General features: G+C 43.2%; 1 protein-coding gene across 1 annotated transcript; it reads left to right on the top strand.

The window, feature by feature from the left end:
- The first annotated feature begins 59,977 nt into the window (after positions 1 to 59,977).
- Positions 59,978 to 143,640, top strand: LOC133399216 (transmembrane channel-like protein 3). Its single transcript, XM_061670577.1, has 22 exons — positions 59,978 to 60,099; positions 62,892 to 63,038; positions 65,959 to 66,034; positions 68,366 to 68,447; positions 78,978 to 79,084; positions 100,844 to 100,942; positions 101,179 to 101,321; positions 106,006 to 106,153; positions 106,847 to 106,890; positions 107,146 to 107,293; positions 114,273 to 114,382; positions 114,453 to 114,531; positions 117,175 to 117,429; positions 121,948 to 122,076; positions 134,664 to 134,731; positions 134,985 to 135,113; positions 136,528 to 136,638; positions 137,049 to 137,174; positions 137,298 to 137,376; positions 140,620 to 140,662; positions 140,764 to 141,031; positions 142,596 to 143,640. Exons 1-22 carry the CDS (start codon positions 59,978 to 59,980, stop codon positions 143,548 to 143,550), a joined length of 3,468 nt encoding a protein of 1,155 aa, XP_061526561.1. The 3' UTR covers positions 143,551 to 143,640.
- Positions 143,641 to 144,179: the final 539 nt, after the last annotated feature.

The raw sequence follows: 144,179 nt of genomic DNA, 5'->3' as shown, positions 1-144,179 counted from the left end.
TAGTTATGCGGAGGAACATGGGAATCGAGCAGCCGCGAGAGAATTCAAGATCAACGAACCCATGGTTCGCAAGTGGAGGAAGCAGGAAAACAAGCTTCACCAAGTCAAGAAGACGAAGCTGAGTTTCTGCGGAAACAAGGCGAGGTGGCCCAAGTTGGAAGACCAACTCAAGCAATGGATTAAAGAGCAAAGAACAGTCGGGAGAAGCGTCTCTACAGTCACCATTCGACTGACTGCAATAACTTGGAGCTTGCCATCATTCCGGGAGGCTTGACGAACCGCTGGACATTGGTGTAAACAGGGCATTCAAAGTGAAGTTGCGAGCGGCGTGGGAGCGGTGGATGACAGATGGCGAACACAGCTTTACTAAGACTAGGAGGCAGCGCGGGGCAAGTTACGCCACAATTTGTGAATGGATTGTGGATGCTTGGGTTAACGTGTCCGCTTGCACTGTTGTTCGAGCTTTCGTAAAAGCCGGCATCATTTCTGAGGAGCCGAAGATGAGGACTTTGATGGATTTGTGGATGACGATTGATAAAAAAAAAATCACGTGAGTACATTGTTAAATACTTCAATAAAGTACAACCGAACTCGGTTGTACAGCCTTTTTAAAAACATTGTTTTAGCGCGCAAGGATGTTTTAAGCTAGTGTATGTTTTACCATGCCTGCGCCCAATAATACAGTGTGCCTTATGTATGTGTTAAATACAGAAATAGACCCCGTAACTGAGACTGCACATTTTAATACGGTGCGCCTTATGGTTGTGAAAATACTGTAGTTTTATTTTTAATTGACTGCATTGCCCAAAAATATAACTTCGAACCAATAGCTTTAGTGTTATACAGCTGTGGTCGTGTGCGGCACGAAGTAGCCAAAATAGCCTTGCTCGCTAAGAGTGTTGCCACAGTTACCTTGAAAAACTAACTTACTTTACTGATTATTTCAGCTTAAAAATAACTTAGTTACTTTACTGATTACTTGATTTAAAAAGTAACAAAGATAGAAAAAAGTAACCTTTTAGTGAGTGTCAGCAGCTGCCAAGTGGCAGGAATATCACTTATCAACAGTACAAAAAAAACGTACTCATTACATGGTAATATAGACCACACAAGTTACAGAATGATGTCATCAACATGAACCAATAACTTAAATATTAGTTTAGTTGAAGCCACATTAAATGAGCAACTTAGTGCAGACTTGATACACACAGTACAGTATCTAAACGTAAATAAGCACACCATTCTCAGTAGACTTCTCTAAGACTCTTAACTGATAGATAGATAGATGGATGCCGATGGATACCGATTGTCCATGAAGGCAACTGTGTGTGTGTGTGTGTGCGTGCGTTTGTGTGTGCATGCGTGTACGTAAATGTGAAACACACACAAACTGTGACACACACACAAAAACACGCACACACGCACACACACACACACACACACACCATTGCTCCCACCACAGTAATTTTGATGCGAAGAATGAGAAAACCTTTTCGCTCCCAGTGACAAGTTTAACCAGCTCTTTAACTAGTAAAGCTGTGGGCGATTGATGGGGGGTGGGGGCACGGGTGTTAGGGTTTGGTGGTGGAGAAGCACTTGCTACGTAACGTGCAGCGCGTTAAACCAGCTCACAGTCCGGACTCTAGACGAAGTTGAAAGTTCTCGCTTTTCATTGTAAATATTAATTAAGCTATTGTAAGTCCTTCAGTGAGTCAGTCCTTACCTCCATGACAGATGTATGACTGCGCACTTCGGTATAAATAAGAATGCATTGCGCGTTTAACACGCCAGTAAAACCGAATCAAATACACTTTTTACTAAGCAAAATAACAAGAATAGTGTGGCGACAGTGAAATCGTGCATTTCTTTGCACTTTTATGGTACTGCACCGTCACTGTGTATAGTGTAACAAACAATCGCTTTCTTCTATTTGTTGAAATACGTAAAGAGCGGTCTCCGTTAAGCAGTCAACTGGACTTCTCTTTGTTCGAATCACCAGCCACTAATTCGTACTTGGTGAGAGATATTGATGATTCAAAAGTAACTATTTGTCATGGTCTGTCCCCTGCAGTTCCTCTTTTGGAACTTGGGTGGCAGGTTGTGCCCCCCCCCCCTTCTCTCTCTCTCTCTCCAGCAATCAGCACCCACTCGCCTGTGCACCTGTTCCCAATCAGCACTCATCACTGCCTGTGCACCTGTGCCCAATCAGCACTCATCACTGCCTGGCAGGACACAGCAGGTCAGGCTGGGGGAGGCCACCTCATCCACACGCAGCATCAGCACTGGGGCGCCCCAAGGTTGTGTCCTCTCTCCGCTGCTCTTCTCTCTCTACACGAACGACTGCACCTCAGCGAACCCGACTGTCAAGCTCCTGAAGTTTGCAGATGACACCACTGTCATCGGCCTCATCAAGGACGGTGACGAGTCTGCATATCGACAGGAAGCGGAGCGGCTGGAGCTGTGGTGCGGGCAACACAACCTGGAGCTGAACACGCTCAAGACGGTAGAGATGATCGTGGACTTCAGGAGGCATCCTTCGCCACAGCTGCCCCTCACGTTGTCCAGCTGCCTTGTGTCAACCGTCGAGACCTTCAAGTTCCTGGGAATTACAATCTCTCAGGACCTGAAGTGGGCGAACAACATCAACTCCGTCCTCAAAAAGGCCCAGCAGAGGATGTACTTCCTGCGGCTTCTGAGAAAGCACAGCCTGCCACAGGAGCTGCTGAGACAGTTCTACACAGCGGTCATCGAATCGGTCCTGTGTTCTTCCATCACAGTCTGGTTTGGTGCTGCTACAAAAAAGGACAAACTCCGACTGCAACGGACAATCAAAACTGCTGAAAGGATTGTCGGTACCCCCCTACCCACCATTGAGGACTTGCACGCTGCCAGAACTAAGACAAGGGCGTGCAAAATCCTCTCGGACCGTCTGCACCCCGGTCACCAGCTCTTCCAGCTCCTTCCCTCAGGTAGGCGCTACCGATCAACGCAAACTAGAACTAGTAGACATTCCAACAGCTTCTTCCCTCTTGCGATCAACTTCTTAAACACCTAACCTATAATTCCATTACAACAAGCTGGCAATTTTTTGACTTGAGTTCGTTGTCACATTTCTGTGGGGCCAATTATTTATTACTTGTGCACTCACTGTAGTTGTCTCGCCATGCTGCACTATTTGCATATACTGGCCACTCATGCCAGAGTAGCATCTGCTCCATTTGCACACTGATTGAGGAGTATCTGTAACATTTGCACAACCGACATTGTCCCAGATGATCGCACTACTCGTCACTTTAAACCGCATACACTCCTTGAAGTCTCAGCGCCCTTTGCACAATGGTCATTGCACCGGACTATTGCAATATTAGTCGTTCGAACTGCTCTAAGTGCTAGAGGACTCTGCATCTTTTTGCACAATTGTTTTTTGTCAATGTCTTTATGTCCCCAAAGTGTTCTGTAAATTGACTGTTTGTTGTACTAGAGCGGCTCCAACTACCGGAGACAAATTCCTTGTGTGTTTTGGACATACTTGGCAAATAAAGATGATTCTGATTCTGATTCTGATTCTGATTTAAGCCTGCCAGATACAGGAAATCAGCGCCAGAGTATTGACGTTCATCTGTGGTACACACGCCAACTCTCGTGTAAATTACTCGACTTCCCGCAATCATACCCCATTGTGTTCTTCACCGTCTCCAGTGCTCCTTCCGTGTCTCCTGCCTCGCTGTCCGCTCCAGCCAAGCCGCCAAGCTATTCCACCTGCCCACGCCTCCGCTTCCTACAACTTCCCTGTTCCAACGGACCACCCTCGGATATCATACCTGCTGAGCAACTACTTAATAAACCATTCTCATCAACCTTCTCCACCTCCGCCTGTTTTTGGGTCCAGTCGTGACAGAATACTCTGGCCAACATGGACCCAGCAACCATGGAGGCATTGGGGAAAGCGCTCGCCCCCCAAGGCTCCCACATTGACAGACAAGATGAAGCTTTCCATGGAATTATGAACTCCTTAAACACCCTCTTCCAGCAAGTATCTCTCATATCCTCCCAGATGCACTCCGACAGCCCTCCTGTGCGTATTCCTTCCGAGCCCACAGACTCCGACCAACCCCTCTTCCCAATCAAAGAGCCTCAAGTCCCTCCTCCCGAACCCTACTCGGAGGACCTAGGTTCATGTGGCCAATTTCTTTTAAATTGCGCCCTTGTTTTTGATCTACAACCGTTGACTTATCCTTTAGATAAATCCAAAGTAGCATTGATTGCCAACCTCCTATGCGGAAGAGCTGCGAAATGGGCGACCACTCTCTGGCATAATTCCTCCCCAGTACTTGCTTCTTTCGACTCCTTACGGCTGATTTCTTTTAAATTGCGCCCCTGTTTTTCGTCTACAACCGTTGACTTATCCTTCCAATAAATCCAAAGTAGCAGTCATTACCAACCTCCTATGCGGAAGAGCTGGAAAGGGGCGACGAGCTCTGGCATGATTCCTCCCCGGTACTTGCTTCTTTTGACTCCTTTTCGGCTGAACTTAAAAAAGTATTCGACCACCCTGTCAAGGGCAGGGAAGCCACTCGTCCTTGCTCTTACTCAGGGCTTTAGTTCCGTGGCTTCATATTCCATTGAATTTAGAAGTCGAGCAGGTGAGTGCGGGTGGGATGATACTGCGTGAAGAGGTATTTTTATTAAGGGACTGTCAAAAGCCAGGGACGAGCCCACATCACTTGAAGAATTAATTTTGCTGTCAATTAGACTGGGCAATCGCCTACGGGAAAGAGCAAGAGAAAGAGTGTTAGCTCTCTTGGCGGGCACGGAGCCGCTCGCGATTCAGCCGTATCCTGAACTCCCGGCTGCTTCCGCACCATCCCCTACTGCATTAGAGGAACAAATACAACTCTGCAAGACCAAACTAGACCCTCAGGAACGTCAGCGCCGTTTCAAGCAATGTTTATGTATTTATTGTGGACAGCCAGGTCATTTCATCACCACCTGCTCTATAAAACCAAAATACCGGGCTCAGCACGACCCAAGACCGCCGTGGTGAGCCAAACCAACACCTCTCCTATCTCTTCCTCTCGTATGACTGTTCCCTCGTGTATCCTTGGCCGTGATCACAATACCCCTGTTACGGAATCCGAATCAGAATCATCTTTATTTGCCACGTATGTCAAAAAACAAGGAATAAGTCTCCGGTAGTTGGAACCCCTGTAGTACGACAACAGACAGTCAATTGACAGAGAGTACTTTTGAGACATAAAGACATACAAAACACAGTCACTGAGCAATAAAAGGCTACCAGTAATGTGGTAATGCCGGTACAATTTTTTGACAATGATGCAAAAAGATGCCGAGTCCTCCAGCAATTAGAGCAGTTTGAAATGACTAATAGAACAATAGTCCGGTGCAATGACCATTGTGCAAAGGTTGCCGAGACGTCAAGAAATGTGCGACTAGTTTAAAGTGACTAGTAGTGCGAATATTGCAGCGTGCCGAGACTACTACAGTGAGTGCACGAGTAATGTATAATTGGCCCAACAGAGATGTGACAACAAACTCAAGAAAAAATTGGCATCATGTTGCAATGGGGTTGTAAGTTAACTGTTTAAGAAGTTAATGGCCTACCTGAGGGCAGGCGTTGGAAGAGGTGGTGACCAGGATGTGGAGGGTCCAAGAGAATTTTGCACGCTCTTGTCTGAGTTCTTGAAGCGTGCAAGTCCTCAAGGGTGGGTAGAGCGGTACCGGAAATCTTTTCAGCAGTTTTGATTGTCTGTTGCAGTCAGAGTTTGTCCTATTTTGTAGCAGCACCAAATCAGAATGTGATGGAAGAATGCAGGACTGATTCGATGACTGCAGTGTAGAACTCCCTCAACAGCTCCTGTGGCAGGCCGTGCTTCCTCAGAAGCCGCAGAAAGTATATCCTCTGCTTGGCCTTTTTGAGGATGGAGTTGATGTTGATTTCCCACTTCCGGTCCTGAGAAACTGTAATTCCCAGGAACTTGAAGGTCTCGACTGTTGACACAGGGCAATTGAACAGCGTGAAGGGCAGCTGTGGCGAAGGATGCCTCCAGAAGTCCACGATCATCTCTACAGTCTTGAGCGTGTTCAGCTCCAGGTTGAGTGTGCCACAGCAAAGCTCCAGCCGCTCCACTTCCTGTAGATACGCAGACTCGTCACCGTCTTTGATGAGGCCGATGAGTGTGGTGTCGTCTCCAAACTTCAGGAGTTTGACAGCCGGGTGCGTTGAAGTGCAGTCGTTCGTGTAGAAAGAGAAGAGCAGCAGAGAGAGGACACAACCTTGGTGCGCCTCTCTAATGGTGGTGCGTGTAGATGACGTGGTGACCCCCAGCCTCACCTGCTGTGTCCTGCCCGTCAGGAAGCTGTAAATCCCCTGGCAGATGGCAGGTGAGACGCTGAGGTGGAGAAACTTGGAGGAGAGGAGTTTGGGGATGTGGTGTTGATTCTGGGGTAGGTCCCCGCGCCATCCAGGTGTTCTAGGATGAAGTGCAGTCTCATATTGACTGCATCGTCCGCAGACCTGTTTGCTCGGCAGGCAAATTGCAGGGGGTCCAGCAGGGGACCTGTGACGCTCTTGAGGTGGTCCAGCACGAGGCGTTCAAAGGACTTCATGACCACAGATGTCAGGGTGAGAGGCCTGTAGTCATGCAGACACGAGATTGCAGGTTTGTTGGGGACTGGGATGATGGTGGAGCATTTGAAACAGGATGGTACCTTGTAAAGTTCCAGAGATCAATTGAAGATTTGTGTGAAACCTGGAGCGAGCTGGTCCATGCAGACCTTGAGCTAAGATGGAGAAAAAAGGTATAGGCCTGCCACATTGTTGATCTTTTGTTGTTTGAAGATACGTCTCACATCCTGTTCGTGGATGGTCATCGCAGAAGTCAAAGGTGTGATGTGGTCGGTGGTGCGGCTGTTTGGATGTGGGGTGTGAAAATGTCCTTTTCAAATCTGCAGTCGAAGGTGTTCAAGTCATCGGCGAGTCTTTTATTGTTCTCAGCTTGGGAACCACATTTCCAGACATTTGACAAGTTTATCTAAAAGTTTCAAATCCTTGACTTTCTTTGTTCTTTCTCAACCAACTTTCTTTTTCAAAATTGTTGGGGACATAAACCCCTGATTATCGGACTCAAACCTGGGGAACCGAACCCCTGACTATCGGACTCGAACCTGTAATTGTAGGGGACTCGATCCTCTAACCACATCGGGCTGGAACTTGGAGACTGTATAACCTGGAGTTTAACCGGACTCGAACCTAAGAACTTTAATCCAGGACCTTAACCGAGACTTTAACCCGAACGTAAGGACTCGGACCCTACCAATGGAATGTGGGCAGAACAATTACTAATACCACTTATTACAAAGGCCAGATTGTTTCAAATACAGTACACCATAAGAAATGCTCTGATTTTCAATTAATTAAAATTTTCTATACCGTAATTATTTGTTTGTAGGACAACAGGTCCGTTTGGATCCTGAGGTGATGGCCAACATCCAGAGCCCCGGCAGCCCCCTCCGTCCTTAATTCTTTGGGTAGAGGCAGGACTTATGCCTTGTTCCTGGATAATCAATCACTCCCGGGGTCCCCTGGATAGGCGAGTAATCCTAGTATCCCACTTCTGACACCAACTGTTTCGGCAAATATTTTTCTGACACAATAAGTAAGGAAGCAATCTTGTCTGTGGGTTTTTATTACAAAAAAGAAAGAAAAGTCTTTGCAAAGAGAGGAAAATGTACAAGTCTTATGAGTTGTCACCCCTTACTGAAGTCCAAGCAAACAATCACCTGTTATACAGAAGTGAGAGAGTCAGAGAAGTAAAGGAAAGCAAAACAATTATCTTTGTCCAGCTGCACTCAACTTATCTTTATCGAGAAACAGCCAGTAGTCACAACATGGCTGAGAACAACTAGGACGCACAGCATGGTCGTAAAACAGCTAGTTGTCACAACATGTAACAATAAAGCATGTGAATGTTGTATAAACTAATAGTAGTATCATTTGGTATATATGAAACATACATTTTCCAACTCAATATATAAAAATCTAAAGCACAAAAAAACACTGGAGAAGTTGTATTTGAAATCATGGCTACAAAATTAGGAATTGTTAAAAAAAAAAAGGCGTACATCATGATAATTGTCCATCCATCCATCCATTTTCTACCGCTTATCTGAGGTTGGGTCGTGGGGGCAGTAGCTTTAGCAGGGACGCCCAGACTACCCTTTCCCCAGCCAATTCATCCAGCTCTTCCGGGGGGATCCCGAGGTGTTCCCAGGCCAGCTGAAGGATGTAGTCTCTCCAGCGTGTCCTGGGTCGTCCCCGGGGTCTCCTCCCGGTGGGATGTGCCCGGAACATCTCACCAGGGAGGCGTCCGGGAGGCATCCGAATCAGATGCCCCAGCCACCTCTCGATGTGGAGGAACAGCGGCTCTACTCTGAGATCCTCCCGGATGACTGAGCTTCTCACCCTATCTCTAAGGGAGAGACACCCTGTGGAGGAAACTCATTTCGGCCGCTTGTATCCGGGACCTTGTTCTGTCGGTCACGACCCACAGCTCGTGACCATAGGTGAGGGTAGGACCGTAGATTGACCGGTAAATCGAGAGCTTTGCCTTTCGGCTTAGCTCCTTCTTTACCACAATGGATCGATTCAAAGTCCGCATCACTGCAGACGCTGCAATCCGCATGTCGATCTCCCGTTACATTCTTCCCTCACTCGTGAACAAGACCCCAAGATACTTGAACTCCTCCACTTGGGTCAGGATCTCATCCCCGACCTGGAGAGGGCACTCCACCCTTTTCCAACTGAGGACCATGGTCTCAAATTTGGAGGTGCTGATTTTCATCCCAGCCGCTTCACACTCAGCTGCGAACTGCTCCACTGAGAGTTGGAGGTCACGGCTTGATGAAGCCAACAGAACCACATCATCTGCAAAAAGCAGAGATGCAATACTGAGGCCACCTAACTGGACCCCCTTTACGCCTCGGCTCTGCCTAGAAATTCTGTCCATAAAAGTTATGAACAGAATCGGTGACGAAGGGCAGCCTTGACAGAGTCGAACCCTCACTGGAAACGAGTCCAACTGCCGGATATGCGGACCAAACTCTGACTACGGTCGTACAGGGACCGAACAACCCGTATCAGGGGGTTCGGTACCCCATACTCACCCCTTAGAGGACGCCCCGAGGGACACGGTCGAACGCCATCTCCAAGTCCACAAAAGACATGTAGACTGGTTGGGTGAACGCCTATGCACCCTCGAGGACCTTGCCGAGGGTGAAGAGCTGGTCCACTGTTCCACGGCCAGGACAAAAACCACACAGCTCCTCCTGAATCTGAGATTCGACTTCCCGATGGACCCTCCTCTCCAGCACCCCTGAATAGACCTTAACAGGGAGGCTGAGGAGTGTGATCCCCCTGTAGTTGGAACACACCCTCCGGTTCCCCTTCTTAAAAAGGGGGACCACCACCCCAGTCTGCCAATCCAGAGGCACTGTCCCTGATGTCCACGCGATGTTGCAGAGGCGCGTAAACCAGGAGAGCCCCACAACATCCAGAGCCTTTAGGAACTCTGGACGAACCTCATCCACCCCTGGGGCCTTGCCACCGAGGAGCTTTTTAACCACCTCGGTGACCTCAACCCCAGAGATAGGAGAGACCCGCCTCAGAGAACCCAGACTCCGCTTCCTCATGGGAAGGCGTGTCGGTAGAATTGAGGAGGTCTTCGAAGTATTCTCCCCACGAGTCACAACGTCCCGAGTCGACGTCAGCAGCGCCCCATCCCCACTTTACACAGTGTTGATGGTGCACTGCTTCCCCCTCCTGAGACGCCGGATGGTGGACCAGAATTTCCTCGACGCTGTCCGGAAGTCTTTCTCCATGGCCTCACCGAACTCCTCCCATACTCGAATTTGTACTTCAGCGACCACCAAAGCTGCATTCCGCTTGGCTTCCATCAGCTGCCTCAGGAGTCCCACAGGCCAAAAAGGCCCGCTAGGACTCCTTCAGCTTGACAGCATCCCTCACCGTTGGTGTCCACCAACGGGTTCAGGGATTGCCGCCACGACAGGCACCGACCACCTTACGGCCACAGGTCCGGTCGGCTGAACATGGTCCACTCAGACTCGATGTCCCCCACCTCCCCCGGAACATGAGCAAAGTTCTGTCGGAGGTGGGAGTTGAAACTTCTTCTGAAAGGGGATTCTGCCAGACGTTCCCAGCAGACCCTCACAATACAGGTGACATTCCACGTCCCTAGAGCCAGCTTCTGTTACCGGGGAATGGATCTCCAAGGTCCCTGCCTTCGGCCACCGCCCAGCTCGCACTGCACCCGACCCCTATGGCCCCTTCCACAGGTGGTGAGCCCATGGGAAGGGGGACCCACGTTAGCCTTTCTGGCTGTGCCACCAGGCGCTCGCCTTCGAGCCCCACCTCCAGGCTTGGCTCCAGAGGGGGGCCCCGGTGACCCGTGTCCAGGCAAGGGAAACCTAGATCCATTTATTGTTTTCATCATAGGGGTCTTTCCGCCGTGCTTTTTCTGGTCCCTCACCTAGGACCTGTTTGCCATGGGTGACCCTACCAGGGGCGTGAAGCTCCAGACAACTTAATTCCTAGGATCATTGGGACACACAAACCCCTCCACCACGATAAGGTGACGGCTTCCAGGAGGGGATGATGAAAATTGTCTGGAATGCTAATCCCCAGCTAAAACGTCATACCAATTGGAAAATGTTTTTCATCCATCCATTGTCTGTACTGCTTTATCCTCACAAGGGTCGCGGGCGTGCTGCAGTGCAAAATTTTTTATTATAACATTTGTGTATGAACTGTAGTTTAGCCAACAACACGTTTACATAAATGAACTATATTAAATGTATGTACTTGATTTTAGTACCCTAGCCACTGGCCACATGCTTCAAAAAAATGGTGTGTTGGCTAAAATTTTAAAAAGAAAAGATGTAACTATTTCCACAGATATTTTGAAGGTATTTCATTTCAGCGACTGTTGAGTATATGCCACAGGACCTATCTCGCTAAGTCGAGATAAATATACAAATATCAGTGAAAATTGCCACTTAATTTTAAATTGAACAAACACCTCGTTTTACAGTGTGGGGAGTGAGACGCGGTTAGGTGACCGTGTGGAAATGTTTTTCTTTTTAAATGCTTTTAACTCACTTTTAACTCACATCGAGTTACCTTGTGTATGAAATACGCTGTATAAATTAATTTGCTTTGCTTTTCTTTGCTAAAACATGCCCTTGCAAAAGTGCAACCACATGAAATCCTTACTCGCGTTCACTAAAAAAAGGGTTGCATATGCGACCATTTTGTTCGCAGTCTCAAACCCTGGATTAAAGACAGCCGCCTTATTATCGCCAGGTTACAATCTGTCTGCAAATTCATTTATTTTACATTAATAAGTCCATTAAATTACATTTTTGTACACGATATAACATTATAAATGAGAAAAAAAACATTTTTTAGCTGGAAAAGCAGTGTTTGTCTGTTGAAAACGTAATTTCAGCACGCGACATTTGGCCTGGTGCCTGACTTAGTTGCCAAGCCCAAGTTTAGGCATTGACCTTTTCCTGTGGCTCATCCACTTCTCTAATTTAATTTTTGTTTGTGTTCTCTACGTATTTAGCTATATTAATGTCAACCATTTGTCGACATCGCTTTTTGTTGCTTTCTCATTATTGTATTTCACATGTGTCGTGCTCCCTTAGTTCAATTAAATTGTCTTTCTATTGAAAAACATTTTGCGTCTGTTTTAGGCTCCAAAATGCGGTATGTAACCGCAACAGTTTTGTGGCCCTCTTTTCAGCTGTCAGTGTTCGGGTCATCTGCTGTTTTTTTCTCTTCTTCGTGTTTGTTGTTTGTTACTTAGTACACTAGTGGTACATTTCTTCTTCAGGTCAATCCAAATTGTTGATGATTTTCCATCTTCGCTCGGCTCTACAATGGCTAGATTTTCTACTCATGGATAACTGTTGTTTTCAGGTTGGTTACACCTCTAACTAGTAGTCTTCACATAAAAACCCCAAATCTAAAACTGAGTTTTGACATTTGATATTAATTGTTTTCATAATTGATGTAAGTGGAAACACCCAGGAAAGAAAAACATAGTGAATTTTTTTTACTTTTCTCAGGTTCTAATAATTTTTCTTATGGGGAAAATGGGTGAGTTACGATCTGATCTTTTCTCTTATTCATGTATTGTTGTTCAACTTTGTGTCAAAGCAGAAAAGCAAATGTATTTACAGTATATAGCGCATTTCATACACAAGGTAACTCAATGTGCTTTACATGATCAAAACCAAATGTCTATTACAAGGTATACCAGTGATTTCCTCAGAACATTCCTCAGAACATTCCAAATGGTTGTAATGGCTCTTGCCGATGTGTGTGCAATGGCTCTAATTGAGTTTTAATCTTTGCTCACCTTGACAATTGTGTTTATTTTTCACCTATAAAGTTGTAAATGTCAACCCAAATCGGAGCGTAGATGTTCAGCACTATATTTACTGTATGAACAAGCAGACACTTGCGAAACAAAACATACCTGTCAGATACTTTTGCTCACATGAAAAAATGTTAGGTTGAAACAAAAGGTACTTGTGTTCTGCTCAAAGTGTAAATAAAGCTGTAATGTTGAGCTCTTGTCTCATACTGTATTCGTCTACAAACATTGAGTTAAGCTTCCCCCCTCCATGTGAATTGTTGAAACCTTAACCACAACCAGAATTCATCACACATAACAAGGGTGAAATTCAACAGACAGCAAACCTAATAATTAAATGAATAATTCCCCGCAGAAGTAAAGTTGGACTTTTACTGTGTTTGTCTTAAGGACACATTTGCACTCATTGTAGGTTTTTGTAAAACTGGAAATAAAAATCAAATACACGGAATTACAATATGCAACTTGCGTAGGTTCTGTTATGTTTACATTGGCATTACCTAGTTATCATACTTGGCGAACACAGCACTTTAGCTAGCTAGTCTAAACTGTGAAAGGGCTAGTTAAAACTTTAAAATTTCCCCTATCTCCCCTCCTCTGCGGGGCGGTGAGTAGTGGGAGAACAATCCAACGCTTGGTGAAGTCTGTTTCACGATGATAATAAGATCCTACCTTGAATGATAGAAACAAAACCATGAACACTTGGCCGCCGAAACATCACACTCCTTTGATGCGGCAGCTATATTGTGGTAGTTATGACAAGCTATTTTAACAGCTAGACTGGATAGGTTGCAGAATATCTGTAATTCAATTTTGGCTAGTCAAAAAGAACATTGCAGATACTCCCAACTACATTTTTCTTATCCGCAATTGTCAATTCAGATATCTGCAGCCTTATTTCGCATGGGACAAATGACATCACTTTTGTCACTCATGTGTATGGCTACAATTCAGTTGCAGATACAAGCCAGGTTTTGTCTACCTGCCCAGGTGTCCATTTGGTGCTGAGGAGTTGTGCTCTGGTGTTCTGTACTCATGTTCTGGCTCCTCTGTTATGAAGCCGATGCCATAAGTAATCCTGGTTTTCAGTGAAATGAGACGGAAAGCTTGTTTTTCAACGGTCATGAACCACAGGTTGTAAAACGGCTTTTGAGAGAGTTGCAGGAAGACACCAGGCTATATAAAGTAATCCCACCAGCCTCAGTGGAAGAGTAAATTAAGGTGTTCCAGATTTCAAAAAGAAAATGGGGCCATTATTGAGGAATGAGTTATCTGAAAGGAATCAAGCCGCACACACTGAATGTAGTAGACACTAGGAGTGTTATAACTATATTGCTGAGATATTTTATGTGTATTATTGTATTTGTATTACAAAATCTGCTTAATTGTTTCGTGTCTCACTTTAAACTATAAAAAAACAAAATCTATATGATCACATAGTAATTGAGGGCAGAGAAGAAATGCTATGCTGTGGATGGAGGAAGTGAGGTGGATCACCTTCATACATTAAAGCTTTTTCAATTGTGTTTCATTAAAAATATAATCCCCCCCCCCCCAACCAAAACAAAAAAAGAGCTCCACACTCTAGACCTACCAAAATATCCAGTATCTGGTCCGGACAGTGATATCCACCCATCCATTTTCTGAGCCGCTTCTCCTCACTAGGGTCGCGGGCGTGCTGGAGCCTATCCCAGCTGTCATCGGGCAGGAGGCGGGGTACACCCTGAACTGGTTGCCAGCCAATCGCAGGGCACATACAAACAAACAACCATTCGCACTCACAGTCACACCTACGGGCAATTTAGAGTCTCCAATAAGTGCATGTTTTTGGGATGTGGGATCCTTTTGGGCACTTTTTTCAGTCCAAAGGGGCTGAAATTCAGTGCTGCTGAATTATTTTTTTTTTTGGGGCCAACTCCGACAAATATTTTTGCCCCACACAGAGGACACAGACGGGCACTTAGCCTAAAATAGGAGCACTTCTCCGCCGCCCCTGTGTTCACTGATTAGTAAAAACAAAAAAACAAATTCTCATACTGGATATAACTGGCAAACTAACTCGTGACATTATAATTAGAAAGTTATTAGCATGAACGTGACATTTCATTAATTATTAGCCCCATTTAGCAATAAGTAGCTTTGATAAAAGCTATAACTATCAATACTCCACACTGTAGTATAGAGACAATGTCCGGTGAATTTATATCCTTTGTTGTTCTGAGTTCCCAAGAGGAGAGCACGGCTATTGATGACCCCGGCAGACTAAAAAACCCTGGCCGAATACGTCTGTGGGTAGCAGACGAGGAGGTACGCAATACAATGTATCACAAGATTTGTACACGCATTTACACACAAACATTGACACACAAACATTGTCCTGGTTGACACGCCTCTGCAACATCGTGTGGACATCAGGGACAGTGCCTCTGGATTGGCAGACTGGGGTGGTGGTCCCCCTTTTTAAGAAGGCGCACCGGAGGGTGTGTTCCAACTACAAGGGGATCACACTCCTCAGCCTTCCTGGTAAGGTCTATTCAGGGATGCTGGAGAGGAGGATCCGTCGGGAAGTCAAAGCTCAGATTCAGGAGGAGCAGTGTGGTTTTCCTCCTGGTCGTGGAACAGTGGACCAGCTGTACACCCTTGCCAGGGCCCCTCGAGGGTGAGTGGGAGTTCGCTCAACCAGTCTACATGTATTTTGTGGACTTGGAGAAATTGATTGACCATGCCCCTCGGGGAGTCCTGGAGGGTGGGGGGGTTTCGTGCTTTGGGAGGAAGGGGTACCGAACACCCTGATACGGGCTTTTCAGTCCCTGTACGACCAGTGTCAGAGTTTGGTCCGCATTGCTGGCAGTAAATCGGACTCGTTTCCAGTGAGGGTTGGACTCCGTCAAGGCTGCCCTTTGTCACCAATTCTGTTCATAACTTTTATTGACAGAATGTATGTGCGCAGCCGAGGCATAGAGGGGATCCGGTTTGGTGGCCTCAGTATTGCATCTCTGCTTTTTGCAGACAATGTGGTTCTGTTGGTTTCATGAAGCCGTGATCTCCAACTCTCACTGGAGCGGTTCACAGCTGAGAGTGAAGTGGCTGGGATGAAAATCAGCACCTCCAGATTTGAGACCATGGTCCTCAGTCGGAAAAAGGTGGAGTGCCCTCTCCAGGTCGGGGATGAGATCCTGCCCCAAGTGGAGAAGTTCAAGTATCTTGGGGACTTGTTCACGAGTGAGGGAAGAATGAAACGGGAGATCGGCAGGCGGATCGTTGCAGTGTCAGCCATGGTCACGGGCTGTGGGTTGTGACCGAAAGAACAAGATCCCGGATGCAAGCGGCCGAAATAAGTTTCCTCCGCATGGTGTCTGGGCTCTCCCTTAGAGATAGAATTTGCATGTTCACCCCGTTTCTGCGTGGGTTTTCTCCGGGTACTCCCACATCCCAAAAACATGCATGGTAGGTTAATTGAAGACTCTGAATTGCCCGTAGGTGTGAATCTGAGTGCGGTTGTTTGTTTGTTTATATGTGCCCTGCGATTGGCCGGCGACCAGTTCAGGGTGTACCCCACCTCTCGCCCAAAATTCGCCCCCGTGAACTTCCCCCGTTTCTATTAACACTTCACAGAGATACATGCACCATACACGAGCACAACATGGCTACTGCTGAAGAGAGCAAAAAGTTCCGAAGAAAGGAATAGTATCGTCAGTGGTTTGGCACTGGTTTGGGTTTGCAGCAACAGACAAGAAACAAATGACTGCATGCTGCAAAGTTTGTCTAAAGCCTGATGCAACAAAAGTCATATATGTGTATATGTATGTGTGTATATAGTGATCCCTCGTTTTTCGCAATTAATGGGGACCAGAAACCCCAGCGAAAGGCGAAACCCCCCCAGGAATTTTCGTGAATATGTATGTGGGTGTAGCTGTGTGCTTAGCATCATTGTCTTGTTGGAAGGTGAACCTCCAGCCCAGTCTGAGATTCTGAGCACTCTGGAGCAGGTTTTTGTCCAAAATTTTGCTCTTATTTTGCTCTTTTGATCTTGTCCAAAATGTTGCTCTTAGGAACCTTAAGTGCAGCAGAAACTTTTTGTAACGTTGGCCAGATCTGTGCCTTGCCGCAATTCTGTCTCTGAGCTCTTCAGGCAGTTCCTTTGACCTCATGATTCCCATTTGCTCTGACATGCACTGTGAGCTGTACAGTCTTATAGACAGGGGTGTGGCTTTCCTAATTAAGTCCAATCAGTATAATCAAACACAGCTGGACTCCAATGAAGAACCAGTTTAAGGATGATCAGAAGAAATGGACAGCACCCGAGTTAAATATATGAGTGTCACAGCAAAGGGTCTGAATACTTATGGCTGTGTGGTATTTCAGTTTTTCTTTTTTAATAAATCAGCAAAAATCTCATCATTTACGTTTTTTTTCCCCGTCAATATTGGGTGCTGTGTGTACATTTATGAGGAAAAAAATAACTTAAATGATTTTAACAAATGGCTGCAATATAACAAAGAGTGAAAATTTTAAAGGGGTCTGAAAACTTTCCGTACCCACCGTGTATATATATATATATATATATATATATATATATATATATATATATATATATATATATATATATATATTCAGCTTTACACGATCAGGATTTTTGTGGCCGATCACCAAGTTTAAAAAAACGATAGCAATCACAGATCCGATCACAAGATGGAGCAATGTGTTTATTTAAATGACTTTTAATTTACTGTATATGCTTGCAAGCGCTTCGGCCACTGGCTCTTTTTCTTTTTTTCTTCAAACCAACCTGTCGGTACCCTTGCTCAGCCATTGGGAGGATTGACCCGCCTACCTAAATTTTGTTCTACACAACGTGAGTACAACTTGCTGATTACAAAGTACAAATTGGTGTATAATTATACTAACGATCACAGAAATTCCCGGTTCTCGCATCTTTCACCACACATCCTCAATCCACACTTTCGTCCTGAGTTCAGCCTTCTTTACAAATGTTTATCTGTACCGTTTTGTAGTGAAGTCCCTCTGCATTATTCCCCCTGTAGTTTCCCCTGAAGATTTAATTTAATTATCTCTAAAATTCCACTTCCTGTTGTGCACTTTGTGTGTTTGAGTGAAACAGTCAACGCGCTGAAATCTAGAACTGTTATTTTCATCTCTGTAGCGAGCCTTCTAAAGTACCGAGATTGATCGAGGTTTTTCGTCGCTTGTCCTAAATTTACGTGGTGCCCTATACGAGACAAAGATAGTTTGATTGTAACCGTCGACCGACGTCGAATTGCACCGGAACGCAGGCGTTTACTTTCCGACGTATTCATTTTCCAAATTAATTACGCTCTTATACAAAACTAATATAACGCTACTATATATATATATATATAGGATCAGCAAAACCAAGAACTGGTGAGGATGACAGCTTAACAATGAGCATGTTAAATGCTTGTTGACAGTTTTCGTTCCATCACTCGCCAAAAGGCTGGATCGGGTTGCAACCTGACTTGATTTCCTGACAGGGGAGTACCCTCGGGTGATGTCCTGTACGGGTTTTGCAATGATAGCATAATCCTTGATAACACTGATAAATCCCAGAAAAGATCAGTTTTTTTCAAATTTTGGAGAACTGGCTTGGATTCCGCGGCACGGTGGGCGACTGGTTAGAGTGTCAGCCTCACAGTTCTGAGGACCCGGGTTCAATCCCCGGCCCCACCTCCACCGCCTTACAGAACTCCTTCCATACCTGGGAGGAGAACTGAGAACTGACCTTGGTCCAAGATGATGTCAATGGGAATGCCGTGGAGCTTGAAAATGTGAAGGACTATGAGAGTAGCGGTTTCAAAGGCAGAAGGTAACTTAGGAAGGACACACTTGGAAAAACAATTAATAATAGTAAGAATGATAGTGTTACCTTCAGAGGGAGGCAGGCCGATTATGAAGTTCAAGGCGATGTGGGACCAAGGGCACCACCTGAATGGGTGTTGAGTGGCTTACAGAGTTTCCTCTGTTTCGTCACTCTTGGCATGCTTCGAAATATTCAGGAGTGGACTGTTCAGCATGGACGCCAGACAGATCATGACAGTTGGTTCGTGGGCTTCCCTGAACTAATGGCGTTCATTGCCATCATCCTCTTACGTGGGGTTATTACACCTCCATCACTGCGTGACGCATGGTCAGCAAAACTGCGACACCCACTGAATGCACATGTCAATCCTGGAAACGGGAATCAGTCGGGAAATGAAACCACTCTTCCGATGTCTCAAAATGTTGAGCAGAAGTGTGCTAACAGACAGTCACTTATCAAAACAAAGAGGACGGATGTGGACTGAGGAAAGGGTAATGGACCATCCAGCAGTTCTCCCTGGAATTTACTGGGAGCAAAACCCAAAGTTATGGGACATCTAAAAGGGAGGACACAACACCAGCAGATTATCGAGCAATCCGGCTTGCTTGCGCTGCGGGCTGCTTCAACCATGAGTGAGCGGCCGTGGACGATCGCTACAGTGAAGGGCAAGAAAAAAAGGGTGCGAGTCAATGCAAAACATTGACATCAGACTTAGAAATAGATTTCAGCCACTTTTACAAGACCCTGGCCAAGAATGCTCATCATCCACCACACCTGAACGGTATGAAACTAAATCATACATGAACAAAATGGCACCATTGGTGATGGAGCTGCCAAGGATGTGAAACATTTTTGCAGTGAGAAGATCACCAAAGTACTGTGTTTTACCAATGACATGGTGTCTGATACCTCAAAAGAAAATCCTGGAGATCACTAATCAGCACCCAACTGTGAAATCTGTCATTATACACACAGGGGCCCTGGATGTTGTCAAGCAGCAATCAGAGGTACTGAAGCGAGATTTCATTGATCTCCGAACAAAAGTGCAATGTTTGGATGCTGAGGTTTTTATTAATGGACCTCTCCCACTTGTACGATTTGGAGATTCACGTTTCTCTAGGCTCAGTCAATTAAATAAGTGGCTCAAAGAAGTGTGTACTGCACTACCCGTGAGTTTCATTGACAATTTCTGCATTTTTGGGGAGCGCAGACATCTTTACAAAGCAGATGGTTTCTGTCTAAATAGACAAGGGGTTAAGTTATTGGCTGCCAACAGTTTTTACTGTGTACGTCATTCAGCGGCCCAAAAAGAAAACACTGGCCTTGTTGACACGGCTCAAGGATAAAAATATGCAGTTGTTCCCAAACAATCGAAGGAACAGGAGATAAGGTGACTCGAGGTGCAGACGGATTCATCAGCGTCACCCAAACAATCAGAGAAGCGCATGACAAATAAGATGAGCCAGCATGTTGAATCTCCCACTTTTGGATACTTTCACCTGTAAAATCTCAAATGTCATGAATGCTGTTGCTCCTATTAAAATTCAGACAATCTTGAGGCGACCTAGAACACTGTGGAGGAGCACAATAATGGTAAAGACCTCTAAATCGAAGTGTAGGAAAGCAGAACGTAAGTGGAGAAAAACTAAACTCAAAATTGACTATGACCTTTACAGACAAAGTCTTTATAATTTTAACCAAGAGTTAGTTAAAATCTCAAATGTCATGAATGCTGTCCCTCCTATTAAAACTAAGACAATCTTGAGGCGACCTAGAACACCGTGGAGGAGCACAATAATGGTAAAGAATTCTAAATCAAAGTGTAGGAAAGCAGAACTTAAGTGGTGAAAAACTAAACTCCAAATTGACTATGACCTCTACAGACAAAGTCTTTGTAATTTTAACCAAGAGTTAGTCAGGGCTAGACAGCAACACTTTTCTGAAATCATCAGTTAGAACTTCAATAATACTCGCACTTTGTTTGCTGTGGTTGACAAGCTCACAATCCCCCTAAATCAGATAGCTCCAGAACTCCTAACAGTTGATAAATGCAATGAATTTGCTTGTTATTTTAGTGAAAAAATACAATCCATCAGGTTAAATATTAGCACAAATCAGCAAAATTATAAAATGATACTACGTCTGAAGCCACCCAGGAAAAACTCTATTACCATGTCAGAATTTGATACAGTTGACCAAAAAACTGTAGAGAAAAATGGTTCAGCAGCTGAAACCATCAATGAGCTGTCTTGATTCAATACCAGCTGACTTTTTCAAAGCTATTGTGAAGTCTGTGCTAGCTGATTTGCAGCAAATAATCAATTACTCACTTCAGTCAGGCGAGTTTCCTCAAGCTCTTAAAGTAGCTGCCATTAAGCCTCTGCTAAAAAATAGAACACTGGACGCTTCCATGTTAGCAAGATGTAGACCCATCTCAAATCTCCCTTTCATAGCCAGGATTGTTGAGAAAGTTATTTTTAATCAACTCAGCAATTTCTTGAACTTAAATGGACTTTATGACAAATTTCAATCAGGTTTCAGAACTCATCACAGTACAGAATCTGCTCTTATCAAAGTGCTAAATGCAATTTTCTTCAATTAAACCACAATAGAACTGTGATAATTGTTTTTGGAAATAAAGAGAAGAGGGCTGCTGTTCGTAAATACTTGGAGTCACTCTCTTTAAAAACCAAAGACCATGTCCGAAACCTTGGTGTTCTGATATATTCTGACCTGAGTTTCAACAATCATATCAAATTAATTGCTAAAACTGCCTTCTACCGTCTGAAGAACATATCCAGAGTGAAGGCTTGCACGTGTCAAGCAGACCAGGAGAAGCTTATCCATGCTTTTATCTGAAGTAGACTTGACTATTGTAATGGTCTTCTGACTGGACTCCCTAAAAAGAGCATTAAACAGCTGAAGCTCATTCAGAATGCTGCAGCTTGGGTTCTGACCAGAACAAAAAGGTCAGAGCGTATTACTCTAATTCTAATATCTTTCCACTGGCTTCCAGTCAGCTTTAGAATAGATTTTTAAGTTTTGCTACTGGTCTATAAATCACTAAACGGTTTAGGTCCTGAATACATGAATGAAACGCTAATGGAATATAAACCCAGTAGGGCTCTGAGATCGACAGACTCAGGTCAAATAGTGGAGCACAGAGTCCAAAGCAAACATGGTGAAGCAGCATTTAGCTATTAGGCTGCACACAAATGGAATAAGTTGCCAACAGAAGTGACGTCAAACCCAAATGTGCATGCTTTTAAGTCCAGGTTAAAAACTCTTCCTTTCCCCCATGCTTTTTAGAGCATTTCCACTTTAAATTGTATTTCTTGCACTGTACGCTGTTTTAATTGTATTTTTATTTTTTTTCTTTATTTTAAATGTTTATAAGCTATATTCTTTTCTTCTTTGTTTTTCAATGCTTTTAATCATGTAAAGCACATTGCGTTACCTTGTGTATGAAATGTGCTATATAAATACATTTGCTTTGCTGCTTTGCTTTTTGGATAGGTAATTCAGAGGATGAGCTTTTAGAGCATGCTAGTGATACAGTGAGATCAATAATATATGACATGCTCATGACGGCATCATTAATTGATCATTTGTGACGTTAGAGTTACATAACAAACATTCATAATTCATGTGCCATATGACCATCAAACTGGTAGGCTTGGTATTCTTCCCCTTTGGACAGCTAAAAAATAATAATAAAAAAAGCATCCACAGGAATGTAAGGTATTTTATTTAGCTCTTTTAAAATTTTACATATGAAAAAATATTCACATTTCATTGTGCATTCTGTGTAGGGTATGGTTTTAGAATCATCAAATTAGGTTCTACAGACAACAATTGCCACTGTAGTGCCGTCAACGTACCCTTGAGCAAACTATTGGAACCCCGTTGGTTCTGATTGCTTTCGTCGTGTGTGTAAATGAGCTGTTTACTTTCCTCTGATTTTCTACCAGTGGGGCCATTATCGTGAGAGTAGGGGAATGAAAGCAGAATATAAAACTACTTCAAGTGCCTTGAGGGAAATACATTTTTATATTCGTATATATGTATCGGTATATAAATATTATCCAATTATTTTGTCAGTATGTGATGCCCAATATGTGATGCACCAATTTGTAATTATTTTGGGTAAATAGCAACGTTTGACTCACGGTTTGAAGCGCCAGCCAAGGATGTTGCGGGCCATTAGGAGAAAGTATGGCCTGAGTGCCGACTTGAAGGATGAAGACAGTTCAGCTTTGACAAAAAAAATATTTTCTGGGACCCATTGTGCTAAGGTTTGGCTGGCTAAGCGAGTCACACCATCGTGGCTCTGTTAGGGAGCAAGCGGCTGCTTTGCTGAAAAATCTCGCCAGGTGGCTAGCCAGCAGTTTTGCTTTACGGCCAAAACCAGGGTTCCACTTTGGTCATTATGGCCAAGTAACGTTTGGTGACTATGGCACGTAACGCCAGCCAGCGACATGGACCCAAAATGGACCAAGGAAAAATAAAAATATAAAAATAGAAATAAAAGGAAACTTGTGGCTGATCCCTACGTCGAAACCTAGATCCCCGTGAGGTCAGGAACCAGAGCAGAACAAGAGCTTCCCTCTGAGGCGGGATGAGAGCTTCTCCTTTTGAACTTCATGGAAAGCAAACAAGAAGGGGAGGGGTGGACCCGAGCTTGTAGTGCGCAAAAGTTTCTTTGTGTGCTAATTTTCTTGAAAATGAATTTTTGGGTGACTAATCTTTCTCTCGGTGTCACCGTGGATGGCTGGTTAGCACATCTGCCTCACAGTTCTGAGGACCTGGGTTCAAATCCGGCCTTGACTGTGTGGAATTTGCATGTTCATCCTGTGCCTGCGTGGGTTTTCTCCGGGTACACATCACAAAAACATGCATGGTAGGTTAATTGAAGACTCTGAATTTCCCATAGCTGTGAATGTGAGTGCGAATGGTTGTTTGTTTAAATGTGCCCTGCGATTGGCTGGTGACCAGTTCAGGGTGTACACAGCCTCTCGCTCAAAGATATATGTGATAGGCTCCAGTACGCCCGCAACCCTAGTGAGGAAAAGTGGTATGTAAAATTAATTCTCTCGTCTCTCATGTTTGGCTCATAATTTTTACCTAGTCTTGAGGTACGGAAAAGGATTGCCGTTCATTGGAATCCAAACATGACTTATTGTGTAATTTTAAACTTATCATCTTCATTGCCAATCTAAGACCATTTTTCTGTATATTTGTTCATAAAAGAGAGAAGGAATGCCAGGGAACAATTAGCACAGCTTAACAGACATCAGTAATAAAATCATCAGACATCAGTAATAAAATCACTTTTTTTTGCGATATAAAACACACCAAAACACGAGCTTAAGCTTTGCATCAACAGTTTGTCAGTCCCAAGATTCCCCTCCTGGGGGTGCTGGTGTTTCACTGTTCAGTAACGCATTTGGTCACCATAGGGGTCTCTTGTTGTTGATAACGGAACCTTCAAATTCTCTTTGATCCATCAGCTTCAAGTTATTGGTAATTAAGTTAGTCCAGACCTTCTGTCTTTTGTTTGTTGTATCCAGTGGGGGGCTAGATGGTTGAGTTACTACTCTTTGTCTTGAGAAGGAAGGCTGGGGCGTGACAGTACTATGGCTGGCTAGTTTGGGCAGCCATTTTTCCTTTCAAGGAGGTTTTGGAGTTCTGTCCTTTTTTGGGAGTTGGCGATATTCATTACACCACGCTGCCTGCACCGAAGTCGGGCGATTATACCAGTACACCATCAGTGACTGAAGTATTATCCATGTAGTAAATTGTATTGTTGTAGGTTTGTCAAAGAAACTGGTAGTGAGCCGTGTGACCCTACAAAGAGGTGAGTGTGGCTATTGTTTATGCCCTTCGGAGCCCATAGCACTGGGTTTAGTCGCTGAGGGAACCGAGCACTAGTTGCGGTAGTCGCGGCGGGAGAAGTCTGGTAGGGTACTTATGCGAGAGGGCTACCCTCACAGAGTTGGATGAGTCAAGTTGTTGGAGTATAGTCCACTGGTTATTGTTATTTGGCCTTCCAGTGTTGTCCTGTGAGTCTGGCGAGGCTGGCAGCTGTGAGAGCTAGCGGTAGGAGCTAGATTCCATAACAACACAGTGTAACAATCCAAGAAAGGTAAGTTTCCTGTGCAAAATGTTTAAAAGGTAGCCAACTGGAGACCATGATGAAAATTATTCGGAAAAAGCAGATAAATAGGAAAATATGGATCAGGTAATAAAAGAAAAGATATGATAACAGATATGAATATGGCGGCACCAGCGAGACTGCTGTGATTCTCTATGAGCAGGGAAAATTGTTATTATGTATACATTTGTAACATTCAACATTGTTTCATTGTGTTCTGTTCTTCCTGACTATACAGAATGGACGATTAAAGCATTGACTTGCTTGCGTTTGTTTATTGACTTCTATCGAGTACGTTACACAACGGCTCACTCATAACACATACGTCATGTCACACACGTCACTTCCTATTGAGTGTTCCCTCACGCTAACCGGCAACAGAAACTCAGACTAACAATACTATTGTTACATATTTTCTTTTTTCTTTTGAAGCTTTCTTGACATAGACTTGTACTGTACACATAAGAATACAAACCTCACTGTAAACCAAAAATAATTTGATCAAAATCAATTTTCCTTGCGTAACTTGTAATGTAAACACAAATACTGCATCAAAATACAATCATTGTTTTTCAACAATTCCAAACATCTACTTTCTTCTATCCAAATCAAATAGACACGGTATACAAAATCATCTTATCATCGTTTGGTTTTGAATCAAAATGCAATTACAGCTTCAGTAGATCACAGTACTGTATAGCTATATCTTTTACATACAAACAGAATATGCATTGACATAATTTTCCTTGTATTTATTTATTTATTTATTTATTCCTTGAACAAGTTTCCAAATCCCCCTGTCCTCACTGTCTGTAATCCTTCAAATAGCTAGGCCGAAACACCCGATGACCTGATCTGTTGACGACTTTAGGTCGGTCCTCAGTGTGGCAATGCTGGGCTATGGCCGCACTTGGTGTGGTCCACTGAGTCCCTCTGCGAGACGGTGTGGCTGCTGCTAAATAATCTTTGCCATGGAATGGGAACAAGTCCGTTCCTACCTTTACTCAGGGTCCGTATTCTATGTCATGAAGATATATTCTCCTTCTGTTGCCTGGAGTCCATTGATCTGCATACATCACATTTCATTGTCTTTTTTTTTGCTGATTCATCCCTGACCAATAGACACAGTCTCTTACTCGATCCTTCTATATCGAGATGAGAAGAGTGGATGTAGCAGTTAATATCTTCTCTGAGTGCATCAGGAATCACTCCTGTCTATCCTCTGAAAACAATTCCATCCTGATGATTTAACTTTTCCTCACGAGTGGAAGTGTTTTATATCTGTCGGGATCTCTTTTGCGTTCTCTGGCCACCCTTTTTTGGATCACAGTTTTCAGCTGTTGTAATTTTGTGTCATCCTTTGTCACTAATCAAATTAAGATGAGTCTCTCAGTAGAGATGGGTAGGTGATCAATCATATTTACAGTGTCCACTTCCATCTCAAGGACCTCTTTCTGACAGTCCGGTAAATATGCTCTGCTCAGTGTATCACCTAACAACATGTCTCATCCTGGTACATAAGTCACACGGATATCGTACTTCTCCAGGGTCGTTCCTTCTCCTGTAATCAATACATCATCAGCAATGACGTATGCTCCAGGTAAGTGTGAGTTTCCTTTGGAAGATCTCTGGTGCTAGGCTTATTCTCATTGGCATCCTGAGTCAATGGAAGCATCCAACTGGGGTTGCGAATGTTGTGAGGTAACATTTGGTAACATGGCTATGCAGAATGGTGGCTCTGTATGCCTTTTGTGGTGGAACAGTTTTGCTGTGTAGTAGGGTTTTTTTAAATACCCCTTCTGCTTATTTTTTTAGTTATTTTAATTATTCTGATGTTTATTGAAAATGCAGCCAGACAGAAAATGGTTTTAAGGGACAGAAAGAGGGACAGTGTGGACAAGGGGAAAAGGGGTGTGAACCACAGCAGAAAAATAGACAGTCTATATATTTCACAAGTAATGTTACAAAAGTCAAATTGTGTTCTTATTTGTGGATGGGGGAGGAACTACAATGAACCAATAGAACAAGAGAGAGGACATAAAAAAAGGGGAGGACAGGATGTGGGAAATGAGCAAGGCAGTGATACTTGTGAGTAGTGTGATGGGATGCTTTTTATAGTGTCTAAACACCTGAATGAACCTGTGAGTTGATATCTTAATATAACCTGTGTTATTATTAGTGGTCCCAGCAAAAGCAATTAAAGCCTATAATGTGTCTATGGAACTTATGACTATACGGACACCATATCACATGCATGTTAGTTAACTGGTGTACGGAGTTGGGCGGCACGGTGGCCAACTGGTTAGAGCGTCAGCCTCACAGTTCTGAGGACCCGGGTTCAATCCCCGGTCCTGCCTGTGTGGAGTTTGCATGTTCTCCCCGTGCCTGCGTGGGTTTTCTCCGGGCACTCCGGTTTCCTCCCACATCCCAAAAACATGCATTAATTGGAGACTCTAAATTGCCCGTAGGTGTGAATGTGAGCGCGAATGGTTGTTTGTTTGTATGTGCCCTGCGATTGGCTGACAACCAGTTCGGGGTGTACCCCGCCTCCTGCCCGATGACAGCTGGGATAGGCTCCAGCACGCCCGCGACCCTAGTGAGGAGAAGCGGCTCAGAAATTGGATGGATGGATGTACGGAGTTGCTGAGCTGGCACATTAAGGAAGGGTTCAAGGGTGGGCCAAGCCAGACTGCCCATCCCATGGGGGACCCACCCAAGTGGACGCCACCCACTCCCTATGACTCCCTATGACCCAGGGCGGTCCCCTAGCCCAACCGATGCACCCCAACCAGTCCCAAAAGGAGTTGAATGGGTACCAGACCACCGCCCCCTCACGCCCAATAGCCTCCAACCCCCCACACAGCACGCCCCACTTCCACCACTGCCCCGCCAAACCCGGAGAGCATGGGGGCCCCAGCACAGGAGCCAGCGAGCACATGTTAAGTGCCCGTCACAAGCAATGATGGGCGAGGGCACCAGGAGAGGGAAGAGGAAGGCTAAAGGGGGCTGGGGGTGCACAGGCCCCAGGAGTCAGCCAAGAGAAATGACCCACCACCCACCCTATTACTATGGTTACGAGATCCCCGACTGGCAACCATTATCCCTGTACCATGATGGTGGGTTTTCGTGCATTAAAATTAAGGAGACTGATGGGGGTGAGGCGAGACGGTCACGGAGCAATGATGACCTGCAACTGTGACCCCACCGAGGCTAACCAGCTCCCCACAGGATGTGTGATTGTATGTGGTGCATTAAAAATCTGTGAGGGAAAGGCATGGCGGGCCAGGAAGCAGGCCAGAGTGCCAGAACCCGGCCCAGCATCCGTTTAATCATGCCTCGTGCCAGCCCACCAGGGGACTCTGAATGAGTTGTAAATGTGCCCAATGTGCGAAATTGTATAGTATGTGTAATAAAAATGTAAGTGTGAAGTAAGAGGCTAGACTCCTGCGAGCCCAGCCTGGCCCAACCGACTGGAAGACCACAAAGAGAAGTGGCAGCCCCTCCCCACCCTACAGCTGAGTAATAGTGTTTGAAGTTGGGTGCGTCAAGTCCCCCTTCTGTTTTACCTTTCTGAGGGGAAGATAGACGAATTCTATTTTTCTTGTTTTTAGAGGTTTTTTTGTTCTTTTTTGAGGTGACTTGACTTCTCCTCGAGTTTATTTATTTATTAGTCGAAATCTGCGTTTCCTTGCAAGTTCTGGCAGGATGTCATCGATTGTTGGGAGTGCAAACTGGCTCCTTTTTCATGCAGGATTTAATGGTTTAGGGTCTATGCAGATCCTCACATTCCCGGCAAGTTTTCTCAATGAAACCATACTACTAATCCAGTCCGTACTCCATTCCACTGGCGCAATGATCTCTCTTCTTACTAGATCCTTGAGTTCCTCCTGGAGAGGTGTCATCATTGCAACTGGCACAATGCATTTTGGCAGTTTTACTGATGGTACACTATTGTCTATTTAAACCCTGTATTCTCCCTCCATACAGCTCACAAAACATCCTGAAATTCTTTTTTTTTTTTTTTTATCATTACCATAGTCGGCGGCACGGTGGACGACTGGTTAGAGCGTCAGCCTCACAGTTCTGAGGACCCGGGATCAATCCCTGGCCCCGCCTGTGTGGAGTTTGCATGTTCTCCCCGTGCCTGCGTGGGTTTTCTCCGGGCACTCCGGTTTCCTCCCACATCCCAAAAACATGCATAAATTGGAGACTCTAAATTGCCCGTAGGTGTGCATGTGAGTGCGAATGGTTGTCTGTTTGTATGTGCCCTGCGATTGGCTGGCAACCAGTTCAGGGTGTACCCCGCCTCCTGCCCGATGACAGCTGGGATAGGCTCCAGCACGCCCGCGACCCTAGTGAGGATAAGCGGCTCAGAAAATAGATGGATTACCATAGTCATCTTTTTTCACAATGTTCCTTCTTTGTTACAGGCATAAGTTCTTTTGGTACATTGCTGTCAACAGTCATGATGTTTTCATATTGTATTTTAATCAGCCTCATGTCTTCACTGGTCTTTCTCCCTAGGATTGGAATGCTACAATCCTGTCCACAACTTCAAACAACAGTCGGTACAATGTATTATTCCTGGGGTTCCTTATCGGCGGCACGGTTTTCTCCGGGCACAGTCTCATTTGATTTAGGGTTACAATGTTTGCCAACTTTTTTATCATCTCCTTCACAGTAGTCGTCACAGAGATGTTATTAATTAACAACATGTTCAGCTGTTCGGTCCCTGTATGACCAGTGTCAGAGTTAGGTCCACATTGCCGGCAGTAAATCGGATTCGTTTCCGGTGAGGGTTTGGACTCTGCCTCTGCCAAGGCTGCCCTTTGTCACTGATTCTGTTCATAACTTTTAGGGATATAATTTCTAGGCGCAGCCAAGGCTTAGAGGGGGTCTGGTTTGGTGGCCTCAGTATTGCATCTCTGGTCTTTGCATATGATGTGGTTCAGTTAGCTTCATCAAGTCGTGATGTCCAACTCTCACTGGAGTGATTTGATTAGAGTGTGAAGCGGTTAAGATGAAAATCAGCACCTCCATATCTGAGACCATCCTCCTCAGTTGTAAAAGGGTCGAGTGCGCTATCCAGGTCATGGCTGAGATCCAGCCCCAAGTGGAGGAGTTCAAGTAGCTCGGGGTCTTTTTCATGAGTGAGGGAATAATGGAATGGGGGATCAACAGGCGAATCAGTGCAGCGTCTGCAGTGATGCGGACTTTGAATCGGTCCGCTGTGGTGAAGAAGGAGCTAAGCCGAAAGGCCAAGCTCTCAATTTACCAGACCAACTACGTTCCTACCCTCACCTACGGTCATGAGCTGTGGGTCGTGAGCGAAAGAAAAAGATCCTGCATACAAGCAGCTGAAATGAGCTCCGTTAGAGATAGGGTGAGAAGCTCGGTCATCCGGGAGGGGCTCAGAGTAAAGCCGCTGCTCCTCCAAATTGAGAAGAGCCAAATTAGGTGGCTAGGGCATCTGATTAGGATGCCTCCTGGATGCCTCCCTGGTGAGGTATTTGGGCATGTCGCACCGGGAGGAGACCCCGGGGACGAGGCAGGACATGCTTGTAGTGACTCTAACCCAGATGCCAAAACCTCCCCCACAACTTGATAAGCTGCATTCTTCCAAGTGGCCCTGCTGTTCAAGACAACCACAAGAAGACGGCTACTGGACCTGAACCTAATTAGCAGATCCCATTGAAATCTTGGTTTACAGTCATCAAAGAGTCCTTTTCTCTGTTTGAATTGACAGCAGCCAAAAGGGACAGACAACAAAAACAGCAATTAACTATTTGACTCGTATTCAAACGTGCATGTAAGGCGCCACCCACAGGCGTTTGAGAGTACCGCAACCCGCAAAGTTGTTTCTAACTGAAGATAAAATGTCCGTTTTGATATTTCACGAAATATTCCAAATGTATGCCTTGATGTCTGAGTCATTGTGTCAGGTTTACAGTTGCGACTGCGAGACTTTGAGAACTGTTTGTCTTGGTTTGAAGCATGAAATGTGATTGAACCATAAGCGGTTGATTTGCCAAGACTAAAGTTTAAACAGTCATTCTATATGCTTGATCTATGAGTAAAGAGTATAAAGTTGGAAGTATTTTATATTAAGACATGATTTTTACACCACTCTTATGGCAAGGTTCGTAGACTAAATTCGAGGTGCTGGGCATGGTCTTGTCCGATCCTCCGTCCTCTTAGATACACCCCGTGGGTATTTAACCTCTGACTCCCGCCTCCTCCTTCTCTTTCATGTCTTGCCCTTTTTCGTGTCTGGCTCTTTTGTTTTTCCTTGGTGCGGATAGGACGTGCCGCCGCCCCTCCCCCCTTCCTTGTCTTTTGTCCTGTCTTTTGTCCTGTCCGACATCACCATGTGTGCAACCGCCCGCCTCAACTTAGCCGGCGGCGTTTTCGATCGAGTAAACCGGCCATGCGGCTTCAATCTCTTTTCCTAGCCGGGATCGGATGATGGAGCCTCAGCAAGCAACTACCTCCCATACCGGTCACGCACGCACGCTGCTGAGCGCAGGAGTTTGGCCTGCGACCAGTTCAATTGGCAGGAAAGTTACGGGCGAGGGGAAAATTATTTTTCTTCTCCCGCCTCTTTTGTTTTTGTTTTATTTTTCTCCACATTTTTCTACAACTAAACCTGCTTCATTTTCCTCCTGAGATGTCCGGAGAACGACCACCCCCACCAACCAACTGATCTACGGTCGTGAGTACCGCACAATAAGCGTTGCTAGGATGTACAATATTAGTGCCTATTAATTTTTGCGGAAATTACCAGCTTCACACAAAATCACAACTTTTCCCTCGCTTTGACACAACACGTTAAACGCTCACATTCTCAACTTTAGCCCCACAACACACGGTGCTCTATTTCCCTTTTCGTACGGCAATTTTTCTTTCTTTCACCATTATTTGTGTTTGCTTGTTGTAGTTAGGCGGCACGGTGGGGGACTGGTTAGAGCATCTGCCTCACAGTTATAAGGACCGGGTTTCAATCCCCAGCCCCGCCTTTGTGGAGTTTGCATGTTCTCCCCGTTCCTGCATGGGTTTCCTCCGGGCGCTCCGGTTTCCTCCCACATCCCAAAAACATGCGTGGTAGGTTAATTGACAACTCTAAATTGCCCGTAGGTGTGACTGTGAGTGCGAATGGTTGTTTGTTTTGTATGTGCCCTGCGATTGGCTGGCAACCAGTTCAGGGTGTACCCCGCCTCCTGCCCGATGATAGCTGGAATAGGCTCCAGCACGCCCGCGACCCTAGTGAGGAGAAGCGGCTCAGAAAATGGATGGATGGATGTTGTAGTTAGACCCCTCTCTGTGTTTCCCTATAGATCCTGCATAGATTTAATTACATATTCTTTAAAATTCCACTCTTGATTGTGTGTTGTGTGTGTTTTGAGTTAAAGTAAGCCTGTGTCACCTAGAACTCATATTTCATAACATTTAGCAACCTTTATATTATGAGACTGATAAACGGTTTGTCGTCGCTTTCTCCTAAGTTTTATACATATAAAAAGTGACGTGGTGCCCTTTTCGAGACAAAATAGCTTGATTCATAACGCTAATCGTCGATTCACGCTAAACTGGAAGCAACGCAGGCATCGCGTTGTCAGTCGTCAGTCAATGTGTTGCTTGTATTTAAGGAGTTCATGGTTAGGTTTAGGCGGCACGGTGGACGACTGTTTAGAGCGTCTGCCTCACAGTTCTGAGGACCGGGGTTCAATCCCTGGCCCCGCCTGTGTGGAGTTTGCATGTTCTCCCCGTGCCTGCGTGGGTTTTCTCCGGGCACTCCGGTTTCCTCCCACATCCCAAAAACATGCATGGTAGGTTAATTGACGTCTCCAAATTGCCCCTAGGTGTGAATGTGAGTGCGAATGGTTGTTTGTTTGTATGTGCCCTGCAACTGGCTGGCAACCAGTTCAAGGTGTACTCCGCCTCCTGCCCGATGATAGCTGGGATAGGCTCCAGCACGCCCGCGACCCTCGTGAGGAGAAGCGACTCAGAAAATGGATGAATGGATGGACGGTTAGGTTTAGCTTTGTTAAAGTTCCCAAGAATAATGAGGGCTGAATCTGGGTGCTTTTTTTCAAGTTTGTTTACTTGTCAGAATCAGAATCAGAATCATCTTTATTTGCCAAGTATGTCCAAAAAACACACAAGGAATTTGTGTCCGGTAGTTGGAGCCGCTCTTGTACGACAACAGACAGTCAATTGACAGAGAACACTTTGGAGACATAAAGACATTGACAAAAAAACAGTCACTGAGCAGTAAAGGGTTGCTAGTTATCTGGTAATGCCGGTACATTTTTTTTTTTTTACAATTGTGCAAAAAAATGCAGAGTCCACGAGCACTTAGAGCAGTTCGAATGACTAATATTGTAATAGTCCGTGCAATGCCCATTGTGCAAAGGGCGCCGAGACTTCAAGGAGTGTATGCGGTTTAAAGTGACGAGTAGTGCGATAATCTGGGACAATGTTGGTTGTGCAGATGTTGCAAATACTCCTCAATCAGTGTGCAAATGGAGCAGTTGCTACTCTCGCATGAGTGGCCAGTATTGGTCAACAACAGATATGCAAATAGTGCAGCGTGGCGAGACAACTACAGTGAGTGCACGAGTAATGTATAATTGGCCCCACAGAAAAGTGACAACGAACTCAAGTCACAAAATTGCCTGCATGTTGTAATGGAATTGTAGGTTAGGTGTTTAAGAAGTTGATCGCAAGAGGGAAGAAGCTGTTGGAATGTCTGCTAGTTCTAGTTTGCATTGATCGGTAGCGCCTACCTGAGGGAAGGAGCTGGAAGAGCTGGTGACTGGGATGCGGCGGGTCCGAGAGGATTTTGCACGCTCTTGTCTTAGTTCTGGCAGCGTGCAAGTCCTCAAGAGTGGGTAGGGGTACCAACAACCCTTTCAGCAGTTTTGATTGTCCGTTGCAGTCAGAGTTTGTTCTTTTTTGTAGCAGCACCAAACCAGACTGTGATGGAAGAACACAGGACTGATTCGATGAGCGCTGTGTAGAACTGCCTCAGCAGCTCCGGTGGCAGGCCGTGCTTTCTCAGAAGCCGCAGGAAGTACATCCTCTGCTGGGCCTTTTTGAGGACGGAGTTGATGTTGGCCGCCCACTTCGGGTCCTGAGAGACTGTAATTCCCAGGAACTTGAAGGTCTCGACGGTTGACACAAGGCAGCTGGACAACGTGAGGGGCAGCTGTGGCGAAGGATGCCTCCTGAAGTCCACGATCATCTCTACAGTCTTGAGCGTGTTCAGCTCCAGGTTGTGTCGGTTGCACCACAGCTCCAGCCACTTCGCTTCCTGTCAATATGCAGACTCGTCACCTTCCTTGATGAGGCCGATGACAGTGGTGTCATCTGCAAACTTCAGGAGTTTGACAGTCGGGTGCGCTGAGGTGCAGTCGTTCGTGTAGAGAGAGAAGAGCAGCGGAGAGAGGACACAACCTTGGGGCGCTCCAGTGCTGATGCGGCGTGTGGATGAGGTGGCCTCCCCCAGCCTCACCTGCTGTGTCCTGCCCGTCAGAAAGCTGTAAATCCACTGGCAGATGGCAGATGAGACGCTGAGCTGGAGAAGCTTGGATGAAAGGAGTTCAGGGATGATGGTGTTGAACGCTGAGCTGAAGTCCACGAACAGGATCCTCATGTAAGTCCCTGCACTGTCGAGGTGTTCTAGGATGTGCAGTCCCATGTTGACTGCATCATCCGCAGACCTGTTCGCTTGGTAACCAAACTGCAGGAGGTCCAGCAGGGGACCTGTGACGCTCTTGAGGTGGTCCAGCACGAGATGTTCAAAGGACTTCATGACCACAGATGTCAAGGCGACAGGCCTGTAGTCATTTAGACCCGAGATTGCAGGTTTCTTGGGGACTGGAATGATGGTGGAGCGTTTGAAACAAGATGGTACTTCGCACAGGTCCAGAGATCTATTGTAGATCTGTGTGAAGACTGGAGCGAGCTGGTCCGCGCAGACTCTAAGCAGGATGGGGACACATGGTTTGGGCCTGCCGCTTTGTTAATCTTTTGTTGTTTGAAGATGCTTCTCACATCCTGTTCATGGATGGTTAACGCAGAAGTCAGAGGTGTGATTGTGGTCGGGGGTGAGGCTGGATGGGTGTGGGGTGTGAAAGTGTTCTTTTCAAATCTGCAGTAGAAGGTATTCAAGTCGTTGGCTAGTGTGTTATTGTTCTCAGCTTGGGGGGATCGTCGCTTGTAATTAGTCAACGAATGGAATGCATGCCAGACTGATTTAGAGTCGTTAGCACTAAACTGTTTTTCCAACTTTTCTGCATAGTTCCTACAGTTAAAAAAACAGTGACTCCAATTCTGGGCTGCAGTGTGTGTGTTGAGCTTTGTGACGTCAGTACACCATTTTCCATTAATATAGAAGCATATCCCACCGCCTTTTGTCTTCCCGATAACTCCGTGACTGCCTGGTGTACTTGGAAGCCCGGAAGCATTACGCCGCAATCGGGGATGTGTTCACAAAGCCCTGTCTCCATGAAGCACAGGATGGTGGAACGGCCTAAGTCTTTACTGGTCTTTGCGAGAAGATGAAGCTTGTCTATTTTGTTGGGTAGGGAGCATAGATTTGTGAGGTGATTCGACAGGAGCAGCATTCGAAATCATCTCTTACGGAGCTTGACCTGCACTCCGGCCCGCTTCCCTCTGTGACGTTGCCTCCATGCGCCGTAGACCGTGACCGCCCCACCGGTGAGTAACTCAGAGAAAAAACTTAGCCAATTTGTCAAAGTTGGTAAAAGAAAGTCTGGGGTAGACTCCCTGATCTTTAGCAAGTCTTCCCTTATGTAAGTGAGTCACGTAATGTCCCCAAAGACAAACGGAAAACATAAAAACAGAGAGCACGTAAATGAGGCGACCACACGGTTAGGCGCCATCTTTTTTGTTTTTATTGTTTAAAAACAGATAAAAATGATCATTACAAAATTTGAGGTAGTAGTATCAATATTAGTATAAATAATTATTATAGGACAGTAAATACATTTACTGCATATGTATATGATATAGATATAGGTGTTTTTATAGTTGTTTTTTGTTTTGTTTATGGTAGACATTCTTTTTTTCTTTTTATTAAAATCCAAGATATAGATGGTACTGATATATCCATCCATTTTCCTCCACTTATCGGAGGAAAATGGTCGGGTCGTGGGGGCAGCAGTTTAAGGAGAGAAGCCCAGACTTTCCTCTCCTCAGGTAATTCATCCAGCTCTTCCGGGCGGATCCCAATGCGTTCCTAGGCCAGCCGGGAGACGTAGTCTCTCCAGCGTTTCCTGGGTCATCCCCGGGGTCTCCTCCCAGTGGGACTTGCCCGGAACACCTCACCAGGGAGGCGTCCAGAAGGCATCCTAATCAGATACCCGAGCCACCTCATCTGGCTCCTTTCGATGCGGAGGAGCAGCGGCTCGACTCCGAGCCCCTTTCAGATGACCAAGTTTCTCACCCTATCTCTAATGGAGACCCCGGACCCCGAATGTTCTATAAAGTAATATTTATATAGGATTATAAGGAAGTAGACAGAGGTCTCACGGAGGCTATTTTGGTTGATCAGCACTCAGCATGATCTCCCACCCTGTTCCAGTCTCTCAATTCGCTGCGTATGCTCCAGCATAGCGGGTATTCTAGACAAGAGACAAAACATATTTCAGTAAAGAATATGACACAATATTTGTTTTTTATCCAACCCCAAGAAAGAAAGAGTGCAACACAAACACCAGCTGATGTTATGACTGTTTTCCCATTTGCCCGGGGCCAAAGGGAAGATAGACCATCTCTTAATGTTACTTTTCCATCCTAGGATTATTTTATGGTTTAAAACCAGTGGGATAAAATATTAATTATTGGATTTAAGATAACGAGACCCTTTTCCAGCTTTGCATTGTCACACGCACATCCTCTTTAATCCCTGTAATGAATGTTTCAATTGAATGTGGTTGTTGACAACACTGTAATATTTGCAATGTGTCATTTGTGTTGTGTGGGGTGAAACAACTCATCCAGTTCAGTTGACAAACAGATTTGACATCAGACATTCAAATTTGCAGAAATACAATCGTGAGTGACGCTGTTGTGATGGTAACACTGGGGGCGTTCATGCAAAGTTCTTAAAATATCATAACATTCAAATCCAGTGAAGATTGTGATTAGTTGCAGCCTCCGGAGTTGCAGCTTACCACCGCCTTTGGGTGTCACTAGTGCTCCATCCATTGTCCCAGATCGAAGGAACAAATGTCATAACGAATTGCATTTCAAAGGATAAATGGTCTTTTGAAATTTGATCTTGGCATGCAGGATGAGCAGATTTTCAAGCTTTTTGGATCTTGAGCGCTGCACACCCAGGAGGTATCCCCATAACTGGGAGCGCAGGTTTCTGAGGTAACTGCTAATTAACTTAAGGTCCGGGGTGAGGAGACAGGATTCCTCGTCTCCACTTTGATGTCCTTTGGACTGGCTGGAAATTCATTCAGCGTCCGTGTGAGATAAACCAGGCATCCTTGTGGGGAGCGGAGACAGTGATGAAGCTTAGTCCGGGGTTGGGGGTCACGGTGCCATCGGTGAGGGCATGTCCATTACACTGTGTTTGAGAAAATCTATCGTCCCTACAGCAGGGAGTGCTGACAGACTTACCAAATCGGAAGGTAATCGGGTGGCTAATCAGTAGTGGTCTGCGCCCGGTGGTTGGGAACTCTGGCCAACAATATTTGTGCATCTACATTTATTTTGTTTTGTAAGAGAAGGTAATAACCTCAACTTTTGGTTTTCATTTTTGAAAATACCATTCCTGTAAAGGATTTTGCATTTAAAGTACGGTTTTGGGAGTTCTTATTAAGATTAACACACCTTCTCATTTATTTGATTGAAAAGGATTTGATCTAGACTGTACCGGAGGTGACAAACTTACTCCAGCCTGTGCTCACTGTGCCAGTACAACGGTGTCTCTGGAAAGAATCCATCATTATTCATTACATATTAAAAGGACCCCAAATATTAATTCCGAATGGGACTGAACAAGTAAGACTTTCTTGACAGGGAATAAACTTACTACAATATTACTTTATAAACACCAAAATTCTTATACCTGTTTGTGCACGCAAAGTTATCAACTCATATATAATATAATAGTGAGCACTGTGTCTGCTTTTATTTTTTTATCAATGAAATGTCGAGTGTTGCGGCATAATGTGTAGGTTTGAATATATATTAGATGGAAATATGCGTGCCTTAATTGTTCATCAGATACAGGTCTTGAGGGTTTCTTGGGGTCATGTGTGGTACGGATAAGTTAGCCTTTCATCACAGAACCCCTGGAACACTTTCTACACTTGTGTGTACCAAAAATACCCACAAAATGGAGCTGAAGTAAGGGTCAACAGCATTTCAGCATTAATGGTGCCTTCACAGATGTGTCAGTTACCCATGCCATTGGCACTAACACAGCCCCATACCAGCACAGATGCTGGCTTTTGAACTTTGAGTCCATAACAGTCCGGATGGTTCTTTTCCTCTTTGGCCCAGATGACATGACGTCCAAAATTTCCAAAAACAATTTGAAATGTGGACTCGTCGGACCACGGAACACTTTTCCACTTTTCATCAGTCCATCTTAGATGAGCTCGGCCCATAGATGCTTGCTGCGTTTCTGGGTGTTGTTGATAAATGGCTTTTGCTTTGCATAATAGAGTTGCACTTACGGATGTAGCGCCGAACTCTATTTATTGACATTGGTTCTCTGAAGTGTTCCTGAGCCCATGTGGTGATATCCTTTACACATTGATGTCGGTTTTCGATGCAGTGCCGGCTGAGGGATCGAAGGTCACGGGCATTCAATGTTGGTTTTCGGCCTTGCCGCTTACATGCAGTGATTTCTCCAGATTCTCTGAACCTTTTGATGATATTATGGACCGTAGATGATTAAATCCTTAAATTCCTTGCAATTGTACGTTGAGGAACATTGTCCTTAAACAGTTAGACTATTTTCTCACACACTTGTTCACAAAGAGGTGAACCTCGCCCCATCTTTGCTTGTGAATGACTGAACAATTCAGGGAAGCTCCTTTTATACCCAATCATGGCACCCACCTGTTCCCAATTAATCTGTTCACCTGTGTGATGTTACAAACAGGTGTTTGATGAGCATTCCTCAACTTTCTCAGTCTTTTTTGCCACCTGTCCCAGCTTTTTTGGAATGTGTTGCAGCCATAAAATTCTAAGTTAATGATTATTTGCTAAAAACAATAATGTTTATCAGTTTGAACATTCAATATCTTGTCTTTGTAGTGTACTCAATTAAATATAGGTTGAACATGATTTGCAAATCATTGTATTCTGTTTTTATTTATGTTTAACACAACATCCCAACTTCATTGGAATTGTGGTTGTATATTCCATTTATGAGTAACTAAGAGTTAGGACCCACCATTGTTGATGCCCACATTATGATTAATGAGCCTAGGTGAAGACGTGATAGGACCTTTTCATTGTGCAGTGGGAGCTTGTGATGAAATACTAGCCTTTACACAAGTTGTTTCATGTTAAGTCTTTGCACTGATGTGTCATATCATGATCCGAAGTAATAGTATGATATGCATATGGTATACACGTTTTGTGTCATCAAAATATGTAAGTCATGTGTTTATTGGGATATTGTAAAAGTTGATCAGGCTTGTGCCATCCTCCTGAGTTGAAATATTAAAGGCAGAGAGAGAACAAAGGCAGAGAGAGAACATTTGATGAGATGAGCAGTTGTGACGATGGCTGTATTCCCTGGGACGGTTAGATGAAGGGTGCAGCTGTGGCCACAGCTGTAAGTAGTCTCCATGGCAACACGGGAGGTTAATCTATGAATAGCCTTCTAGAGACGTTGATGGAAGTTCCCTGCTCTTCTGAGAAGAGATGAGCTTTACCAATAAACTCCACTAACTTTACCAAAAAAGGACAAAATGGAGACGAGCCGGCCCAAACCGATCCTGTAACGCCTCTTGCATCGGCTGCCCTATAAAATCAGAATGCGGAAGCATTTTCGGTTAGCAGCAACAGGATGCTGAGTAGAAGTGTTCTCATTCTCCTACTAACTCTGTGTAAGACGCAAGATGAAGAGTAGGTGAAGCCCACCAGCATCCATCCTTTAACCCTTTCCTAATCCACAAATTAATTTGCAAGAAGCAGCTCGTTAAGGGGATGGCCGATCTGATAAATCAAATATTACACTTAAATTTGATAAATTTTTCCGGATTTTTGATTTTCACAATTCAGACTCGTTTATTATCGAAGGAGACTTTGAAAGGAATCAACTTTTGTATTTCAAAGGATCGGACTGAAATGTTTTATCTCATTTATCTGCTAAGGTTAATCTGTCGAGGCATGGGCTACCTTGAACAGGTATGGGAATTCATAGGCAGTTGTTAAAAACGAAGTGAAACGATCTCAACACCGGCTTGAGCAAGCTCCCGTCACCATTTATGGTCCATTGTGTAATATGCAAGGATAATGGGGAGCTTTAACCCTTTAAACGGCGAGCCGGTCAGGACTCCCTTAGTGCCATAAGTGTTGGTAAGCAAAATCTGCCACAATATAGTATTGTATTTTATATGTTTTTTATTTATTGTATTATTTTGTAAAGTAATAAAACTTCACTTTGGTCATAGCTACACTGTAAAATGTATGGACTCCATTTAGCAGATAATCAAACAACTGCTTGTACTGTGGTGTATTTTTAATAATAATAATAATATTTTTTAATAATCAGATATGATTTAGACATTTTCACAGCACGGCATAGTGCATGTAAGAGAGTGGTTGCTTTAACTATCTTCTATTTGTATCATCTAATTCAAAGAGGACAAATGCATCTTTGGGACCATTTGCTTACCCAGCACGTCTCCCCCACTGTTTACAGGACAATACATGCTCTGGTTAAGACAGGAAGTGAGCCATAAAATGAGATTGCCATTGTAAAATCAAAAATCAATCCGGAAATCCACTCCATTTGGGATCTCTGGGGGACCCCAAATGTAGTGGATTTCTGGGTGTCTGTGTTACGCCGTCGCTTGCTTCTGTCGAGCAGGCACAAAGGAACACTTTGAGACACAGGCTTTTCAGTGAGATTAGGTTTATTGAGAAGCCTAAAAAAACACATGAAAAAATTAACAGTTACGAAGAATTTTTTCGCACAACCACCGCCCACTGTTCTTTCCCAGCAAAGGCTGTCACCCAGACATTTGTTTATTTATATCTCGACCACCGCACAATGTTATTAATCGTCTCTCTCAGGGACACAAAGGGGTCGACAAAAGATAGGACATCATAGTACTTCCACCTCTTCATTGGCCCTGCTCCGGAGCGACTCTTCTTCTTGTGTTCCTTCTTCCTCTCTCTCACATACTGTGTGTCCCTGAGAACCTTCCACTTTCTGCGATGAATCTGCTGTAAACAAGTAACATATTTGTACTTACACTACAAAGACAAGATATTTAATGTTCAAACTGATCAACTTTATTATTTTTAGCAAATAATCATTAACTTAGAATTTTATGGCTGCAACACGTTCCAAAAAAGTTGGGACAGGGTCATGTTTACCACTCTGTTACATCACCTTTTCTTTTATCAACATTCAATAAACGTTTGGGAACTGAGGAAAACAATTGTTGAAGCTTTGTAGGTGGAATTCTTCTCCATTCGTGCTTGATGTACAGCTTCAGCTGTTCAACAGTCCGGGGTCTCCGTTGTCGTATTTTACGCTTCATAATGCGCCACACATTTTCAATGGGAAACAGGTCTGGACTGCAGGCATGCCAGTCTAGTACCCACACTCTTTTATTAAAAAGCCACGCTGTTGTAACAAGTACAGAATGTGCTTTGGCATTGTCTTGCCGAAATAAGCAGGGGCGTCCATGAAAAAGACGTTGCTTGGATGGCAGCATATGTTTCTCCAAAACCTGTATGTACCTTTCAGCATTAATGGTGCCTTCACAGATCAGAATCAGAATCATCTTTATTTGCCAAGTATGTCCAAAAACACACAAGGAATTTGTCTCCAGTAGTTGGAGCCGCTCTAGTACGACAACAGACAGTCAATTGACAGAGAACACTTTGGAGACATAAAGACATTGACAAAAAAACAGTCACTGAGCAGTAAAGGGTTGCTAGTTATCTGGTAATGCCGGTACATTTTTTAAAATTTTTGACAAAAAGATGCAGAGTCCTCTAGCACTTACAACAGTTTGAATGACTAATATTGCAACAGTCCGGTGCAATGACCATTGTGCAAAGGGCGCCGAGACTTCAAGGAGTGTATGCGGTTTAAAGTGACGAGTAGTGCGATAATCTGGGACAATGTTGGTTGTGCAAATGTTGCAGATACTCCTCAATCAGTGTGCAAATGGAGCAGATGCTACTCTGGCATGAGTGGCCAGTATATGCAAATAGTGCAGCATGGCGAGACAACTACAGTGAGTGCACGAGTAATGTATGATTGGCCCCACAGAAATATGACGACGAACTCAAGTCAAAAAATTGCCAGCATGTTGTAATGGAATTGTAGGTTAGGTGTTGAAGAAGTTGATCGCAAGAGGGAAGAAGCAGAAAAGTTACCCATGCCATTGGCACTAAGACAGCTCCATACCATCACAGATGCTGGCTTTTGAACTTTGCGTCCATAACAGTCCGGATGGTTCTTTTCCTCTTTGTCCCGGAGGACACTAATCCATAATTTCCAAAAACAATTTGAAATGTGGACTTGTCGGACCACAGAACACTTTTCCACTTTTCATCAGTCCATCTTAGATGAGCTTGGGCCCAGAGAAGCCAGCGGCGCTTCTGAGTGTTGTTGGTAAATGGCTTTTTCTTTGCATAGTAGACTTACGCACTTACGGATGTCGCGCCGAACTGTATTTACTGACATTGGTTTTCTGAAGTGTTCCTGAGCCCATGTGGTGATATCCTTTACACATTGTCGGTTTTTGATGCAGTGCCGCCTGAGGGATCGAAGGTCACGGGCATTCAATGTTGGTTTTCGGCCTTGCATGCATTGATTTTTCTTCATTCTCTGAACCTTTTGATGATATTATGGACCGTAGATGAGGAAATCCCTAAATTCCTTGCAATTGTACGTTGAGGAACATTGTCCTTAAACAGTTCGACTATTTTCTCACACACTTGTTCACAAAGAGGTGAACCTCGCTCCATCTTTGCTTGTGAATGACTGAACAATTCAGGGAAGCTCCTTTTATACCCAATCATGGCACCCACCCGTTCCCAATTAGCCTGTTCACCTGTGGGATTCCTCAACTTTCTCAGTCTTTTTTGCCACGTCCTCCCACATTCCAAACACATGCATGGTAGGTTAATTGAAGATTCAATTGTCCGTAGGTGTGAATGTGGGTGCGAATGGTTGCTCGTCCATGCATTTATCTCAAGTAGGCTTGACTATTGTCTTGGTCTTCTAACTGGACGCCTCCCTGTCGCTCCACGGGCGTGCTTCCTCCTCTTCTTTCCATTCCTTGCGTCCCGCTGCGGTCACCTCTTCCTCTTCCCGTGGGGGAGCCGGGCGGTCCTCTACGGACTGTGGGGCCTGCTGTGGTTTTTTTTCCCTGCCTGGTTTGGGGGGGTGGTGTCCACCTCCCACGCTCAGGGGCGGGTAGTGGGTGCTGGTGGGCGTGTGTGTGTGTGTGGGGGGGTTGGTGCTGCGGGTCTGGGAGGGAAGGCCCTCTTCGTCGGTGGTTGTCCAGCCTTATGGGACCAACCTGCAGGAGCCACGCCACTTAATCACTCACTTAGCACACACTCACACCATTCACTCTATATAATTTTCTTACTAAACACATCTGGGCACATACATATATCAAAGGGTTCCTGGGGGACTGGTATGGGATCGGGAGGGTGTGGGGGTCGGATCTGGTTTCAGCACGTCTGTGCTGTTTCCCGGTCCGTGCGCCCTGCCTATACCGGCATGAAAGGGATACAGATTTTCCATTCTGATTGGCCTAACAGCTGAACAGGACAAAAAAAAAGGCATATTGGGGTGGTGGTCTCTCTTTTTAAGAACGGGGACCGGAGGGTCTGTTCCAACTACAGGGAGATCACACTCCTCAGCCTCCCTGGTAAGGTCTTTCCAGGTGTGCTGGAGAGGAGGGTCCATTGGGAAGTTGAATCTCAGATTCAGGAGGAGCAGTGTGGTTTTCGTCCTGGTTGTAAAACAGTGGACCAGCTCTACACCCTCGCCAGGGTCCTGAAGGGTGCATATGGGAGTTCTCCCAACCAGTGTCCATGTGTTTTGTGGACTTGGATAATGCGTTCGACCGTGTCCCTCAGGGAGTTCTATTGGGTGGGGATGGGAGGGGGGGGGGGGGTTATTGGGAGGGGGGGGGGAGGGGGGTTCGGGAGTATGGGGTACCGAAACCCCTGATACGTGCTGTTCGGTCCCCATACAACCGGTGCCAGAGTTTGGTCTGCATTGCTGGCAGTAAGTTGGACTCGTTTCCAGTGAGGGTTCGACTCTGTCAAGGCTGCCCTTCGTCACCGATTCTGTTCATAACTTTTATGGACAGAATTTCTAGGCAGAGCCGAGGCGTAAAGGGGGTCCAGTTAGGTGGCCTCAGTATTGCATCTCTGCTTTTTGCAGATGATGTGGTTCTATTGGCTTCATCAAGTCGTGATTTCCAACACTCACTAGAGCGGTTCACAGCCGAGTGTGAAGTGGCTGGGATGAAAATTTGCACCTCCAAATCTGAGAACATGGTCCTTCGTCGGAAAAGGGTGGAGTGCCCTCTCCGGGTCGGGGATGAGATCCTGCCCCAAGTGGAGTTCAAGTATATTTGGGTGTTGTTCATGAGTGAAGGAAGAATGGAACGGGAGATCGACAGGTGGATCGATGCAGCGTCTACAGTGAGGCAGACTTTGTATCGGTCTGTTGTGGTGAAAATGGAGCTAAGCCGAAAGGCGAAGCTCTCAATTTACCAGTCAATCTACTTTCCTCCCCTCACCTATGGTCATGAGCTATGGGTCGTGCCTGAAAGAACAAGATCCCGGATACAAGCGGCCAAAATGAGTTTCCTCCGCAGGGTGTCTGGGCTCTCCCTTAGAGATAGGGTGAGAAGCTCGGTCATCCGCGAGGGGCTCAGAGTAGAACCACAGCTCCTACACATTGAGATGAGCCAGATGAGGTGGCTAGGGCATCTGATTAGGATGCCTCCTGGACGCCTGCCTGGTGAGGTGTTCCGGGCACGGGGAGGAGACCCAGGTACGACCCAGGACACGTTGGAAAGACTATGTCTCTCAGCTGGCCTGGGAACGCATCGGGATAACCCTGGAAGAGCTGAATGAAGTGGCTGGAGAAAGGGAAGTCTGGGCTTCCCTGCTAAGGTTACTGCCCCCGTGACCCGATCTTGGATAAGCGGAACAAAATGGATGGATGGATGACCGATGACTAAACAAGGACCATCTCATTATTTATTTTATGGTTATGTCATGTTTAAGAAAAATAAAGTTGTGCTTCCCCTTTTCTGTTTGGCATTTTGACACAATAGTCTCAAACAATTTTACATATACAAATATTAACAACTGAACTGTTTTTGAGGTTATGCTTGTTCAAAACCTTTGTTTTGTTTCATAATGGCATTTCACATACATTTGCTAATTTAATTATTGCTCCCAGTGGGAACTTCCCATTGGGAAGTACAAACAAAAATGATACCGATCGTTCCATTTTAAGCACCGTTTGTTCCCAATGTTTTCTTCATTTATTGTTCATTTTCTGATCTTTCCCCATCTTTCAGCTTACATGCTGAGTCTCTTTCTCTCTCCCCTGCTACATTTTTACTCATCTCTGTCTGGACTGTGCATAATCAGTGATTACGGCCTGAGATGCAGATTTGATTAGCTGAAGGGGGTGGCTGAACTCACATATGATTGGTGGGTATGGTTCATCACTATCGTGAAACCCGTAATATGTTGCGGCGCCCCGTGTTCTTTTTTGGCTTTGGTGTGGGTTTGCTTCTGGGTCCGGACATGGACCGCTGTCCGCCAGTTAGTGACCTCTGTGTCGCCACAATCGAGCAAGCCGGAGGGAGATCTTTAGCTCCTTAGTTGCTAGCTAGTTCGTGCATGGGCTAGCGAACTTGATAAATAGTTCACTTTCCCTAAAGTGTCCCAGGTGTGTGCATCTATGGAGCCAAAGCCGTTCTGCCAGTGGCTCACTGCGCTGTGAGCGGTGTGCCGGGTGTCACCACAACAATGGAAAAAAGTAATTATAAGTATTGTCTCCATTGTATTTATGGAATGATAACCTGCCCTACTCTGCCTCTGATTGGCTAGCACCAAGACAGGACTCATACTTTTAGTGGATAATGATTCGCTGAAGCACTTCAGCAACACACACACATGCTAATGCTGTGCGTCTGTGGACGCAGATTCACCATGCTTTATACGTCCCTGCTCATTTTAGTACATCTTAGACGCGGGATGCACATCAAACGAGATCCCTGGTGAAGTCTTAAACAATTTTGCATATTTTATTTTCACAAAACTTAACAACTGAATTGTTGAAGAGGTTATGTTTGTTCAAAACGTCTTTCATAATGGCGTTTTTTCTCTTTAACTCAACTTCCATGCCAATTCTCTTTCTCTCTCTCATTTCTATGAATAGTACTACCAGCTAAGTCATGTATTTTTTTCCCACTTCATCTGGATATGATTTAGTCAAAAATGGGGATGGAGTATGCTAACGTATACTGAGCCAAGAAATACTTTTCCTTTTCGCTTGACTTCCTTTGGCAAACAAGAGCCTTCTAGTTTTGTGGAGGAAAAATTAGTGAACTGAGCAATGAAGGATGGTGGAATTGAAAGTCACAATCTAAGTACAGTGACTCAAGGTTAAGGTGGAATTACTTTTTTGTTTCAATTGCTTTTAGGGAGCAATGGTAATCTATTCTACAGTAACATTAAATTGAGAGATGTGATGACATACAGAGTAAGAATGAAAATAGGGTAAAATGGTGGGAACAGGGAAAAAATGGTTGGGACAGAAAACATCTGGTTGTGATTATCATGGAACTGTGTCTTGTATGCTTCTCTCCCACATTACAGGGCTTTGCTTTAATGGACTGAGAGAGCTACCGCAGGTAAGCGCTGCCAGGAAAAAAAAAAAGTACAGGCAGAAGTTTTGAAGGATGATGATGGTAGCTGATTGCTTCGAACAAAGGTAGTCAGCCGGGCCAGCTGCAGAGGGTTATGGTAGGAGGGTAACATACTTGTATAGGGCAACCTCAAAATAAACAGGAATGAGCGAGTGGACCTTCATCTAGAGCGCCGACTTGTTTCAATTGGTAGACATCATTACTCCTGTCCTTTTTTTGTGGCACACTGCAAGTGGTACTAAATATGAACACTAACCTCACTCAAACAAAATGATAGCACAGCACATATAGGTAAAACACATCCACAAATACTACTACAGGGAAACAACAAACAACCTACATAAACGACAACATGTAATTACTACAGCTATTTACGAAATGCAGCTAAGCGTGCTGGGAAGTCCAATGTCAACTTCTTCCGACACGACCCCCCCCCCCCCCCCCCCCCCGCCCTTTCCCCCCAACCTAGCTGGTAGCTGGCCCCAACAACCTAAGCGTCCATGACACAGTCTTGCAAGCGATGGAGAATTGCCGGTGCCGTCAAGCCCGCTTCTGAGGCTTCCTGGCTGGGTCTGGTGATGCCTAATTGTCCCAGAGCTTGTCCTCCAGTGTGACCTCCCTTACTGGTGATGTGAAGGGTCGATTTGGAGCTAACCGATCTCTGTGGAAGACCACCGCCCGGATCCTTCTTTGCAGCCACACTCTGTACACACCATCTAAGAACTTTTATCTACGATGGTGCAAGATCCTCTCCTCTGCAGCAGTCCCATGGGTTCTGTTGCCTGTCTCATTCTAAGTAGGTCACTGGGTCCAGTCCATTCAACAACAAAAAAAGTGCCTCTACAGCAGTAAATGTGAGAAGATAGGTCCGCAATTATTAGCGGTGTCTCCCCAGACAGCAGCTGAGTCTGTGCCAAATCCGCCCTCGAGTCATTAGATCTTCATAGCAATCAGGGCTGCTGTGTGTCAGGTGTGGGCCAGACCATCAAACTGACAGTGTAAGTGATTGGTTAGGGGCTGATCTGAGGGGGGGTCCGCAGACCAAATGCGCAAAAAATCTACAATTTTTAACAATCAAAAAGTGACATCACACCAGCGAACAAATACAATTTGGACACACGCGAGACTCTAGCTCATTTAACAGGTAACCAAAGGCCGGTAGGAGGCATCATACAGCATCAAGAAGCGGCAAATACTAAAATTAAGTGCTTCATTTAACACAATGCTTGGGATATAAAAAGTTATCAACATGTTTTATGGTTAACTTTCATCCGGAGTAGCGTTTGGGCTCAGTTATCTAAAATGTTGGGCGTACCTTTTAGCATTGCTTTTGTATGCTATTGTTTAAGTACACAACACAAATTAAATAATGACATCTATGTCCAGCTAATAGATCTCTATTGTAACCCACCCATGCGGTATCAGTCTGAATGTGTTGTACTGTTTACCAACATCCCTTTCTCTAGAAGCAATCACGGTGTTGCTGTTTCTAAATTGTGCACAGCATAATGCATTGTACAGTCAGACAGAGCAGGACGGTCAAAATGAGTTCATAATATAGACAGCTTTACACAAGGTTTTAGAGAGCTGCTTTGATAATCGGAAGAACTTTATCAAAACGATTAATGTGCAAAAAAATTAGAACCACGCCTGTCTGGCGCTCTGCTCTGCTCGTTGTTGCAAAGCGTTTACGACGATCTGATATCTCCTCCTGTCTTCCTCATGCCAGAGAACAATCCAAAGATCCAGACATGACATGAATAATACTGCTTATTAAAACTCAAATGATCGCCTGAATAAAGTTTACATTTAGATTTTTTTTGTATGATAATACGTGCACGTATTATTAGAAGGGTGTAAGGCGTTTTTCCCTCTTTACATTATAAATACAAAGGTGATACAAAGGTGAGGAAATAAAATGGGACTGTTAACAATCTTGCCATACAGTGTTCAGCACACAGTGTTCAGCTGTTGACATGAAACATAAAATAAATACAAGAATATATAATAAATAATATTAGGCTATATGACCACGAAGACAGATCCATACAAGAGGAGACGAAAAACCGAACGTAACTAGCGTCTCGTCCCGTTTGTCTGACAAAGGAGAAGGAATGTTTCATAACAGCGCATCTCCTTGCATTACAGCGCCTCTTAATGGTCTAACAATGAACAGCATCAGAATAAATCATGACAAGGGCCTCAACTGATAGGGATTTCTTGACATTTCATGTGATTCCAGGTGCCAATCAGATACTGATACATAAGTACAGATCTTTGATGATGGTTGACTTAATAAAATGCTTGCATGTACTGTTAAACTCCTGTAATCACTTTATCAATGTTAAGTCTACTGCACCCCCCTCAAAAAAAACACTGTATATGTGGGGGATTTTACTTGAATTGCTGCTCTTTACTACTATTCAGTTACACTCCATAGCTCTCTTCCTTTACTTGCAACATATAGTCTTTTTTTGTTTCTTGATGGATCAGAAATTGGTTGTCTAAGCAGTGTTTTCCAACCTTTATTGAGCTAAGGCGCATATTTTACATTAGACAAAAATCTCCCAAACAAAAAATGGTCAAAAAATAAATAAATGAAAGTGGATACACAGGTTAAAAATGTGTTTTTCTGCCATCTTAGAGCATTTAATTGTTCTGCCTGTCACAACATGCCACAAGCATAGGAAGATGACCAAAGATGAACATAGCACAAAAATAAGGAAATTTGTGTTTGGTAGATGATTTCTTTGTTGTAACAACGCTTCATGCTGGTAAATCTTATACTGTTGAAAAGCATGTTTATTACCCTTTTTAATGGTGCCACATTTGTAAGTAATATGCATTTGTGGGATGACCCGCAAAGTGTGTGGGTTTCGCCCATGACAAATATGTCACAGCGTCTCTCCCAATTCCAAACATCTTATTTTGACTCTTGTTTACTAATTGCTGGGTTGGATGATTGTTTCAATAAAACTATTGGAAATGTAACAATTTGTTCATTTACTTCATTTATGGTAGCACGGTGGACGACTGGTTAGCACATCTGCCTCACAGTTCTGAGGCCCGTGGTTCAAATCTGGTCTCACCTGTGTGGATTTTGCATGTTGTCCCCGTGTCTGCACGAGTTTTCTCCAGGTACTCCAGTTTCCTCCCATATCCCAAAAACATGCATGGTAGGTTAATTGATTACTCTAAATCGTTCGCAGGTGTAAATATGAGTGCGGATGGTTGTTTGTTTGTATGTGCTCTGCGATTGGCTGGTGACAACTTCAGGGTGTACCCTGCCTTTCACCCAGAGATGGCTGGGATGGGCTCCGACACGCCCACAACCCTAGTGAGAATAAGCGGTACGGAAAATGGATGGATGGATTTGTTATTTATTTATTTCATTTTAGCGTGTACAAGAACCATTCGAAGCCACAACAGCCTTGCACCTACTCCTCAAGCAGGTCACCAGCCTGGTCACACACTGCTGTGGGATGGCATCCCATTATTCAACCAGCATTTGTTGCAAATTAGCCAACGTGGTTGTGTTGGTCACTCTGGGCGAACAACACATCCAAGATAATCCCACATCTGTTCGACAGGTTTTATGTCAGGACAGGCCATTCCACCCTCTGCACTCCTAAATTCTGGACATAGTCTCTGGTTAAACTCCACTCTGAGGGGCCGAGCATTGTCATCTTTGACCATGCAGTTCTGTCCCAGACTGTAGAGATATGGGATTGACAAGTCTTAGCCTCAAGTCAATAGCCAAAGCTAACGAAGGTAGATGCGACAGTGGAAACATGGAATGGCGGTGAAGAGCAAGGAGTGAAGCTTAATGGCCAGACTATTCTGTCCAATAGTTCGCCGACAACAGCTGTGTGCTAATGAGAGCTTGCACCAACACATGACACTTAACGGCATTGTGTCATTGTTGTTATGTCGTAACACTTCCCAGAGTACGGCATTCGGCCAGCGTGTGACAAAAATAGATATCGTATTTGTATACTATAACGTGTTTATTTATCTCTATGGTATAAATAACCAAAAATGTATTCACATGAAAACAGTCAGTGACGCGTAATGGTTTTGGGACAGGTGCCTTTATATAAAAAATATATTAATTTTATTTTATTATTTTATTTATGGGCGGCACGGTGGCCGACTGGTTAGAGCGTCAGCCTCACAGTTCTGAGGACCCGGGTTCAATCCCTGGCCCCGCCTGTGTGGAGTTTGCATGTTCTCCCTGTGCCTGCGTGGGTTTTCTTCGGGCACTCCGGTTTCCTCCCACATCCCAAAAACATGCATTTATTGGAGACTCTAAATTGCCCGTAGGCATGATTGTGAGTGCGAATGGTTGTTTGTTTCTATGTGCCCTGCGATTGGCTGGCAACCAGTTCAGGGTGTACCCAGCCTCCTGCCCGATGACGGATGGGATAGGCTCCAGCACGCCCGCGACCCTAGTGAGGAGAAGCAGCTCAGAAAATGGATGGATGGATGGATTTTATTTATGTATTTATTTATTTCAAGAAGCCCCTTGGGATCCATCATCTCATTTTCAAAGGTGTCCTTTAATCACCACTATACAAAACTAATTAAAGGTAAATCAAAATCATAATAGACAACCAGGCGGCACGGGGGATGACTGGTTAGCGCAGCTGCCTCACAGTTCCAAGGTCCTGGATTAAAATCCAGCCTCCCTGTGTGGAGTTTGCATGTTGTCCCTGTCCCTGTGTGGGTTTTCTCCAGGTACTCCGGTTTCCTCCCACATTCCAAAAACATGCATGGTAGGTTAATTGAAGACTAAATTGTCCATAGGTGTGAATGTGAGTGCGAATGGTTGCTCGTCCATGCTTTTATCTCAAGGAGGCTTGACTATTGTAATGGTCTTCTAACTGGACTCCCCTAAAACAGCGTTAAACAGCTGCAGCTCTGACCAGAACAAAGAGATCGGAACATATTACTCCAGTTCTGAAAGCCTTTATACAGGCTCCCGGTCAGCTTTAGAATAGACTTTAAAGTTCTGCTACTGGTCTATAAATCACTAAATGGTTTAGGTCCTGAATAACACGAACGGCGCACTGCTAACACTCGCCGAACAAGTCAACGAAATAAAAAAAAAAACACCCAGACTCACCCCTCATTATTCTCGGGGACTTTAACAAAGCTAAATTCAACCACGAACTCCCTAAATACAAGCAGCACATCAACTGTCCTACCAGGGAACATAAAATTTTAGACCACTGCTATACTACGCTAAAAAATGCATTCCTCTATGTTGGTATTAAGTGAATTCAGCAGTGATCAGACGAGCCCAGAGCTGCATGAGGTGTAGCACGGTAGGCGTTATTTAGCGTAGTATAGCAGTGGTCTAAAATTTTATTTTCCCTGGTAGGACAGTCGATGTGCTGCTTGTATTTAGGGAGTTCGTGGTTGAGTCAAGAACAATGAGGGGTGAATCTGGGTGCTTTTTGTCAATTTCGTTTACTTGTTCAGCGAGCGTTAGCAGTGCGGCATTCACGTTAGTTTGAGGAGGAATGTAAACACGCGTAGGTATGAAAGATACGAACTCATGCGGCGAGTAGAATGACTTACAGTTCAAAAGCAGCGACTCCAAGTCCGGGCTGCAGTGTGTGCTGAGCTCCGTGATGCACGTAACCGAGGCGACTACACGGTTAGGTGCCATCTTGGAACAAAGGTTATTTTTAAAATGCTTCTGATCATGTAAAGCACATTGAGTTACCTTGTGTAAATACATTTTCTTTGCTTTGCTTTGTTTATATGTGCCCTACGATTGGTTGGCGAACAATTAAGGGTGTTGTAACCCGCTTCTCACACGAAGTCAGCTGTGCTAGGCGCCAGCACACCCATGCCCCTAGTGGGGATAAGCGGTTCAGAGAATGGATGGATGGAATTCACAAGCAACAGACGCACACACACGTGCACAGACACACTTGATGGTCCCCTAAACTGAGCCTCCCACCAAGCAGCTATTTGTACATAATATACATCCAATTCCTTAATTTTAGTGAGGTTAACAGAGTCATACAGTAGCCATCAATACATAAATTTCTGAAAGGGTATATATTGTATAAAGAAGCTAATCCATCCATCCATTTTCTGAGCTGCTTCTCCTCACTAGAGTCGCGGGCGTGCTGGAGCCTATCCCAGCTGTCATCGGGCAGGAGGTGGGGTACACCCTGAACTGGTTGCCAGCCAATTGCAGGGCACATACAAACGAACAACCATGTGCATTCACATTCACACCTACGGGCAATTTGGAGTCTCCAATTAATGCATGTTTTTGGGATGTGGGAGGAAACCGGAGTGCCCGGAGAAAACCCACGCAGGCACGGGGAGAACATGCAAACTCCACACCGGCGGGCCCGGGGATTGAACTCGGGTCCTCAGAACTGTGAGGCTGACGCTCTAACCAGTCGGCCCCCGTGCCGCCTATAAAGATGCTAATACAAAAATAATCGCTAAAACTTAACAATTATATCATGATAAAGATTATTCTGATTCTGATGAATATACAGGGCCAGTAAAGGTTCTAACTTCGGACCCTGCTTCATTGTTTGCTAGAAAAACTCTTGTGCAGACATCCATCCATCCATTTTCTGTACCGTTTATCCTCACTAGGGTCGCGGGTGTGTTGGCGCCGATCCCAACTATCTTCGGGCGAGAGGCGGTGTATACCCTGAACTGGTCGCCAGCCAATTGCAGGGCACATATAAACAAACAACCATTCGCACTCACATTCACACCAATGGGCAATTTTGAGTCGTCTAAATACGTATGTGACTGATAACGGGCATATATATATAATTATACAATCATGAATGCTTCTAATTCTGTTTACCATTTTTAATTCCTAAAATTATAACATATACAACATATACTGCGATTGGCTGGGGACCAGTTCAGGGTGTACCCCGCCTCCTGACCGAAGATAGCTGTGATAGGCTCCAGCAGCCCTTGACCCTAGCAAGGATAAGCGGTAAAGAAAATGGGTGGATGGATGGATGGATACAACATATACACAATTAGCAATGCATTTAACAATACAATTAATTATTTTAAATCAATATACATAAAAGGCCATGAATCATTTTAACTGTTCTTCCTCGCAGGGATAGTTTAAACTGGCATCCCTTTGTCCAAGCTAACGGCTAATGTTGAATAAGTCAAGCACATGAAAACGAGCACACAGATTTGTAAAGACTTGAAATACATTTTAAGGAATAATAAATGTATATACAGTATGTACACATACAGCGGTGTTAAAAATGATTGGCTCCCTTCTCAAATTATTATATTTTTGCATAGTTTCCCCATTTAATGTTTAAGAGAATCAAACAAATAAATATCATACAAATATAAACCAAGTGAACTTAAAATTATGTTTTTAAATGGTGATTTCATTTCAGGAAAAAAAAAACATTTAGTTACCTGGCCCTGTGTGAAAAAATAATGGTCCCCTAAACCTAATAACTGGGTGGGCCATCCTCAGCAGCAACAACTGAAATCAAGCGTTTTCTATAACTGGCAATGAGTCTTTCACATCTCTGTGGAGATATTTTGGCCCACTCTTCCTTGCAGAATTGTTTTAATTCAGCAAAAATGGAGGGTTTTAGAGCATGAACAGCCTTTTTAAGGTCATGCTTATAATAATTATAATCATACCAAATCTACCAAATTAAGGGATGAACTCTCTTCTTTCAGCAGGGAGAAAAAGCTAGATCTTAACCTTTACCATTCTTATTAATATACAGTAAAACAGAGGTAAGTTTTTTGTTTTTTGGTTGGATCGTATATTTTTTTTGCTTTTTGTCACATCTTGGACATCTGAAAATCTTTTCATTGTATAATCTGCATAAAACAATATTTAGAAATGGCTTTTGATTGCAAAATAATCACGTATTTAGCTATATAATACGTTGTTAGTAACGGGAAATGTGGCGCTTCGTGTTGTTTCTTGGCTGTTGACATGGCGACCGTGATCCTCATCATACAAGATCTCAGTTATAACACATTTCTGACACAAACAGACAATTGTTCTAACTACCACAATACATATTCTGCGAAATTTTATTTATTTATTTATTTATTTATTTATTTTACTTTTTTTTAACCTGTCCTGTTCAACTACATGGCCATGCAGAATGGTGGATCTGTATGCCTTTTCTGCTGGAACAGTTTTGCTGTGCAACAGGGGTGTTTGAAATACTCCCGCTGCTTATTTTCTTTTATTCTGATGGTTTTTGAAAATGCAGCCAGACAGAAAAGGGTTTTAGGGGACAGACAGAGGGACAGAACAGACAAGGTGAATAGGGGTGTGAACCACAGCATAACAATAGTTAGTCTCTATATTTGACCACAAGTAATGTTACAAAAGTCAAATCGTGTTCTTATTCGTGGACGGGGGAGGGGTGGGGGCGTGAGTACATGCAACAACTAACCAATTGGACAAAATGAGAAAGGACAGTAAAAGAGAAGGCAGGACAGGTTGTAGGAAATGAGCAAGGTGGTGCTACTGATGAGTGCTGCGGTGGGATGCTTTTATAGTAACACCTGTAAGACCCTGTGAGTTGATATGTTAATACCTATCCCAGCTAACTGCTGTCAAGAGGCAGGGGTACACCCTGAACTGGTTGCCAGCCAATCGCAGGGTACATATAAACAAACAACCATTCGCACTCACATTCATACCTATGGGCAATTTAGAGTCTTCAATTAACCCACCATGCATGTGTTTGGGATGTGGGAGGAAACCGGAGTACCTGGAGAAAACCCACGCAGGCACAGGGAGAACATGCTAACTCCACACAGGCAAGGCCGGATTTGAAAGGCTAGGCCGGATTTGAACCCAGGTCCTCAGAACTGTGAGGCAGTGCCACTATCCTAATATAATCTGTGTTATTATTTGTGGTCCGAGCACAAGCAATTAAAGCCTATCGCGTGTCTATGGAACTTATTAGTGAATGAACACCATATCGCATGCATGTTAATTAACTGGTGTACGGAGTTGCTGAGCCGGCACGTTGCGGAAGGGTAGGCCCACCATCCGCAAAGGGGGGGCCAAGCCAGCGAGCCCATCCCACAGGGGATCCAGCTAGGGAGACACCACCCATTCCCAAGGGAGGTAGCCCCCAGCCCAACCGAAGCGCCCCGACCAGTCCTAAAGGGAGGGGCAAGGGTACCGGACCACCCCCCCCACAACACAGTGTGTGGAAGCTTGTGTTTAAAAAGTCATCCTCCACGAAATGGGCCAAAACACAGCACAATTCTGGTTCTGAAATGCTGAGGAATTTTTCCCAATAGATTTGGCAGGTGAGGCAAAGTTTAAGCTTTGCACAAGACGCAGCCAAACACTCAGACAGTTTTCCTGAGATAAGTCGGTGTGTAGCAACTACTAAGTGGTCAGGTACTTGAATATCAATCCACTTTGCAAGCATTTTGGTATTCAAGGCATATTGCATTCACTTGACAAACCGCAAACTCGACACAGGCGGGGCCGGGGATTGAACCCCGGTCCTCAGAACTGTTGTTAGGTCATTACATTATTATTTTTAACCTGTATGCGTGCATGTTTCTGTGTCCTTGTGGACAAATGGCAGGAGTAGTTGATTTTAATCCATTTAAACCACTTTAAATTTCATTTTTTGTATGGAAAGCACTGTATAAATACATTTTGAATGGTTGAGATGCTATATACTGGACATGGGAAGTGGAAAGAAAAGCATTGGACTCCTTCAGAGGAACTAAGCCCAGTCACTGATTCAGGTACTGTATGTTGATGACCCATGGGTTAAGATCAAAGCCTGTTAAGTAGATTTGTTTAGTTAACACATCAACTGTTGACAGTATATTTCAACACAATATACACAACCAAACACGGCACCATTTATGAAAATGTGATAAACCTAAGCAAAGTTCATCATTCAGTCCTATGGTACACCCAAAGTCAAACCGCAGGACACGTAATATCATTTTCATTTTCCTTTATTAAATCGCACTGTTAATCTTCAAATTGTCCATAATATTACCATGGTTTCAACTTTTTTCAATCCAGTAAATGTTTGACTTTTCATGTACTGTACTACTCGTATTTCTTTCAAGGAGAATTCAGTCCTATTTAACTTTTAAGTACAATACATTTAATCTGTAAGAACTCTTTTGTTTTTAAACATTTAGGTAAATTTTTTACTAACTTTTACGTGCAGTACATTTAAATTAAATATTTTGTTTCAATGCTGTCTTGTATTTCCATACATTTAAATGCAGTGTTAATGTTCACAATGCATCATGCGACAATGGTGTAAAATAGCTTGCCAGAGGGCATCAGGACCACATAATCTGTTGATACTTTTAAAAGGAGCCTTGATACTTTCTTATTTGATTTAGTTTTGAAATGATTTCTTAATTATTTATGTAGTTTGTCTTCTTCTTCTTTTCCTTTTGGTTTGTCCTGTTAGGGATCGCTACAGCGTGTCATCCTTTTCCATGTAAGCCTATCTCCTGCATCCTCCTCTCTGACACCAGCTGCCCTCATGTCTTCCCTCAGGACATCAATCAGCCACTACTGTCTGCCATATATTGTCTCTCCACTGACTGCCATGTAGACTTATTGATTCACTGAAGTGATGCAAAATAAAATTATACAGGAATTAATGTGTATGTTTTAGGTCAAATGACCAATATGCCCCTTTTTCCTATTTACGGGTTATTCTAAGTTTAGAGCACTAAAAGCCTGAAACACAATATAAAGTGGACCTCAAATTTATTTTCAATTGGATTGCTCTCTCACAGGGATTTGTGACAACCGATGCTGAACAAATACACAACTATCAGCCTTCTACTGTAAAAACAGCAGCCTTTTACAATTTATTGTTTCAAAATATGTTTTTGTTGTAAGAGTATCAGAATGTATATATAAGGCATACAAAATGACATTTGACATGCATAAAATTGCATTTCACACAAAATACTATATCCATATCAGAGGGTAAAGGCACACTGGTCAAGTTTTGGCTTTAAGACAGACTTATCTTGCAAATTACTTCCAGAAGGAGTGACTTCTGGTTTCTCCAAAGATTTAATTGTTCGTTTTAAAGCTTTTCCATATAAGCCATGTGAGTAGAATTCTCTGATGAATCACTCTACTCACATTGGCAGCTTTTTATCTGAAATTTTACATCATCATTGTGCTCAACGTCAGAAGCGCTCCACTGAGTCCAGTCATCGAGTTGACAATTAAATAAAGGACATCTGTCCAGCCTCCACTGTCTCATTTTAGCTCCATAATCCTTCTGCCTCTCATTATTAAAACATTACTGGAACAAAGTATCACAAAACACATTACACCATTTGGGAAACTAAATTACCAAGAATACAGAAATAAGCAGTTGGACACTTCATCAGGTGCATCTAAAAAAAACTAATTAGGAGTTGTATAAAAATAAGATACAAATAAATATAACATTCAGTTTCTATTGATACTGTCTAAATTATTTAACAATACATTACTAATTCTACTGCAGTGCAAGAAGTGTCTACTTTTTTCCTTCTCATATGGCTATTCAGGTAAAATACAAATTGCTCTCGATAAGATGCAGTACACCACTGCACACTGTACAGAAACTATAACACAATAAAACAATGTTACATGAAGTAATAGTGGTCTAAATTGTTGTTTATGGCCATTTCAACTTGGCCAAATGAAGTGTGATTAAAAGAAAACATACTGTATGTAGACTTTTTATAAATTGTCGACAGCCCCTAAAACACATAGCTGGACTTTCATTAGGGTAAAGTGAGGCACAGTTGGAGACTAGTATGTATTGTTTTTTTGTTTGTTTTTAATTGTCATGGTCTAACAATTAATTTTCAGTCAAATTTGTCTTCAAGCGTGAATAGAAAAATTAAGTTTGCATTATTTTTTTTTTCAGAGATACACATTTGCATATTTTAAAACTGGTATTTTATACATTTATGTTAATTGAAAAAAAAGTCTGCAGCGTCCTTCTCTCTGGATTTGTCTCCTTATTTTGTAAATTATATATATATATAAATATATATATATATATATATATATATATATCCCTTCTTTGCCCCATCTTGTAACTCCAATTAGATTTTTAAGAAAATACTGCGCCTGAGGAAGAACAACCAATCAGACAGCAGGCGTGACTGACAAGGTGTCAATCATTTGCCTTACAATCATGGGCACAGTTGTAGCAGGTCACTGACACAGCTTTGCGCTGAACTTTTACCTTGGGCTTCAGGAGCTCTTTTGAAACAATGGTTGAATAAACACCGAGTGGAAATAAAACAAATGCCTATCTCTTGTTTGCTGACAACTGGGCATAAACTAACAAATGCAGGGACAAGGGACCTCGGGCAGCTGAGGAGCCAGAATTGTGGAATGGAATGTTGAATTAGCAATATTTCTGCTCGACTGGTTAGTTTTTTTATTTTTAATTGATTGTATATTCCAAAAAATAGAACTTTACACCGATAACATTTAGTGTTATGGTAACACTCTTGTATGACTAAGTCATGCTAACATCATAGCAGCCGTGGCTAACGTCGGCTGGTTTACAGTGCTAATGCTAGCTTAGTGTTGCTAGTGCTACTATTTTGTTGAAGCTGGACAGGGTTCTCTGTGACTATTTATCACAATTATGCACTTTCAGAATCACATGCCTTTATGAATGGTCATTCCCCTCAGAGTCATGCTCATGAACAATCAGGGAAGGGTGCAGATTTAGCCAGAGACTCAAGGGCTGAGAGTGATAAGTGAAGCAAGGCTACATTAAAATCTTGCTAAACTGCAAACTATCTCTTTAAGCATGTACAGGAAGATGGCTCTTTTATTCTATCATGTTTATCATGGACCAAAGAAAACACAAAATATTGCAATGAGTGAACCAATTGAAACCAGATTCCCCCCCAAAAAATGCATGGACTGTAAATAACTCAATTTGATTTTGAAAAAATTGATTAACACACCCAGATTATTCATTTTGAAGCCAAATTCCTCTTGCATGCATACTCTACCATGACTGTTACTGAAAATACAATATAATCTGACTCAGGGAAAAACAACAACAACACTAACAACAAACACAACAGCCAAAAGCTTTGAGCTTAACTAATACTCGCACAACCCAAAGCAGAGTTGGAACTGGCCCTTTAAGTGGTCAGAATGTCACAGATTGGCCAGATGTTTAAATGCATTTAGGTTTTTCTGCTGGGGCGGGTTAGCTTTAGTGGAAGGTCCAGATCAGTAGCTTGACCACAGCCTCACACACACACACACACACACACACACACACACACTCTGAGAAGAGACAACATGAGTACAGTTTCAGAATCTTTGGTTGGAAGTAGCAGATCCCTGTCTGTAGCCAAGAGACACAAGAGTGTCAGGAAGAATTCCAGGAGGATTTATTCAGCCTACCAGGATCATGATCACAGGTGAGCGAACACCAAATTGTCCTCCCACCGATGAGTACACAATTCCACATATAACAAATCTAGCCACTAAAAATACAAGTTGTTTCCTCTGAGCTAAATGTAATCATATACTGTAAACTATTCTGGCATGCTCTATACTCTATGGATTTCTGTTCTCATTTGTGACCACTGTAATAGACTCGTTTAGTGTGCGATCTCTCCAAATAATAACTGAATTATAATAAGCAATAACTAAAGTATAGAGCACATAAAATGAAAATATTACTCTACTGAATAATGATGAAAAAAGTGTCATTCAGTTTAATATATAAAGAGTTATATTCATAAATGAGATAAACGCAAAAAAAGCACACACTATTAAAGTGTGCAGGTATATACCCTATTTTGTTTTTCTTAAACATGTTCAGACTGAACCAGTTAATGGCTTTTAAATGGTCTTTTTTGAATCAGGATAATCAAAAGGGATTTATAACATACTCTCTCATTCGTCTGTGAAATGTGAAAATATGTGAAATGAAAATAAAAATAAAAATCTCTCAAACAAATAGCTCAAGCTACCGCCCACAAGTAAAAATTATATATATATATATATATATATACAAACACACACACACATAATACATACACACACATAATATATATATATATATATATATATATATATATATATATATATATATATATATATAGTGTTAAACCATTAGATTTATCCGTCACTTCTGTTTTGCTTGGAGCTTCCATTGCCAATTCCCCCAAGCCTGCAGTTGCTTACACTACTTGTAGGCATCATGTAACAATTTGTAATTAGGCTCCAAAATAACCTGCTGTCATTGTTTTTGTTCTGGGAAAAGGTTGAAAAAAATGTAATCGCTGGAGGGGGAGTGAAAGTGCATCCTGTATTAGCAGTGAATGCTTGCTTGTTGGTTGTCTCATGTCAACAACATTGCTGGTTGTCTCATGTCAACTCATAGACAGGCTACAATAAGCTACAGCACAGCCCGATAGGTGGTGGTAATACACATTATAAAGAGGCTTCAAAGTTGTTGTTGGAATTTACAGCATGCAGTCCAAAACACAAATGCATGTTAGCGTCTTCAGAGTGCCTTTTTGTTTCTTTTACAAATGGTCCTTCTTTGTCACTCAAGCTGTCTTTACCATTAATGCAGCTGGAGATAGTATCATTATGTTGTTGCAATACACATGAGGGATCTTGGAGTTAAAGTGTCAGGATGAGGCAGCCATTTTCTATTCACACAACAGTATCCATCCATCCATTTTCTGAGCCGCTTCTCCTCACCAGGGTCACGGGCGTGCTGGAGCCTATCCCAGCTGTCATCGGGCACGAGGCGGGGTACACCCTGAACTGGTTGCCAGCCAATCGCAGGGCACCTACAAACAAACAACCATTCGCACTCACATTCACACCTACGGGCAATTTAGAGTCTCCAATGCATGCATGTTTTTGGGATGTGGGAGGAAACCGGAGTGCCCGGAGAAAACCCACACAGGCACGGGGAGAACATGCAAACTCCACACAGGCGGGGCCGGGGATTGAACTGTGAGGCTGACGCTCTAACCAGTCGGCCACCGTGCCGCCTCACACAATGGCACACAACAAAATAAAAGGTGTTATTTCTGAGCTATGAATGAATATGTTTCAATTTGTGAATGTGTCGGATCTATTGCATGTCTTTACTGCTGTTCTGATTGTATGAGACAAGAGTAAAATGGATTTAATGAGTCGTTAGGATCATTTAAGCACAATTTTTATTAAGCTGTTTGTCTCTACCATAATGCTCTTTTGTCTTTACTGTTATGCAAGAAGTGTATTTCAGTGGGCCACCACCATTTGCTCTATCAATAAGGCTCGCATTTACTACGAATGGCAAAAATTTAAAATCGTCAATAACTTTTAAAATATGACTTCCAGTGTGGCTGTTTCAGCATGGCAGACATTTACCCCATATACAACCAATTTAAAAAATGTGCCTTTTTTTTTTTTTTTTTTTTAACCATCATTGGTCAAATTGTATCAAAATGACCCGTAAAGTATATGCTCATGTTGGGTCCCAACCATAACTGAGGACCATATCCAAATTGTTTCAACAAGGTTTTGATTGGTCAAGCTCTTCTAACTTTACTTATACTCTCTCTAAAGGCCTTAATGTACGGAGCCCCCCTGGTGCCAAGGTATGAGAAAAATAAAATTCATTGATAATCTGTTCCCTCAATTTAGTAATCCGTTCCCTCAGTTTAGTAAACTGTACCCTCAGTTTAGTAATCTGTACCCTCAGTTTAGTAAACTGTACCCTCAGTTTAGTAATCCGTACCCTCAATTTAGTACTGTGTTTAGGAAACACGCAGGCTAATTGTAGCCAGTCCTGCTAGTACTCCTATATAATGATCAACCCCCTCGAACTACAGCAATATTGCCTTTCAGTTGAAAAAATGGGATGTAGGATATATCACGACATGACAATTTATACACAGAATTCACATGAGTAAGAATATAACATACAAATAGAATTTACTTCACTTGACAGATATACGTAGGTATACGGAGCCTCAGACATTTGCTAAAATTAGGGTACGGATTACTAAACTGAGGGTACAGTTTACTAAACTGAGGGAACGGATTACTAAACTGAGGGAACAGATTATCAATGAATTTAATTTTTCTCATACCTTGGCACCAGGAGGGCTCCGTATTAATGTGATATTTTTGGTGGATTGTTAACAAATTATAAAGGAGGAAACTATTGGGTATAACTCCACTTCATTTTATTCTGCAGTTCCTCTGATGAAGAAGACAAAGCAGATGAAAGGGTGGACAGTGATGATCCAGAGGAGATGTTTCAGAACATTCAGTATCAGAAGGAGATAATTGCCAACATTCGGACAAGACCCTGGCCAATGAGACGCAAGCTCAAAGTCTTGAAGTATATCTTCTTTAATAAATGTTTGGGATTAAGCCTACCTCTCTTTTTTACAGTTAACATCAGTATTTTTAAGTACAGCTTGTTGTTATTATTATTATTATTGGTTAATTATGCAATATTATGTTAATTTATAGATGTACTGTGTGTGTGTGTGTGTGTGTGTGTATATATATATATATATATATATTTATATATATATATAGTTATTCATACAAAAGGATTAGCAGTAATACATAAAATAATTCACTATTAACTTTCTATTACAATGTTGATCATGCTTTTTTTGTTTTTGAAGATGAAAATTTAAAAAAAACAGTCTAAATAAAAATATATCAGTAATTTTTATAGCACCACTACCTCAAAATGCATAAAATGGCCTGGCCATTTGTATTTACTTTGTTGACAATGGAAATACTATTTTCATTTTGTCTCAAATTATAATTATTGCTATTAAATTTACATTGAAAAGTCCACAATTTAACCGAAAGAACAATACAGTTTGTGTGCGATTTAGCACAACCAACTATTTGTGGCTGTCTGCCCTCTTTGAAAATTTATAAATGTAAAATAAGTGCCCTTAAAATGTATGTAGTAATTAAGTGATAAGTCTTAAGACGCAAGTAAAAACTGTTACATTTGACTAAACGTAAGCGGCAAACTGAATAGCACACATCATTAAGAGAGGGCATTTGATAAGATAGAGAACTTCTCAGATGTGCTGAGTATGTGCCATTGAGAGGAGGTTTTATATGGGCAGTTTGTTATGACTGCAGAAGTTTATTACCCCCATCAAGTATGGGAAGCAATTCTGCATTTTTACAACCCTTTAATCTCAAGCTTAATGTGTGGGATCACTTCCACTGCAATAATAGCTCATATATTATTCCACAAGTCCCAGATTTAAGCCCCATTTTCGTCAGTGTTTTTTAAGCACATTGCCTTTAAGAAGTGCTCTTAACATTGCCGTACAGCCCTCATCATATGTCCCATAGTATATAATATATATATATATATATATATATATATATGTGTGTGTTTTTATTTAGCAGTGATTAATATCTGCAGTGGTCAATATCTGTCTCAGAGCCAAGCCTATTTAATTGAAGTACAAATGGAAATTAATCAGTTACAATTTTATACAGTACATGGCCAGTGATTTAAAATGATATAATTGATGAAAACGTACAAATTAATTTTGAATGTAACATAACAACATAACAACAGGTATGCTAATTACTGAACAACGCAAGTGAAAAAAATGCCAGTTGCCAGAATGATGGGTAGTTGGTATAACAGACCGTTTATTTTTCTTTCTTTATACACACCTTTCATCAGGCCCCTGTACAGATAATTCTGATGTCTGACATGGAGGGCATTTATTTGAATTCTTGTGAGAATTCTGATCTGCGACGCACACAAGCCTATGGCAAAAAGTTTTTACATTTAACAACTATGACTGCATATGAATTGCAGATACTCTATGTGTAATTCAGTTTTGCCCAGTCAAAAAGAACAGATATCCGCAAATATATTCTTCCTAGCCACAAGTTTCATTTCAGATATTGGCAATGTCATTTTGCCTACAAGAAATGATGTCACTTTTGCCATTCATGTGTATGGGGTTTTTCATTACAAATATCTACAGTTCAGTTGCAGATACAGTAATATGTGCTATGTTAATTATTGATATCTGCACCTGAATTGTAGATATCTGTAACTCCGACTTGAGATATCTACAATTTGATTCAGACTATTTATAATTTCAGTTGAAGATATGCTTAATTCACTTCAATTCAAGATATCATAACTCATAGGTGTGGTTATTGGGGACTGTCACTACTACTAAGAAATAGTTTTTATATGCTGTAGATCTTTTCTAGCTCTGTAAAGATGCAAATAAATGATAATTATACTTTCATAAGACAGGGTTAATGAAGATCATTTAAAATATAAATGGTTTCCTCCACACTCTACTCCATGTTAAGGTGTGATTTGTGAACATATCGCATTAATGATCCTCAAGTAACTGCGTTAAAAAGCTTACTACAGATTGCTCTTGCTTTTGTTCTGAATGTGGAGCTGCGATTTGGCTGTTGCCCTCGTGGGATACAGGGCCCCTGGCCAAAAATCCTTAACTATTTGTCTTATCACCGTTAACAGAAAGCTATGATGTGGCAGTTTTTCTCAATAACTATAATATATAAAAACATATAATTGATTGATTTTAGCATGTTTGAATAAAGTTGAAGAATTTAAAAGTGGCCCTTACATCCTTCGACTTTCAAAAACGTTTTGACACCCCTGTCTTAAATAAGATTTAACTAGGAAATATGACATAGATATCGCAAACTGAGCACCTGCTTTCTATAAATAAAATATCTAACTATCTGTGCACGTCTCTGCCAATGTGAAAAAGTGCAATTTACAGTGTCAGTGTATTGATTTGAGAATTATGTCTAATGTATTTTATTTGTATTCTATCTATGCGTAGGACATACCAAAAAAGTAATGCACTGTTGCTTTTTGAAACCTACCTTTCTCTCAGGGAACTTGGAAAAAATATATATGATACATCATATTTACTATGTACAATTACTGCCAAATATCTAGGTGTTGTGATGGCAAAATATAACATTTGCAGTATAAATACATTTCATCACTTAATCATCCTACACAAGGAACTTTAATTTACACTCTGAGAAAAAAGTTCATGATGGAAGGGATGCCACCTTGAAAACCATAACCACAGAACTATCATATCATTGTTCAATCATATTGTATCATGTTTTATATAAATACATTTGTAAGAACATAGAGCAGTTACACGTACAGGACCTTATAAATAATTCCTTCTATTGTTTTTTAAATACAGCATTTTAGGTTTAAACATGTTTAATGACCATTGTGTTGTATTTCCCAGGCATGCCAGAGAGATAGTACTGAAGTATGAGGGACGCCTGACAAGAACCAGAGGCTATCAAACAGCAGGAGCAGATGTATGTATACAACATTAAAATCACACTAGTATGATTTAATGTAGTGTATTAAATCATTTTGGATTTTGTATAATGAAAGACTGTAATTTAGGATTAAAAAAACAAAACAACAAAAAGACAATCATGTGTTACACAAAACAAAACATCCCTGAAAGTTGGACCAAATACTGTATATGGTAGAAGGGACTGATTGTTGGAATACTACTGAGATACCGAACTCGGGAAGGGACACAGATGCTGTCAACTTGTGACACGCCTTGGTTAATTGGAGGTTGTGTAAATCTGGGGTAGCGATGTCAACAAACTGTTTTCTGTTGGAAAAGTATAAGAGGATCCAGAAAAAGAGCTGAACTGGTGAGACCGAGGTGTTCAGATAAGCGGTTGAGGATGGATGCTGGATGATGGTTTTGAAAGCAGCAGAGCTATCAAGAACAATGAAGATAATTACGTTCCGAGTTGGCAGAGATGAGGAGGTCGTTTGTGATTTTGATCAGGGCTGTATGTGCCTTGGTTGGATTTATAGCCAGGTTGAAAGGGTCTACCATAGAACATACACCCTCCTTTGAAGGGTGAAATTATATATTTTTAAAAAGGCAGCTTGGTTCTCACCATGATAGTTGAATCATTAACTACCCTTGCTTTATAAATACTGTAAGACCATTACTCCAAAGTCCAAGCCGCCACGATCTTGCTTCAAAACTGTAATTGCTTCAGAAACAGATGAAAAAAGATGACGTTTACATGACAACAATGTTTTGGAGAGTGTTTTAAAAATAAATAAAAAATAAATAAATAAATAAAAATTGGGGGATAACAGTGTCAATTGTCAAATGTTTCTTCATTACACAGACCCTGGATATTTCTTTTCCCCTGTCTGTACTTCTGTACTCAATGAACCAACCGCTCGATGATATTTCCTTTAAGAAAAATAAAGGATTTTGTGACTGATCCTGACCCTAGAGTTGACACCAGTTATGTACATTATTTATGTTACCTTTATATTTCATTTCTAATGCTGTCACCATTCATCTCTGTTTAATCTAAATGTGTCTGGGAAGAGCAACTTAAGTAAATATGCCTTGCACACCAGCCGAATATTTGCTGAGAGAGGCTTTTTCAATAATTACCACTCTGCTGCAATATAATCTGATGAGCACAGCCATAATAATTAAAAAAGGAAGATTACCTCTGCCCGTTTCAGAATTTCTTGATCTACTTTAACTGTTTCTGTTTTATTCAGATAAATTTGGGCATAAGGAAGCTATGTTGTGCAATGCAGTCAGAGTAAATTTAGTGCCTGTTCTTATAGCGCTGTTTAATTACAGTCTTAAGGCTGCTCAGGCACCATTAGAATAAATTGTCTTTACCATCCAGTCTGGTGAGGAATAATTAATTTGCAGGTTGGCTTCTGGTTGACTGAAAACTCAGCATTGCCTGTGATGTCACCGTCAATCATAATTTCCAATTTATGCAGTCATATGTACTGTAGATTACAGTCCAGCCAAGTCAGCTTGAATAACGCTTCACAGTTGTGTTTTAACACAGCTGTTGAAAATTGAAATAAAAATCAGCAATTGTTCACGCTGGTCATTTTTACCATCTTCTCATGTGGTTCCAGTGGGTGTAGTATCAAAAGGAGCAAGAGCACGGTACTACTAATAGTACTACTGTTGTGCTCAAGACCACACTATCTGAGACCAAGACTTGCTGGAGACCGGAACTCACAGAGACCAAGACAAGACCAATGCTGTGTCCGAAATCAGTCACCTACGCCATTTTGTAGTGGTGTCCGAATGCTGAGTGATGAAATTCAGAACACTCTATAGTCCACTAAAAATTTCCTACAAAGTATAGCAAAAGTTAGTGACCAACCGATGGTCACTCATCGAGTTGTGTTAGACCATAATGAATTGCGTCTTGAGAGAAGAAGTTGAAGAATGGCGGGGCTAGATGTGTCGCAGAGGGAGTGAATTTTTCATATACTGTAAACCTTTCAACAAAGCTTTGATTGTTGGCATTTTTGTAGCAATATACAATAACAGTACATTTTAATAATGAGCAGCAATCTTTGTATTTATTTTTTTTACCCACTGCAACAGCCAGCATTTGCGACAGCTGTAACGTCATTAACAGAGTGCTGCAGTGTCCGACAGCTGTGATGAAGGAGCTCCCGTATAGTCCATTATATAGTGCATCCCTATATAAAATGATGTAGCGGGCCAGATCTGGCCCCCGGGCCTTGAGTTTGACACCTGATGTAGATGGCCATATAACTAAAAGCTATTATAAGGAAGCAGTTGTTGTCTCTAACCCTATTTTGTCATCCTGCAGATGCTGAAGAAAATGTCCCGAGTGTTTTATAACATTGTGGTTGTGTTTATTCCTTGGGAAGTGAGGATTAAGAAAATTGAAAGTAAGTCTTTTGTCACTTTTTGGTTAATATATATATATATATATATATATATATATATATATATATATATATGTATGTATATATATATATATATATATATATATATATATAGGTGCTATTGGTGCTATTTACATGAATATTTCACCAGATGTTGGGAACAACCCAAGTAATCCATACATAAAAAAGAAAGTAGAGCAAATAAGATTAGAAAAATTAAGTTATGTGAAATGAAAGTATTGAACACGCCAACTGGTATTTATTTAATCAGAATCAGAATCATCTTTATTTGCCAAGTATGTCAAAAACGCACGAGGAATTTGTCTCAGGTAGTTGGAGCCGCTCTAGTACGACAACAGTTGACAGAGAATACTTTTGAGACATAAAGACATTGAAAAAAACAGTCACTGAGCAATAAAAGGTTGCTAGTCATCTGGTAATGCCGGTCCAATTTATTTTTGTTTTTTTGGTTTTTGTTTAGTTGTTTTGTTACAATTGTGCAAAAAGTTGCAGAACCCTCTACCAATTAGAGCAGTTTGAATGACTAATAGAGCAATAGTCCGGTGCAATGACCATTGTGCAAATTGTGCCGAGACTTCAAGAAATGTATGCAGTTTAAATTGACTAGTAGTGCGATAATCTGGGACAATGTCGATTGTGCAAATGTTGTAGATACTACTCAGTCGATTGTGCAAATGGTGCAGATGCTACTCAGGCACATGAGTGGCCAGTATTGGTCAACAACAGATATGCAAATAGTGCAGCGTGGCGAGACGAACTACAGTGAGTGCACGAGTAATGTATAATTGGCCCAACAGAAATGTGACAACAAACTGAAGACCAAAAAATTGGCAGCATGTTGCAATGGAATTGTAGGTTAGCTGTTTAAGAAGTTGATGGCAAGGGGGAAGAAGCTGTTGGAATGTCTGCTAGTTTTAGTTTGCATTGTTCGGTCGCGCCTACCTGTTTCCACTTCGATATGCATCCTCTTTTGCCTGACGAAGTTGCTTAAGTTTGGCAGTGAACCACGGTTTGTTGTTATTGAATGTGCAAAATGACTTTGCTGGTACACACACCTATTCACAGAAACTGATATAGGATGTGACAGTGTCCGTATATTCATCCAGGCTGCGAGCTGAATTTTCAAAGACACACCAGTCTTTGCAGTCTAGACAGCTTTGAAGTTCTATCTTTGGTCCACGTTTTCATTGTTTTCACCGTAGGCTGCGCGGATTTAAGTTCTTGCCTGAATGTTTTATGTATGTATGAGGTGAATTAAGCAGTGATCAAACGAGCCCAGGGCTGCACACTGTATGCGTTTTTTAGCGTAGTATAGCAGTGGTCTAAAACGTTATTTTCCCTGGTAGGACAGTCAATGTACTGCTTGTATTTATGGAGTTTGTGGTTGAGTTTAGCTTTGTTAAAGTCCCAGAGAACAATGAGGGGTGAGTCTGGGTGTTTTTTTCCAATTTCGTTTACTTGTTCAGTGAACGTTATCAGTGCGGCATTCGTGTTAGCTAGAGGCGGAATGTAAAAAAGAAGCGAACTCACGAGGCAAGTAAAATGCTCACTAAACGGTTTAGGTCCTGAATACATGAATGAAATGCTAATGAAATATAAACACAATAGGGCTCTGAGATCGACAGACTCAGGTCGAATAGTGGCACACAGAGTCCAAAGCAAACATGGTGAAGCAGCATTAACTTTCGCATTTAGCTATTAGGCTGCATACAAATGGAATAAGTTGCCACCAGAAGTGACGTCAGCCCAAAGTGTGCATGTTTTTAAATCCAGGTTAAAAACTCTTCTCTTTTCCCATGCTTTTTAGAGCATTTCCACTTTTAAATGATATTTCTTGCACTGTACGCTGTTTTAATTGTATTTTTATTTTTTTCTTTGTTTTAAATGTTTCAAATTGTTTTTTTTTTTTAAATGCTTTTAATCGTGTGAAGCACATCGAGTTACCTTGTGTATGAAATGCGCTATATAAATAAATTTACTTTGCTTTGCTTTGCTTACAGTTCAAAAACTCTAAATGCGGGCTGCAGTGTGTGCTGAGCTCCGTGATGTCAGTACACCATTTTTCATTGATATAGAAGCATATGCCGCCGCCTTTTGTTTTCCCCAATAATTCCATGATGCGGTCTGCCCAGTGAAGATGGAAGCCGGGAAGCATAACTGCGCCTTCGGAGACGCGTTCACAAAGGGAAGTCTCCGTAAAGCACAGGACGGCGGAACGTCTGAAGTCATCACTGGTCTTTATCAGAAGATGAAGCTTGTCCATTTTGTTGGGTAGGGAGCGTAGATTCGCGAGGTGGATCGACGGAAACGCCAATCTGTATCCTCTCTTGTGGATGCTGGCTCGCTTCCCTCTGTGGCGTCTGCTCCATCTCCATGCGCCATAGACCGCAGCCTCCCCCCGGTGAGTAACTCGGGGAAAAAATTGAGCGGATTTGCGAAAAGTTGGTGAAAGAAAGTCGACTCCCTGATGTTGAGCAAGTCTTCCCTTGTGTAAGTGAGTCGCGTAATGTCTCCAAAGACGAACGAAAAACACAAAAACATAGACAATACTAGAGAGCACATAACCAAGGCGTCCACTCGGGTAAGCACCATCTCAATCATGGACTACACTTAATACTATATATTTATATACAGACTATATATACTATACTTAATACTTTGTACAAAAGCCTTTGTTTGCAATGACAGCTTCAAGATGCCTCCTGTATGGAAAAACTAGTCGCATGAATTGCTCTGGTGTGATTTTGGCCCATTCCTCCACACAAGCAGTCTTCAAATCTTGAAGGTTCCATGGGCTTCTTTTATGGACATTGAGTTTCAGTTCTTTCCATAGATTTTCAATTGGTTTCAAGCCAGGTGATTGGCTGGGCCATTCTAGCAACTTCATTTTCTTTTTTTTTTTTAGTTTTAAACCAATTGCGAGTTTCCTTGGCAGTATGTTTTGGATCATTATCCTTTTTTTTTGTCCTGTTCGGCTGTTAGGTCGAGCAGAATAGAAAATCTGTATCACTTTTATGCCGGAACAGTTTTACTGTGTCACAGTGGCGTTTTTATGCTTCGGCTGTGGTATTATAATTGAGATTTATTGAGAATCAGACTTGATCAGTCGACCAGAACAAAGTTTATAGAAGGGGGAGAGAAACAAAGACAAAAGACAAAGCACGAATTGTAAACAGGATGAGAGAAGTAAATCATTACATTATCTACAACAATGAAACATTAAATATGAGTGTTGCATGGGGCTGTAGTCCTACACCCTGTGAGGGAAGGACAGGACAAGATAGAACAGGACAAGGACAGGAGAAGAAGCATGCAGGACAAGGGTTGTGAACCCGACTGTACAACTGAAGTGTGGTGGCATTAATTATGTGAATTATAAAAGTCAACAGGACGAGAGTATAAGTGCGGGGATACAGAAGCGATTTGCATATTCAGGAGTTATTTGTCGCAGTAAGTGCGTGACCATTGGTCACGCAGTAAGTGCGTGACCAATGGGAGCATTGTGGCTGATAACTATTTTTGTGCCTGACAAGTTTAACAAATGTGAAAAGAGCATGTGAAAAAAGGCTGGATCGTCTTTATTTGGAGCGTAAACGTTGACAATTGTATACAGCTTGTTAAATATTGTAGCATGTATAATTATATATCGGCCTTCTGGATCTGCTTGAAGCACAGTATTATCAAATCTTAGCTCACTCACTTGTTGTTGCGTGAAGTCCAAGCTCTTTCTGAGTTCGGTGATCTCCTTGCGAAGCAAATCAAGTGCAATTGACAATTTCTTGTCGATTGAAAAGAGGACACTCGTGTGTATCTCTGTCTAATCAAGCAAATCCTCAGTTGAGGTGGAAGAATCTGTTTTTTTCCTCTTCAGTGGTAGTTCGACGCGTTGGCTCAGATCCTCCATGGCAAGACGAGCTGGTGTTGACATAGCTGCAGGGATAGCAAGTGGCTCTTTGTTACCGCTGCTCGCAAAGCTGGCGAAGGAAAAAAGAAAAATTTTATCTTGTATAGCTGTTTCTTTTTTTTTTTTCAAGACTGCAAAGGGCGCCGCCATGTTTTTCGTCTTCGGAAATCACGCAATCTCTCGCATTGTCACAGCATGCTCCCGCTAAGCCGTCCCTTTCATTATCTTGATGAAATGTCCACCCTCATTTCATTTTCATCATCCTCGTAAATGGCAGCAGATTTTTGTCAAGAATGTCTTGGTACACCCCTCCTTGAGCAGTCACCTTGTCGTGGTGGAGGGGTTTGTGTGTCCCAGTGATCCTAGGAGCTAAGTTGTCTGGGGCTTTATGCCCCTGGCAGGGTCACCCATGACAAACAGGTCCTAGGTGAGGGACCAGACAAAGCACGGCTCAAAGACCCCTAATGATGACGACAAACAATGGACTTCGTTTTCCCTTGCCCGGACGCGGGTCACCGGGGCCCCCCACTGGAGCCAGGCCTGGTGGTGGGGCTCCAAGGCGAGCACCTGGTGGCCAGGCCTGCACCCATGGGGCCCGGCCGGGCACAGCCCGAAAGGGTAACGTGGGTACCCCTTCCCATGGGCTCACCACCTGTGGGAGGGGCCATAGGGGTCGGGTGCAGTGTGAGCTAGGCGGTGGCCGAAGGCGGGGACCTTGGCGATCCAATCCCCGGCTACAGAAGCTTGGGCTCTGGTACCAGTCCTCTCGAGAGGGGTTGGACTCTCTTCCACTCTGGAGTTGCCCACGGTGAGAGGGCCCGAGCAGGTGTGGGTATACTTATTGCCCCCCGGCTCGGTGCCTGTACGTCGGGGTTCACCCCGGTGGATGAGAGGGTAGCCTCCCTGCGCCTTCGGGTGGGGGGACGGGTCCTGACTGTTGTTTGTGCCTATGCACCAAACAACAGTTCAGAGTACCCACCCTTTTTGGAGTCCTTGGAGGGGGTGCTGGAGAGCGCTCCCGCTGGGGATTCCATTGTTCTGTTGGGGGACGTCAATGCTCACGTGGGCAATGACAGTGAGACCTGGAAGGGCGTGATTGGGAGGAACGGCCCCCCCGATCAGAACCCGAGCGGTGTTCTGTTATTGGACTTCTGTGCTCGTCATGGATTGTCCATAACGAACACCATGTTCAAGCATAAGGGTGTCCACACGTGCACTTGGCACCAGGACACCCTAGGTCGCAGTTCGATGATCGACTTTGTGGTCGTGTCATCGGACTTGCGGCCACATGTCTTGGACACTCAGGTGAAGAGAGGAGCGGAGCTGTCAACTGATCACCACCTTGTGGTGAGTTAGCTCCGATGGTGGGGGAAGATGCCGGTCCGACGTGGTAGGCCCAAACGTATTGTGAGGGTCTGCTGGGAACGTCTGGCAGAATCCCCTGTCAGAAGGAGTTTCAACTCCCACCTCCGACAGAACTTTGCTCATGTTCCGGGGGAGGCTGGTGACATCGAGTCCGAGTGGACCATGTTCCACGCCTCCATTGCTGAGGCGGCCGACCGGAGCTGTGGCCGTAAGGTGGTCGGTGCCTGTCGTGGCGGCAATCCCCGAACCCGTTGGTGGACACCAACGGAGAGGGATGCCGTCAAGCTGAAGAAGGAGTCCTATTGGGCCTTTTTGGCCTGTGGGACTCCTGAGGCAGCTGATGGGTACCGGCTGGCCAAGCGGAATGCAGCTCTGGTGGTCGCTGAAGCAAAAACTCGGGTATGGGAGGAGTTCGGTGAGGCCATGGAGAAAGACTTCCGGACGGCTTCGAGGAAATTCTGGTCCACCATCCGACGTCTCAGGAGAGGAAAGCAGTGCACCACCAACACTGTGTATAGTGGGGATGGGGCGCTGCTGACCTCGACTCGGGACGTTGTGAGTCGGTGGGGAGAATACTTCGAAGACCTCCTCAATTCCACCGACACGCCTTCCCATGAGGAAGCAGAGTGTGGGTTCTCTGAGGCGGGCTCTCCTATCTCTGGGTTTGAGGTCACCGAGGTAGTTAAAAAGCTCCTCGGTGGCAGGGCCCCGGGGGTGGATGAGATTCGCCCGGAGTTCCTAAAGGCTCTGGATGTTGTGGGGCTGTCCTGGTTGACACGCCTCTGCAACATTGCGTGGACATCGGGGACAGTGCCTCTGGATTGGCAGACTGGGGTGGTGGTCCCCCTTTTTAAGAAGGGGGACCGGAGGGTGTGTTCCAACTACAGGGGGATCACACTGCTCAGCCTCCCTGGTAAGGTCTATTCAGGGTTGCTGGAGAGGAGGGTCCGTCGGGAAGTCGAATCTCAGATTCAGGAGGAGCAGTGTGGTTTTCGTCCTGGACGTGGAACAGTGGACCAGCTCTACTCCCTCGGCAGGGTCCTCGAGGATGCATGGGAGTTCGCCCAACCAGTCTACATGTGTTTTGTGGACTTGGAGGAGGCGTTCGACCGTGTCCCTCGGGGAGTCCTGTGGAGGGTGCTTCAGGAGTATGGGGTACCGAACCCCCTGATACGGGCTGTTCGGTCCCTGTACGACCGGAGTCAGAGCTTGGTCCGCATATCCGGCAGTAAGTCGGACTCATTCCCGGTGAGGGTTGGACTCTGCCAAGGCTGCCCTTTGTCGCCGATTCTGTTCATAACTTTTATGGACAGAATTTCTAGGCGCAGCCAAGGCGTAGAGCTGGTCCGGTTTGGTGGCCTCAGTATTGCATCTCTGCTTTTTGCTGATGATGTGGTTCTGTTGGCTTCATCAAACCGTGAGCTCCAACTCTCCCTGGAGCAGTTCGCAGCCGAGTGTGAAGCGGCTGGGATGAGAATCAGCACCTCCAAATCTGAGACCATGGTCCTCAGTCGGAAAAGGGTGGCATGCCCTCTCCGGGTCGGGGATGAGATCCTGCCCCAAGTGGAGGAGTTCAAGTATCTTGGGGTCTTGTTCACGAGTGAGGGAAGAATGGAACGGGAGATCGACAGACGGATCGGTGCAGCGTCTGCAGTGATGCGGACTTTGTATCGGTCCGTTGTGGTAAAGAAGGAGCTAAGCCGAAAGGCGAAGCTCTCAATTTACCGGTCGATCTTCGTTCCTACCCTCACCAATGAGGATCTTCGTTCCTACCCTCACCAAGATCCCGGATACAAGCGGCCGAAATGAGTTTCCTCCGCATGGTGTCCGGGCTCTCCCTTAGAGATAGGGTGAGAAGCTCGGTCATCCGGGAGGATCTCAGAGTAGAGCCGCTGCTCCTCCGCATTGAGAGGAGCCAGATGAGGTGGCTGGGGCATCTGATTCGGATGCCTCCCGGACGCCTCCCTGGTGAGGTGTTCCGGGCACGTCCCACCGGGAGGAGACCCCGGGGACGACCCAGGACACGCTGGAGAGACTACGTCCTTCGGCTGGCCTGGGAACGCCTCGGGATCCCTCCGGAAGAGCTGGATGAAGTGGCTGGGGAGAGGGAAGTCTGGGCGTCCCTGCTAAAGCTACTGCCCCCGCGACCCGACCCGGATAAGCGGTAGAAAATGGATGGATGGATGGAATGTCTTGGTACATTTGCCCATTCATCCTTCCTTCAATAATCTGAAGTTTACCAGTACCCATCCATCCATTTTCTGAGCCGCCTCTCCTCACAAGGGTCGCGGGCGTGCTGGAGCCTATCCCAGCTATCATCGGGCAGAGGCGGGGTACACCCTGAACTGGTTGCCAGCCAATCGCAGGGCACCTACAAACAAACAACCATTCGCACTCAAATTCACACATACCGGCAATTTAGAGTTGTCAATTAACCTACCATGCATGTTTTTGGGATGTGGGAGGAAACCCGAGTGCCCGGAGAAAACGCACGCAGGCACGGGGACAACATGCAAACTCTACACAGGCGGGGCCGGGGATGGAACCCCGGTACTCAGAACTGCGAGTCAGACGCTCTAACCAGTCCACCACCGTGCCGTTTACCAGTACCATTTGCTGAAAAGCGGCCCAACACCATCATGTTCCCACTTCCGAACTTCACTGTTGGTATGGTGTTCTAGGGTAATGTGCAGTGCCATTTCTCCTCCAAACATGGTGTGCATTATGCTGTTTAGACTGCACAGACTGGAGTGTCTTCACAATTAAACTGGCAGCCTGGATGAATATACGGACACTGTTACATCCCATGTCACTTTCTGTGAAGAGGTGTGTGTACCAACAAAGTCATTTTGCACGTTCAATAACAACAAGTCTGGTTCACTGCCGAACTTTAGCAACTTCACCAGGCTAAAGAGGGTGCATATCGAAGTGGGGATAGAGCCCTGTATAATTGCGCTAGAAACCAGCTGACTAAAAAAATTAACATCACAAAGAGAAATTATGCAGAAAAGCTTGAAGCTTGTAAAGCTTGTTTACAGCCAACGACTCAAAATAAATCTGGTGAGGATCACAATCGCTAACCAATTACGTGACCCCCCCCCCCCCCCCAACTGAGAACAATAAAGGACTAGCCGACGACTTGAACATCTTCTATTGCAGATTTGAAAAGGACACTTTCACACCCCACACCCACCCATTTTCACCACCAACCACCATCAGACCTCTGACACCCCCTCTTGTGTTGACAATTCATGAACAGGATCTGAGACACTTCTTCAAACAACAGAAGATCAACAAAACAGCAGGCCCAGACCTTGTGTCCCCATCCTGCCTCAAAGTCTGCGCGGACCAGCTCGCTCCAGTCTTCACAGATCTTCAATAGATCTCTGGAACTGTGCGAGGTACCATCCAGTTTCAAACACTCAACCATCATCCCAGTCCCCAAGAAACCTGCAATCTCAGGTCTGAATGACGACAAGCCTGTCGCCCTGACATCTGTAGTCTTGAAGTCCTTTGAACGCCTCGTGCTGGACCAGGTCCCCTGCTGGACCCCCTGCAGTTTGCCTACCGAGTAAACAGGTCTGTGGATGACGCAGTAAACATGGGACTGCACTTCATCCTAGAACACCTCGACGGCGCTGGGACCTACGCGAGGATCCTGTTCGTGGACTTCAGCTCTGCGTTCAACACTATCATCCCCGAACTCCTCTCCTCCAAGCTTCTCCAGCTCAGCGTCTTGCCTGCCATCTGCCAGTGCTGCTCTTCTCTCTTCTGCTCCTCTGTCTCTACATGGACTGCACCCCGGCTTTCAAACTCCTGAAGTTTGCAAACATCATCGGCCTCATCAAAGGCGATGAGTCTGTGTATTGACAGGAAGTGGTGCGGCTCGAGCTGTGGTGCGGCCGACACAACCTGGAACTGAACACGCTCAAGACTGTAGAGATGATCGTGGACTTCAGGAGGCATCCTTCGCCACAGCTGCCCTGTGTCAACCATCAAGACCTTCAAGTTCAAAACTGCTGAAAATATTGTCAGTTCCCCCCTACCCACCCTTGAGAACTTGCATGCTGCCAGAACTAAGACAAGAGCATGGGCAACCCTTCTAATTATTCTTTGTACTGATCTGTCAGAAATCTTGCGAGGAGCATCTGATCGAGGCATTTGGTGTTATGATTGGCTTTCCACTTAGGTATTATGGCCCCAACCGTGCTCACTGGAACATTCATAAGCTTAGATATGCACCTGTAACCAATGCCATCGTTATGTTTTGAAACAATTGAAACAATTAGTTTGCAATGGTAATTTGCAATGGTAATAATGAGATGTGTCTTGATTCACACCTTGGCAATGAGACCTTTTTGTAGGCCATCAATTTGTCATGAACGGAACAGAGGATAGGACCCAAAAATGCACGACTCCAAAACAAATGGACAGTTTCCAAAAAGAGAGGTTTAATAGACGGGCATAGGTCGGTACACAGGCAGGCAATCCAAGAAAGGCAACAGTATCCAAGAACATGAGGCAAAGAGGCAAGGTTGATAATCGGAACAGGGTCAAAGTCTTACTGTGAGTCTGTGACAAGGAATGCTGGAACGTGACGACAAGGTACAACGAACTGGCAACGAGAGGGAATGAGACACGAGGTTAAATACAATAGGTGATTAGGGTGAACGAGGCACAGGTGGTGAAGATGCTCACAGGAGCAGGTGTGTGTGAAACAGGGAGGGGAAGACAAAACCCGGAACACACACACACACACACATGACACAATTAGGACTGAACCAGCTGATATTCATTTGCACTGACAAGGGGCTGGATTTCTTTTTGATTATTGATAGATTTTAGGTGTTGTCTTGGCTTTCGATGCCTTCTTGCACCTCCCTTCATGTGTTCAATACTTTGACCCTGTCATTTCATATTATTACATACAACTTAATTTCTGATCTTATCTTTTCTACGTTCTTTGCATGTATGGATTACTTGGGTTTTTCCCAACATCTGGTGAAAATGTCATGTCAACAGCATCTTTAGAAAGTGATTTTGTGAGGAAAATGGTGGCGTGTTAAATACCTATTTAAGCTGCTATGTGTGTGTGTGTGTGTGTGTGTATATATATATATATATATATATATATACATATAATGTTCAAGAAATTCACTCTTTATATGCTTTATATTTTTGACGGTATGGATTTTGATGTTTGTTGCATAAAATTCTGATATAAATGTCTCCTCTGTGGTGAGGTCATTTTGGGTCGGGCGTCGCCTCCTACTTCATATTCCTTCGGTGGTTATTTGGGATCAACATTGTCCTCACCATTATGACTGGAGCATTCATAGTGTTACCAGAGGTCAGTATTATGTGCATATACATACATTAATACATTTCACAAATCTTTTTTTGATTTGCTGCAATATTTGAGGTCATCAATGGTTATGGAGTGAATGCCACTTCTTCAGTATTTTAATGTTATTTTAACATTACATACATGTCCAGGTACATTACCAACTCTATTACCATATTTTCTACTCGATCTCATACTATACCTATACCAGGCCGCAACAAAGGAGTGAGATGCATGTGGTACCATTGCAAACTGAGATACATTAACAAAAATGATGAATACAACAGCAAGCCCTAAATTTGTTCCTCCAACTGAAATGTAGTATGTGTGTGCATACCCCAAAGAAATCTCTATTCATCAAACGTGTGGGCGCCTATCACATGCGCAACGCTAATATGTGTTGATCAATCCCACCTGTTCTAAACTTCCACGCTCATGCACGCTGAGTGTCATTTACATTAAGAAACGCCTACAATTGACCATACTGTATATAGCAGCAACAATCCCTTTAAGGATGCGGGGATTGACTTCCCTCTCCAAAAAAGACGGAGGTGAAAATTAATATCCTGAGAATGACATAGACAAAACATTGACATTGAAAAACTTGTCAGAGAAGTGGAAATGTAACCCAGCTGTAATTTAACGGTATAGGTTACAGAAACAAACCAAAAAGTACTGCTTAGAAAAATTAATGCAGGTGTTATCAACAATAGGGGGGGGGGGGGGGGAAGACTTTAACCGCTGCTGTAAATTCTATTAGTCACAGAAAGGAGCATGAAGACTCAGAAATAAAAATATGTGGTTTGACCTCACACTCAATGCCAAAAAAAACTGTCACGGCCCACAGGTGAGAATTATCTTTAATTGGGGAAGGACAAGCAATTATTGATACCCGTATTGCAAGCATTAATTGGGACACTCATTATACTTGCAGTCAGCCATCCTCAACTACAGTTCCCAAGGTGCACTTCCACAGAGCTATTCTGTAGAATAATGAATTGTGGGTTCCTCCAAGCAATGCAGAGTGCAGATTATTTGTGCATTGATTGAATGGAATCCTTTCCTGTACATGTAAATAAATTAGTTGTGTGATGGTGCTGTAATTGAAATGTGGGTGCAATATATGGTTACAACTATATGTTTGGGAGACCCTTGTTTAATTTTGGCTTGTTTGTGATGCCATTAAGGCAACTGGATGTAAATTACAGCCAGGTAAAATAATTGGACGTTGGCAGGATTCGGCTTAGTGTCGATTGGAAAATGCAGCATATGTCTCCAATCTCTGGCTAAAATGTCTCGGTGGCTAAAAGTCTTAGTGAAGACAAGGGCTGGATGTGCACTCGAATGACTTCAGTCACCCTTTTAGTGCGTTCTATTTGTAGTTTGTGTTCTACCGCAAGATTTTGTGTCTACTCATGATCAGAGCTGTGTGTAAATTTACACACTTCCCCTTGCATACGTCCAACTTGATAAATCCAAGTCTTTGCCCGGAAATCTTCGTTCCATTCGCTCGCTTTGCACATACTTTTGGGCGTCTGTACGCTGAATAAATGAGCGCCCAGGAGTGGGGGACAGGTAGAAAGAGAGGAACAAAATTGATTGATTGATGGACTGGAAGAGGAATGAAAAACAATGTGTACAACAATAATTGTATTACCAAAAGTAATGCCATGTTAATTATTAGTAAAGATGGAAATAATTTTTTTACATCATAAATATTCATGTTATTGCTACTACTAAAATAATTATAACAGATGTACAGGTGCCTCTCAATCAATTTGAATTATGTCGCTAACATAACTTATTTTATTTCTTATAATTTAGATGTTTATAGTTTACAGTGGCGGCAAGGTGATCGACTGTTTAGTACACCCGCCTCACAATTGTGAGAACCTGGTTTCAAATCCGGCCACGCCTGTGTGCAGTTTGCATACTCTCCACGTGCCTGCGTGGGTTGTATCCAGGTACTCCAGTTTCCTCCTACATTCCAAAAACATGCACGGTAGATTGATTGAAGACTGTAAATTGCCTGTAGATGTGAACGTGAGTGCGATGGTTGTTTGTTTATATGTGCTCTGTGATTGGCTGGGGACCAGTTCAGGGGTTCACATAGAAAACAGGAAACCACAATGATTAGTAATGTTTATTGTTCACCATAGGAATGCATTTTGTAAAACAAAACAAAAATCATGTTTAGCAAATAAAATAAAAAAAGTACTAGGCCTACACATGTAATGGAAAAGGGATGTATTGAAACATATTATTCTGTACAGCACGGTATATAGTCATACTGTAAACATGTACATAATAAAAAAAGCAATTACCTGTTCTCTTGTCTGAATATTAAGACTATGGTGGACACTGAATTTGCTTAGGTTAGGCTGCAATCGCTGCATTCCCGCTTTCCTCATAGTCAAACTGTGGAGAAGAACATGATGGTCTCCGACAGTTGCATGTATTTCATCTGAAATACCTACAGTAATTGTCCGTTGCCTTAGACCTCCTCTCCAGGGACGTGCACAGACATTTTGAGGGGCAGGGGCTCAAGTGAGAAAAAGGGCACACCTTGTAATTTATTCATAAATAAATAATAGGACATTTCTGACTTACCTATTCATTTCAGAACTCTTATGCTCACATAATTGTTGAATACTCCACAGATTTCTAATATATATATATATATATATATATATATATATATATATATATATATATACATACACACATACATATATAATATATACAATCTTGCCACACACAATTTTTTCTACAGTATTGACTGGGTTTATCACACGAGTAAGCAAGAACAAAATAAGCTGTGACAATGTGTTTTGAATGCTACTAATTTCTAGTAACTGACTGCATCAGGGAGAGGGATATGAAATGGTGAAGTATTTTTTTTAAAATATAGCATCAAATGGGTTTATTTTTGTACAAAACAATTAATTATTTAATTAATTTCACGGTGGCCGACTGGTTAGAGCGTCAGCCTCACAGTTCTGAGGACCAGGGTTCAATCCCCGGCCCCGCCTGTGTGGAGTTTGCATGTTCTCCCCGTGCCTGCGTGGGTTTTCTCCAGGCACTCCGGTTTCCTCCCACATCCCAAAAACATGCATGAATTGGAGACTCTAAATTGCCCGTAGGTGTGACTGTGAGTGCGAATGGGTGTTTCTTTGTATGTGCCCTGCGATTGGCTGGCAATCAGTTCAGTGCGTACCCCGCCTCCTGCCCGATGAGAGCTGGGATAGGCTCCAGCACGCCCGCGACCCTAGTGAGGAGAAGCGGCTCAGAAAAATGGATGGATTAAAATAAATGCTACTCTGAATGAATCCTAATCTTCATACAAAAATGAAAAATACTGTTCTCTCCATAGGTAAGTAAGCAAACCTATATCCTCGAACAGCAATTAGGTCAATATATTGTTGAAGCAGTTAGATTATGAGGTACTGTTTGTAAATTGGCTCACACTGAAAATAACACCATTTTGTCACATTTAGCATCAAACAGTGTATAAAAAAAGTTATTATTTTTTTTAGAGTTACTTTTCTGCACATTTAGAACAATATTTGTCAACTTATACAGTTAACTCCAAATATTAAATGTTCAACCAAAATCTTAAATCTAAATGTTAAATACTGTATATCAAAATCTTAAATATACCGTAAATCCATCCATCCATCCATTTTCTGAGCCGCTTCTCCTCACTAGGGTCGCGGGCGTGCTGGAGTCCATCCCAGTTATCATCGGGCAGGAGGCGGGGTACACCCTGAACTGGTTGCCAGCCAATCGCAGGGCAGATACAAACAAACAACCATTCGCACTCACATTCACACCTATGGACAATTTAGAGTTGTCAGTCAACCTACCATGCATGTTTTTGGGATGTCGGAGGAAACCGGAGTGCCCGGAGAAAACTGTACTGTAAATGTTGAATGTAAATTTAAATACTAAATAATCTTAAATATATATCTAAATATAAATCTTAAATATATATATCCATCCATCCATCCATTTTCTGAGCCGCTTCTCCTCACTAGGGTCACGGGCATGCTGGAGCCTATCCCAGTTATCATCGGGCGGGAGGCGGGGTACACCCTAAACTGGTTGCCAGCCAATCGCAGGGCACATACAAACAAACAACCATTCACACTCACATTCACACATACGGGCAATTTAGAGTTGTCAATCAACCTACCATGCATCTTTTTGGGATGTGGGAGGAAACCAGAGTGCCCGGATAAAACTATACTCTAAATGTTGAATGTAAATTTAAATACTAAATCATCTTAAATATATATATATATATATATATATATATATATATATATATATAAACTTTAAATATAAATATTAAATATTAATTTAAATGTTAAATATATGCCTTAATATCAATATTAAATGCAAATGTTAAACATTATATCGAAGAACCAACCAGAGACAGGTGCTTCGTACTGGCCTGCCTGCCTCAGAGTGCTTGCTTGCTGGCCGCGAAAAAGCCGAAATCAACCCTGGAGATGGACTTGGATAAATAAGTAGCAAAGGAGATTCTTCCCTCCCTGCACTCCCAGCTTCAGCGACGGCCACACGAATGGCTGCTTTCTGCTTCTGTTGTCCAGTGCTAAAGGTGGACAACGATGGATGTCAGATGACCTGACCAGGGCTGTGTTAGCTAGCCAGCTTGTTTGTTCGTGTGCTTGTGAAAGGAGGCCGAAGTTCCACCCAACGAGGATTTACAGCACTGAGACGTCCAAACCAACTTGGGTTATACCTTTGCCCACTGTACAGAATGGACCGTACAGAATGGACCTTGCTTAAAGTGACCTTTTAAACTAAAAGAAAACTTTCCGGAGGGTGAAGCAGCAGCTTCCAGCTGCACTCAGTCATAAGCCATTGCAGGACAGTGCCGAGGCGACACTTCGTAAAAGTGACACTAAACACACAATGTACTCATCACATAAAGTTTCCCTAACTGGTTTATTATTTCAGGTAGTGATCATCTATGTCTAAGGGTCCATTTCCCTGTGTAAGATTTTTTTTTTTTTAAATAAAATTTTTTTACACTACAAAACACAGCTTTTTGGAGAAGTATTTCAGTTTCTTGGCAATGTGGTTTTGCATATTAGCTAAATATTTAGATCAACCCAAAACATTTAGATTTGACTTTTAACATTTAGATTTAATATTTATATTTAGATATATATTCTACATTTAGAGTTCAAATTTATATTTACTTTTAAGATTTTAAGATTGAAATATTTATTTTGATTTAAGATTATTATTTAGATAAATATTGAACATGTAGATTTAGTATTTGTATTTAAATTTACATTCAAGATTTATATTTATATTTAGATATATAACGTATTTAGCATTTAAATTTGAGGTTTAGGTGTAACATTTAATATTTGGTGTTAACTATTTAAGTTAAATATAGTTCTAATTGTGCAGAAAAGTGACTAAATTTTTTTTTTAAATTTGAAACACTGTTTGAAGCTATAAGTAAAAAACTGCTGTTATTTTCAGTGTCAGCCGCTTTACAAACCCCATATTAGGTTCAGTGCATTCCACTCTCCTGCTTATTTCGTAAATTTTCGTGGAAAAAAAAACTGACGAGACATTGAAAATCATTGCAAACAATTTGAGAAAATGCAAAAAAATGCAACTTTTGCAAAGGTCTTGAACCTTTTTTTATTCATTTATTTTTACAAACTTTCTTTGTGTGTCACAATCGAGTTTTTTGGTAGTGTCGGAGACAAGGCAAAACGGGAAAGACCCAAGTGCAGGGAAGCAGGAAGGCAAGACAGGAGTGCAGGAGTCTGAAAAAATACATTTTAATTTCTTAAACAAAAAGGTAAACAAGGATCATGGAGGGAAATGCTAAATTAACAAAGTCCAAAAATCCAACGACAAAGTAACAAAGGAACACTAGGGTACAGAACACACCACAACAAGACGAGACCAGGAAACACGACGTGAGACAACAGACTACATTCGACAATGAACCAACAAGCACTGAAAAAAAAAAAAGGGAGCTAAAAACAAGCAAACTGACGAGACAACGAGGAACACCTGAACAAGACATGAGTGCCTGGAAGGAGCTGATAGGTTGGCACAAGGTAGAGGAGGGCTGACGAGAACAGGGGGTGACCGCAACCAAATGAGCACAAGACATGAACAACAGGGACACACGAAAACATGAAAAAAAACCTAAATAACCTAAACAAAAACACAGACCAAAACAAAAACAACAAAAACCTTTCCAAAACAGGGTGAGTGGAAGGGGGGCTGGAGGAAGGTTTGGGCTCCACCAATCAGGGCCAGTCTGGTGGCCGTCCAGGACACGAGATGTGCGGTGCTTGGCTGAGCCATTCAGGGGGTCGGCCAGGACACCGACCACAAGGGTTTCTAACAGGCTGTTCAGGCGGCGGGCCATGATGCCGGACCCAAAAGCAAAGCAAGGGCCAGGCATGAAGTTTGGCTGGCAGGCGCTGGACGAACCCTGCCAGAGCAAGGACGGGTGCCGGCCACTGGAAGTGTGGCGCCGGAGCAAACAGGTGATAGTCACTGGACGAGCGCCACTGGAGCAAGGACGGGTGGTGACCTCTGGACGAGCACTGCCAGAGCAAGTTTGGGTGGCGGGCGCACAGTGTATGCCACTGGAGCCTGCAGCTGCCGGGAGCAGGAACAGGTGCCTGCTGCAGCCGCTGGGGAACAGGCATAGGGTCTGCATTCGCTCTTTCAGCCTGCCGCCGTAGAGGTTTGGCAACACAGGAAACAAGAGGGGCAGAGTGCAAAGGAACTAGGGAAGGTGAACTAGGAAACACGAGTGGTACGAGAAGAGGTGATAAAATAGGCATGGAATGAGGTGACTTAGGGGCAGGTTTGTACGGATGTGACTTGGTTGGAGGCATGGAACGAGGTGTGGAAACGGGTGACAAATTACGTGGCTTAGAAACGAGAGTGTAATGACGATCCTTGACCTTTACTTGGGTGCCTCCATTGGCCACCACACGGAGGTCCCTTATCGATGGCCAAACAGGTGCCCAAGTAAAGGTCAGAGCGAACTGATTTGGGCTTGGACTAGCAGGGATCGGAAAAGGGAAAACGTGACAAAAATTGACTGGGACGCAAAAAACTAGGGAAAGAAATCCAAATCGATGTCAGAGTCAGAATTGGAAAAGAGGTTAATTAAATTGGGGCCATCTTCACAATGCCAAAAATCTCAATCTAAAAAACATGGAGGTAAAATGGTAGGACAGTGTCAATGACAAGGACTTGAAGACACAGATGAAAACGACAGCGAGGGAAGAACGAAAGGGCTTACAGAAAAAAAGGTAGATCTGGTTTGCAGGCTGAGGGTGCTGGGAGGCAGACTGGCGGCGTCCAGGGCGATGCCGTGTGCTTTTTGTTGTGTCCTTTTGTGGTTGGTTCATTCTGTCACAATCTGTTTTTTGGTGGTGTTGGAGACAAAACAAACACAAGGCAAACAAGGATCATGGAGGGAAGTAACCCAAAGTGCAACAATCTACAGTAAATACAAAGTAAGAAAGGAACACTAGGCAACGAAGAACTCACCACTACAAGATTGGACAAAGAAACATGATGTGAGACAACAGACTACAATCGACATTGACAATGAACCAACATGCACTGAAACAAACCAGGGAACTAAATACAAGCAAACTGACGAGACAACGAGGAACACCTGGACAACACACGAGTGGCTGGAGGGAGCTGGTAGGTTGACACAAGGTAGATGGCTAATGAGAACAGGTGGAGACAATAACGAAACCAAACGAGCACACAAGACATGAACAACATGGGACACGGGAAAACATGAAACTAAACTACGTATAATCTAAACTAAAACACCGACCATAACATTATGCTTTGTAATTTTCTTTTTGTCTAAAATTTATATTAATAATAATACAAAAGATTAATATTATCTTGTCTTCCCTTGTTGTCTTTCCTTTCTTCCTTACACCAGCAACCTTCTGGGGGCCATGTCCCTTTCGATGTTTATCACTTCACTGTGATTTATTGGAATGTCTTTCTCAATAGCGAGAAGGAGATCAGAAAGCCTCTCTTCTGTGAATAGGCATTTCAGTGTGTTTTTCACCAGCAAGAGCTGAGAGAAGGACCACTCCACTATGGCTGTTGACACTTGGAAGTCCTTATCAACTCCACCAGTGTTGGAAAGCTATCTTTTCCACTGTTGTCTCTCAATGTTTATAACATATCCTTCATGGTGGACGTCTTTTGGAAAGAGGCATAAAAAAACCTGAGGTCTGTTCTTCAGATCCTCTCCTCCATAGAAATTCCACAGGGTGTGAATGGCCTCAAGAGAATCAGGCCCCATAGCATCTTTGCCTATCCAATTTTCAACCTTTGTCAAACTATGGAGCGTCCTCAGTATTTTACTGGACAGCGTCTTGCCATCTCCACGAAATTTATTTTTGTAGTTACTGAGAAAGAGCGTATATGAATTAATAATACACCTTCACACTTTACAAGTCTTCAACAGACTGGAAAGAGTGGCTCTCTGCGGCTGCATTAGTACATTGTAGATAATTTGCAGGTGCCCTCCTCTGCCTTTGATGTCCAGGAGGGACTGTGGGGATCCTGATTCCAGAAGGTTCTGCCTTTGCAGTGGCACTCAACAGTTTTTCAAATTGTTCTTCTGTCCTGAGCTTGATCAAGATGTCCATCACTCCTTCAACAACAGTATATTCTGTTGACAAATCAATGTTGCAGTTATGTACGCGCATCAGAGGCAAGTGCAGTGACCTCAAAAACTGGAGAGGCTACCTCAAAGGCAAAAAAACCCAACTCAAACGCTATGGCTTTACGGTACATCCTGGCATCTCCAACAGCATTATCTGGTTGGGATGGTCATCTATCAACACATGTTCACATAACTGTCATTAAACTTGAGATCAAAAGCTCTGTGGTGGGCAGGATCTGTTGGGTATCTTAAGGAAGCAATTTTTGATAGGATGTTTTCTACACTATTCACATTTTCCTCAACCTCACCCTCTTCAATGAATTGCTTTTCACCTCCAGTGGCTTCTTCTTGCTCAACAATGACAGTATTATCATAATCATCTTTGGTCTCTGTGCTAGCTGTTACCCGTGAAGCCTTCTCTTGGCCCTCATTTGTTGCTCTCTCAGTTTCTTTTAGATTTTGTATTACACAAGAGCTGCTGTGATTTTGGAGTAGCCATGCATTGTGAGATTCGCTACTCTTTGCTACGTCCGGAGCCTCCTTCTTTCTCGTTCTTTTTCTTGGCATTGTGCTGCAGACAGGATAGAAATGAATTGTTTTCTTACTTTTGAGCTACTATAACTACGCAACAAAAAACACAATTTTCTGAATATATCAATGATCCATTAATAACATAATTAGCATTATTTTACAGATCTCATTATTACCACTACAATTCTCTCTCCACACCTTGGCATAGTCATTGACGGTGACATGAACTTTCAGTGTACCTTTCAGATTTGAAGGAGGGCTGTCTTTCCGTATCAGCTTTGATAAATTTATATCAACAACATAATAGTAGAAGTAGAATAAATAGTTTTAAGTTGAGGAACCTACAATCAAAATGTTTCCATAGCTGATTAAGACATGACTTTTCAGATAAAAATTGTGTTTTCATGTTCAAGTCGTTTTGAGATTAAATATTATGGATCATGCTTTCTTTCACTCTAACCCCCCCCCCCCAAAAAAAGGCATTTGTTTTACTGTCCTCTGTCTGCCTGTATTTGTAGATTTCCTCTTAATTCACTAAACAAATTTCCCCACACATTTAAACATGTCAGGAGACCATATTTTCTCAAACAACTGAAGTTCTGTGGTGGTTTTTCTTCATTCTTTATCACTACAAAGTTGCCTTAGCAATTGAAGATTAGTGCATTTTTCATTAATAAGCACACAATTTACAAATCAATGTGGTGTTTTAGACATTACATCATGATATGCATCTAACTGTATTCATCTGTAGTGTCCCAGTGCATAAACTTGAATATGCCCATGAAGAAGAGGATTGGCTAAACCAAACACACACGCACAGCTAGTAGCTCATATGTGCACGTTAGCAAGATAGACTTTGACTATGTTGAAGCTTGTCATTTGTCACCTTGAGAACTTCATTCATCCCCACTCACCCCAAAACACCAGAAACAAAAGCAAAACTGTGCTGAGGTCGGCTGCTGCCTGTCTCTGCCTCTGTGCTGAGTCCAGCCGTGCTGCAGTAGAAGGGAGAGGGGAGGGTGTGAGGAGTCTGACCGAGCGCATTGGGCGGCATCTCCCGACCAGCAGTTTGAAGTTTTCTTTTTTTAATTTATATTTATGTGGCTGGCACGGTGGGCGACTGGTTAGCACATCTGCCTCACAGTTCTGGGGACCGGGGTTCAAATCCCTAAAACCCTTCCATCCATCGCTCCATATTCTGAACCGCTTATCCTCACTAGGCTCACGCATGTGCTGCATATCCCAGCTGACTTTAGGTGAGAGGCGAGGTACACCCTGAACTGGTTGCTAGCCAATCACAGGGCATAAATAGACAAACAACGATTCACACACACATTGACACCTACGGACAAATTTAGTCTTCAATTAACCTAGCATGTATGTTTTGGGAATGTGGGAGGAAACTGGAGTACCTGGACAAAACCTACACAGGCTCAGGCAGAACATGTAAACTCCACACAGGAACGCCAGATTTGAACCCGGGACCTCAGAACTGTGAGGCGGATGTGCTAACCAGTCATCTACCGTGCCTCCCAATGCCCTGCCCTAAACACATCTATTTAAAAACTGTAAGTGACCTAACAATCAGAATCTGCACAAATTTAATGTATAACCCCAATTCCAATGAAGTTGGGACGTTGTGTTAAACATAAATAAAAACAGAATAGAATGATTTGCAAATTATGTTCAACCTATATTTAATTGAATACACTACAAAGAAAAGATATTTAATGTTCAAACTGATAAACATTATTGTTTTTAGCAAATAATTATTAACCTAGAATTTTATGGCTGCAACACGTTCCAAAAAAGCTGGGACAGGTGTCAAAAAAGACTGAGACCTGTTTGGAACATCCCACAGGTGAACAGGCTAATTGGGAACAGGTGGGTGCCATGATTGGGTATAAAAGGAGCTTCCCTGAATTGTTCAGTCATTTATAAGCAAAGATGGGGCGAGGTTCACCTCTTTGTGAACAAGTGCATGAGAAAATAGTCGAACAGTTTAAGGACAATGTTCCTCAATGTACAATTGCAAGGAATATAGGGATTTCATCATCTACGGTCCATAATATCATCAAAAGGTTCAGAAAATCTGGAGAAATCACTGCAAGGCCGAAAACCAACATTGAATGCCCATGACCTTCGATCCCTCAGCCGGCACTGCATCAAAAACCGACATCAATGTGTAAAGGATATCACCACATGGGCTCAGGAACACTTCAGAGAACCAATGTCAATAAATACAGTTCGGCGCTACATCCGTAAGTGCAACTTGAAACTCTATTATGCAAAGCAAAAGCCATTTATCAACAACACCCACAAACGCCACAGGCTTCTCTGGGCCGAGCTCATCTAAAATGGACTGACGCAAAGTGGAAAAGTGTTCTGTGGTCTGACGAGTCCACATTTAATATTGTTTTGGAAATTGTGGACGTCGTGTGGCGCATTATGAAGTGTAAAATATGACAACGGAGACCCTGGACTGTTGAACAGCTGAAGCTGTACATCAAGCAAGAATGGGAAAGAATTCCACCTACAAAGCTTCAACCATTAGTGTCCTCAGTTCCCAAAGGTTTATTGAATTTTAAAAGAAAAGGTGATGTAACACAGTGGTAAACATGACCCTGTCCCAGCTTTTGTGGAACGTGTTGCAGCCATAAAATTCTAAGTTAATGATTATTTGGTAAAAAAAAATAAAGTTTATCACTTTGAACATTAAATATCTTGAATGTAGTGTATTCAATTAAATTTAGGTTGAACATGATTTGCAAATCATTGAATTGTTTTTATTTGTTTAACGACTGTGGACGACTGGTTAGAGCGTCAGCCTCACAGTTTTGAGGACCCGGGTTCAATCCCCGGCCCTGCCTGTGTGGAGTTTGCATGTTCTCCCCGTGCCTGCGTGGGTTTTCTCCGGGCACTCCGGTTTCCTCCCACATCCCAAAAACATGCATTAATTGACAACTCTAAATTGCCCGTAGGTGTGACTGTGAGTGCGAATGGTTGTTTGTTTGTATGTGCCCTGCGATTGGCTGGCAACCAGTTCAGGGTGTACCCCGCCTCCTGCCCGATGACAGCTTGGATAGGCTCCAGCACGCCCGCGACCCTAGTGAGGAGAAGCGGCTCAGAAAATGGATGGATGGATGTTTAACACAACATCCCAACTTAATTGGAATTGGGGTTGTAGTTCATTTTATGCTATTGACATGCTTTAATAAGAAAAGTACAAAGATGTGACCTTTGTTGAAGAACCAAGGGGGTCATTGTCACTTTCATTAGTGCTGTCTCTGTATTTTGATGTGTTCTAAATTTTGACTGAAAATCTTTAAATAAATAACTGTTTTGTAGAACGTATTACAGTTATCTGGCAACTGCTTTTTGGCAACTGCTTTTTCCAAACCTTTCTGGCAACTGCTTTTTCCAAACCTTTTTCGCAAAAGGTTTGGCGCAAACTAAGGGTTGAACCGATTAGTTGATGCATCGATTTTACCACTGCGCAATGGTGATTATAGCTTCAATTCAATTACTCGCCAAGCACGTGTTCTCGGATTAACAACACGGACGTTTTGCAGAAAGCAGCATGCGGTGGGTCTGTGCAGCAAACAAGCACTGTGCTTCAAGCGCGTAGAAATATTTAACTAAAAATTAATTCACCAAACGCCCTCCTTGAGCAGAAAAAAGGCAGACAATATCCTGTAGCGTCTGCTTTGACGATAAAGTGAAGACGAGCGGTGGTCGAGCAATGTCTTCATCATGAAAATTTTGGCAGTAACTACACGTAAAACAAAACATACAGCGAGTGTTTCACTCAAGCCTTCATCCTGCAGACACATTCCTGTATGCCCTTCCTCCTTCCAGTCTCCCCACCCCCACTCGCACTCCTCCAATCACAAATCACAATCAGACACCTTCACCTTCACTGCCTCACACAGTTGTCGCTTAGAGAACTATAGTAAGAATCCACATAAGACAGGTAGTATCAGGGTTGCTACGTTGCCTTATTTATTATTTATTTATTATTTATTTTTTATTATTGCATTATTTCAAAGCATTCCCTCCTCCTCTGATTTTCCTTGAAAAATTATATTTCTGTAGCGAGTAGCAACTTCTTGTGTTACGTGATTTGGAGTTAGCTTTAGATAAATTAAGACTGCAAGTCAGGGACGGTACAATATCTGAATGGGAATGAATGAGCGAGTGTCTGCATGTGGTTGGCGACCGCACCCAGGGACGCCAAGGTGCATTTTGTCGATATGTAGGGGAGAGTGAGCTTGTATTTAGAGACTCAAGGCAAACAGCTGTGCGGATAGCAAGTTGAAAAACTAAAAAATAATAAGTAAAATAAGTAATGGAATCAATTAGCCAACATCTACTCAACTGTCAACACCTGAGCGTTGACTGCAAAAGAAATCTGAAGTCGTTCAACCCCTACTACAATCACAATGCAGCTCATGAAAAGAACACTAATAGCGACAGTGAAGTATGACCGTGGCACCATCATGCTTTGGGCTGGTTTTCTTCAGCTGAAACTGAAGCCTTGGTCACTGAGAAGCGAATTATGAACACTTTTGCTAGGAAGCAAAAAAGAAAAAGTCTGAAAAATAGGCGTGGAACAGTTTTTGAAAACCGTCCAAACAGTTCGGTTTGACTATTTTCGTTCGGTCCGCACTGTCCCGTTCGGTTCGGCAAGTGCAACTCTTTAGTTTTAAAAAAATATTTACTATTGAGGCGAAGTGTATAGTAGCGCTAATTGCAAAGCCAAGATGGTGGCACGCATGGTTGCGGCATTGCATCAGAATCAGAATCATCTTTATTTGCCAAGTATGTCCAAAAAACACACAAGGAATTTGTCTCTGGGAGTTGGAGTTAAAGACATTACTGGCACTAGATACCGGTTTCGAGTGCCTCTCATTACTCGCATAACATCCCAGACGAACACGAGACCATCATAGCGTGTCTGTATCTTTCCAATGCAACATTTCTGGTGCATTAAACAGACTTCTAAGTCGTTCATTTTATGGACCAGAGATCTTGTGTTGGAGAGATTACAACTCAGTGGAAATCGTTATTTTCAGACAAACATCATGTTGGTCAATGTACATCATATAAGACTTCTTTATTTAATAAATTGAGATTTTATTTAGGAGGAGAGTAATGATTAGATCAGTGTTTTCCAACCTTTGTGGAGCCAAGGCACCTATTTTACATGGAAAAAAAAACCATGGTTAACCACCAAACAAAAGTATCATAAAAAGTATGAATATTGCAATAATGATCCTTCCTCAATTTAGTCACAAATGTACTTAGTGTGAAATGTGGCTTGTTTAAATTGAACACAAAGTTGATATATTTGCAGGGAGCCAGGACTTATTCAGTTGTATGAATTGCAACAGGTGGATACACAGGTTTATTTTACCTTTTGCCATCCAGTGAAGAGGATTTTATTGTTCTGCCTGTCACTATATGCCACTGGCATAGATATAACAATAAATGTATATTTCTAATTTATAAAAAATAATCTAAATAATAATACAATTCTTCTTTTCCTTTCGGCTTGTCCCGTTAGGGGTCACCACAGCGCGTCATCCTTTTCCATGTAAGCCTATCTCCTGCATCCTCCTCTCGAACACCAACTGCCATCATGTCTTCCCTCACGACATCCATCAACCTTCTCTTTGGTCTTCCTCTAGCTCTCTTGCCTGGCAGCTCCATCCTCATCGTCCTTCTTCCAATATACTCACTATTTCTCCTCTGGACGTGTCCAAACCATTGAAGTCTGCGCTCTCTAACTTTGTCTCCAAAACATCGAACCCTGGCTGTCCCTCTGATGAGCTCATTTATAATTTTATCCAACCTGGTCACTCCAAGAGCGAACCTCAACATCTTCACTTTCCGCCACCTCCAGCTCTGCTTCCTGTTGTCTCTTCAGTGCCACTGTCTTTAATCCATACATCATGGCTGGCCTCACTACTGTTTTATAAACTTTGCCCTTCATCCGAGCAGAGACTCTCCTGTCACATAACACACCTGACACCTTCCTCCACCCGTTCCAACCTGCTTGGAGCCGTTTCTTCACTTCCTGACCACACTCACCATTGCTCTGGACGGTTGACCCCAAGTATTTAAAGTCCTCCACCCTTGCTATCTCTTCTCCCTGTAGCCTCATTCTTCCCCCACAACCCCTCTCATTCATGCACATATATTCTGTTTTACTTCGGCTAATCTTCATTCCTCTTCTTTCCAGTGCATGCCTCCATCTTTCTAACTGTTCCTCCAGCTGCTCCCTTCTTTCACTGCAGATCACAATGTCATCTGCAAACATCATGGTCCACGGGGATTCCAGTCTAACCTCATCTGTCAGCCTATCCATCACCACTGCAAAAAGGAAGGGGCTCAGGGCTGATCCCTGATGCAGTCCCACGTCCACTTTAAATTCTTCTGTCACACCAACAGCACACCTCACCGCTGTTCAGCTGCCCTCGTACATGTCCTGTATTATTCTAACATACTTCTCTGCCACTCCAGACTTCCACATGCAGTACCACAGTTCCTCTCTGGGTACTCTGTCATAGGCTTTCTCTAGATCTACAAAGACACAATGTAGCTCCTTTTGACCTCTGTATTTTTCCATCAACATCCTCCAGGCAAATGATGCATCTGTGGTACTCTTTCTAGGCATGAAATCATACTGTTGCTCGCAAATACTCACTTCTGTCCTGAGTCTAACCTCCACTACTCTTTCCCATAACTTCATTGTGTGGCTCATCAACTTTATTCCTCTGTAGTTGCCACAGCTCTGCACATCACCTTTGTTCTTAAAAATGGGCACCAGTACACTTTTCCTCCATTCCTCAGGCATCTTCTCACGCACTAGAATTCTATTGAACAAGCTGGTCAAAAACTCCACAGCCACCTCTTCTAGATGCTTCCATACCTCCACAGGAATGTCATCAGGACCAACTGCCTTTCCATTTTTCATTCTCTTTAATGCCTTTCTAACTTCCCCCTTACTAATCATTGCCACTTCCTGGTCCACCACACTTGCCTCTTCTACTCTCCCTTCTCTATCACTTTCCTCATTCATCAACTCCTCGAAGTATTCTTTCCATCGAGCAAGCAAACTGCTGGCACCACTCAACATATTTCCATCTCTATCCTTAATCACCCTAACCTGCTCCACATCCTTCTCATCTCTATCCCTCTGCCTGGCCAGCCTGTATAGATCCTTTTCTCCTTCTTTAGTGTCCAACCTGCCATACATGTCATCATATGCCTCTTGTTTTGCCTTTGCCACCTCTACCTTTGCCCTGTGTCGCATCTCAATGTATTCCTTTCGCCTCTCCTCGGTCCTCTCAGTGTCCCACTTTTTCTTAGCTAACCTTTTTCCTTGTATGATTTCCTGTACTGTGAGGTTCCACCACCAAGTCTCCTTCTCTCCTTTCCTGCCAGAAGATACACCAAGTACTCTCCTGCCTGCTTCTCTGATCACCTTGGCTGCAGTGGTCCAGTCTTCTGGAAGCTCCTCCCGTCCACCGAGAGCCTGTCTCACCTCTTCCCGAAAAGCTGCACAACACTCGTCCTGTCTCAGCTTCCACCACATGGTTCTCTTCTCTGCCTTTGTCTTCCTAATTTTCCTCCCCACCACCAGAGTCATCTTACACACCACTATCCTATGCTGTCTAGCCACACTCTCCCCTACCACTATCTTAGAGTTGGTAACCTCCTTCAGATTACATCGTCTGCACAAGATGTAATCCACCTGTGCGCTTCTACCTCCGCTCTTGTAGGTCACCCTATGTTCGTGCTTCTTCTGGAAAAAAGTGTTCACTACAGCCATTTGCATCCTTGTTGCAAAGTCTACCACCATCTGTCCCTCCAAGTTCCTTTCCTGGATGCCATACTTACCCATCACTTCTTCATCACCCCTATTACCTTCACCAACATGTCCATTACAATCTGCACCAATTACGACTCTCTCTCTGTCTGGGATGCTCAGAACTACATCATCTAGCTCCTTCCAGAATTTCTCCTTTCACCTCGAGGTCACATCCTACCTGTGGGGCATAGCCACTAATCACATTACACATAACACCCTCAATTTCAAATTTCAGCCTCATCACTCGATCTGATACTCTTGTCACCTCCAAGACATTCTTAGCCAACTCTTCTTTTAAAATAACCCCGACTCCATTTCTCTTCCCATGTACACCATGGTAAAATAATTTAAACCCTGCCCCTAAACTTCTAGCCTTACTGCCTTTCCACCTGGTCTCCTGGACACACAATATATCAACCTTTCTCCTAATCATCATGTCAACCAACTCCCGAGATTTTCCTGTCATAGTCCCAACATTCAAAGTCCCCATATTCAGTTCTATGCTCTGTGTTTTCCTTTTCTCTTTCTGCCGAAGAACCCGCTTTCCACCTCCTCTTCTTCTTTGACTTTGACCCACAGTAGCTGAATTTTCAACGGTGCCCCGCAGGTTGACGGCGCCGGTGGCGGACGTTGTTAACCCGGGCCACGACCGATCCGGTATGGAATTCTTTGGATGAACGCTCATATTTGTTTGGCAAGGTTTTAAGCCGGATGCCCTTCCTGACGCAACCCTCTGCATTTATCTGGGCTTGGGACCGGCCTACAGTTTGCACTGACTTGTGCCCCCCATAGGGCTGCATTTAAATAATAATACAATAACAGCAATAATTGTAATTAATAATAATGCTGTGAATATATGCTTTCACATTTAACCTAACCATACAAGACAATTGATTTTCCTAAAACCAAACCGAACACCATGACCACAAAACCAAGATACGAACCGAACTATGATATTTGTGAACCATTCCACCCATACAGAAAAAGTATACGAGAACATCTGAAATTTATTTGGGGTTAATCTGTGAATGTTTTTTTCTGAACACAGCTAATATTACACTTGTTCACACAAATATTACACAAATCCTTGCAAAACTTCTCTTTTTCTTCGATTAATTTTTTTTCCACTTAGTTTTTCACTTAAATTGTTCAGTTATAGCTCACATTAATAGTGGAAAATGTTTTGAAATGATTTATATTGGTTTCATTTTATTATTTCATAAAAATCTTGTATTTGAACAAAGGTGTGTAGACTTTATATCCACCGTTAGTAATGTTAATTAGCCAGCAAAATTCATTCATTTGTAAACCTCAACTGGTGAAGTATAAATGCTTGCATGAAAATCCAACCATCCATTTTCTGTACTGCTTATCCTCACAAGGGTCACAGACGTGCTGAAGCCTATTCCAACTATCTTCAGGCGGGAGGTGGAGTACACCCTGAACTGGTCGCCAGCCAATTGCAGGGCACATATAAACAAACAACCATTCGCACTCACATTCACGCCTACGCCTTCAATCAACCTCCCATTACTGTTTTTGGGATGTGGGAGGAAACCGGAGTGCCCGGACAAAACCCACACAAGTACGGGGAGAAAATGCAAACTCCACAGAAGCAAGGCCGAAATTTGAACCAGAGTCCTCAGAACTGTGAGGCAGATGTGCTGACCAGTCGTCTAGCGTGGCCCCTGTTTCTATGTGCCCTGCGATTGGCTGGCAACCGGTTCAGGGTGTATCCCGCCTCCCGCACGAAGATAGCTGGGATAGGCTGAAGCATCCCGTGACCCTAGTGAGGATAAGCAGTAAAGAAAATGAATGCATGGATGGAATTTAACATCAGTATAAGCAGCCAATAGACAAGGGTTTGAAATCACAGATTTCGTTAGTACAAACCCTGTAGGCTAAGAGTTATGCTTGCATGAATGCTGTTTGAATGAAAAGGCAGGGGTTCTTTTCTTTTGTTGCTCTTGTATTTGTAACAGAAGGACAATGTACATTAATAAATGTTTCAACAATAAAAATGTAAATGCGCCCAATTATAGCCAAAGGGAAAATTTTCATTGGTAGTCCCCCTGTCAGATGGAGCATGGCAATTTGACCCTGTTGGGATGCTTCCGATCTGACTTACAGCAGTCATATCAAATCAATTACTAAAACAGCCTTCTACTAGCAGAACATATCCAGAGCGAAGACTTGCAGGTGTCAAGCAGACCAGAAGAAGCTCATCCATGCTTTTATCTCAAGTACAGTATACATGACTATTATAATGGTCTTCTAACTGGACTCCCGTAAAAGAGCATTAAACAGCTGCAGCTCATTCAGAATGCTACAGCTTGTGTTCTGACCAGAACAAAGATCAGAACACATTATTACATTTCTTAAATCTCTTCACTGCCTCCCAATCACCTTTAAGGCTTGATTTGAAGAGCTCTTTTCCAAAACAAGATGAAAGACAAACTTTAAAAGATACAGTGGGTGCGGAATGTTTTCAGACCTGGATATGGGGATCCTCTGCCATTCCTACTTGCAGATCCTCTCCAGTTCTGTCAGGTTGGATGGTGAACGTTGGTGGCCAGCCATTTTCAGGTCTTTCCAGAGATGCTCAATTGGGTTTAAGTCAGGGCTCTGGCTAGGCCATCCAAAGAGTCACAGAGTTGTTCTGAAGCCACTCCTTCGGTATTTTACCTGTGTGCTTAGGGTCATTGTCTTTTTTGAAGGTGAACCTTCGACCCAGTCTGAGGTTCTGAGCACTCTGGAGAAGGTTTTCGTCCAGGATATCCCTGTACTTGGCCGCATTTATCTTTACCTTTGATTGCAACCAGTTTCCCTCTCCCTGCAGCTGAAAAACACCACTATGCTTCACTGTTGGGACTGTATTGGACAGGTGATGAGTAGTGCCTGGTTTTCTCGAACACATGCCACTTAGAATTAAGGCCAACAATTTCTATCTTGGTCTCATTAGACCTGAGAATCTATTTCTCACCATGTTGGAGTCCTTCAGGTGTTTTTTTATTTTTTTTATAGCAAACTCCATGTGGGTTTTATGTGTCTTGCACTGAGGACAGGCTTCCGTTGCGCCACTCTGCCATAAAGCCCCGACTGGTGGAGGACTGCAGTGATGTTTGACCTTCGAGAACTTTCTCCTGTCTCCCGAATGCATCTCTGGAACTCAGCCTCAGTGATCTTTGGTCTTCTTTACCTCTCTCACCAAGGCTCTTCTCCCCCAGTTGCTCAGTTTGGCCGGACGGCCAGTTCTAGGAAAGGTTCTGATCATTTGCTCTGACATGCACTGTGAGCTGTAAGGTCTTATATAGACAGGGGTGTGGCTTTCCTAATCAAGTCCAATCAGTATAATCAAACACAGCTGGACTCCAATGAAGGTGTACAACCATTTTAAGGAAGAAATGTACAGCACCTGAGTTAAATATATGAATGTCACAGCAAAGGGTCTGAATACTTATGGGTGTGTGATATTTCAGTTTTTCTTTTTTAATAAATCAGCAGAAATTTCAACAATTACGTTTTTTTTTCTGTCAATATGCGGTGCTGTGTGTACATTAACGAGGGAAAAATGAACTTAAATGATTTTAACAAATGGCTGCAATATAAAAAAAAAGTGAATAATTTAAGGGGGTCTGAAAATCTTCCATGCCCACTGTATCTCTTGCCGTGCCATTCATTGTAGGACTCTTATTATTTTTTGTCGAACAGACTGAGCCAATGGATTATTTGAGCAGGATGAACTTGTTTTGTAAAATTATCTGAACTAATACATGTATTTTTTCTCAAATAATAAAAACAGATTTAGAGCTTTTGAAAAATAGTTCTTCCTTTGTTGATCCTCTTGATGTTAATCTCATACACAGCTGCTTTTATCAACATATATCAGATAGATATCTAATATGTTTTGGATTCAATGCTTAGTTGTATCTGTTTCAGGAAAGCATAATACCAATCTAGTGTTAGTAGATTACAATTTAGCCTACTAAATTAGAAACGTCTTCAGAGATAGCATAGAAAAACAAAGGGCAGCATGAATTTATGATCACTGACATACAGACACGAGCAATTTCCCCACACGAGTAATCCTCTCTGTGATTCCCCAGTGCCACACTTGTGCTGCTCTGTTGGTTGGGACGAAATGTCCTCTGCGTCCACACTCTTGTCCGAGCTCTGCATTGAGTCCTAACACCCAGCATTAAACATCATGATTGCTCTGTCAGTTTATCACCATTAAACATCATGATTGCTCTGTCAGTTTGTCTCTCCCTCTTTTCTGTAAATGATGCAGCCAAGGAGAGAAATGCAAGCTAAATGGTGGCCAACAGCTATGATTGCGACAAAATGATGGTGTTAAATTATTGTTATTGAAATATTATAAATTATGCACTGTTGGGGGGGAATAAAATACTTGCTCTGATTGAGAATACCTGAAATCAATACTTAAAGTGGTGGTTATGCAACTGGGTGCTAACACAAACTTGTGAAAACATTTTTATTTTCATAATATAATTGCAAGTTAAACCCTTTTACACCACAGTTCATTCTACATTCTTGAGTTTATATTCAATGTTTTTATTTCTGGCATTATCCTGATAATCTATTGACTGTTTTTATGTGTCTGTGCTAGCTGCTTGCTGGAGCCCCGTTTGGAACCACAAGGAGTAAAACTATTCCCAAAGAGCACCTGGCTTCTGCTCAGGACCTGGACACCATATGGTCCCTTGGGGCAAGATTTTCTCTCTTTTTATTTTTAATCAATAGCTTAATAGCACATTACATATAGATAGAATGCACAATTAATAAAGCATTATTTAGTGTGTCCCTGACCTGTACATGAAATCTAATTTAACCCACCCTTGTAATTCTATATGACAAATTGTTACTCTATCATATTATCTGTGTGTGTGTGTGTGTGTGTGCATATGTGTGTGTGTGTTTGTGTGTGTGTTTAATGCTCCGCAGGGTTACCTACAGTACTCGGTGTTATTTTATGGCTATTACGGGAGGGTAAGGAAAATCGGCAGTGCCGGATACCGGTTGCCCCTTGCCTACTTCTTGGTTGGGATGGCTGTGTTTGCCTACAGTTTCATCATTCTGTTAAGAAAGTAATTGTAATATTTCTTGTTATTATGTTGTTATGTTTTAATAGCATTTTGTAATCTGAATAAAAAAAACTATGCTCTCAGTTGATGTAATTTAAATGGAATGAGCACTTTTCAAGCAATAGTAAAAATCTTATTCCTCTTTGGTGAACTTTGACAGCTATGATTTAAAATATTTGTTTAATGTTCAGTGAAGGCTTTTAATGGCAGTCAAGCATAGAAATTACATCATACTACTGTTTGTTGCTTCCCATACTCATACTGGGAGTCTTGAACCTTATGCTGATACTGTCAAGTAGGTAAGGAAGTTTAACAAATAAAAACTAAATTGGCAATGTAAAAATGTATATAAACCATGCAATGTTGAAGTAGTTACAACGGAGCCTCCAAATTCAACCGTAATTTTCTAGAAAAATGGAATGTGGGAGGAAACCGGAACGCCCGGAGAAAACCCACGCAGGCACGGGGAGAACATGCAAACTCCACACAAGCAGCACTGGGGATGAACCACAGTCCTTAGAACTGTGAGGTAGACGCTCTAACCAGTCGTTTACCATGCCGCCTACATTCTAGCAATATTATATAAATATAAACCGTCACTCGGTTACAGTTCCTGCAAACACCTTCCTGTTTGCTCTCCATTACGAGTATGTCAGGTCTCTTAAGCGATCAGTGTTATTAGTTTTATTTTAGTGTTTAATTTCTCTTTATACATGAATGACAGACTTAAATATTGTCTGTTCTCAACTCAATTTCCAGAGCACTTCTACAGCAAAAATACAATTGCAGCTGTAAAAAGTGCTGTACGTAACATAAAACATAACAATCCATCCATCCATTGTCTTCTGCTTATCCGAGGTCGGGTCGCGGGGGCAGCAGGCTCAGCAGGGAAGCCCAGACTTCCCTCAGCCACTTCCTGTAGCTCTTCCGAGGGGATCCCGAGGCTTTCCCAGGCAAGTCGAGAGACATAGTCTCTCCAGCGTATCCTGGGTCATCACCGGGGTCTCCTCCCGGTGGGATGTGCCCGGAACACCTCACCAGGGAGGTGTTCTGGAGGCATCCTAAACAGATGCCCGAGCCACCTCATCTGGCTCCTCTCAATGCGGAGGAGTAGCGGCTCGACTCTGAGCGCCTCCCAGATGACCGAGCTTCTCAACTTATCTCGAAGGGAAAGCCTGGACACCCTGCGGAGGAAACTCATTTCGGCCGCTTGTATCCGGGATCTTGTTCTTTCAGTCACAGCCCACAGCTCGTGACCATAGGTGAGGTTAAGAGCGTAGATCGACCGGTAAATTCTTTACCACAACGGACCGATACAAAGTCAGACAGTCCGCCTGTCGATCTCCCGTTCCATTCTTCCCTCACTCGTGAACAAGACCCCAAGATAGTTTAACTCCACCACTTGGGGAAGGATCTCATCCCTGACCTAGAGAGGGCACCTCACCCTTTTCCGACTAAGGACCATGGTCTAAGATTTAGAGGTGCTGATTCTCATCCCAGCCGCTTCACACTCGGCTGCGAACCACTCCAGTGAGAGTGGGGGATCACGGCCTGATCAAGCCAACAGAACCCTATCATCTGCAAAAAGCAGAGATGCAATACTGAGGCCACCAAACCGGACCCCCTCTACGCCTCGGCTGCACCTAGAAATTCTGTCCATAAAACTAATGAACAGAATCGGTGACAAAGGGCAGCCTTGGCAGAGTCCAACCCTTACCGGAAACGAGTCTGACTTACTGCCGGCAATGCAGACCAAATTCTGACACCGGTCGTACAGGGACTGAACGGTCCGTATCAAGGGGTTTGGTACCCCATAGTCCCGAAGCACCCCCCATAGGACTCCCCGAAGGACACGGTCGAACGCCTTCTTCAAGTCCACAAAATGCATGTAGACTGGTTGGGCGAACTCCCATGCACCCACGAGGATCGTGGAGCTGGTCCACTGTTCCACGGCAGGGAGCCCTACAACATCGAGAGCCTTGAGGAACTGCGGGCGAATCTCATCCACCCCCGGGGCCTTGCAACTGAGGAGCTTTTTAACCACCTCGGTGACCTCAACCCCAGAGATAGAAGAGCCCGCTCATATACTCCAGACTCTGTTTCCTCATGGGAAGGCGTGTCGGCGGAATTGAGGTGGTCTTCGAAGTATTCTCCCCACTGATTCACAACGTCCCGAGTCGAGTTCAGCAGCGCCCCAACCCCACTATACACAGTGTTGATGGTGCACTTCTTCCCCCTCCTGAGACGCCGGATGGTGGACCAGAATTTCCTCGAAGCTGTCCGGAAGCCATTCTTCATGGCTTCACCGAACTCCTCCCACGCCCGTGTTTTTGCCTCAGCGACCACCAAAGCCGCATTCCACTTGGCCAGCCGGTACCCATCAGCTGCTTCAGGAGTCCACAGTCGAAAAAGACCTGATAGGACTCCTTCTTCAGCTTGACGACATCCCTCACTGCTGGTGTCCACCAACGGGTTCGAGGATTGCCGCCACGACAGGCACCGACTACCTTACGGCCAGAGCTCTGGTCGGCCGCCTCGGCAATAGAGGCGCGGAACGTGGTCCATTCGGACTCAATATCCCCCGCCTCCCCCAGGACGTGGGAGAGGTTTTGCCGGAGGTGGGAGTTGAAACTCCTTCTGAGAGCGGATTCTGTCAGACATTCCCAGCAGACCCTCAAAATACATTTGGGCCTCCCACGTCGGACCGGCATCTTCCCCCACCATTGGATCCAATTCACCACCATGTGGTGATCGGTTGAAAGCTCCGCCCCTTCACCCGGGTGTCCAAGACATGCGGCCGCAAGTCCAATGACACGACCACAAATTTGATCATCAAATGGCAACCTAGGGTGTCCTGGTGCCAAGTGCACATGTGGACACCCTTATGCTTGAACATGGTGTTCGTTATGGACAATCCTTGGTGAGCACAGAAGTCCAATAACAGAACACCACTCGGGTTCTGATCTGGGGGGCCGTTCCTCCCAATCACGCCCTTCCAGGTCTCACTGTCATTGCCCACATGAGCATTGAAGTCCCCCAGCAGAACGATGGAGTCCCCAGCGGGAGCGCTCTCCAGCACCCCCTCTAAGGACTCCACAAAGGGTGGGTACTCTGAACTGCTGTTTGGTGCATAGGCACAGATAACAGTCAGGACCCGTCCCCCCACCCGAAGGCGGAGGGAGGCTACCCTCTCATCCACCGGGGTGAACCCCAATGTACAGGCGCCGAGGCGGTGGGCAATAAGTATACCCACACCTGCTCGGCGCCTCTCACCGTGGGCAACGCCAGAGTGGCAAAGAGTCCAACCCCTCTCAAGAGGACTGGTACCAGAGCCCAAGCCGTGTGTAGAGGCGAGCCCGACGATATCTCGTCTGAACTTTTCAACCTCACACACCAGCTCGGGCTCCTTCCCTGCCGGAGAGGTGACATTCCAAGTCCCTTGAGCCAGCTTCTGTACCCGGGAATCGGATCGCCAAGGTCCCCGCCTTCAGCCACCACCCAGCTCACACTGCACCCGACCCCTATGGCCCCTCCCACAGGTGGTGAGCCCATGTGAAGGGGGGCCCATGTTACCCTTTCGGGCTGTTGCCGGCCGGGCCCCATGGGTGCAGGCCAAGCCAACAGGCGTTCGCCTTCAAGCCCCACCTCCAGGCCTGGCTCCAGAGGCCCCGGTGACCCGCGTCCGGGCAAGGGAAACCTAGATCCATAGATTTTGTTCGTCATAGGAGTTTTGGGAGCTCTGCTTTGTCTGGTCCCTCACCTTGGACCTGTTTGCCATGGGTGACCCTACCAGGGACGTGAAGCCCCAGACAACTTAGGTTCAAGGATTATTGGGACACACAAACCCCTCCACCACGATAAGGTGACGGTTCAAGGAGAGGAACAACAACAATAATATTCTGAAATATTATTTTTTAATTATAATATACTAATTGAAAAACTCCTGCAGCACCTCTGCTGTGTATTAAAGCAAACTGTCACAGTCCAAGTTGTATTCAGTCAGTTGTGGTTAGACTCCCCAAAGGTGGGGAAAGAAGAGCTCCCTTCACATTGGCATTTTGGCATACAGAAGATCCGAAGTTTTAATTGCTCTCATTTCACCGTCTAACACGAGTGAAGTTGTTAGGAGATGAGGAAAAGATAGAAGTCTTCCGTGACCAGTATGAAGGCACTGGGTTGCTGAAATTGTAATCTCGTGATGACAGCGTGCATGACATCACTCGCGTTGGCTACACTGCCAGGAACTGAAGATTGAGCGTAAAGAAACATAGTTTCTTATAGTTTCCTAACAACTGTTAGTTCATTAATGTACAGTTAATGCCGCAATTTGACCCTACAGTGAATTAATTAGATTTACAATATTTCCTAAGGAAAAATTGTTTTGGAACTAGAACAAAAATTGGAAGTCTACCTGTGTCACAGAATCATAATGTGGTTTTGCATTATGGCTGTGCAAAGAATACTTTGGGTTGTAGAATAAATCATGTTTAACTTTGGAGGTTCTGTTGTATCCTAGAGCAAACACCTTTTTATATCTAACACCAGCTACAGTTCTTTGTCGTCATCCCATCAGAAGTACAGTATTTTTTAACCTGATGGTGATGGAAAAGGGAAAATCAACTGATAATTCACAGTATGTTACCATTATTTATATGTGATCCTTTTAACTGTCATAATATTTATTCAGAATGGCCAAGAATTCCCGACTAAGTCTAGCCAGTGCCTCAGATGAAAACTTCACATTCTGCTGGAAGGTATTTTGTGCCTGGGATTACTTGATTGGAAATCCAGAGGCTGCGGAGAGCAAAGGAGCAGCCATCGTCAACAACATCAGGGTCAGATTATTCAATAATTGCTGTCAATACATACAGTATAGCGACATACAGCCTGTAATCATACAGTAACTACTGTACTATAATATAAGTAGGGGTGCACATAAGTGGTGCGCAGGTGTGCATGTACACTGAAAATATTAAAAGCGGGTTGGGGTTGTTCAAGTGTGTCCCTGTACATTTGCGTACCAAGCATTTGGCATTTGGAGTGGAGCCGTAGACAGTGCTCGAGTAGTGTTGTAGTGTAGTGTCGTTTGTGTACGACTCGTTCAAACACAAATCTTTTGAGTGAACAAACTGAACGGAATCACTTTTTGCACTGATCCATTCCTTTCTCAGTTCAATTGAGCTCAGCCGTCAGCGTGTCACACGAGAAACTCCTCCTGCAAACGACGCCGCTTTTGCCGTTTTGTCAAACCGGTCTGTGGTGCAAAATAGATTGGGGACCGCTGCGAAAGAGAACTACGCAAAATCAGCTGATTGCGCTGTCCCATACTTCAAGCAGTGGTGGTGTTAGCGTGAATGGTGCCATGTGTGAGACCCCTTATGATATTGAGGTCAAGAAAAAGAATAGCACCAAGCAACAACCCCTAGTGCTCCTTTGAGAACCAGACCAAAATTGTTATGTGTACCCCTGAATATACGATTATGTTGCATTTTATATTTAAACATTCACCTTCAGGGTTTTCTTTGCAGGAAGCTATTGTTGAAGAACAGGAAAAGAAGAAAGATACCAGTCTGTAGGTATCGTGGTTCTACACGTTGGGTCATCAATAAATGGATAAGCAGTCATATTTCATCTATCTTAAATTAGTTCATCCACCTTGCTCGTTCTGATACATTTTGATACGACATTGGATATATAGAAATAATATACAGTAGATACAGTACAGTAATTATATACTTATGATTGTACCTCACAAGCCATGTTTAGAATTGTAGTTCCCTCAGTACCAAAGTGTTTTTCAAAACTATGTTTCTTTGTATTTCTTCAGGGCCGTTCTGATCAGTTTGCGTTTATTAGCCAATATCCTGGTGCTGATGTCTCTAGCTGGCAGCATCTACATCATCTACTTTGTGGTGGATCGTTCTCAGAAATTGGAGCAAGAGAAACCAGAGCTGACGCTGTGGGAGAAGAATGAGGTACAGAAGAGAAGAGCAGACATCATCATCATTATATTAGATTATCCGGTATACAATGCCGTTCCAAACAATCAGTGAAAGTGGAGACCTGCCACTGATCCAACGGATGAGGCATCTGACAGTGACAGCTAGCTGGTTATCATATAATACAATTCCCACATGAATAAATAGTAGCACTGACCTGTTGTTACTGTTTACTAAAAGCACTAACATGATTCTTGATTGTTAATTAAGTGGACATATGTACAGTGAACCCCCATTTAGTGCGGGAGATATGTTCCAGACTCACCCGTGATATAGAGGGACCATCTAATCGTTTCTCTTGTGGTTTACTCCTTCCATAGGCTTTAAACACATTTAAACTGTTTAAAACACATTTTAAAGTATTTCTTAGTGCCTGTTTTTACTCTCTTGCCAGCGCAGTTCTCTGTAAAACTTACACATTAAATAAACAAATGAGAATTAAACACCACCAAAAATCAACAAATGTTCAAAGAAACCAAATAATTTCCATCCATCCATTTTCTGAGCCGCTTATCCTCACTAGGGTCGCGGGCGTGCTGGAGCCTATCCCAGCTGTCATCGGGCAGGAGGCGGGGTACACCCTGAAGTGGTTGCCAGCCAATCGCGGGGCACAAACAAAACAACCCTTCGCACTCACAGTCACACCTACAGGCAATTTAGAGTCTCCAATTAATGCATGTTTTTGGGATGTGGGAGGAAACCAGAGTGCCCAGAGAAAACCCACGCAGGCACGGGGAGAACATGCAAACTCCACACAAGCTGGGCCGGGGATTGAATCCGGGTCCTCAGAACTGTGAGGCTGACGCGCTAACCAGTCGTCCAGCGTGCCGCCCCAAACAATTTGATTGAACATAATGTGAAATGCTATAGATGGACTAGTGGAAATTAGCATAGGTATTAACTGTAATTATAAAACTTCAAACAAATGCTACTTTAACACACACAAAGCGGCAACATGGACAACACAGCACACAACAATACTCACAGGTACAGTTTATATTCTCTTCTGTGGGAACTATAAATAATGAAAGAGCAAAATGTGGTACTGTCTGACACTGAGGGCTCTTCTTGATTTTAATTACACGTGACAATGGTATCGTTTACAGTTAACTTCAAAGCTTCCAGCATATTTCGGCACAATATGGTACGACACTGAAGGCGCGCAACTCTAAATTTTGACTTGCCTGTACACTGCAAAAAAGAAAAACATTTAAAAACGATCGCTTAAACATCTTAGCTATAGTGGGGGAATGAACGAGGAACCGAATGGATTCAATGTATTGTATTTGATCTGACCAACAATGTCCAACTCTGTGGATGACGCAGTCAACATCATCCTTCATCCTGGAACACCTCGACGGCACAGGGACCTATGTGAGGATCCTGTTTGTGAACTTCAGCTCTGCGTTCAACACCATCATCATCAAACTCCTCTCCTCCAAGCTTCTCTAGCTCAAATTCTTTCATGCCATCTGCCAGTGGATTTACAGCTTCCTGACGGGCAGGACACAGCAGTTGAGGCTGGGAAACATCACTTCATCCACACGCACCATCCGCACCGGGGCCACCCAAGGATGTGGCCGCTGTTCTTCTCTCTCAACATAGACGACCACACCTAAACACATCCAGCTGTCAAAATCCTGACGTTTGTAAATGACACCACAGTCATCGGCCTCATCAAAGATGGTGACGAGTCTGCATATGACAGGAGGTGGAGTGGCAACCTGGAGCTGAACACGCTCAAGACGGTAGAGATGACCGTGTACTTCAGGAAACATCCTTCACAATAGCTGCCCCTCACACTGTCCAACTGCCGTGTCAACTGTTGAGACCTTCAGGTTCCTGGGAATTATAGTCTCACAGGACCTGATGTGGGAGACCAACATCAACTCTATATTCAAAAAGCCCCAGCAGAGGATGTTGAGGCAGTTTTACACAGCAGTCATTTTGTGTTCATCCATCACAATCTGGTTTGTTGCTCCCACTGAAGGACAAAATCAGACTGCAACGGACAGTCAAGGCTGCCGAAACAATTATTGGGACCAACCTACCCACTCTTGAGGACTTGCGCGCTGCCAGGACTAAGAAAAGGGCATGCAAAATCCTCTTGGACACTCCACATCCTGATCACCACCTATTCCAGCTCCTTCCCTCAGGTAGGCGCTATCGAACAACGCAAACTCGAACCAGCAGACATTCCAACAGCTTCTTGCCATTAACTTCTTAAACAATTGACTGCCAGCTGCCATTTTGCACATCTCTGTCAGGACACTTCTACATTATTCGTGCACTCACTGTTTTATTACGCAACACTATTTGGATACTGTTGTTGATTACTACTGCTCCCTTATGCATGTGTTTGAGAACTCTTTGCACCATTTGCACAATCATCACTGTACCAGATCATTGCAGTACTCACTTTAAATTGCTCTAAATTGCCTGAGGGCTTCTCCTCCTGGAGCCGGGGTTTGTGTCTCCCAATGATCCTAGGAGCTAAGTTGCCTGGGGCTTCACGCCCCTGGTAGGGCAAATCAGGTAAACAGGTACTAGGTGAGGGACCTGACAAAGCATAGCAAAAAAGACCCCCATGATGAATATTATAAATGGATTTAGGTTTCACTCGCCCGGTCACCGGGGGCCCCCTCTGGAGCCAGGCCTAGAGGTGGGGCTCGAAGGCAAGCGCTTGGTGGCCAGGCCTGCACCCATGGGACTCGGCCGGGCACAGCCCGAAAGGGTAACGTGGGTCCGCCCTCCCATGGGCTCACGATCTGTGGGAGTGGCCAGAGGGGTCGGTTACAGTGTGAGCTGGGCGGTGGCCGAAGGCAGGGACCTTGGCGATCCAATCCCCGGCTACAGAAGCTGGCTCTCGGGACGTGAAATCTCAACTCTATGGCAGGGAAGGAGAACGAGCTGGTGTGTGAGGTCGAGAGGTTCCGACTGCATATAGTTGGGCTCGCCTCCACACACGGCTTGGGCTCTGGTACCCGTCCTTTTGAGCAGGGTTGGACTGTCTTCCACTCTGAGAGGCGTCGCGCAGGTGTGGATATACTTATTGCCCCTGGCTTGGTGGCTGCACATTGGGGTTCACCTCAGTGGATGGGAGGGTAGGGGGGACTGTTCCTGACTGTTGTTTGTGAGATTCTCTCTCGCTCTCGTACAGTGCAGACACTTTTTTGCTCGGTCTGCTGGCTTCGCCTGTGTTTGCATTTTTTTTCTTGCTGATAAGTTTGTTTTTCTTCTAAAAAAATTAGAAGCAGCGACTCCTGGATCTTTTTAAACCTGTAGGATTGTACTTTTTTGTAGCTACAGTCTGTTCTTGCCATATTCCAATATTTTCTGATACCCTCTCACCATTACGTAAGCATGGCCTGCTAATTAGCACAAGCCTGCTATTAGCAACAAGTCCAGCAATCAAGATGCCTCTGTTTTCCACTGAGGACTATCACGGACTGCTGCAGAGGATGTCAATCCTGGAAACGAAAATCCACCGTCTTGAAGTGTAAATGGACAGTCGGGAAACCAGTCTTTCGATGTCTCAAAATGTTGAGCAAAAGTGTGCTAACAGATAGCCACTTAGCCCAACAAAGAGGACGGATGTGGACTGTGGAAACGGTCATGGATTATCCAGCAGTTCTCCTTGGTATTTACTGGGAGCAAAGCCCAAATATATAGGACAGATATTTGTCCTACATAAACGATACATGTAAACTATGTAAACGATACAAATATATATATCTCTGGCATGCTTCAACCCCAAGTGAGTGGGGACGGTCGCTACAGCGAAAGGCAAGAAAAAAGAATCCGAGTCAATGCAAAACATTGACATCAGACTTATAAATAGATTTGATCCACTTTTACAAGACCATGGCCAAGAATGCTCATCCCCCACCACTACTGAAAGGTATGAAACTAAATCATACAAGAAAAAAATGGCACCCCAAACATTAATAGTTGGTGATGGAGCTGTCAAGGATGTGAACCGTTTTTGCAGTGAGAAGAACACCAAAGTAGTGTTTTACCAATGACATGGTGTCTGATAGCTCTAAAAAAAAAAAAACCTGTTGATCATTAATCAGCACCCAACTGTGAAATATGTCATTATATACACAGGGGCCTTGGACGTTATCAAGCAGCAATCAGAGGTAGTGAAGCGAGATTTCATTGTTCTCCAAACAAAAGTGCAATGTTTGGATGCTGAGGTTTTCATAAGTGGACCTCTCTCAACAGTACGAATTGGAGATGAACATTTCAGTAGGCTCAGTCAATTAGGTAAGTGGCTCAAAGAAGTCTGTAGTGCACTATCCGAATTTCATTGACAATCTCCACTTTTTTGGGGAGCGCAAGGCAAGACAGATGGTTTCTGTCTAAATAGACAAGGGATTAATTTGTTGGCTGCCAACATTTTTTCACTGTGTACGTCATTCAGCGGCCCAAAAGGAAAACACTGGCTTTGTGGCTGAAGGACAAAAAGATTGCAGTTGTTCCCAAATAATCAGAGGAACAAGAGATAAGGCGACACGAGGTGCAGCTGGATTTATCAGCGTCACCCAACCAATCAGAGGAACGATATGAGATGAGGCAGCACTTTCAATCTCCCACACCCCTCCCTGCCCCATTGGAGAAAAGCCCAACGCAAAACTCACTCTGTACTTGCCTAAATGCCATGTTAGGTCTGACAGACAAGATGAAGGCTATTGTCGATATTGGAGTCAAGTCCACACCATGCCAAGATCTTCCTCCCATCCCCCCCTTGCCTGAAACCACCGTCCACTAAGATTCGAAGGGCCCCTCCTCCACCCATGAAGAACCTTATCTGTGAATCTGACTGATATCTGCGGGGTCTTTTCCAGAATAAGTCAAACCCCTATGGACATCAGACATTTTTCATCCCTGTAATTACAAGGGACAGAAAGTTGGTCAAAGAAATCCATCAATTTTCTGAGTCGCTTCTCCTCTCTAGAGTCGCGCAGAGCACATACAAACAAACAACCATTCACACTCACATTCACACCTACGGGCAATTTAGAGTTGTCAATTAACCTACCATGCATGTTATTGGGATGTGGGAGGAAACCGGAGTGCCCGGAGAAAACCCACGCAGGCACGGGGAGAACATGCAAACTCTACACAGGCGGGGCTGGGGATTGAACCCCGGTCCTCAGAACTGTGAGGCAGACGCTCTAACCAGTCGTCCACCGTACTGCTGGTGTTCCAACTACAGGGGCATCACACTCCTCAGCCTCCCTGGTAAGGTCTATTCAAGGGTGCTGGAGAGGAGGGTCCGCCGGGAAGTCAAATCTCAGATTCTGGAGGAACAGTGTGGTTGTGTCTGGCCGTGGAACCGTGGAGCAGCTCTACACCCTCGGCAGGGTCCTCGAGGGTCCATAGGAGTTCACCCAACCAGTCTACATGTGTTTTGTGGACTTGGAGAAGGCATTCGACCGTGTCCCTCGGGGAGTCCTATGGAGGGTGCTTCGGGAGTATGGGGTACCGAACCCCTTGATATGGACTGTTCAGTCCCTGTACGACCAGTGTCAGAGTTTGGTCTGCAGTAAGTCGGACTCGTTTCAGGTAAGGGTTGGACCCTTTGTCACCGATTCTGTTCATTAGTTTTATGGACAGAATTTCTAGGTGCAGCCTTGGCATAGAGGGGGTCTGGTTTGATGGCCTCAGTATTGCATCTCTGCTTTTTGCAGATGTATTTTTGTTGGCTTCATCAAGCTGTGATCTCCATGTCTCACTGGAGCGGTTTGCAGCCGAGTGAGAAGCAGATGGGTTGAAAATCAGCACCTCCAAATCTGAGACCATGGTCCTCAGTCGGAAAAGGGTGGCGTGCCCTCTCCAGGTCGGGGATGAGATCCTACCCCAAGTGAAGGAGTTCAAGTATCTTGGGGTCTTGTTTTTGAGTGAGGGAAGAATGAAACAAGAGATTGAAGAAATGAAGAAGGCCGAAAGGCAAAGCTCTCAATTTACCGGTTGATCTACGTTCCTACCCTCACCTATGGTCATGAGCTGTGGGTTGTGACTGAAAGAACAAGATCCTGGATAAAGCGGCCAAAATTAGAGTAGACCCGCTGCTCCTCTGCATCGAGAGGAGCCAGATGAGGTGGCTCGGGCATCTGATCAGGATGCCTCCTGGGCACCTCACTGGTGAGGTGTTCCGGTCACGTCCTACCGGGAGGAGACCCGGGGGACAACCCAGGACACGCTGGAGAGAATATTTCTCCTGGCTGGCCTCAGAACGCCTCAGGATACCCCCGGAAGAGCTGGAGGAAGTTGCTGGGGGGAGGGAAGTCTGGGCGTCCCTGCTAAAGCTACTGCCCCTTCGACCCGACCTCGGATAAGCAGAAGAAAATGGATGGACGGAAGAATAATGGCCTGAGGACTCTGCATCAATTGCCATTATTTCAACATCACCACCATAGCAGGACACTTTCATTGCTCAATAACTCTCCATTCTTGTGTTTGTATGTCCTAAATGAATATTTTGTCATAGTGGCCGTTTGTTGTCAAACAAACAAAGACAAATTCTTTTAACATACTTGGCCAATAAAGCTGATTCTGATTATTTCTTAGAAACAACTTTATTTTCTTAGATCAGTTGAAAATTGTGACTTGTGGTGGACTGCAAATAAAATTACTGTTTTGAACGTTGTCTCTTCGTTAACTTTGCTTGCATCTATATGAGAAAGAACAAAGATTACACGCCAATATTAATTAATCGCTTGGTTCCATTATTCAAAGAGTTCTTGCAGACATATGATAGCTGAAGATGAATGAGTTTGAAGCAGACTTGATTAAGAATTATACCTGGTAGTGTATTGACACAAAATCTTTCTTAATCTTTCTTTTTACTATGAACCAGTGCCAAATTGGTCTGTTTCACCAATGTTGGTCGACACACCTCCCATTCTTAGAAAACCATGTCTAACATGTACCCTTTTCCTTTATTGAGGTAAGTGTGGTGGTTTCTCTAATCACCATGATTGCGCCATCTGCCTTTGAGCTTGTAGCTCAGTTAGAGATGTATCATCCAAGAACATCACTGCGTTTCCAGCTGGCCAGGTATTTCTCCTGATTAGTTTAACAACAATATTATTTGTCTCTTGTCATGAACTATATGATGTGTTCACAGAGTGCTTGTTTTATATCTTGGGAATCTCTACAGTCTCATTATTGCCCTCCTTGATAAGGTCAACAGTATGAGCTCTGCAGTAAGTATCTAAACCATATGAAATATTTATAATATTTATTTTTATTACCTTATTTGAATTATTTAGTTTTTTTACACTGGTACTGTATATATTTGCATAAAATAGAAGCACTCCTGACTTGATGTGGAAGAGCAGGAGCTCAGAACCCCACTCGCATGATAAAGCTCCTACCCTATCCTATTTCACTGCTTAATCTCTCAAGAATGAGCCCAGACACTCAGGGGAGGAAACTAATTTCAGTTCCTTCAATCAGTGACCTGGTCCAGTCGGTCACCACACAAAGTGTGTGATCATAGGTGAGTAAGGGAATGTAGATTTAAGGGTAAATTGAGCCTCACCTTTTGGCTCGGCAAACTGGGCAATCGCCTTGGGTCCCAAGAGACGGCTGACATTGGCACCAGATCAATGACAAAACAATGGCACAGCTTAAGATGCTGCAGCGGCAACGTGTCGAAAATCGCCCGCATAGGGCCCCTGACCAGCTGTTGCTGGCTGGTGTCTGCTCAGGGCCCCTGAGAGACAGCTAATAGTGGTCCATATCCACGACACAACTGGAACCCCGTCGACACTGCAATTACATTACCTTTTAGCAGACTTGTTGATTTTAAGCAGGCTTTGTTTATGTCAAATCTTTAATAAAATATATCTTTGTTTATCTGCCGGATATCTGTCGGACTCGTTCCCGGTGAGGGTTGGACTCCGCCAAGGCTGCCCCTTTGTCACCGATTCTGTTCATAACTTTTATGGACAGAATTTCAAGGCGCAGCCGAGGCGTAGAGGGGTCCGGTTTGGTGGCCTCAGTATTGCATCTCTGCTTTTTGCAAGTGATGTCGGTCTGTTGGCTTCATCAAGCCGTGATCGCCAACTCTCACTGGAGCAGTTCGCAGCCGAGTATGAAGAGGCTGGGATGAAAAACAGCACTTCCAAATCTGAGACCAAGGTCCTCAGTGGGAAAAGGGTGGCGTGCCCTCTCCAGGTCGGGATGAGTTCCTGGCCCAAGTGGAGGAGTTCAAGTATGTGGTCTTGTTCACGAGTGAGGGAAGAATGGAATGGGAGATCGACAGGCGGATCTGCAGCGTCTGCAGTGATGCAGAATTTGTATCGGTCTGTTCTGGTGAAGAAGGCCGAAAGGCAAAGCTCTCAATTTACCGGTCGATCTACACTCGTACCCTCACCTATGGGTCACGAGCTGTGGGTTGTGACCGAAAGAACATGATCACAGATACAAGCGGCCGAAATTAGTTTCCTCTGCAGGGTCTCCGGGCTCTCCCTTAAAGATAGGATGAGAAGCTCGGTCATCTGGGAGGCTCTCAGAGTAGAGTCGCTGCTCCTCCACATCGAGAGGAGCCAGATGAGGTGGCTAGGGAATCTGATTTGGTTGCCTCCCGGACGCCTTCCTGGTGAGGTCTTCCAGGCATGTCCCACCGGGAGGAGACCCGGGGGACGACCCAGGACACGCTGGAGAGACTATGTCTTTCGGCTGGCCTGGGAACGCCTCGGGATCCCCCCGGAAGAGCTGGATGAAGTGGCTGGGGAGAGGGAAGTCTGGGCGTCCCTGCTAAAGCTACTGTCCCCACAACGCGACCTCGGACAAGCGGTAGAAAATGGATGGATGGATGGATGGATCTTTGCTTATCCATCATGCTGTTATTTTGTTAAGTTGGGGGTGGGCTCCATGGTCTTTATCTTGCCAGGGCCCCCCAGGGAGTCCTGAAATGGCCCTGTCTTCACCACAACATAACGCTAATGCGACTACACTCATCTGTACTACACCAAACTTAACGATCTTTCCTTTTGGTTTTCAGGCCAGCAAACTGGACTCCTTCCATGCCTTGTTCTAATATAAAATAATGAACTGAAATAAGAAACATGGAAAACCTGCCATGAAAAAATATATACGCTCTGGGGTCTAGACGCCACAACCTCGTTAATGTTTTTTTTGTTTGTTTTTAATTACCTCAGTACCCTAAAATACTCTACCAGTGAAAGACGTAGAAACAGTGCATGTTGTGTCCGCTGACTGTGCCTGCACTATGGAAGTACCGGTATTCCTTACACTTCACAACATACAGTATACCTCTTGAACAGCATTCGACGGATGTCTGTTCATACTGGATATAATATGATCAGGGCAATGCTTATTTTGAGAGCCTCACTGACAGTATTGACTTTTTTTTTCTTCAAATGACATTCATCACCAGAGGAATGAATGAATGATGTTTACATAATTTCAGATACAAACATTAAAGTACACATTATTTTATTTTAGAACGTATTACAACCAAGGTCACTGTAGTGTCGTGGCTCACTCGGCTGACTTCCGTGCAAGGGCACTATAGGCAAAAATTACACTGACAAGTCCAGGGTGTAGACTGCTTTTTGCCCAAGGTCAGCTGGAATAGGGTCGAGCTTCCTGATACCCTTAACAGGATTAGTACAATAGAAAATTAATGGATGATTGTATTAAAATCTTCTGTCACAGTCATTTGGTTGCTGTTTGCAAAAAAACTAAACTTGTGGCAAGTCTGCTTATGTAAGTAACAAAATACATTAATGTATTTAAAAAGTAATTGTAGGAGATGTGACTGATTTAAAAATCTGACAGATTGAGGTGATAAAGAATGTATATGGATGTTGTTTCAGATTCCAGTGAGTCCAGCAAACTGGTCCAACACCAGTTCCTATTTGGCCACTATTGCACAGCCTGGTGCATCCAGCCTGTCTACCCTGGTGTCTGAAATCTCCTATCGCAACAGCACCATAGCCACCATTGCCACGATGTTAGATGTGACCAACAGAAGCAGGGGCAGCTCTGAGACCTTCTCCAACGAGACAGCTCAGTTTGAAAAGAACACTCGCTCTCAGCAGGACCAGTGCTGGGAAACCTACGTTGGGCAGGTTATGTTTGTGACTTTCTTTATTACAGTAATTAAATGACAAATTTATAAATCTAATATAGCGCAGTTGTCAATACCTGTGGTTGGCTGTGATCTCTTCTGTACCACACCTTTCAGCCGAAGTCAGATGGAATAGGCTGCAGCAACCTTGTGACCCTAAAAAGGATAAGTGGTATAGAAAATGTATGAATTTAAAATGTGATATGGCTGCAATATGATAGTCTATTCATAATTGTAATGAATTGTATTATTAGGTATTATTTGCTATATTGAAATATGGGTCTGATTGACAGATTGCCATTGGCAATGTATATTCATATGATATTAACGCTAGAAAATATTCTAGTCTGAAATGGTCTGTCCTTCAGAGACTCACATTTAGTATTCACGTTGTGGTTTTCCTCCAGTCCAGTGTTCGAAAGTTCAAATCCCGGTCCTGACTGTCCACTGTTGAAGTGTCGTTATAAGACACTGAACCCTAAATAACTCCCAGTGGGCCTGGCAGTGCCTTGTATGGTAGCAGCGGTCCATTGGTGTATGTATGGGTGAATGTGTGAGCATCTTTAAACCGCTTTGGGCAACGTGATAGTACAGTTAAAGCACTATATAAGTGCACTCTATTTACCATTTTATTAGTTCCATCCATCCATCCATTTTCTGAGCCTCACTCGGTCGCGGGCGTGCTGGAGCCTATCCCAGCTATCTTCGGGCAGGAGGTGGGGTACACCCTGAACTGGTTGCCAGCCAATCGCAGGGCACATACAAACAAAACCATTCGCACTCATATTTCACACCTACGGGCAATTTAGAGTCGTCAATTAACCTACCATGCATGTTTTTAGGATGTGGGAGGAAACCGGAGTGCCTGGAGAAAACCCACGCAGGTACGGGGAGAACATGCAAACTCCACACAGGCGATGCCGGGGATTGAACCCTGGTCCTCAGAACTGTGAGGTAGACGCTCTAACTAGTCGTCCACCGTGCCGGCACCATTTTGTTAGTTTTATAACCTATTGGCAGCATGGTAGCAGCAAAGTTCTGAGGTTTGGGTTTCGAATCTTTGCTTCGGTCTTTTTGTGTGGAGTTTGCATATTCTTAGGTTCATTGAAAATGCTAAATTGTCCATAGTTGTGAATGTGAGTGTGAATGGTTGTTTGTCTGTTTCTTTGTATGTGCACTGCAATTAGCTGGTGACCAGTCTATAGGGTGTATCTCGCCTCTTGCCGAAAGACTCCATTTTACCTTCGACTCTTATGAAGAAAGCTGTATAGAAAATGGATGGATGATTGATCACCGATTACTACAACTGCTTACGGACAAACTCTATTTAGAAATTATTCCCAGATACTTTAACTTAGTCGTGAACCATTGGGAACCATAGAAAAGAACTCAGAGAGCACCCACCAAATTTCTACATGAGAAAAGCACTATAAATTGAAAAACTGATCAAATAAGATTTAAGTGATATAAATGTCATTTGGGTGGCAAGGTGGCCGACTGGTTAGAGCGTCAGCTTCACAGTTCTGAGGACCCAGATTCAATCCCCAGCCCCGCCTGTGTGGAGTTTGCATGTTCTCCCCGTGCCTGCGTGGGTTTTCTTTGGGCACTCCGGTTTCCTCCCACATCCCAAAAACATGCATTAATTGGACACTCTAAAATTGCCCGTAGGTGTGACTGTGAGTGCGAATGGTTGTTTGTTTGTATGTGCCCTGCGATTGGCTGGCAACCAGTTCAGGGTGTACCCGGCCTCCTGCCCGATGACAGCTGGGATAGGCTCCAGCACGCCCACGACCCTAGTGAGGAAAAGCGGCTCAGAAAATGGATGGAAGGATGGAAATGTCATTTGCATTGTGATTTTTTCTTTTCAACCATAAATAGCTGCTATATGTGCATTATGGGTAATCTGGATAAAATTTACTACAACCTACATACACAAAACAGTTTGTTGCATACAGACACATAAACAAACAATCCACAATAATGAAAAATTATGTACAGTAGCTGAATTAAGTATTTAACACATCACCATATTTCTCATTAAATATATAAGGCACTATTGACATGAAAGGTTCACTTGATGTTGGGAACAAGCTAAGTAATCCATACATACAAAGAAAGTACAACAAGTAAGCTTAGCAATGAAGTTGTGTGTAATCATATTCCCTGTGAAATGACACAGGGAAAAAGTATTGAACATGCAACTGGTATTTATTTAATACTTTGTACAAAAGCCTTTCGTTGCAATGGCAGCTTCAAGATGCCTCCTGTATAGAGAAAATTGTCGCGTGCATTGCTTTGGTGTGATTTTGGACCATTCCTCCACACAAGCAGTCTTCAAAACTTGAAGGTTCCGTGGGCTTCTTTTATGGATCTTGAGTTTCAGTTCTTTCCATACATTTTCGATTGAAGTCAGGTGATTGGCTGGGCCATTCTAGCAGCTTTTTTTTTTTTTTGAAACCAATTGTTTTGGATTATCCTGCTGAATTGTCCAATTGTCCTGAATTGTTTCATTTTTATAATCCTCATAAATGGCAGCAGATGTTTGTCAAGAATGTATCGGTACATTTGCCCATTCATCCTTCCTTCAATAATGTGAAGTTTACCAGTACCATTTGCTGAAAAGCAGCCCAACACCATCATGTTCCCACTTCCGAACTTCACTGTTGGTATGGTGTTCTTAGTGTGATGTGCAATGACATTTCTCCTCCAAACGTGGTGTGCATTATGGCATCCAAACAGTTCAATTTTGCTCTCATCAGACCAGACTATATTCTCCCAGTATTTAACTGGCTTGTCCAAATGTTGTTCAGCAAACTTTAAATGAGCTTTGACATGCTTTTTTTTCCCCCAGCAATGGGGTCTTGCGTGTGTATAGGCCAGGGCGGCGGAGTGTATTTCTCAGTTTTCCTTGTGACAACAGTATCTGCTAATTCCAGGTCTTTTTGAAGCTCTCCACATGTGGTCCTTGGCTCTTAGACAACTCTTCTGATTATTATTTGCACTCCTCTGTCAGAAATCTTGTGAGGAGCACCTGACCGAGGCAAATTTATGGTGCTATGATTGGCTTTCCACTTACGTATTATGGCCGCAACTATGCTCACTGGAACATTCATAAGCTTAGATATGCGCGTGTAACAATTAAATGCCATCATTTTGTTTTGCACCAATTAGTTTGGGATGGTCTTGAGACAGCTCTTTGCTCTGACCCATCATGAGATGTGTTTTGATTCACACCTTGGCAATGAGACATTTAGGCCATCAATTAGGACTCAACCAGCAGCTATTCATTTGTACCGACAAGGGGCTGGATTGCTGTTTGGTTATTGATAGATTTTAGGTGTTGTCTTGGCTTTCCACGCCTTTTTGCACCTCCCTTTCTTCATGTGTTCAATACTTTTCTCATGTGTCATTTCACATTATTATACACAATTTAATTTCTGATCTTATTCGTTCTACTGTCTTTGTATGTATGAATTAGATCGGTTGTTGCCAACATCTGGTAAAAATTTCATGTCAATAGCACCTTTGGAAATATATTTATTTGTTTTATTTGCAAATCTGTTGTTGACCAATACTGGCCACTCATGCCAGAGTAGCATCTGCTCCATTTGCACACTGATTGAGGAGTATCTGCAGCATTTGCACAATCAACATTGTCCCAGATTATCGCACTACTCGTCACTTTAAACCGCATACACTCCTTGAAGTCTGGGCGCCCTTTGCACAATGGTCATTGCACCGGACTATTGTAATATTAGTCATTCGAACTCCTATAAGTGCTAGAGGACTCATTTTGCACATTTTGCACACAATCATTTTGCACAATTGTCCAAAAATATATATATATATGTACCGCCATTACCAGATAACTAGCAACCCTTTATTGCTCAGTGACTGTTTTTTTTGTCAATGTCTTTATGTCTCAAAAGTGTTTTCTGTCAATTGACTGTCTGTTGTCGTACTAGAGCGGCTCCAACTACCGGAGACAAATTCCTTGTGTGTTTTTTGGACATACTTGGCAAATAAAGATGATTCTGATTCTGATATTTAGTGAAAATAAAGGGTTACGTCTTAAATACTTATTTCAGCCGCTGTATGACCTCCTTGGCAGACATTATGTACTGTATGGATGATATGTATTTAAAATTGTAATTTATCCCCCATTATCTTGCCAAGACCCTACCCAAAGAGGCTGTTCATTCAGATAGGATGTGTTTATGTTACGTGGTCTCCTATAGCTAATACAACCCTAATTTCAATGAAGTTGGGACGTTGTGTTAAACATAAATAAAAACAGAATACAATGATATTCAAATCATTGTATTCTGTTTGCAAATCATTGTATTCTTTTTTTTATATATCTTTAACACAACGTCCCAACTTCATTGGAATTGGGGTTGTAGATTGATGAATGGAAGACAAACGAAACATTTTAAAGACACTAGTTATAAATGAACCCATTATTATTTTTTAGCTAATATTTCTATCATTATGTTTCAACCATATGCTGTACCTCCAGGAGATGCTGAAATTGTCCATCATCGACATGATCTTTACGGTGGCCAGCATCTTGCTCATTGATTTCATCAGAGGTTTGGTTGTTCGCTACCTCAGTGACTGCTGCTGTTGGGATTTGGAGAGCAAGTTTGTAAGTTGAACACACTTAATTTCCTTATTATTTATTTATCTTACTGTGACTGATGGGTAGAAGATAGTTTTTTTTTAGTTATGCTTAAAGGTTTCACTCGTTAAATTGGCTGGCCTGAAAGGACAGCAAACAAACTTCTAATTTTGGCTTTATTTTACAAGGATGTTACTTTTTTAAAAATGAAGTCTCTTATGTTTAGCTGAATTGTTTACAAAAATGATGAAAACATGCACCCACTATTAAGAAATATCTGCTATAACGCAATATTTGTAAATGCATTTTCTCTCCCGAGTCTCTTTTTTCCAGAGAGCCTGATTCCCTGCTTCTTATTATATACTGTGTAAATAATTTCACATTGTTTTAATTGATTAATACGCTGAGAAATGTAATGGTAGTGTGAAAAGTAGTGTTAAAAGTGGTTAGCTGGGTAATGTTTAAGCCCAATACACACTAAAAAAAACTGGGTTATTTCATCTACCCAAATGCCGGGTTATAAAATGTTTTCTCCATTGTGGGTTGTCTTTGTGCTGGGTCAAATCTCTCAATCCAAGATGGGTTATTTTATGTACTCAACCGCTGGGTTCGGGAATGTTAGTTTAAAACATTAAAATAACATCCCATTCTGGGTTAATGTTTTGACTTGAGACCACAACGTTGAGACCGGAACTTTTCATATCACGTGACCAACGTCGTCACATCAGGCTCCCAATTGGTCTGTTTCCACCTTCCACCTCACCGATCATTTTTTTTGTCCGCCATATTGGAAAGCGAGGACGGCGGACATCCTTGGCTTCACGAAAATTCAAACGAGGTAAGAATTTAAGGTTTTGAATGTTGATACAGTCAAAGGTGTGTTTTACGATACTTGAATATGTATGCTTTAGAGGTTGGACAATGGACAACAAATTTAACCGACTACTATAATTCTGCCTATAGCTAATCCAGGATAGCATGAATTTGTCTTTCACAAGACTATGCTTTCCTTGGCTTCTTTTTACAAATGTAACATATATATATGGTATTGTTGCTGACACTATTTTGCTGTCATGTAGCGCATGTTAGTACTATAAGGCTGCATTCCGCTTGGCCAGCTGGTACCCATCAGCTGCCTCAGGAGTCCTACAGGCCAAAAAAGCCTGATAGCACAGCTTCAGCTTGACGGCATCCCTCACCGCTGGTGTCCACCATCGGGTTCGGGGATTTCCGCCACGACAGGCACAGACTACTTTACGGCCACAGCTCTGGTCGGCCACCTCGGCAAGAGAGGCGCAGAGCATGGTCCGCTCGGACTCAATATCCCCCAGGACGTGGGAGAAGTTCTGCCGGAGGTGGGAGTTGTAACTCCTTCTGACAGGGGATTCTGCCAGACGTTCCCAGCAGACCCTCACAATACGTTTGGGCCTGCCAGGTCAGACCGGCATCTTCCCCCACCATCGGAGCTAACTCACCACCAGGTGGTGATCAGTTGCCAGCTCCGCCCCTCTCTTCAACCGAGTGTCCAAGACATCTGGCCGTAAGTCCGATGACACGACCACAAAGGCGATCATCGAACGGCGACCTAGGGTGTCCTGGTGCCAAGTGGATGTGTGGACACCCTTATGCTTGAACATGGTGTTCGTTATGGACAATCCGTGGTGTGCACAGAAGTCCAATAAAAGAACACCACTCGGGTTTTGATCGGGTGGGCCGTTCTGCCCAATCACGCCCTTCCAGGTCTCACTGTCATTACCCATGTGAGCATTGAAGTCCCCCAGCAGAACGATGGAATCCCCAGCGGGAGCGGTCTCCTGCACCCCGTCCAAGGACTCCAAAAAGGGTGGATACTCTGAACTGCTGTTTGGTGCATAGGCACAAACAACAGTCAGGACCCGTCAACCCACCCAAAGGCGGAGGGAGGGTGAACCCCAACGTACAGGCGCCGAGCTGGGGGGCAATAAGTATACCCAAACTTGCTCGGCGCCTCGCACCATGGGCAACTCTAGAGTTGAAAAGAGTCCAACCCCACTCAAGAGGACTGCTACCAGAGCCCAAGCCGTGTGTGGAGGCGAGCCCGACTATATCTAGTCGGAACTTATCAACCTCACACATCAGCTTGTGCTCCTTCCCTCCCAGAAAGGTGACATTCCACGTCCCAAGAGCCAGTTTCTGTAGCCGGGGATCGGATCGCCAAGGTCCCCGCCTTCAGCCACCGCCCAGCTCACCCTGCACCCGACCCCTATGGCCCCTCCCACAGGTGGTGAGCTCATGGGAAGGGGGACCCACGTTACCCTTTCGGGCTGTGCCTTCGAGCCCACCTCCAGGCCTGGCTCCGGGGGGGGGGGGGTCCTGGTGTGACCTGCATCTGGGCAAGGCATAGGGGTTTTTGGAGCCGTGCTTTGTCTGGTTCCTCACCTAGGACCTATTTGCCATGGGTGACCCTACCAGGGACGTGAAGCCCCAGACAACTTAGTTCCTAGGATCATTGGTACACACAAACCCCTCCACCACAATAAGGCGACGGCTCAAGGAGAGGTCAACATGTACTTGAGAGGTGTAAATAAATGTTTTTTCTGCATGAAGAATTTTAATTTTATTTTGCTTTATTGTACATTTCAGTCTTTCAGATTGCTTAATTTATGTTAAAATTAAAAACAATCCACCCAGGCCCCCCCTACAATGTTTTCTTACATTTTTATTTTAATTTTTTTTTGTCACCTTTTTCATGCCTTTGGTGTTTGCATGTCTGTTAAAATGAAATTGTGCATTTATCCTTTTTCACAGTTATGGTAAAAGAAATCTAAATCATTCAATTTGTTTATTTGAGGGAGACTAATAAAGTGTTTTATTGTTGTTTTCCTTTCCTTTCGCTTTTGGATGGGCTGACATGGCCGTGAAAAGACCACCCAAGCTACAAATTATTCTGAATTCTGATGACATCAGGTAGCTTAATCTGATGGAATTCCAGAGACAATGGAGAAACTCATGGATTAAATCAGAAAATTGTGTGGGTTAGCTGGAAATTCTGTACTCCAGTACCAAGACCGAGACCTTGGAGATACGCTAGTGAACTTGACATCTATGGCCGAACGTGAGGATTTGGCAACTGTCAAGGTCATACAAATAACTGATGATAGAAGTAAATAAATATTGTCACTTTCTATGATGATGGTATGTCCATTCAAATGAATGACATAGAGCTCCTCCTCGGGTGTTCTGAGTTACTTGCAAATTCACTGCAGTCCAAAGCTCCAGAGGACGCTTTGCAATTACAAAACATAAAGCGACCTAGGAGAGGAGAGGCCAACCACGTACTGTACCTGACATTTCAAGTGGAGAATCCATAGACTATTTGTAAGATGAGCTACTGTCACTTTTAAAGGAAGTGAAGATATTAAACTGTTGTGTAGTGATAAAGGACAAAATGGACAAGACATTCGCTGCCAAGACGGGACCTTGTGGGAATGGAAACTGGAGTGGACGAGTTGAAAGAGAGATGGCCTGCATTGTTCAAAATGGATGATGTAAGCAACTGTTATTAATCCATAGCAAAATATCACTTGTGGCCTGTGTAGTAGCCAAATGACAGTATTTCTCATCCTCAATGTGATGGCCCCGATGTTAAAGAAGATCTCATCACACAGTTGTAATATAATCATAATTCGTGTTCCATTTTGTTTTTAAAGGTCAATGGTGAATTGAGCATTCCAAGTGTTCCACTTGCACCGTTATTCCTGGCTTCCTGGCGGACAAGCAGCACAGCAAGCTAATTGCGATAATCAAAAACAAGAGAGCAACTGTGCAAGAGAAGACTCAAAATACTGTATACTGAAAGTTCTTGATTAAGTATGTACTTGCCCATGTCATCAAAATTGACCCTATCAGATACAGTTGTAACAAGTAATTTGGGGCAGCATGATACAATGTTTGATCATTGGCATCGTGATGTGCGCATGTGCAATAATTACATTGCAAGGTCCTGCGATGCAGGGAGCAAAAGAACTCTGGTACCGAACATGTACTGCGTCCATCATTCCACCAGTCACAATTGTACTGTCAATAGTTTAAGGCTACCTTCACACTCCAGGGCATGATGCCCAATTCTAATTTTTGCGATCTTTTTATGTAGTCGTTCACATTACACAAACAAATACAGCTTCTACTGTGGACGGAACATGTCCATGACATCACACGGGCACAAAATAGGACGTCACATTGCGCATGCACACAAACACGAGGCGTCGTGTTTAAGTATCATACTTGCGTAGGTCTTGTCATGATGAATTTGTAAAAATTTCAAGGACCCAATGTTTTCTTCATACATGCAAATCAGTTGCCTATCGGCAAAATTCGCCATTTTGAGCTCAAAGTAGGCCATTTACGTGAATCGTATAGATACGATGAGTTTTTCCTGGGGTGGGGGGGGGGGGGGGGGGGGGGACGTCGCTGACATCATAGGCTTTTTCATACTCCTTGAACGCTGGCAGTTAGATCCATACCACGCATCCACCATCCACACACAGGGAGTATATATGCGAGTGCATAGGCCTGACATTCCGCCTGTGCGCTCGGGACCTACTTTGGGCAAGTCACAGGAGTTGACGAGACCAGAAAAAACACTTCCGCTGCTTCTGCTTTTAAGAAATAATGGTACTTTTACTCTGTTACAATGATGTAAATGTCGCTCGCTACTTTTATTGATCAATTATTTCTTATTTAACCATTTCCAGGGGATCCCCCCAGACCCTCCCTACAATGTTGTGTATTTTTTTTTGTCACCTTTTTGCTGCCTTTGGTGTTTGCATGTCAGTTTCTTATATTTATCAGTTCTCAATTATCTTCTTTTCACCACTGTTTTCTGCTCCTTTGTCTGCCGTCCCGAAAATCAAACAGGCGAGACTTTGCATTTTGGCGTCATAGGGTCAAATCGCTGGTCGTATGTTTAAAATAACATTGATTAAAAACAAATGGAAAGTGTTAATAATGCGCTAATGACTCTAAAGTATAACTGGCATGAAAAGAAATGACTGTTACCTGCTCAATACTATGCATTTAAATAGAGGTAGACTTCACACAAATTACTGCGTATACTTCGATGCGCTGTTGAACATAATTTATTTTCAGTTTATAATTAGACTTTTCACCGATTTTATCGGCCTGATTGGTATCAGCATAGCATTATATGCTGATCCGCTTTAATGTCATAATTCGCCGATCTGATCAATGAGGTCATTGATCGGCACTGCAAAAGACATTTACTCCGCGTCGCCATCGTGCACAGTATATTTGAATCATAAAAGCTAGTTTACTTTTAGCCTTGTCACGTGTCTTTTGACTTAGTACTGTATATATCTGACGGCCAATAAAGCTATTAAAAAAAAAAAAAACATGTCGGGGGTGTAGGACAGACAACACGTCTGAGACAGACAACACGTAATGCCGGATCAGACTACAAGACAAATTTGCTCCTTCACGATCGCACTTCGTCAGACTACTGCAATAAAATTTTGTATTCCAATACCACCGCATCCCGTTTTTTACGATCATTGGGCTTTATCTTGTCAACTGCGACTGGATACACTCGTTACTGTGGCGACGACAACAAGGGTGGATTGCGCTGACTGTATTGTAAGGACAAAATGTGGAAAAATGTGTGTTGGTGGTCACTGGTGCTCAGGACATGAGAGGATGTTCGTTTAAGGCTTGCTTGAGGTATGTTCACATACTTTTAATACGATACGGCTCGCAAGCAGGCAACGAAACGTTATGTAGCCTAGCAAGCTAGTGCTAGCACTAACGATTGTACGTAAACATGCCGCCGTTCTGTCAAATCATGCTCTAAAGTTTCGGTGTGGGTGAAGTAATTTAATTACAACAAAGTAATTTAATTACAGTAAGTTAGCACGCATTATTTCTGTCATGTTGTAATGTTGGTTTGACCTGACTGATTAGAATACACGATCTGACTAGAGCAGTGATTTCCAACCTTTATGGAGCCAAGGAACATATTTTACAATTGAAAAACTCACGGCACACCAACAAAAAAAATGTCACAAAAAGTGGATACATTAATTACTCTATGTACTTCCTGCCATCTAATCAAAATCAGAATCAGAATCATCTTTATTTGCCAAGTATGTCCAAAACACACAAGGAATTTGTCTCCGGTAGTTGGAGCCGCTCTAGTACAACAGACAGTCAATTTACAGTCAATTTATTGACAAAAAACAATTGTGCAAAAAGATGCAGAGTCCTCTAGCACTTAGAGCAGTTCGAATGACTAATATTGCAATAGTCCGGTGCAATGACCATTGTCCAAAGGGCGCTGAGACTTCAAGGAGTGTATGCGGTTTAAAGTGACGAGTAGTGCGATCATCTGGGACAATGTTGGTTGTGCAAATGTTACAGATACTCCTCAATCAGTGTGCAAATGGAGCAGATGCTACTCTGGCATGAGTGGCCAGTATATGCAAATAGTGCAGCATGGCGAGACAACTACAGTGAGTGCACGAGTAGTACATAATTGGCCCCACAGAAATGTGATAACGAACTCAATTCAAGAAATTGCCAGCTTATTGTAATGGAATTATAGGTTAGGTGTTTAAGAAGTTGATCGCAAGAGGGAAGAAGCTGTTGGAATGTCTACTAGTTCTAGTTTGCATTGATCGGTAACGCCTACCTGAGGGAAGGAGCTGGAAGAGCTGGTGACCGGGGTGCGGAGGGTCCGAGAGGATTTTGCACGCCCTTGTCTTAGTTCTGGCAGCGTGCAAGTCCTCAATGGTGGGTAGGGGGGTACCGACAATCCTTTCAGCAGTTTTGTAGCAGCACCAAACCAGACTGTGATGGAAGAACACAGGACTGATTCGATGACTGCTGTGTAGAACTGTCTCAGCAGCTCCGGTGGCAGGCCGTGCTTTCTCAGAAGCCGCAGGAAGTACATCCTCTGCTGGGCCTTTTTGAGGACGGAGTTGATGTTGGTCGCCCACTTCAGGTCCTGAGAGATTGTAATTCCCAGGAACTTGAAGGTCTCGACGGTTGACACAAGGCAGCTGGACAACGTGAGGGGCAGCTGTGACGAAGGATGCCTACTGAAGTCCACGATCATCTCTACAGTCTTGAGCGTGTTCAGCTCCAGGTTGTGTCGGCCTCACCACAGCTCCAGCCGCTCCGCTTCCTGTCGATATGCAGACTCGTCACCGTCCTTGATGAGGCCGATGACAGTGGTGTCATCTGCAAACTTCAGGAGTTTGACAGTCGGGTTTGCTGAGGTGCAGTCGTTCGTGTAGAGAGAGAAGAGCAGCGGAGAGAGGACACAACCTTGGGGTGCCCCAGTGCTGATGCTGCGTGTGGATGAGGTGGCCTCCCCCAGCCTGACCTGCTGTGTCCTGCCCGTCAGAAAGCTGTAAATCCACTGGCAGATGGCAGGTGAGACACTGAGCTGGAGAAGCTTGGTTGAAAGGAGTTCAGGGATGATGGTGTTGAACGCTGAGCTGAAGTCCATGAACAGGATCCTCGCGTAGGTCCCTGCACTGTCGAGGTGTTCTAGGATGAAGTGCAGTCCCATGTTTACTGCATCATCCGCAGACCTTTTCGCTTGGTAGGCAAACTGCAGGGGGTCCAGCAGGGGACCTGTGACACTCTTGAGGTGGTCCAGCACGAGACGTTCAAAGGACTTCATGACCACAGATGTCAAAGCGACAGGCCTGTAGTCAATCAGACCAGAGATTGCAGGTTTCTTGGGGACTGGAATGATGGTGGAGCGTTTGAAACAGGATGGAACTTCGCACATTTCCAAAGATCTGTTGAGGATCTGAGTGAAGACTGGAGCGAGCTGGTCCGTGCAGACTTTGAGGCAGGATGGGGACACATGGTCCGGGCCTGCCGCTTTGTTAATCTTCTGTTGTTTGAAGATGCTTCTCACATCCTGTTCATGGATGGTTAACGCAGAAGTCAGAGGTGTGGTTGTGGTCGCGGGTGCGGCCGGGTGGGTGTGTGGTGTGAAACTGTCCTTTTCAAATCTGCAGTAGAAGGTATTCAAGTCGTTGGCTAGTGTGCTATTGTTCTCAGCTTGGGGGGATAGTCGCTTGTAATTAGTCAGCGATTGGAATGCATGCCAGACTGATTTAGAGTCGTTTGCGCTAAACTGTTTTTCCAACTTTGCTGCATAGATTCTCTTTGCAATGTTAATTTCTTTAGTAAGATGGTTTCTAGCTCGATTATACAGGGCCCTGTCCCCGCTCTGATATGCGTCCTCCTTAGCTTGGCGAAGCTGCTTAAGTTTAGCAGTTAATCACGGCTTGTTGTTGTTGAATGTGCGAAATGATTTTGTTGGTACACAAACCTCTTCACAGAAACTGATATAGGATGTGACAGTGTCCGTATATTCATCCAGGCTGCCAGCTGAATTTTCAAAGGCACTCCAGTCTGTGCAGTCTAAATAGCTTTGAAGTTCCATCTGGGCTTCATTGGTCCACTTTTTGACTGTTTTCACTGTAGGCTTCGCACATTTAAGTTCTTGCCTGTACGTCTAATAGAAGACTATTAATTTTTTTGTGTCTGTCACTATGCCTCACTGACATAAATAGATGAACAAAGATACATATTTATTGTAAATATAATTTTTGGAGCAATGAAGTACACAAGTATACACAGTAAATGAACAGGTCATTTAAATAGACACATTGCTCCATGTTGCGATCGGTTATTGTTTTCTTTAAAATCGGTGATCGGCCCCAAAAATCCTGGTCGTGTAAAACCTATTTATAATGGTTGTTGTCATTACAAACTGTCCCAAGAATACACAGAGTGAATAAGAAAAACGTGCGATGGTTTTCATGTCACGAGTATGCTGTCATCTGTATTTTTTCAAATCGCAATACCACAGGGTTACAAAACAATCGCAGTGTCATTTTTTTCCAATGTTGTGCAGCCTTAACGTATGTAGAAGCAACAGTTGTAATTTTGTCAACACAAATGTGTCATGGTAAATGGACTTGGTCTTAATACATGCTACTCTAGTCTTCAGACCACTCAAAGTTCTTTACAGTACTCATCACATTCATATATTCACAGTTTCACACAAATTCATACATTGATAGGAAAGAGCTAACCTGCCCATCAGGAACTGTTAACTTTGTTAACATATTCACAGACCCTCTACCCTTCAGGTCAGTTAGCGGTTATGTGTCTTACCCATGGACACTACGGCATGTAAACAGGTGTTAACAGGCGTTATCACAGTTTCTTAAAAAGCATCTGTAAATCACGATTACTGTAACTCCACCTACCCATTTGCGCATCATGGGGAATTTGAATCCGAAGTTGTGCAAGTGAAATTGTAAAAATGGACAGCTTAATTTTGCATTAAGTATGTGTTTGTCTCTCACCTACAGTAGAGAGCCTTGAGGTAAATGTTAACAGTGTGCTGAAGGGCCTTATTGTCTACATTAGGGAAGATGTAGATGAACTCTTCAAAGAGTATTTGGTAAGTAGTTTAGCACTGATCACTTAAGCTTTAGAAAATGTCTTTGAATATTTAAATATTCAAGTTCATAATTGGTATAAGATTCTCAAGAAATACTCGGGTTTGTTGTAAATTTGGTGTCATGAGATTGGACAGTCGTCAAATGACACACTGGTGGAGGACACTACTCCTGGTAAATGATATTCTCAACGAGTTTAGTGGTATAAATCTACATATTTTATCATGGTAAATCCAAATAATAATAGATAATTAATTTGATCCATTTAAATTGAAGCTACAATGCAACAAAATAGGGTAAAAACCTAAAGGGTCTGAAGACACTCTGAAGCCGCATTATACTATTTAAAGAAAAGGAACTATTAATAATAATAATACATAAAATATCCAATTAAATGTACTATTATAAATCATTAAATGGTTTGGATCCTGAATATATGAAAGAAAGAAATGGAATATAAATCCAGTAGGGCCCTAAGATCTACCGGTCAAATAGTGGAACATAGAGTCCAAAGCAAACATGGTGAAGCAGCATTTAGCTGTTATGCTGCACACAAATGGAATAAGTTGCCAACAGAAGTGACGTCAGCCCCAAGTGTGAATGTTTTTAAGTACAGGTGTTCTTTTTTCTCATGCTTCTTAGAGCATTTCCACTTTTAAATGATATTTCTTGCACTGTATGCTCTTTTAATTGTATTTTTATTTTCCTTTGTTTTAAACGTTTATAAGCTGTTTTTTTCTTTGCTTGTAAATGCTTTTAATCATTTAATGCATGTTGAGTTACCTTGTGTATGAAATGCGCTATATGAACAAATTTGCTTTGCTGTATTAATTTTTTGTTGCAGCAACGTCTTGGAATATACTTATCTTGTCTTGGAATATACTTAAAATACTTATCTTGTAGCCATCAAATGTTTGCTATGACAAAAATATTTGAAAAAGCCACAGTTGACCATCAACTGGACTTTGCACATTACATTTTTACATTTTTGTTTTTTTGTAATTTAGATCTAATTGAGAGTTGTTTGTGTAGATATTTTTTTCTTTTGGTACATGAGACACTGCTTTTATCTGAAGAACTTTCTAATAAATTTATTGTCTTTTATCACGGTGGCCGACTGGTTAGAGCGTCAGCCTCACAGTTCTGAAGACCCGGGTTCAATTCCCGGCCCCGCCTGTGTGGAGTATGCATGTTCTCCCCGTGCCTGCGTGGGTTTTCTCCGGGCACTCCGGTTTCCTCCCACATCCCAAAAACATGCATTAATTGGAGACTCTAAATTGCCCGTAGGTGTGAATGTGAGTGCAAATGGTTGTTTGTTTCTGTGTGCCCTGCGATTGCCTGGCAACCAGTTCAGGGTGTACCCCGCCTCCTGCCCGATGACAGCTGGGATTGGCTCCAGCACGCCCGCGACCCTAGTGAGGAGAAGCGGCTCAGAAAATGGATGGATGGATGTCTTTTATCAGTTTGGTCAGGAGTAATGTGGAACAGGATATTTATTACCAGGTGTACCATGGCAGTGTGTCATCAGGGATGGCGGGGTGAACTTCTTCAAACACCATGTGACATTTGGCATCATTATTGAAGGTGTGAAAGTTCTATGTGAGTTGCCATTACACGCACATGGATGTGCCATGCTGTTTGGCCTTATCTCTGTGCGAGACTTGTCCAACCCAAGTATGTGAAAACACAATTTTGATGCTCTACAGAAAATATTCATGGAGATATAGGATTAAAGAAAATGACGCAAAGAGTGTCGAGCTCTAAATATTGGATGGTTAAAGAGAGGCATTTGGATGGAGCGTGTTGTTTGTTTTGTTGGTGTTTGTTTTTCTAGGTTGTATTCAGATTTGTGTTGTACATATCCGGTGACACTGCACTTAAAATGTCAACATTGAATAGGAGAATTGATGTTTTTTTGCTTTTATCATATTCAATAATGTATTGAACTGTATTTTATTTCCTTGATAGATCTTTTTTACCTTGATTTGCAATGGTACAAATTGTCAACTTTTATGCTTATTGGCAATTATTAGGTTGCATAAGGTTTGAACAATACACAATCATCACAATAAAGGTCTTTTGAAGATAATTTTCCTGTTTTTATTTTATATCATCATAAGTTGTTCGACTTTAAATATGTTTTGATTGCAAATTTAACTTTTCTCCATTGTAAAAGTTTTTGTTGTGCATGCATATTATAGTGACCTACATTAAGTAATGTTTCGGCTTGTGACCAAAGAAAATCTATTGATGAAGGTGTAATTAAAAATAGTAGTTTATAATGAATCAGAAGTTCAACTTGAGGTTAGTCAGTAGTTTGTTAGAGCTCCCAATGCCATGAGGTACATTAGGCCAAAATTGCAGTTTCAGCAATCCAGTTTTTTTTACAGGAGCAGGTAATTGGCCCACTGCCCAACCCCAGCACCTGTTATTCCTAGGTGGTTTCCCATCCAAGTACTAACCAGAACTGACCCTGCTTAGCTCCTGAGATTGGACAAGATCGGGGAGCATGTGGGGATTGGGTTACCGCAATTTAAGATAGAGTAGCGTAATTGACTGTAACAAAATTCCAGCAATTTTTTCCAAAGTAAAAAAATTTACTTGGATGTAATTCTTTTTTTGGCCCAATAAATGTCTTAACAAACATGGCTGCTGAAAAAATCCAGCATTTTAGTTGACTTGGCCCAGCATCTGAGAAGGGTGTATGACAAGCAATGGGGTTGAAACAACTCAGCATTGTAGTTAATTTGACCCAGCATAAGGGGACAACATATAACACACATATGGGATTGAAACAACCCAGCATTGTAGTTGATTTGATACAGCATTTGGGTGAAATATTTAACTCATCTGTTGGGTTAAAATCGACCAACCCATCCTACTGGGTCAAATTAACAACTGTTTGCTTGGTGCTATAATTACCCAGTGGCTGAGTTAAAAAAACAAAAAACAATTGAGTTATTTTTGACCCACCTGTTTTTAGAGAGTGCTTTTATTGATATACTGTAAACATTTACCCAGATCGATGAGAACACCAGTCATTTGATCATATAATTTATGAGTTCAAGTTTTGTGACACGGAAATGAAAAATTTTGTTGAAAACTACATGGTTATGTGTGTATTTTCAGCCTGAATATGGGGAATTCAAAATAGCAGAGAATGTCTTGCACTTGATTTATAACCAAGGGATGATCTGGTAAGTTGAAACATTTGTAAAATCTTTAGCTTGCTTGACTACAATAGAAGATCAGCTAACAGTCTGTCCGGTGCTGCTCAGTATCCATGAACCTGTTACAAAATACCTTTATGTCTCAATTCCACCTCTGTGCCCAGCCCCGTCAGATTTTGTCATCTAATTTCAGAACTGTCACCTTGCAACAATGAACTCAATGGATGTCTTTTACTGATGTCACCCACAAGGTATGAAAATAACTCTTTCTCTCTCACAGGATGGGAGCGTTTTTCTCCCCTTGTCTTCCTGCCTTTAATGTGTTGAAGCTGATTGGTCTAATGTATCTCAGGAGCTGGGCAGTCCTCACCTGTAATGTTCCCCATCAGCAGGTCTTCAAAGCATCCAGGTCAGGCATTTGCTTCTTTAGTACTAGTGTCATCCATTGTTTTCAAAAAAAAAGAGTCTACTCTTCAATGGATAGTACCTGGTTCCTGGACTGAAACAAAACATTAAAGGGGATACATTATGGAATGGCGGCACGGTGGACGACTGGTTAGAGCATCTGCCTCACAATTCTGAGGACCAGGGTTCAATCCGGAGTTTGCATGTTCTCCCTGTGCATGTTCTTCCTGTGCATGCGTGGGTTTTCTCCGGGCACTCCAGTTTCCTCCCACATCCCAAAAACATGCATGCGAGGTTAATTGAAGACTCTAAATTGCCCGTAGGTGTGAATGTGAGTGTGAATTGTTGTTTGTTTCTATGTGCCCTGCGATTGGCTGGCAACCGGTTCAGGGTATACCCCGCCTCCTGCCCGATGATAGCTGGGATAGGTTCCAGCACTCCTGCGACCCTTGTGAGGATAAGCGACTCAGAAAATGGATGGATGGATGGATTATGGAATATTGACATTTTCATTTACTTACAAATAGTTGGGTCTCTGGAGTGGCTGCCCACCCATCCACTGTGACATGCACATGTCCACGTGCACAGCTCATACTAATTGTAAATCAGAGTAAGTGTAATTCAGTACTGTGTGATCAAAGTTTTACCTCCGCAAGTGAAAATGCAATTGATCTTCAAATCCTTAAGGTGACTTTGTATCTTCACTCTCTGGGTCCCTTCATGGCAACCCGGTAGCTCTGCCTCCGGTTGTCATGGTAACCAATGCCATAATCAGCATTGGTGCAGTAATATAGATGGGGTGTGGGGTGAGCAGTGGCTCATTTGAATGAGGCAGAACTGCCCCTCCAAAACGGAGTGATTACAACCATGGTGTTAAAAGTTGAGTGTGCTGTAATTTTGTATTTGTATTCTTTGTGTATTTTGCCTGAAAAATGTCAGACCTTTGACCGAGACACCTGAATATTATAGATAGATAGATAGATAGATAGATAGATAGATAGATAGATAGATAGATAGATAGATAGATAGATAGATAGATAGATAGATAGATAGATAGATAGATAGATAGATAGAGATAGATAGATATACACACACACACACACAGTATATGAACTGTACAGAGGGGTTCTGAACCACCTACCTTCATTTGTAATATAAGCCATAACGTTTTCATATGTAACAGAGTTTGAGGTCCTGCCAGTGGAATTGTCTTACGTCTTGGGATGTCTGTTGTATCATGCCATGGATACCACCAAGTTTACTCATGGGGATGTATATATCACCATAATCTGGGATTTGGCATTACTTTAATAATCTAATTTTATTTTTAATGAAGTATTTCTTTCTTTTCTTTGAGACAGAATGATTTTTATGTTTTTAAGGCTTGTTTTTAAATCAATTTAATGACTCTGTTGCAGATCAAATAATTTCTACTTGGCGATGCTGCTCTTCATGCTATTTCTGTGTATGTTGCCCACAATATTTGCCATTGTAAGATACCGGCCATCACAGCACTGTGGACCATTTAGGTAAGAAGAACCCTCTTCACTGTCATTAATTTTATTACAAAATTCAGCCATTGCATTTAAACCCGTCATTATAGTGACACAACATGGGCACCAGAGCCAACTGGTATACCTACAGAGGCAGGAGGTGTCATGGACCACGTAGCCACAGCTGCCAAAAAATAATTTTACATTGGGGATACAGTACATTGGTAAATACTGTGGATTAGGATGTGTTTCTCACCAATTCTTAAGTACTGTAGGTATCTTGGTATCTTTTTACCACTCTTAATCAGTGAAATTAATTTCATAATGTGAATCCCAAATCATTCAGTTTTTGCCATGTCTCGTTAGAGCAGGGGCTTTCTTAAGTGTGATAACGCTCTAGATTGTTTCACTGTGAGATAATCCAAGTATGAAACTGTACATTGCAGCGGTCAAGAGAAAATCTATGACATCATATCTGAAACAGTGGCCAGCGACTTTCCCCAGTGGTTCAGTAAAGTGATGAGTTATGTCACCAGCCCTGTAGTAGTGTTACCAGCACTACTGCTTCTGTTGTAAGACCACACACGCACGCACGCACACACACACAAACACACGCACGCACGCACACATACACAAACACACGCACGCACAATGGAACTAGTACTTTGATTTAGATTTTTTTGTTTGTGTTTTAGCATGCTGATATACTATCTCCAGGCCATTGCCAGGTCTCTAAAATTCACCAACAACCAGCTGATGATCCAGCTCCAGACAGTGAGTCTTTAACCAACTGACAGATTGAAAATATACCGTACATTTAAAGTTGATAATCCTGAATTTGAAGTCACTTGCAAAGACATTTTGCTTGGTTTTACTTTTGGGTTTGGCTCTTGATTGGGTGGCCAATTTTATTTGGGTTTATTTAAACTGTAACATAATATATGGCCATACCACAAACACTGGTCTGTTGTGGTTAGACATGTTATTCGACACCAAAATGCTTTATTAATATTCTCATTACTTTTTCGGGGTTAAAAGACATTTTACATTTCTCAGCCGATTCAAATCATTCAACATACCAATGATTCCCTAAATTATTTTCCACATGCAAAACATTCCCAGTTTTAACACAAACAAATTAAACTTATTCAAGTGAAGGAGGCATTCAACAACAACAACAACAAAAACACATCATTCTTTTATGAATTCAAAATATTCAGTTCATTCAAAATACCTTGGGAACTCGATTCACCTTGCAAATCTATGCTCTCTACTCAACAAAATGGACGAGCTTCATCTCCTCACAAAGACCACCAGTAAAACTGCATGTTCTGCCGCCTTCTGCTTCAGAGACTTTGCTTTGTGAACGCATCCCTGACGGCGGCGTACTGCTGCCCAGCTTCCAACTATACAGAGCAGACTGCGACATGGAGCTATTGGGGAAGACAAAAGGTGGTGGAATATGTTTCTACATCAACGAAAAATTGTGTACTGATGTTACGGAACTCAGCACACAATGCAGCCTGGACTTGGAGTCGCTGTTTGTGAACTATAAGTCATTCGACTCACTGCGCGAGTTTGCGTCATTCATACTCGCCGGGTCTTCTCTCTACACGAATGACTGCACCTCAACGCACCCGGCTTTCAAACCCTTGAAGTTTGCAGATGACACCACAGTCATTGGCCTCATCAAAGACGGTGATGAGTCTGCATATCGACAGGAAGTGGAGTGTCTGGAGCTTTGGTGCTGACAATACAACCTGGAGCTGAACACACTCAAGACTGTAGAGATGATCGTGGACTCCAGGAAACATCCTTCGCCACAGCTGCCCCTCACAACTTTAGAAAATTATTTCCAGGTTTATATATTTTTCTGAAATGTTATTTCAACATTGGTCGCAGTTGTTGTTTGCGTCGCTGGGTAGTGACGTCAAAAGGGGCGGTATGTCCACTTTTGCCGATGTATTTAGGATTAGCTACAGTAGCAGCCGTGGCAGCGATGAACGCTGTTCAGCTTTTTCAGTTCAAGCCAGCGTGTGATTAAATACATGGAGAGAGAGGAATTAACCAGCAATGAAAATGGAGATGAGAATGAAGATGACAGGTGTGAAAACTTTCTGTTGCTTCTGAGGAAGTTCTGCCAGGGTATGTAAACTTATGAGCACAACTGTACATATATGCAGTCATACATACCCCTGTCATATTGGAATGAAAGTGTAGTCTACACCTTTTTTATAACCACGAGGTGATGGTGGCATTTTGGAATGAAATTGTACAGCTTTTTCATAACCACTAGATGGCGGCAAAATGTTATAAAATGTGCATGTTTTTTTCCATTTGCCTCTATACCCATGTATAATGCGCACTATTGACTTTTAATTGTCAAAAGGGGGGTAAATGCGCATTATACACGAGAAATTACGGTACATTACCATCATTTTCTAAAGGTTGGGAGGTTTGGAGTGTGGAACCGAGATGGAAGGATGTAATAACCACATTTCTTATCTTACTAAAATGAAAATATTACTACTACTATTATTTTTGGGAAATATTTGGCTACAGCAGCAAAAGATATGATGCATGTACTGTGTTAATAAAGCCCATGTGTTTGCAAGTTGCTTTTACAATGTTTACTTAATCATCTGTATATTCTATATCCACAGGCGTGGGCCCTGGTCAATGTATGACCGCTGTTGTACGACACATACAGCATAATACAATATTATCATTGATACAGCTAATCAAATAGTATCAAGTAGCAGTGAATGGGCCATAACTGCTTTATTCCTGCCGGAGGCACATAAAAAGTTGAAAGGTCTGATAAATGAAAGTACAGGTATACATGTCGCACACATGGACACAAATAAATCCAGAGGTGCAGGGTTTTTCTGAGAAGTGATCTTCTTTACAACACTGCAATACACAGCACATCAGCAAGTGTAACATATGACGATGACAGTTGGACTTTGGCTACTGAATTCGAGGCATTCCTCCATCACTTCCTATAAAAGCACCTGTTGCTTAATGTACTAACTCAAAATATGTTTGTCATATCCAATTGATGTACAATCATATAATATACAGTATAGTAATGGCCAATTGTTACATAAATTGCTACAGTAGTCATTTGCTAATTACTACACGCCTTGAACTTATACATGTGTGCTCAAAAACGCATTATATTCACATTACTGCTGGACACACAGACTCGTCTACTAACAATATTGCAAGTTATAATTTTGTCACTCTTACCCACCTGCAACACACAACACATCAGCAACAATTACAGCCACATGTGACGACAATAGCTGGACAGTGTCTATTGAATATTACAGGACCCTTTTTCTGGGTTTGAACGACCCCATAGCTTTCTCAAGTGCCTTGATGAACTTCAACAACTCATGTTATGATTACCCACTAGTAAATTACTGTAGTCACTGCACATAAACATTGTATTGTAACAAAATAAAAAATTAAAATATATATACCACTAGTAAATTACTGTAGTCACTGCACATAAACATTGTATTGTAACAAAATAAAATTTAAAAAATATATATATATATATATATATATATATATATATATATATATATATATATATATATACACACATAGTTGGAAGCATTTATGTAATTCCACTTAGGAACCCAATATTGTACAACAGCATTACTACCACGGGTCCCACATACAGAGAGTGAAGAAAACTGGAGCATCAGGAGCAAACTGTCTCATAAACTCAAATTAATCACATCAACTATCTCCCACTGTAAACTAATCGAACATTCAATAACATAGTCCATTAGAGTAATAATAAATTACAAATGTATTCTATTGGTATTTTAGGGGTAGCTATTATGACTAAATATAACTCTCTTGCCAACGGCATGAACCCAACTAAGCCCAACTGTCTTTAAAGCCATGGAGTGAAATATGGACAATCACATACGACAGCACATTTGAAAGAGGTTCAGGAAATGTAGAAGAGAGATGACAGCATCTGTTTAATCCTTTTAGGAGCGCACTGATGATAAAAAGAAAGTCTTCCAGATCACTGCAGGTGTGCTATCTTGCATTATAGTTTATTTATTTATTTATTTGCATGTTTTTTGTGGGGTGGACTCTCACTTATTCACACTGTAATATTTAACCTTTCCTCAGCACGACTTCAGGCTCCAGGAGAGGAAGTGGGGGATCCAAAGCCAGATGAACAGGAGAGTGACATCACTAGCCAGGATCCGTCCATCCAAACTCCCTCCCCACAACGGAACGGCAGCATCACAAACTTCCATACTCCTGGGCATCCCAGTAACAGCATTCGCACAATTACTCAGTCTGCATCCCGGGGAGAGCTGAACAGACCTGTGGCTGGATCCTCCAGAAGTCCTGCCGCACACACCAAACATAGGTTGGAGCGCGTACCTAACGTGTCAGAGAGATATTTTGATGAAAAAACAAACACTATAACTGTGTTTTGTCAAGAGAATGGATTTGAACACATTTTGACTGTATTGTGGAGTACAGTGTGGCCGCAATATCATGGTTCACCTAATGTGGCCCCACTACATCGCAGATTTTTGGGTGTAACCTTTCTACTTGTCTATTGGGGAAATCGAAACCTTTTCACCTCTAGCGAGTGGGTCTGGAATGTATGGCAATGGGGGTTCACTCAGTGTTATTATTAGTATATACAGTACACAACCCACTTTGAGTTAAAAACAAATGATTGCTAGATAGATAGATAGATAGATAGATAGATAGATAGATAGATAGATAGATAGATAGATAGATAGATAGATAGATAGATAGATAGATAGATAGATAGATAGATAGATAGACAGACAGACAGATAGAGAGAGAGAGCAAGAGACAGACAGAAAGACACAAATTATTTAACTTTTTCATACTGTGAAGGAAATAGGATAATACATCATATGTAATAATATATAATAACTGAGATATTATAATAAGGACAAGCAACACAGAAAAGGGATGGAAAAATAATTATTAAAAAATATTCTGATTCTAATTCGGAATAATTTCCACTAAGTCACTGATGGTGTCCGTCAGTAGACTTACCTGACTGCCAGTGTTTATGTGTCCTGTTATTGACTGGTGAGGAGTCCAGTGTGTACTGGACTGAAGTAGACTGTGAAAGACTCCAGCTCCCTGTGATCCTAAACAGAACAAGTGACATAGAAATGGATGAAGAGATGGATTTTGAGCTTGTTTTTTAAATTTCTAGTCATTCAGCTTATTACAGGATTTCTCAGAATTTACACAAAGCACCGGACTATACCTGTAGGATTTTATTACATTGAACAATGTTCACTTTGCTCTTTAACCCTCCTGTTATGTTGCAGGTCAAAGTGTCCCATTTTGAAGTTTAAAAATAAAATCAAATATTTGAAAATAAATAAATTCAAGACAAAAAGACTTACTGTATACAACTTCTGCCGCACCTTTTCCTCTGATTGGTTGCCTCCGTGTAGAAGACCCACTTATGAGGGCACACTTGTTTGTTATGTTGACAGCGCTGTCTTGGGAGTGGAGAGGTACTGTCAGTGGAGAGCTTTGCTAGTGATGTAGATAAGCTCGAAAAATTTGAAAGACCTGATTTCAGGCCTCTCAGCAGGCCTCAGGAATGCGAGGACAATTTTAATTCATAATTCACATGTTAACTGAACCACCATAGAACCAATATTACATCCCAAATATGAGAAAAAGTTGGTTTGGTAAAATATGGCACCTTTATTTGTTTCTGAGTACACATTTAGCAGGTAAAATTGCCACATGAACATTTGTGGTTCTTTTGTTTGTGGAAACAAATAGAGTTAAATGTGGTACAGTACTGTCCAAAGGTCTTGGGCCACCAGCTTTATTTTCACGACCTTTTTCCAAGTTATATGATTTTCTGAATTCTACTAACAATAACATCTATGATAAATACAGTATATAGTCTGTTTCTGATATGTTGTCCTTCTTCATACCAGGCACACACCGTTTCTTGGAGGCCAGAGTGGTTCCTGTCACTCTAAGTCTTACTACCATAAAGCGTACAATCACCCACCCAGATCTTCTGACAACATCCACTCAGACCCCCTGTACAGGAAGACTCTACATGCTATACATCCTGTTGAACCGGCTGGGATCATTACTGCACACAACTATGGGGTTCGCCGTGGTCATGCCACCCGCTACGTGATTGTCAATGAACATGAACCGAGGAAGAAGCTGCTTCGCTCTGCCACACGTATCCCGCGCCATTACTTAATGGAGGAAGAGCCAGGAGAGATTCTGGAGCTCTACCCATGTAACATCAAGCGCTACACTCCTCGTACCCCACACCACCAAGCACACCCACATAGATCTCACCTGTCCCAACAAAATCTGAATGGAGAGGAGGAGGAGAGAGAAGGGAAACGCAGAAGAAGAGTATTGTTAGAGAAGGCTTATCGACCCTTTTCTCTATCTGACCTTCACCAGCCAGCACGCTTCTACATTGGTGACAGAGTAAAGAGCAACAGAGGGATGTACAGAGCCCAGGAAGATGATGATGAAGAGGAAGGAGATATCAGATGGAGAAGTTTAAAGTCACAGTCTCAAGACAGTATAAGAGGAGCAGAGTCTCTACTGGTCAGAACCAGGCACCCCATGAATTCTCCAGGAAGACATGGCCAGTCCCCAACCAGTAGTAGGCATATGGAGCCATGTGTGAAATCAAAGACAAGACCAAAGTTGGAGCACGCTCTGACTGAGTCTGACTCCGCCTCCCTGGCCTCAAGCAGTGATCAGCAGAACAGTGGTACAGACCAGTACATTCAAGTCATCCACAACAAGGAGCGTGATCTCAAGTCTGACACCAGGCAAGGAAAGTTATCCAAAGAGAGGTTCAAACAAACCTTGGATTCCCTTGAATCAAATGACCTGGTTTGTTCCAATGTATGATGTTTTGGAACAGCTACCGTGGTAATATTACGAGCAAATGTGCGAATTTATAGTTTAAGCCAATAGAAATGCAATTTTATTTTCTTGCTTATGTAGTCTTCTTGTATTATTAATGCATTATTGTAACAATATGTAAAGAAAAAAGCTAATTGTGTTTCAATCAGTTAGTGTGAAGCATTCCATCAAAAATAATAATTAGTCTGAATGCACATACTCTAACCATAGAATAACAATCATTGTGTTGCCTTCATTTGACACAGTCAGTAAATTTTAAAACATCAGTAAACCCAATAAATAACAATGAAGTTAAACATTCTCAGTGAATTCTTCTGGTACAGCAGGTTGTCAAACTAATTTTAACTGCAGGCTTCATCTGAGTTATGGTTGCCATCAGAGAGCCAATCATAACAGTGAAATCATGCATATAATTTTACAGTGCTCAATTTAAATGAGCATATTCCCAATGAGTAAGCTTTTTATCCATTCCTCTGTGATCAGAAAAGCATTTTTCGCAGTAAAAACAATTTACTGCGAAAAGCATCACAATTAGACACAACTGCAGTTGAATTCAAACCATTCATATCTAAAATTTAGCTTTTCTAGACTTTATTGGAGTGCAATTTTCATGC

This window comes from Phycodurus eques, chromosome 2 (genome assembly GCF_024500275.1).
Source record: "Phycodurus eques isolate BA_2022a chromosome 2, UOR_Pequ_1.1, whole genome shotgun sequence".
Taxonomy (NCBI): domain Eukaryota; kingdom Metazoa; phylum Chordata; class Actinopteri; order Syngnathiformes; family Syngnathidae; genus Phycodurus; species Phycodurus eques.
Note: the sequence above shows the minus strand (reverse complement) of the source record. Positions and strands in the feature narration are given on the sequence as shown.

Bases quoted from the DNA above. Each gene is read 5' to 3' on its own strand.
- LOC133399216 (XM_061670577.1), top strand. From the start codon at position 59,978: ATGAGTACAGTTTCAGAATCTTTGGTTGGAAGTAGCAGATCCCTGTCT. The intron at 60,100-62,891 runs GTGAGCGAACAC...TTTATTCTGCAG, and splicing joins TACCAGGATCATGATCACAG to TTCCTCTGATGAAGAAGACA. The intron at 63,039-65,958 runs GTATATCTTCTT...TGTATTTCCCAG, and splicing joins CGCAAGCTCAAAGTCTTGAA to GCATGCCAGAGAGATAGTAC.